This window comes from Pongo abelii, chromosome 17 (assembly GCF_028885655.2).
Source record: "Pongo abelii isolate AG06213 chromosome 17, NHGRI_mPonAbe1-v2.0_pri, whole genome shotgun sequence".
NCBI classification, from domain to species: domain Eukaryota; kingdom Metazoa; phylum Chordata; class Mammalia; order Primates; family Hominidae; genus Pongo; species Pongo abelii.
This window is the reverse complement of record NC_072002.2, coordinates 53,795,486-53,939,664: the sequence shown is the minus strand read 5'-3', so window position 1 is coordinate 53,939,664 and position 144,179 is coordinate 53,795,486.

The window sequence follows — 144,179 nt, the reverse complement described above, 5'->3', positions numbered from 1 at the left end:
GGGAATTTCGTTAACATTGTTGTCAGCACAGCTGGATGGACTAACTGCTTTCCTTTGCAGATTTGAAGTCTGTGAATTCCAGCGGCTTGATATGGTGTTCCTGGGTTCTTGCTGGCATGTGGCTGTGTCTGCCTCATGCTTCTTTCTTAGGTGGTTGAGAAAACTTCCCATTTCTGAAAAAATTCAGAAGCATGCACAAAAAGTTTCCATGTGGCCTCTTCCATGACAAGGGATTGCAAGATTAACCTATCATTTCAAAATTAAGGTAGGAGAGTATGCAAGGGGAACAAAATTCACAATTCTTCTTGAGTGCCCATTTCAGGTATAAATGCTTGTTAGGTCTATTTGAGCACTTGAATAGAGATTGCATACATTGACAAATTTTATTTTTGCCTGCATAGATGGTTTATTCTGAGGCAAGATTTTCATCAAGAAGAGTATGATCTTCTCAGAGACTTTGCGGTGTTTTTTTTTGAGACATAGTTTCGCTCCTGTGGCCCAGCTAGAGTGTAATGGCACGATCTCGGCTCACTGCAGCCTCCGCCTCCTGGATTCAAGCGATCCTCCTGCCTCAGCCTCCTGAGTAGCTGGGATTACAGGGGCCCGCTACCACATCTGGCTAATTTTTGTATTTTCAGTAGAGACGGGGTTTCACCATGTTGGCCAGGCTGGTCTCGAACTGCTGACCTCAGGTGATCTGCCTGCCTTGGTCTCCCGAAGTGCTGGGACTACAGGCATGAGCCACCACGCCCAGCCGAGACTTTGTGTTTTGAATGATCTCACATTTATCTTGAAATATCTTTTATATTGGTTGAGCACTTCCCAGACACAGGAGTGGGAAAGGGAATATACGCTGGGGAGGCCAAAGCAACTCCATCTTGGATGTCAATCTGCCATGTTGGCTTCTCATTAACCCCTGTTCCGAAAAGTCCTCTAAGACCAGTTTATCTGTTGTTCCTTTTGTAAAACCAGGTACTTACCATAAATCCTACCCTTAGGCCAAACAACCTTGATATTATCATACTTCAATTGTCCTATGCATCCCTTCTGAATCACCCTTCCCCTATGGTGTATAAGTCCTGGATCTGGGGAATAATTGTAGACGGTTCCACCCTTTTGTCTCACCATCTCCTGAGACACAGACATGGCTTCTGTTAGTAAGTCTGTATTAAATGTTTCTTTCTGAGACATGTCAGCCTCTGTCTTCAGTCTGTCAGTTTCCTTGGACTTTGGGGGTAGGTTTTTATTGACCTGACCATCACAGAACACACACAAACTGAAGGCAGATGAAGAAAGGTCCAGAGACCCCAAGGTTTTAGAAAGAGTAAAAACAGACTCAAATTTACTCTGGTTTATTGGGAGGTGAGGGAGGGGAAGTGAGATCCTAGACTGATGGCATGGTACAATCAAACTTATACATACTTGACATTAGTGTTTGTGTTATCTTATCATCCCCTTGTGCCTCATCTAAACTCCAAAGTCCCAGCTGTTTTCCTTTTTTCAGTATCCTACTCAGGCCAGGCATGCTTTCTTATGGCTGCAGATGAACAAACAACTTCACTTTCACCCCAGATCCAATTTTCCATCCCTTCAGTTCTGACTTGCAGATAGATTTTACAATATGAGAAGATCTGATTAATGAATAACCTGTAAACAGATGCCTAGCTATCAGTGACCTAGAATTATAGATCTCAATGAGATGTATATCTCTAAATAAAAAATCGGTAGAGACGGAGATACCTTAATAGAAATAAACAATGGGTGACACAATCAGTCTTTGGTGCTATAGGGTGGAGGAGATGATTGGCCAGAAATATTATCTTGATGTTCCTCAAATCGATATACAAGTGTCTATAAAATTACAAAGCACTGTGCAGTGTTGATCAACAAATTCCATGTACAGCAATCAAGGAGTGCCCCTTAAGATGGAAAGAAATAGGTTTTGCATCTAATAAATGGAATCTGCTGTTTATCATAATCGGACATGAAGTGAAACAAACAAACAGATACATGAGAAACAAAGAGGCTCTCACAGCCTGCTTGATGGCATGCGTTGGTGTCAGAGGACAGTGTAGCCATTCAGTGCCAACATGGGGAAGTGAGGCTTGACCCCCTATCCACCACCCTTGTGTGGTTCTGAATCATATGGGCCACTGTGCAGAATTACTACCAGTACCAATGTGACTACATTTTGACTGCATTTGAAAGAATCCTCAAACCCAGAAATGTTTTACAGCCAAACAATTGTTCTCTGTATCCACTTCAAGTCATGACAACCTGTGAGCTCAGGGACTTTGAGGCACACACCTGGCCAAAGAATCCTTCTCAAAGAGTCAAGAGACTTTCTGCAGGGTTGTAGGTCAGTACTGGGAAATAATGTCCCTCTCGTTTTTCATCTTGACTTTAAAAAAAAAGGGGTTAGCAGAGCTAGTATGTCTTTTTCCACACAGCAGAAGATACATTTTTCATACAACTTATATTTGGTTTCAGTACTGAAAGCCAGAAGCCTTGAGCTCTCTCATCCCACAACCACACTAAATGAAGTGTCTTGAATGTTATTTTTCATATATGTAATGTTTCAATGAAGTAATGTGCATGAGTTGCACTGATCCATGGACCTATCTGTGGTTATTTGCTTCCGCAGCCATTCCAAGGTAAGTCTCTGTGAAATAGTTTCAGCCTCTTTGCAATCCTGGCCTGGGTTGAAGTCATCTTAATATTTGGTCCTTCACACAGCTTATTTTATTAATTGCCATTAACAAGTGTAGATGGACTCTACATCTTTGTGTTAAACTCTTCAGCTAAGCAAATAAGAACATTTGCTGGATGCCCACTGTGAATAAAGCACTCCATTGGAAATTGTGAATTTGTAGACAAAACATTAAAAATAACAAGAACAAAAAAACCCCACACTGCTCTCCTGGTTCTAAAATTGAAATGGAGGAGAGATGCTATAGGTGAAGATCCTACTTCAGATCATAATCAAAGCTCTAATAAAAACTCATCCTCTGAAAGTTGATTCCTCTACTGACTGAGATTGAGACTTTCTCTTGGCTCATTCACTGCTTTGCAATTACAGTGCGTGCAAGTTTCTCTGCTCACTTCTCACATATAATACATTTTGATGAGACATAAAACCATATTCACTGGACTGATAATTATTGGTCTGTGCCTGCTACCTTTCCACTTATATGGTGATTTCTGAGAGCAGGAATCTAGCACTAACACCTTCTGGTATTCCTTACTATTGGCACAAGGCCCCACCCAAAGGATTCAATAATGCTGTTTGTCAAAATGCTACAAGACAGACACTTTTCAGATGTAAGATCTGAATTTAAATGGTGCCTTATTGATGAGTCCTCCCTGGGATATCTGTCTGAAATATTGCCCATCCTGTTAGTCTACTCTTAAACATCTCAGTTATTTCCTTCACAATACCTCTTTTGTAACCATTCATGTGCTTCTTTATTTTCTGTTCAACCTACTAGATTAAAATCTGCATAAGAATAGGGACTTTACTGGTTTCATTCCCTACTGTACCACCAGAGTTTAGCTAATTTTCCAGGGCATTAAAAAAATCAATAAAAATTTTGAATGAATTAATAATATTATGTACTTGGATTATCAAGATGATGAAGTTGATGGTGATAGAAGTAAACCTTTTCAAAACATCTCTTACATGTAATACATTAACTATAAATGAGCTTCTGGTCCCTATTATTTAAAGGCAAAAGTTTGCTAGAAACAATTAGTGTATTTAAAGAAGGTAGAAAAGTATGTAGTCATTGATGAGTATATATACAAAGATAATGTTGACTAGGGGTTATTGATCATTAAGTTCCATGGAAAAAACACTGATCCAGTCTGTATAGGCTCTGGGCAATTGGCATTGGCCTGGAGTCAAGGTATCTAGGAGTGTCCCATTTAAAAATGGCGAAAAAAAAAAACTGATACAAGGAGCAGCTCTTTCAAGACCAATTGCCTTCATTTTGGTTTTTGTAGCCCATCAACCATCTTCACATTAGAAATACCTCTCCTTTTTTCCCCGAATACATTTGATAGACATAATTGTTTTTCTTTCATGCATGTTCTATACTTGCTGCCAGTTAAATAGCTACACATGTGGGTTTCTTGCCAAAATGGTCCCATTATTAAATCCTAACTGTGTAAACAAGCACTATGACCCATATATTTGGCAATAGTCTGGAGCTTTTCATTTCTATCTATGGCAAATTGAGGTCAAAGGAAAAGACCTGGAAATTTCATCAACGAAGCACACATATTCTTTCGTTTATTTCCTTGGTTGTGTATGCATATGCTCACCAAGGATTTGACAGTATTTTTGGAGTAGCACAGAAAAAAAATCAAACAGAAATCTTAAGGTCATATATACATGGCCATTTTCATTACTCGTTTGTTATCAACATGACCTCAAGAAGAGCCAATGGGCTGAGTTATTGATTGCCTATTGTCATCAAAAGTAATCAATTAATCAAGATTAGACATTTAGGGGGCTTTTAGGATGAAATGAAATATAAGAAATTTTTCTAGAATCCAAGGAACTCACAAATCATGGGCTAGGGAAGCTTTCTTGACCAATCAATACCATGGAATCTATAATCATAGGGCAGGAAGCAACATCAGAAATCATTGTAATCAAATGCCTCACTTTATGGCAATGCAAATTAAAGCCCAGAAAATGCAGGTGAGTTGTTCAAGGTTATTACATGTGCCAATAGCAGAGTCAGAGCCAGGGCTCTTGACTCCCTACCAGTTAACAAGTTAAAATAAATTAATTGACATCAGCTGAACATAGTATAGGAACTGGGACAGCATCTTGGGGAGGACAAAAATGCTCAAGGGCTGCCCAATAGAAACTAAGAGAAAGAAATTATAATAACAGCCACCATTTATTGAGGAGCTATTATGTACAAAGCACATCACTTGGCATTTTATAAAATGATCCCTAATACTCACAACAGCCCTGCAAGGTAGATATTACTCATCTTATTTTCCAAATGAAAAAACTGATTCAGTGAAGTTAATGAAGTAGCCAAAGGTCACAGAGTTAGAAACAAGATTCACACTGAGCTATGCCAAACCGAAGCTCATGCTCTTTCTGCTAAATCAAATTTTCTTGAGGGAATACTGATGATAGAGCCATGTTTAGTCTGACCAGATAGCTCAACTAATGGAAGCATATGAGGAATATGTTCAAATAATCTAACTGGACATGATCATGGAATACTTTTCATCCTGGACTAATGAGTTAGGACTTTCATAGGAATTTACTGAGTCACATTTGAAAATTGGTGCTTTGGGAAGGAAATTCATGTAGTGAAGGCTGTATAATCAATTAGTTGGATGATTGATAAGGACATGAATACCAGTAGTAAGGGTTTGATTTTTTTGTGTTTCTTTTTCCCTTGTTTCCTCAAAACACTCAGAACTATTCTGGCAGGAGGATTTGAAAAGTGATCTCAAGTCCTCAGAGGCATTTTTCCTTCCTGCACAGCCAGCATTGATTTTCAGCATGTACTTACTTCCAGCAACTGTTTTGATTGGATACACATCTGTTCTGATAAAAGTACCCATGCCACAGCAGATGTTTCAATTTTGCATATGACTCCTGTGTATATATAAAATAAATCCAAGCCATCCTTCAAAGGTGCAGCCCTATTTCATCATGTGTTTCTCTGAGTACCTCATGATTCAACGTCTTCATTACTAAGTCTTTATTATATGTTAATGTAATATATTAGTATGGCACAGGACCCTGAAATTTTAAATTTTAGTCAGAAACCCTCCCATAGGTAGAATAAAGGTATCCTTCAAAATGAGAGATGAAGAGACAGAGAGAGATTGACTAAGTGAACGTAAAGTTCTATCATTTCTTCTTGTGAATCAAGATTGCTGTTGGTGGTAGTTTTTCCCAGCACAGCACATAAAGCTGTTCAGCATTTTGCTCATATCAACCTTTCACTCTGGATCTTTCTACCCTTCGTTAACAGGCATCAGTCATTCCTAACCACTAGAGACCTCTTTGTCTTTTTTGCTCTATTTGCAAGAACTCCCTTCTCTCTTTATGCTACCATGGAATTCTACACTTGAACACCTCAGAACAATTACATTTTATGGCTGTTGATTTGATTGCATGCTTTCCCTTTAAACTAGAAATTTCTCATCAATGGAAATTTTGATTTTCAAATTAGGTTTGCTTTTCAACCTACAACAGAATAGGCAATGCTCTATACATGTTTTCATAAGGAAATATGGAAGAAAGGAAAGATTGAAGAATGGAAAGGGATGGAAAAAGAAATCAATATCTATATGTTGCAGAATTAAATCTGCAAGTAGTTGTGATTGATTTTTTCTGGGACTTATAATTTCTCAATTTGTGGTTGATAAAAAGAGATCAATTGTGTTACCTCAACATGGAGACCAGTTCTATATCTGCCTGTTCTACCAACAAAGAAAAACATCTCCAGAAACATGTGGATTATTGGATACACCAGTCATACATAAATACTGAATTAGTAAGAGTCCTGACTCAAGGAGAATTTGGTCATTGTTTAGGTTAAAACCTGATCACTTTTAGCTATTACACAGTATTTAGCAAAGGACTGGAAACATGTGTCTTGAGGGAAGAGATGATAATTTAGTCATTATATTGTTTAATCTCTGGGCCTAGCACAGTGTCTGGATCATGGAAATGTGGTTTGGTTTGGTTTGGTTTGGTTTGGTTTTTTGAGACAGGGTCTTTTTCTGCCACTCAGGCTGGAGTGCAGTATCATGAACATGGCTCACGGCAGCCTCGACCTCCTGGGCTCAAGTGATCTCTCCACCCCAGCTTCCTGAATAGTAGCTGGGACTGCAGGTGTGCACCACCATGCCTAGCTAATTTTTTAAATTTTTTGTGGAGATGGGTGTCTCAATATGTTGCCCAGGCTGTTCTGAAACTCTTGGGCTCAAGTGATCCTCCTACCTCAGCCTCCCAAAATGCTGGCATTACAGGTATGAGACGCCATGCCCAGCTTGAATCTTTTAAATCAACATTTGGGTGAATATTAAAATGATGTTACATATTTTATGCTTATTGACTGGTTTCTGGTTTTGTTACCAAGTAGTTCTGTAATCTCTGCAAGCCCGTTTCCTCATCTGTGAAGAAGAATGAATATATGTCTACCCGCTTTTTTTATCCTGAAGATTATCAGGGTAGTACACACACACACACACATAAATGCTAACATGCTTAAGAAATGTGAGATACTATTAATGCACTGAAGTAAATAAACTGATTCTCCCTGTAAAGAATAGCAATTTTCAGTGTACATAATAAGAAAGAATTGTTGGTAAATATTACGTAATTTGAGGCTGAGGGAAATCTACCTTTTTCTCAGTTTTGCCTCTCGAGCTATTCTTTTCATGCTTTATCATTTTTAATAACTCAGTTAAAAGTTGTCTTTTTAGAATGCCTTCTTATGGTGTTATGATCTGGCCTCACTTCACAAATACTAATTGAAAGAGCCAAGATACGGTTACAGGAGGTCCAGATGAATGGAGATGTGTCACTAGCACAACAGAGTTGACTTTCTCCATGGGAATCTATCCCTGAAACAAAGGGACTGTCACTTCAATGACCTGTGAGCCTCAGTTAGTCACTAAGCAGACATATTTGAGAAACATGCCTTATCAATTACTTCAGGAAATAAGTATTTTTAAAAAATGAACATTTATTAACTTATATCTGATTGGATGCAGTACTTTAAAATTTATCATCAGAAAGCTACCCTGCGACTGTTGGTTTATTCATTTGGTTTAGCATAGCTCTAAAGAAGATAAAGTTGTGGGTTAAGTTCCTGAACAAATACCTTCACATTTTCTCAAGAAGCAAGACATTCTGTCTGTGTATATCTGATATTAATCAAAGGAGAAACCAGGATGAGAATAAGAATGGTTATGGAAAACCAGTTGCCGCTTGGAGAGGGAATGGGGAAAAAATCTTCTCTAAGTTCTTCCTTTGTTCCAGGCACTAGCCTTGGTGATATATCTACATTCTTTCATTTAATCCCTTTAGGGGTGAAATCTGAATCTTCATACTACAGAGTGGAAAATCCGGGCTTAGTGAGCCCAATTAACTTGCCTAAGGTAACTCATCTGCTAAGTGCCAGAGCAGATATGGAAACAAGTTGTATCGGACACTTGCTATAGTAATACAGTGTTACAGCTTACGCAGGACATTTTCCTTTTGCCCCCAGAACTTTTCTCTAGCTTCTCCATCTTTCTTACATCTGTAATGGACTGACCTCTAATGGACTACATTAAGGGACTCCCACAGCATCTGGCTTTCATGTCAGTATAAGCCTCAGGAAGACAAGGGAAAAAGGGAGACAGGAGGTGAAGGGTGGGTATTTATTACCTGCCTCTTTTCCTGTAATGTCTCCTTGGGACAGCTATGTTCTTCAATGGAAGATCACTGCTTTTCTGAGGGTGGCCTGTTTACTGTGACACTGTCCTTGTGGATCCTGGTAACTTCTTCCTCTTGTTGCCCTTCAGGCATAGGGCTGATAATAACAGCTGTTTGACAGCTAATCCCAGGTTCCTCCACTGCTTACACTTCCTCTATACCAGCCCACATCTTGGTAATTAGATCCTCCTGGAATTATTCTAAATTGTATCCTTCATTCCTTTTCTACTGGGACCCTGACTGATAAGGTGTATCTGGAATGTCCTCCTTGTATACAAAAGTTGCATAAAAATAAAATGGCAAAGTAGATACTTTGTCCCAAATTCACAGAGCCACAATTTTGTTGCTAAATCTACATATTTTGAAATGAATCAAAGTTTAAAACTGGTTGTGACTTAGGAAATCATAAGGAAGAATGACTGCTCTCCTAGAATGGTGTTCCGCAGACAAGAAGCATGCTGTGACTTTTAATCATGAAAAATGCATTCACTGCAGAAATTCAACACTAACTCCATGAAGTTTATGTAGAGAATGTTTTCAGTCAACAAAACATGTCAGAGCAGTGAGTAAAGTTTTAGAGGAAAGGCAGAGTTTGGGGATGCTAGGGGAAATACAAATTTAGGATCATACATTTTAAAATGTCAGTCTCAGACTGCAACAAATAAACGTATCCTTCAGGAGTTTACAATGAAGTAGGAAAATCATTTAAATTAATGTTAAATGTTTGTGATAATTACTTGCCCTGTAATAAAATCAAGTTCTTAAGAAACTCATTGAAAACTTTTTGTTGTTGGTTAAAAAAAAGAAAAAAAACTTCTTAGCACAAACTATATGTTTCTTGGTGAAAAATGAAGGAATAAGGAGAAATGGTTCTTGGATAAGCTTATTTTTTCTTGTTTGTTTCTTATTTTCTCTTTATTAAAAAAAGGCTCCAGATAAAGGCAAAAGGATTAAGTAAAAATTATGAGAGCTTATTTGAAATACAATTATTAGTTTCAGGGCACCCCCATTAAGCAAAAAAAAAAAAAAAACAAAAACAAAAACGTGGTTTTAAGATACACAGATTGCAATTCTAATTCACTTATTAAGGAATACGTATTTCTTTCCCTTTGAGGATATAGACAAAGTCACATGCAGAGCTCCTTAAAGTTAAGAAGGAAAAATTTCTTTTCTTAGATTCATGTCAAGAAAGGTAATCATGTTTTTATACTTCTTAGAAATGGAACCACATGCTTTAGAGTCAGCCTGTTAGCGATACATGGCACCAAAGTATGTTACAGCAGCAAATCTATACGTATTTGCAGCAACCTCAGTTCGTGCCTCCACAGAAGAAAGAATTGACTGAGTCAGAGTGGGAGATCAAGGCAAGTTTTAGAGCAGGAGTAGAAGCTTATTAAAAAGCTTTAGAGCAGGAATGAAAGGAAGTAAAGTACACTTGGAAGCATGCCATGTTGATTCCTCAAGAGGTCAAGTGCACTGTTTGACCTTTGACTTGGAGTTTTATACGTTGGCATACTTTCAGGGTCTTGCATCTCTTCTCCCCTGATTCATCCCTTGAGGTGGGCTGTCCACATGCACAGTGGCCAGCTGGCACATGGGAGGTGAGCATGCGCAGTATGTTTACTGGAGTTGTACATGCTGACTTGTGGTGTTCTTCCCTTACCAGTTGAATGTCCTTACAAGGTCATACATTAGTTAAACTCTGCCATTTTGCCTCTTAATGCACATGCTTGAGCCCATGTGCCCAACTCCTGAGATCTTATCAAGAAGCTTCTGATCATCAGTTTCAGGTTTTTCTACCTAATGGGAAACTGGCTTTCCCTGGAGCTGGTTGCAACCAATTATAATTTTGGCGAGGCAGTTAACAACTGCCTCACCATCACCTGATGGTCACCTGACATTCCTGGTGTGGGGGCTAAGGGATTCCTCTCCTGCCCTGCTCATGTCTGACTAGCTAACTACTGAAACAAGGCTACCTGAATTGGAATCCTGATTCTGTCCCTTATTGGTTGGTTGACCTTGAATAAATTACAGAAACTCTGTGACTCAGTTTCTTTTCTGTATAATGGGTATGACACCATTAGTGAAAACTCCATAGCCCTGATGTGAGGATTAAATACAGTTACATGTATAAAGCATGTTACACAATTCTGGCACAAAGTAAGTACAAAATAAGTGTTAGCTAACATAGTTATCAAAGAGGGTGACCTCACTGGATTACGCTGTCTATTATCATCTTTTAGTAGAAAGAACTCTCCAGCTAGGTCTCTTGCCATTTTCTGTTCCATCCTGGCAGAAAAGTGCAGCTACACCTGCCCTGTCCCATATCCTCAGATGATTGGCCACCTAAGGTCTTCAGCTGCTTGAGGGCACTAACAATGTCTTTCTCATGTTGTTTATCCTTGTGTTTGACCTGAAATGAAGGATCACAAATAAGCCTGCATTAATAAGCCTCCTAAAATGTCAAGCTAGCCTTTTATGTGTTTCTCCATTGGCTAGTTTGCCAGAATTTTGCTATCACAAATTATTTGGTGAGTGTCATCAATTTCTTTGACCTAAACAAACAAACAAACAAAAAACACGAAGAAACTGGAGATGAAAAATATAAAGGATAAATAACATGATAAGGAAGAGGAATGGCATAGACAGTTCTAGCCCTTCAGTTACTCCCACTAGAATCATTTTTATGCATATGAGATGCACATGAACCAGAAGGTACTGGTTCTTCAAAACCAGCCTGTGCGGGACTGCATTTGGGTGAGCTGACAGCAGGCAGGTTGGGCTTTTGCTAAATTCCCTTTCTTAAAAAGCAGATATTTCCCTGTTCACAGGTTTAACTGTTGTATGGATCCTTCCACAAACTGGGTTTCAAAGTTAGAGGAGAGAATAGTGCATGAGATGCTTACCCTGCCTCTTGGACTAAATAGAGTGACTGTTGTTTATCCTCTCTTGAGGTGCGACTCTGTATTGTGAGATGCAGCAAATATTGCATTACAAATTTGAGAGATTGCTGTGAATTGCTAATGTTGTATCCATCCCATACTTGGTGACTTTGCAAGGGTCTTATTTGCTCCCCACTTCCTGAGGAGGTAGCTGTGTTGCAGTGATTTTGTCCATCCAACTTAGCACTAGCCTGCAAGGTCTCTTGTGACATGAATAATGTCCTGGATAATCCAAACCACTGCAAGGCCCCACAATCAGCAGAGCATTTGTGGTCTTGGGGCTGGGCCTGAGTTCCGCCTGGGACTTAACTATGTAAATAAATGCTGGAAATGAGATTCAGAGAGCTTAATACTGCATTGGAAGAAAGGCTGGAGCCAGCGTAAGCTCCAGACAAGCTTTCACTCAGAACTGCAATAAAATTTGACCATTTCAACTTTTATTTCTCATTATTTGTCAGAAACGTGAAACAGTTTACTAAGAAAAAAGAAAACAAAGGAAAAGAGATGAGAAAAGACTAGTCCATATCCTTTCTGAAATCCTGTTCAGAGGATTTGCTGCAAAGGCGTTCCAGCTTCAAATAAGACTGATTAAAATAAAATTACTCAGTCTTCTGACCCATAGCAAATTTCATGAGCTGCAATTTGTCTAGCAGTTGAGCTGTGAGTACAATCTGATTGGCTATAATTTAAGTTTATAGTTCCTACTTTTTTTTTTCTCAAACACAGTAGAATCCAGTGATCCTGAAATAAAGAATTAGAAGGGAAAATGAAGGATTTAGTATAAGCTAAGAAGAAATGGAAAGAAAAAAATTAAAAATATGATAATACTGTTTGCTTTTCTAAAAGCTTGAATTTGCAATATCTCTGGAGCTTTGCAAGAGAAAAATGTCTTCGCATTTGCATTTATACATTCCATCCTAAACTACCTAGCTGTTTTTGTCTTGCTAGATTGCCCTCATTTTTTTTTCTTTCTATAGTGTTTGTTTTCCTTCTCTTTGTTTCCATCTCTGATCTCTAGGTCTGTAAGTCATGAGAGTTTCCTATAATGAAAATGCTGAAAATCCACAGAGCTAAGAATCTGCAACGTAACACCAAGGGAAACTGGCTCTTGCTTTCCAGGATCTGCCACTTTCACCTCTTTGCAGAATTATCAGAACTCTTAGTGACAATGTAGTATCTTTCAAAGCCTGGAAAGGTACATTAAACCACCCTGGCCGGAGGAAATCGTGGTAAATGCCTTTTTTTTTTTTTTTTTTTTGAGACGGAGTCTCGCTCTGTCGCCCAGGCTGGAGTGCGGTGGCGTGATCTGGGCTCACTGCAAGCTCCGCCTCCCGGGTTTACGCCATTCTCCTGCCTCAGCCTCCCGAGTAGCTGGGACTACAGGCACCTGCCACCACGCCCGGCTAATATTTTGTATTTTTAATAGAGACATGGTTTCACCGTGTTAGCCAGGATGGTCTCCATCTCCTGACCTCGTGATCCACCTACCTCGGCCTCACAAAGTGCTGGGATTATGGGCGTGAGCCACCACGCCCGGCAGGCAAATGCCTTTGACTTCATGTTGTCATCCAAGATGTTGGAACATCCAGAAAGAGAAATCCATGCTAAAGCAAAGAGAAATATCAGCTAACACGTAGTTGTTTAATTTTCTCTTTTCCAAGCAAAACCACAGACTTGACAAATAGAGTGAGCCCTCTTTGGCCTTAGAACATCAGTCCTGCCACTCTGTCTCTGAGATGAGTTAGTAAGGTATCTGGTACAGGAGGTAGAGCAGAGAGACAATTTGGAATATAGGTGGGTGTTTTGATTTCTCAGTAATGCATCACTGTGACTGCAGAGGAATTATATACAGTTTTAGCAACAGAATTTCCACAATTCTTTATAAGGTATGGAGACATTCTCACTCTTCTCTTCTCTTACCAGACCTTACTTCCTAGCAATGTGGGCCCAAAGGGCTTCCTTAGTTGTAGTGGCTAACAGCAGTTGGATGTGGGCACCAGCTCAGTTATGCTGACCTCCTCCGGATACTGCAATGTGGTGAGTTCTTATAAGGGGGGAATTGGCAAGGCCTTCCTTGTGTCTCAGGTAGAGACATTTGTGACATTTCTTCTGACAAGTACAGGCTTTTAAAGAAACAACTCCAGTTTTATTTTATCACCGTAGAAGTATATAATACATAGTAGATGCTTAGTTACAGTCTGTAGCAAGGTGAATAAGAAAGCAGAGGCTCTGTACTGTAGATTGTGTGTCTCTCAATAGGGAGAGTCTCAAATTGGTCGACATACTTTTCATTGCCAGGGAGACTTAACAGACACCAGATAGCCTGCTTCCAGGACTTCTTTAAACCATCTATTTTTAGGAAAACAAAGTCTTGAGCTAGTCTGCCAGGACAATGGAGTTAGGAATTTCTTCCTCTTCACCTTTGCTTTCTAAATTAAGAGTCTGGTTCTATGGAAAGAAAACAGACTTTGAGTTTACTGTGAGCTAGGTCTGAATATTGGCTGTACAAGTTGCGTGTTAACTTGGACAAATTGCTTTGCATCTCTGAGGCTTAGTTTTCTTTTCTACAAAATGAGAATAATAAAATCTACCTTGCAAGAATGTTAGGAGGATTAAATAAAATGAGGTATCTAAAACTCTTGGTACCTAGTAGGATCTTAATAAGTAGCATGGTTATGTTAGAAACTTAGATGAAGAACACTTAGTACTTTTCTGCAGAAATCCCTCTCCTAATTCACTTCTTCTCATATATTGCTTAAGGCCACCTTTGTTAAAAAAGGAGAAATTTTATTGAACTACCAATGCTTATTCCAGAATATACAATCATGAGAGAGTCTAAAATGAGAATCAACCATTCTTATGTGTTCAGGATTGCCGTAGAGTCCCATTAATTTAATATTCAGGGGAACATGGAAAATTGATTCCAACTGCAAGTCATTTAACTTTTTTATTATGAAAAGATTCAAACCTATGCACAGGTAGATAATGAACCCTATGTAACCATAAGCCATCTTCAGGTAGTATGGAAACCCAAACCCTGGTAACCTCATAGGATATTGAATTTCCTTCTCAAGTTAGTAAAGATGACCTATGCCCGTATGCTTGTTCTATAGTTGAGAAAACTGAAGTTCATAGAGATTGTGATGTGTTCACAGTCTGTTTCAACCTGAAAGGGAAGTCCAGCCTATGGCCCAGATCTGATGCCCACTGCACAGCATTTTTCTATTCTAACATTCCCTAATGGATAAGGATGGAGAGAAGTGCCAAGAGGAAAATAAATCTGCTAGTTTGGTTAGTATCTCTTTGACTATCCTCTTATTGAAATAATTCAAATTAGTTAATGGATTCTACATAAACAACCTATTTTCTAGAAAATTTTTACTTTGTGTAACCCAAAAGATAATCCAGATTTAAAAGCAGACAGTTTTCATGTTACTTATATGCAAAAATGCAAAGATGAGGTGATACCAGTTCCCCTAATTAGATGATAGTTTGAGCGGAAATTTTTCTCAGTAGTTATTTTCTTTAGTCAACAGGAATGGTAATGTCAGGTAAAAGAATTCCCTACTCCAGATCCCTGTTCATTACAAGGAGATGGATAGCTTTGGGCTGGAGCGCTCGTTTTAGAGTTTTTAAAACCCAAGAGTATTTTGGGTGTTGGGAAGACTGGACACCAGAGGGTGCTAAAGAGCTGCATAATTTATTTCTGGGCCTTTGCCCACCAAGTTTTCTATGGTAACGGGGTCGTCTGGTGTTGAGAGAAGGGGTTGGGTATATTTGGTGTGAGGGGGTGTGTTCCCTGGCTCAAGGCTTTGTTGGTGGTGTACACCCACCTGGAGCCACAGGCCACATTAATGGGCCGCAGTTGGGCCATACTCTTGTTGCTGCTGACTTGACTGTTGGTTTGGTCAATCCCATTGATTGTAAGGAAGTCAGCTGTTAAAAATAGAATCAATGGTGCTACCACCAGCTCACTAGCCATTTACAGGCAGTCATAAATACTGAAAATGACTGCCCAGAGGCTGAGCTTCCAGGCTTCTTTTAGCTTTACTTTGAATTTGCTGCTTCTCGCTATATCAGCAGAAGAGAGGACTTGAAAGAGCTGAAAACAGCCCAAGCTGCTTAAGTCTCTCAAGAAAGGAATTATTAATTAAATGTCAACTCCTGTGCATTAAGCTTCTTTTGAAAAACTTTCCTAAATTCATGAGATTTCAGGTTTGGTGCTTTTGACCTGCTCGGCATTCCCGGTACCCACCCTTCTGCTTCTCAAGAACAGATTACCCGCTTTTTACCTATGAGATCAAGTCCATCTTCTCACTTGAATGTAATTACTGAATGTTTACAATGGTGCTCAGCACCATAGAGAGTGCAAATAATAACAGATTCTGACCTCAAGGACCTAACAATGACGGAAACATAGGAAAACATGCACTGAGCTATAAAGACTCTTTTACAAGCTGCTGGTTTGGTTGGTGTCACAATGTGACACAAAACTTAGTCTATCTTTTTATTACTTGTTAAGTCGAATATGAAATAATAGTTTACAGTTTCTTCAAATAATAGAAATATTTATTTAATCTTTTCATTATATTTTGTCCATTGATCTTTCCCCTTTTGCAACTGATTTATTTTCTTTTTCTATAGGAGCATGAATAAATATGTTTCCTTTGGACATGTCTATTTGCTCCTGGACAATCCCATGGTGTTCAAATTATTGTGGCATTACCATATGCTTATAAATAGCAAACATTTCACAAGAGATGTATATTTTGCAAAGTTTTGAAAGAAATAACCAATTTAAAAAAACTTAGGAGGCTAAATTTTTACAAATTACTCTAATAAATTTCTAAATTTTCTCTATGGTTGAGGGTTTTTTTTTTTTTTTTTTTTTTTTTTTTTTTTGGAGACAGATACCCGCTCTGTCGCCCAGGCTAGAGTGCAGTGGCGCGATCTTGGCTCACTGCAAGCTCCACCTCCCAGGTTCATGCCATTCTCCTGCCTCAGCTTCCCGAGTAGCTAGGACTACAGGCGCCCCGCCCCCACCACGCCTAGCTAATTTTTTGTATTTTTAGTAGAGACGGGATTTCACCGTGTTAGCCAGGATGGTCTTGATCTCCTGACCTTGTGATCCACCCGCCTTGGCCTCCCAGAGTGCTGGGATTACAGGCGTGAGCCACTGTGCCTGGCCGTATGGTTGAGTTTTATTTTTTCATTTAAAAAATCAATTTTGATGTCAATTTTGTCATTTTCATTTTCCTAGTACATTGTCATAGTTATTCATATTTCCAACATAATTTTCATAGGATTTGATGAATTTCTTTCTTTTGACTAGTTTAATTAATTAAATCTATGCTGTCTTTCCTTTTGATAATTCTTAAATTTATGTACTATTAGGTTTTAACTCTTTTATTGTTGGACAAATTGGAAGTTCATGTATTTTTTTTCTCTATGCAAAGAACCTCTTTCTGGTTAATTTATCTATCAACTTTAATTTTCAAAAATTTATAATTAATGCTAACACTTTTATTAAACTTATTAGTTTTTTTGTTTAACAATAATTGCACTTTTATGAAATTCTGTAGTTTATTTCAAGAGCTTTATTGAGGCATAATTGACAATTTATATTTAAAGTATGCAGTAAGGCATTTGACATGTTGTGACATAAGTATAAGCCTGTGAAGCCATTACCACAGTCGAAATAATAAACATATCTATCCTTCCAAAAACTGCCCTTATGCTTCTATATCCCATTGCATTTCTTTCCTTCTGCTTTTCTCCATACTCTATTGTTTATCTCTAGGTAATCACTGATCCACTTTCTGTCACTTTACATTTCCTAGAACTTCATGGAAGTAGATCATACAGTATGTTCCTCTTTTTGCTTTTTTTCACTCAGTATAATTATTTTGAGATTCATCTATGTTGTGGCATGTATCAGTTATTTATTTCTTATTATTACTGAATAGTATCCTAATGTATGTGTATATTGCAGTTTGTTTATCCATTCATCTGTTGAGGGACATTTATGTTGTTTCTAGTTTGGGTTGTTACAAATAAAGATGCTATGAGCATTCATGTACCCATTATAGACACAAGCTTTCATTTTTCTTGGGTAATTACTTAGAAATAAAATGGCTGAATAATATGTTAAATAATATTTTTTTAACTTTTTAAGTAATTGCCAAAGTTCCAAATGATTGAATTACTAAAAATCACCTGAACAGTGTTCAAGAGTTTCAGTTCCTCCATATACTCATCAACACTTTGTATGCTCATTTTTTTAAACTTTGGCTATTTTAATAAGTGAACAGTATTTCATTGTGGCTTCAATTTGCATGAAATTCTACATTTTTGTGTGCCCTAGATATTCTGTGATTTTGTTGATAATAATTATTAAAGAAAATGAAAAATTCCTAAAGTTAGATGTTTATTCATTCTTATTAGATTATAATTATTATATAATATGCTAAGACTATAATTTGCAATATTATTAATGGGGATGATAATGGTATTAACTTCAGCTGACATGATAAAGTCATGAACCTAAATATGATAATTATATAAATCACTTAGCACAGTGCTAGAAATATAGAATCACATAAGAATGGTTTCTGTGATTGCTATACTTATGTAATACTCTTAAGGGTAAATCTATCTTGCTTATAATGGGGCATTGAAGAGAAAGAACTGAATAATGTGAGAGGAACCCTAAATTGCCAGTCTTGGGATTGGTTATTCTATATTTATTTGTTGATAGATAACCCCAGAATACGTCTCAACAAGACTCTCAACATTATTCCCATTCTCTTGAAAGATTAGCTTCAGTGTTACACGAAGAACCATCTGCCTTGAAGCATCCTAGAGTCCTTGGATTCCATATTTAAATTTCATTTAGAATGATAAAAGAGTCATAAAATAATACTTGCATAAAGGTAATGACAAAAATTGTTATGCAAAGTATCACTTGTTGAGTGTTAAAATATCCAAAACTGAAAATCATAAACCTGTTCATTTAAAAATTACATCTGCTCATTCATTTTGTTATTTGTATTTTTCCAACAGCCAGGACTCCTCAGCATACATATATAAGAGAAGATAAGTATCTAAGGAGAATAATTATTATCTAATAAATAAAATCACAAATTTTGATAACACAACCGATTTTTAGACAATTGGGCCATTAAGAAATGATAGAGATATCATTAGAAATACTATTGCTCAGTCAGCATCAGTGAGGAATCTGTAAATCTTGATGGATTTAAAAAACTCTATTTTTTGTAATCCCAGCACTTTGGGAGGCCAGGGCGGGTGGATCACGAGGTCAGGAGATCGAGACCATCCTGGCTAACATGATGAAACCCCGTCTCTACTAAAAATACAAAAAATTAGCCTGTAGTCCCAGCTACTCGGGAGGCTGAGGCAGGAGAATGGCGTGAACCCGAGAGGTGGAGCTTGCAGTGAGCCAAGATCATGCCACTGCACTCCAACCTGGGTGACAGAGCGAGACTCAGTCTAAGAAAAAACAAAACAAAACAAAAAAAAACCTCTACTTTTTTAATGACAACATAGACTTATGAGTACCCAAGAGTTAATCATTATATCCACTTAGGAGGCCTTGCCCAAGTCAGACAGAAATTCTAGGCCTCAGTTTCCTCATTATTAAAATGTTGATGTACTTACATGGTGTCTACATACCCTTAAAGCTCTGATAGTTTATGATTGTGTGGGCTTATGAGCCCTCCTTTTAGATAAGAGTTGAAAAAAGTGCATGACTTGGATAGAATTACTTACTCCTACAATTTGGAATAGTGGCCAGGAAATGTAGTCCTTTAGAGGGAAATCTATAAAGAAATCCTGGAAGAATTGGGTCATTTAGCCTTGAGAAAATACCCGGGGAAGGTTTCTTATGATCTCTTGAGGCATTTTCTCAGCATCTAAGCCAGAAGTCTTTGCTGCTTCTCGTTTAGGCCATCTATAAAGGAAGTCATTAATATGGCCTGGTGACAGCTTTCTTTCTGTCTTACTGAGGCTGCCAAATGTTTGTGGAATACACTTTCCTGTAAATTTCCCTGGATCTGGGAGACAGGAGGTGTAAGTTTGTGAATCACTGAATACGAGGATTCTTACTGAACAAAAAGAAGGAACCCTTTTGACTACACCCAGAAGAGCCTGGGCCAATAAACAAAAGCTTAATTAATGTAGAAAAATATGTCTCTGCTTTTGAATATGTACATCAGAGCCTTTGTTCAGTTAGACAGTGGATTATACCACTGAGATGTGGACTGCCCTAATGTTACACACACATGCACACATACAACTACTATTATTGTAGTAACAACTCTTCTCATAGTGAACACCTTGATGCATTTAACCATCCCCCTCAGAATATTTATTCCTTTATCCATTTCACAAATGTCCTCTTAGAGCATACTATTTAGCCCACACTAGCCTAAGCACCTAGGATATTGGCAAGCAAAAAACACATGTTAGTTGTACTCTTGAAGCTTATGTGAAGGAAAGGTAATGACTAAACTTTTGCACAATTTAATGTAAAATTATTATAAAAATGTTGTAAATGGAATGGTGCTACAAGTGTCTAATAGAGGGAACCACCCTAGGGATACAAAACTTCATGAAGTAATGTTTGCAGTGTGTGCTGAAGGCTAAGCAGAAGTTATGGTGAAACAGAAAGGAGACTATTCCAAGCAGATGGAACAAGATGTTCTAGGATCCTGCAATAAGAGGGTGATTTAATTAACCCAGTGTGTGTGGCAGACATTAGGTGCTAGCCGGTACCCATTCATTCACTCATTCCAAGTGTCTACTGCGTGCTTAGATGTAAGCACTGTACTCTCTGCTGGGAACAGGGTGATGAAAATGAAAGACTGGGTTTGGGACATCATGAAAATTTTAATCTAGGAAAAACATACCTATTAAATTAAGTCAAATGGAAAATAGGTTAAGTTATAATTATGAGAAATCTCGAAAAGAATATTACAAAATAACCTGCTGTGGGCATGTGGCACAGTTGTGATATGGAATAGAAAGAATTCCTTGGTGAAATGACATTTAAGTTGAAGCCTGCAAGATAAAGAAAAAAGAGTTGATTATTCCAAAAGCAAGAAGAATAGCTTTTAGGAAGGGAAACTTATTGATTCAAAATTGCTGAGACAGGAAATACCTTGGTGCGTAAGTGGAAAAGAAAGATGGTCATAATAGCTGGAGAAGGTCAAGAGAGCTCATCTGACCTTGAAATCAACGGTAAGTTCTCTATTTTAGAGGCACTAAGCAACCACTGAAATAGTTTAGAGGACAGAAGAGAGCAGATATAATGAGATTTATGTTTTCAGAATATTTTATGAGTGCTTTGTGGAAAATTTGTTAAAGGTAGGCAACTATGGAATAGGTGAACAGAGTGGCGGTATTGAAGTTATCTAGGTGAAAGAGGAAGGTAACTCAGAATAGAGATGTTGGGCAGGAGTGAATCTGATGTATGTTTAGAAAGCTGATCCAACTTGATTTGGACAACATGACCCAGATCCAGGCCCCCTTTTGCCAACACAAATAGATGACAGCATGTATCACATTCATTGAGCTCTCTCCATCATAGTATTACACACTGGAAAGGTAGTTTTCCTATCAGTTATTGCTCAGTGAGTAAATATATTGTGCTTCATTACAGAAGTGTCTTGCAAACATGCTTATATTAGTGTGCTAAAATTAAGTCATATCACGCCATACCTCTTTTAAATAGAAAATATGTTTTATGAGTAGAGATCAATAACGCCATAGAACATGTTTAAAAATTAATGTGTTTGATTGTAAACATCTTCCATAAAACAAAAAGAATGTGTTTCTATTTCAATAAAAAGGATTTAGGTCAGAGACAGAAGAGTACTCTGATGAGAATTTTTAAAAATTTAATAGTTAAAGGAGGTAGGTTAAGAAGATACTGAGTCATGAAATGGGCTAAGGACCTTAAAAACATCCAGTGCTACTGCATGGGGCTCTGCAAATTGTTCATCATAATTTTCATGATTGGCCCCTCCTAGGGTGCGGCAATATGCAACTTGCCCAGATATTTGTGGCTATCCTGTTCTGGCTGTGCCCTATGACAGATCCACCTGTTAAATCTTCTAATTTCAAAAGGCTGGACTATATTGCCAGTACATGCCAATCTAGCTCTACAAGTCTGTGATTCCAACCCAATATTTCTGTAGTTGAATATGGGCAGCTTCTTAAGGTGTTCAAGCCGTATTTTCTATCTAAGTGTGGAGTAGACTTCTGTTCATTCATATATCCTTCTAAAAGTAATCTTAGCCAGTCTGGGAGATTTAGTGAAACTGAATATCAGACTTACTTACATCAGTAAACCTCAGCACAAACTCACTTTATAATCCTGTGGTTCATTCAGGTATGCTTTGTCTCTCCGAGTCCTAGATTAGCAAGTGTTTACATGATGAGGTGTCAGTAAATCTGCCAACACAAAAATGTGCAATCCTCAATCCTTGAACTCAGTTTTCCATAAAACTTGACAAGAGGTTTGCTATGAGACCAAAATATATTTTCAGCTGTTACAGACAGCCCTTAAACATTTGCAGCTTGATGCAGTTGAATATTCACACTGTGTTTTTAATTAGGCTAATGTGTGCTTGCTCCAATGTATAATAAAAGACATAATCCATAATTATAACCCCTTTGCACTGCTTCCTGTCAGAGGAATTGGTAAAAAAAACAAAAAAAGTTCTTGTTCTCTCTCTCAATTTGTTAATGGGATTATGATGAGCAAAAAGGGCCTGATTACCATGGCTGAGCAGACATGTCTCAGCAAGGTGAAAGGATTAATACTACAGGTCATCAGTAATTTAAAGATGTCAATTGCCAAGCTCGTCTATGGGTTTCTGAGAAACCAGAGGATCTAGAAAATGTTTGCTCCTGAGAGGCAAGCACGTTAGTCACCCTTAATAAGTTCAGAGGGAAAACGTGTCCTCCCACAACTCTGCAATTCAAAACTATGCACCAATCAAAGAGAACTGTTCCAATCATGAAGCTACATATCAGAGAGAAAAAATAAAAGTGAAAAAGAAAATTGCTTTGCAATGAATAAAGTTTAGAACATATTCTATGCAATGTATTCTATCTTGTTCTTCATAATGGCTCTTAGCATTTATTATAATATACTTTTTATTATTATTATTATACTTTAAGTTTTAGGATACATGTGCACAACGTGCAGGTTTGTTACATATGTATACATGTGCCATGTTGGTGTGCTGCACCCATTAACTTGTCATTTAGCGTTAGGTATATCTCCTAATGCTATCCCTCCCCTCTCCCCCCTATAATATACTGTTATTTGTCTTTTCTTGTGTAAGATTTTTTCCCCCCAAATGGATTTTAGACTCCGAAAAGCAGCAGTACTCAGCATGTAGCACTGGACATTGCTGTCTGTGGGTGCAGCACACATGCTTATTGATGATTATAATGAGAGTAAACTCTAAGTTTTCATAGATATATAGCCCAGGAAAGGTCATTTAAGTTAATCTTAGTAGACTTTAGGGGTAGCTATATTAGGCTGTTCTTACGTTGCTATAAAGCAACACCTAAGGCTGGGTAATTTATTTAAAAAGTTTAATTGGCTTACAGTTCTGCAGGCTGTACAAGCATGGTACCAGCATCTGCTCAGCTTCTGGTGAGGACCTTAGGAAACTTCTACCCATGGCAGAAGGAGAGGCAACAGGAGCATGTCACATGGTTAGAGAGGGAGCAAGAGAGGGGGACAAGTGCCACACACTTTTAAACAACGAGATCTCTGGTGAACTCACTCATCATCATCAAAGGAATGGCACTAAGCCATTCATGAGGGATCCACCCCTGTGATCCAAACACCTCCCCCTGAGCTCTGCCTCCAACGCTAGGGATTATATTTCATCATGAGATTTGAAGGGCCAAATATCCAAACTAGATCAATGGCTTTGCTTTTTAAAAGAAATGTATAAAATTAAAGTTTCATGAACGATAATACAAAGTATTTAATCTTATGTCTTTTGCCATATATGTTTTTGTCCTCTGGATTCTTTGAATAAAGAAATAGTGGTGGTCAGGTGCAGTGGTGTGTGTCTGTAGTCTCAACTACCTAGGTAGCTGAGGCAGGAGGATCGCTTGAGCCCAGGAGTTTACCAGATTGGGCATCACAGCGAGACCCCATCTCTAAAAACAAAAGACAGAAAGCAAAGAAAGAAGCTACTGAGGATGCTTACCTACTTCATAATTATTACAACCTCGTGTTCCACAAGGATGACATGATGATGCCAGCAGTCTTGGGATGGGTGGAATTGGTGTCCAGAGTCTCAAAAACAGAATCAGAACAAAAATTATCCTATTCTCAATATAAACCAAAATCTATTCCCCATTTGGTTAGGAGAGAGAAAATTCTAAACCCGTGTACAAATTATTTTGTTAAATGAACTCCCCTTTTCCCAGTAACTGAGATGACTTTCTTATTAGGCTAGAGGACAGCAAGGGGGTGAAGGGAAGCCAGCTGGAAGCCTCTGTTTATGCTATGGGAAGGAGAGCATGATATACACTGGAGATGAATGAGTACAGACAAGCTAAACACTGGTTCTTTGGAGTATAAGTTTTAAACCATTTCTATTTCAGGAAATAAAATTCTGAAAATAATTATTAAAAAATAAAAGAGCAGTAATTTAAATATCTTAAAGCCAATAAACCAAGCAGGTTATATTTTATTGATTCTGACACTTTATAAGTAATAATAGTTCTCTTTTCTAGGACTGTTTTTCTGTTTCCTTTGATGTATCTTTGTTGTCTTAGAGGAAAATAAAAGTGCAAAATTGGGTTTTTTTTGCATTAATTTTGTCAATACCATCTGTTCTCTTTATTACACAATATAAGAACAATTTAGCCATTTTTAAAAAGAAAGTTACGCTAACAATTTTAGGTTATTGCCTTTCTTAAAAAAAAAGTTGAGGGACCTAATAAGGAAATACATTTTATTACATTTGTTATTGATGCTATAAAACACAATTTTAACAGCCAGAAAGTGCAATGCAATTGATCATATGTTAGAAATGCATTAATTTGAGTTACTGTATTTTTCATATGTAATTTGAAATTATGTATAGACATAAAAATGTCATATTGCATGGTATAAATCTATGCATTACTATTTCATTACATTAAATTAAAATCATGTCTATAAGAGATTTTCCCTAAATTCTCTAGTATCTGACATAATTTCCTGGAGGATGCTTTCTTAGACTGAACTGACCACGGTCTATTACTTGGGGTAATTTTCTTCATAGTTCCAGCTCTGTTCTATAGTTTGCTGCTTTTGACCTATTATTTCTAGAAACAGTCATCAGACAAAAATAATGTCATTCATAAAAATGACCACTTAGTAGTAAAAAATAGAGGACTTTACTGAGGACAGAATAATCAAACACGAGACAGCAGTTTAACAGCCCTTTTTAAAGGCCACTTTGTTTTCAGAAAGGAGATGTTGCCTCCCAGTCCATCTCCATCACTCAGCATGTCAAGCAGTGGTGGCAGAGGAATGCGTTCCCCGTGTGTCTGGGTTTGTCTTGCACAACTAGCTCAGCTCAGAAGAAAAGGGCACCTTCTTATTGGCAGAGTGAGAAGCACATTTTTCAGATCATTTTCCAAGATAATAGCATCTTTTTGATTTAGTTATAATGAAACAATCAGTATGTTAACAAAATATCCTGCTTTTCACTATACATGGGGCCCAAACTATTTGTTTGCAAGGTAATTGCAGGATGTATGCATGAGTTTGTGTGTCTGTGCTCTTCAGAGCCCCAATTTTTTAATTAGTTACTAATCCTGTCTTTGGCATTATTTCAGGAACATGGTTAGGCTGACATTGCACAGATCTACATCCCTCACCCGAGGTGTCCAATGTAGGATCATCTTGGTATCTCACATTCTATCTCTGTCTATTGGAAACTTTCCTCAAGTTAAATTTTTAAGAAAGTGGAGTTTCTTTGGTTTCCAACTACTAACTGAAGAATGCTTCATATTTTACGGTTCCTTTTTCATGTGATGATGCAGTCTCCTGCTCAGGTTCATAACCTTGGAGGTCATCTTTCATCCTGAACACCCTTTGATTATAAATTTACATCACACAAATCTCCTTCTATCATCTCCAGAACATAGCAAGGCTGTGACCAAAGCTGTCTCAGGAAGATGCCAATTCAATTATTCATACTGTTATTATATCTCGGCCAGCTGCAGTAATTCATCCTAGTTGTAACACCAGTAACTCTCTCAGCCCTGTATTTTAGTATTGCTGAAGAAGTCTCCCATCTTTTGCCAGTGCAGTGGCTCTAACATATCTGATCTATTTGTCTAAATCAATTGAATTATGCATCTAAGTGTCTCCATTCCATTAATTATTTATATAGCTTTTAGCACCTCTGCCTAAATTCTTCAGCAAAGAAATATAGTCAATGGTTACAAGAATTGGGGGTTATAATAACCTGAGTAGTACTCCAGGAAAGCAGAATGTTGACCCTATTTCTGTGAAAAGAACTACCTAGAATATCGCAAAGCAATCAGAAACATAAAGGAGAATAAATGTCAAATCAATGTGATTAAAAGAAGAATCTAAAAGTGCAACTCTAATAGAATAAAGGAGATCTAGCTGAAACTGCTCTTCAAAGTTTTGAAGTCTTTACATTAAGCCAAGAGGGAGAATACAGTGATCGGAAAACAGTATATTTTTTATTCCATTATCCAAGAGCTGCCTAATATATGCTGGGTGCTGTTTTAGAAACTGGAGAGCCAGCAGTTAACAATATAGACAAAGTCCATGCAGCATTAATGGAAGTGAATGAATGAAAGCTCAATTACTATATGATCACACTTTACCGTGCCTGATCCTGCCACCTAAAGATGGCGATACCTTGCCACGGTTTGAGAATCCCACTCTCACTTCTGTTTTTTTTTTTTTTTTTTTTTTTTTGAGATGGAGTCTCGCCTTGTCACCCAGGCTGGAGGGCAATGGCACAATCTTGGCTCACTGCAACCTCCACCTCCTGGGTTCAAACGATTCTCCTGCCTCAGCCTCCCGAGTAGCTGGGATTACAGGCACCTGCCACCATGCCCAGCCAATTTTTGTATTTTTAGTAGAGACGGGGTTTCACCATGTTGGCCAGGCTGGTCTCAAACTCCTGACCTTGTGGTCTGCCCGCCTTGGCCTCCCAAAGTGCTGGGATTGCAGGTGGGAGCCACTGCACCCGGCCCCACTCTTACTTCTTAATAAGCCTAACAGAACATTCTCTTTTGTCCTTGTGGGAGTTTCCTACTCACTTGCATCAAGGCAGAATATGGGCAAACAATTGCCTAATTGTCTAAAATAAATGTGAGTTGTCATGTTGTATTCAAGTTTATCAGAAGAAAGGGGCCAACAAATAAGAAAGAGAAAGGTAGAAACGTTTTAAAATTCAATTTATGTCAATGCTAAGCTTAATATGCTGTGTAGCAATGGGAAACAAAATAATTTATGGAGAAGAGATGAGTTGGTAAATATTTTCTTTTTGATGAAGGTTTGTGGGGAACCCTCAAGAGGAGATTAGTTTTTTCTATTATAATGCCTCTGAACATCTCAGTGAGAGGAACAGGTTTAGATAAAAAATTTAGTAATTTGTTTGATTGTAAAGTGTAGAGAGCTCTTTCAAGATGTATGAATGAATATTAAAATAGACAAGGTGGAGTCAAAAGAAATAGCATGGTTCAGAGTGAAATTTTCTGGAATAGGAGAGAGCTGAGCTTTGCTGTACTTGACAGAGAGAAGTTGACTTGGAAGAAAAATGACAAAACAAGCAACAGTGAAACACAGTCCTACGTGAATAGTAGAAGTGTCACCATGCAAAGATGAGATTGAACAGTAAACTTGAATAGTAATACAGAAAGGGTTGGTTGGGATGGAGAAAGAGTTAAGTGGGATTTCAGGGTGGAATTGTGCTCCCACTTTCATCAGATGTTTCAATATCTCATTAAAGAAAGTTACATGATATTTGGTGAGTATTGTATAAATTTACATACATTTATAGTGGGTTTATAAAGAGGAGATGCTTTGACACAACCAGAGTTTATGTAAAACTTTCATGTGATATGTTTTAGTTAACAGTTTCTTTGTTGACCCTGCTAGACACTACAAGAAAACACATTTTCAGAAACATGTCATTTAACAATGCTGGTTTAATGAAGTCATCCAGCTGAAGTTTACACAAGTTGTAAGTCTTGAAGTGAGGTGACACTTCAAGGAACTATACCTGTAGCTATAAGCCATGTAACTATTTGATGTGGTGTTTTTGTATAGTGAGAGAATCCAAGTTCTAGCATGAGCTTGTAAAATAATGACCATCTCTTAACCTTTTCCTGTCTTACACAACTTCAAACCCTGTGTTACGTACACACTCTGGACCATCTCTTTTATTGCCCAGGAAATTTTCTATATTTATTAACTATCATTGGAATAATTTCTACCTCTTCAACTACCCCAAACTCTTAACTTTCTTTTAAGAGCACATACTTATAACCTTTAAGTGGCAGTTTTTCATTCTTCCAGGAGCATTCTCCAGGACCAGTAGTAAGCTCACTGGGATGCAACTCTTATATTGGCTCATCCTCCTGAGGCCACTTGCCTGAGTTCACTTTCTTGGAAGCCATTCCCAAATTATACCACCCTCATTGCCTGTCACTATCACCAATGATGTTCAAATCACATCCACGAAATCAGTGAAGGTTTTGATAACTTTCTTGCTACCCATTCTTATTTGTGTCACAATCCCAAGAGAATTTAATATTCATAATTACGTTCTTTTAGTAACTCTGGGCTTTGAGTGTGATTCCAGTTGGATTTCCTATTTACTACTACTTTGGTGTTCCCAGATTAGGTATACACCTCGTCTTGAAGTATTTCTAAGTCTTCTCTTCAGCTCAGCTCATAAACTGCATGCACAGTAATATACCTAACACCCATGATCCTACTATTACCCCCAAATGTCCTATGGATCTCCATCATATATTAGAACACATTATTGATACCGCTCAGCAAGAAACCAAAGGCCCTTCACAATTTTGTTTTGACCTTTCCTATCAACTTCCCTGAAAACACCTTTTCCTCTAGAAATATGATTGTTCACTTTATGTTCTCTGAGTAAACTATGAACTTTCATGCCTCCATGGCTTAGCACATTTTATATTTTTCCATCAGATCTAAGCTTTCCTTCATTTTTCTCTCTTCTTCTATTCCGGTTCTTCTGGACTGGGCTTCAAAGCCCCACATTTAACCTTTCTCAGATCTCCACTTCTAACCTAACCACGCTTGTGCTTCATTGTGACCTCACTGAATATGGCTTATGTCTCTCTCTTCCCCTTATTATGGTGAATTTATAAATAAAGTAAGCATGCAATACTGACTTAGTGATAACCTCCCTTGGCCCAAGCTTCCACATTTATGAAATAAGAGAATTAGAATAGATAATATCTAATTCCTTTTAGCTCATTTTTTTCTTTTTTTTTTTTTTTTTACTATTTCAACAAAACAGGCTATCGAACTTTTATCATTTTGCGTTTACCAACTACTTCCTCTAAATAGTTTGTATGGCACTTGTATTGAAATGCCTGACCAGCTTCCTTTATCTAGTTTCTATTTGTTGAGAATTTGTTGTATACAAAGCACAGTATGAGGGGTATGTGTGTGTGTATGTGTGCATAAAATCATGGGCCATAACTTCAAATGATTAAAAATGATTGATTAAAAATCAGTTCAATGTAATTCTCTGGGTCGTCTCATTTACATGGACTCACTGGCTTTACAGGCACTGCCTATTCTTTCTGTAAAACATACTCTGGAGTCCTACAGTAGAATGAAACTCCTACCAATTGAGTTGTATATTTCTCAAGAGTCAATTGTGTTCATCACCAAGTCAGCTTATACTCATTTAACCTGATACTCAAATTTCATAATTATATGTTTGATATACTGATGTATGTTCGATAAACTAATGAAAGATATATACAAAAAAAGAGTTAGTATTTCTATGGAAAATAATTTAATTTGAATGCCTGTCATGAACATACCCTAAAGTGACCCCCAGTGACTCATGCTCTTATATAATCTCTCACTTTTAAGTGCAGGTAAAAGCTATGACTTGCTTCTAACCAGTGGAATTTGACAAAGGTGACGAGATACCACTTTCTTGATTAGGTTATGTTGTATAGTAAAAGTGGTGGCATGTTTCTCCCATGATTGTATGATATTACATAAGATTCTGCTTAGCATACTGAAGATAGAGCTTCTTCTGCTGACCTTGAAGATGCCACGTTTCTCCATGTGTTGGAGAGAGCCATTTGGCAGGGAACAGTGGGCAGCCTCTAGAGTGGCCTCTAGCCAATGGTGAATAGGAAGCATGGAACCTCAGTCAAAAAGCTTCAGGGAAATGGATTTGGCCAAGAACCTGAAGGAGCTTGAAAGGCTCCCCCCTAGCTGAGAATTAGATGAGAATGCTATCCGGCAGACATCTTGATTGCAGCCTTGAGAGGGTCTGAGTAGAGACACCAGTTAAGTTGTGCCAGGAGCCCTGCCCTATGAAAACTGTGGGGTAATAAATGTTTGTTGTTTTAACCTGCTAAATTTACAATAATTTATTATTCAGCAACATAAAACTAATACAATGCCTTAGAAAGGCTCATTAATGTCAATTTATTAGCCACAAAAAAGAGCCAACACATAACTTTGCTGTCAAATTTAGTAAAGGCAGGACAAAAATAAACATTTGAGGGGGTAAAAACTATAAATGTCTATAAAAAGTATTCCTTTAGATTCTCATACAGATGTATTTAGGAGGTTGCTCCATTTTAAAGAATCTCCATATAGAATATAGTGATGTTTATTCAAGAAAAATAAAGATAAACTACAATCATCAGTTTTATACTCAAAAGATTTGTCAGTACTAAAAGATAGAATAATAATTTTATGTATCTCTGTTTTAGGTTAGCATAAAAATTTAGAGTATATCCTTTTAAAAATTATTTGATACTTTAACTTTTTCAATTAGCAAACCAACAACAGGTATTGATTGTATTGCATAAGATAGTTTTCTCTACACAATAATATGTAGGTTATGCATCACTATAATATCCCTTGTTACAGACATTTGTGTGGAGAGGAGAGAAACACTAGCTGAGACTGTCAGAGAAGATTTCATAGAAATGAAGGCATTTGATATTGACAGTGTGTAGTGAAGGCCAAATGGAAATGCCTCCAGTAGAGTATGCTGGTGAAGTCCTGGAAAACAACATACTACGATGTCAAATGCAATGGTAGGATACAATAACACGGGTTTCAGAAATGGTGAGACTCCAGTTTGAGAGTAAGGAGTCACTAAGTAATCATCAAACAAATGTGAATGGACTTGGAACTGTATTCTTAGTCTCAGGGCTCTGTACTTCAGTTTGCAGGAAATAACATGTTAAAAATTACAAAAATACTGAATCTATTACGTTTTTAGGCAAAACAATTGGGAATTTTATCTATAAATGTAGCTAAGACTCAAGGTAATTCCTGAAAAGGATAATTTAAACAAAAGGTCATCTCATAATCTGAGGAAGGAGCCCCCTAATATTATTCCAAGTGGGAAGAAAATCAGAGGGATGCTTGTAATGAATCAACCTAACCATGTGTCTACTATTGAAGAAAGCTCACTTAGCCAAGAACTCCATTAAAAAGTATGGTATATAACCTTTGGTTATTGAAATTTTTATTGCTGCTATATTATCCTTACACTGAATGCCTATTATCCCAGCTACCGGTTCTCATAGGTTTTTGTTAGCAGCTTTATCATGTTGCATTTTATACTACTTAAGCAGGCCATGATGATATATTACAGTCAGCTGAAGTGTAGAACATTCTTAGATTTATTTTGACACCTAAAGCAACTTTTCATTAGGCTGGTAACAAGCCATATAGATGCCATAGTCCTAGCAAAAACATCATTAGGATGTCAAAAAAGTGCTGACATAAATGTGGACATTCTCAAGAACATGTTTAAGAAACTGATAGGGTGGAAGCTCTTAATTTTCTGAGGTAGCAGTAGGGGGAAAATCTATATGCAAATGGCAAAGCAATGATGCCCATTTTTCTTTACAGAAGAAGTTCCCATTATGTACGTGTAAGAGCTCCACCCTCCCCTGACTGACTTTTCATGAAATTACAGAGCACGCTGGGGCATTCTTTGTGCAATATCAAGTGTGTCCAACAGCTGCTTTGCCATTCTTGAAATGGCACAAACATTGCATGGGATACATAAAAGCCTTAGGATGAGGTAGGCAGTGGAACTCACAGAAATGTATTATTTAGTAATGAAACTTAGAAACAAAAACAAACCCATGCAGTTTATTATAAATATATATATAAATTTATTTCACCATCTAAATGAGGGATAAAAAGGGTGCAATCCACATGGACTATGTTCCACCATTAGTTACCAATGTGAGGGCATTCTCTGCATATTACTGTGCAAAAACTTCCACTAGAATTTCTGTAGATTTGAAATCAAGAGGGATTACCAGCCTATCAGATGCATTGCTTTAATAAAGTAGGGTTTTTTCATAATTCAAGTGAGACTGTTATGAATATATATATATTTTATAAATGATCTGCCAGAATGAATTAAATGTGTAAGACAGAATAGCATTATCACTGGTGAATATGCATATATTCATATTGTGTAACAGCAATCATGGTTGTCCATCCAAACTCCTCCACCACCCTATCCAAACTGAAAACCACATGTTTCAATTACCCTTCTTTTGCTAAGTTAATTTGGTCATTCTCCAACATTATTAATATCCTTTCAAACTTTGAGTCATGCTCATTTTTTTCTAGATCATTTCCTCCTCCATTGTGACTAGTTATTTTCTCAAAACTTAACAGTTTTGAAAAATCATTCTATTTTTATTCTCACTATTCTCAGTGTAACTCAATTTGAAGAGTTTTTATTATTTAACACTTACCATTCCATAAAAAAATTTCTTCAATTTTCTTTGTGAATGATTTGTTATCCTAAATGTAGTATATTCTTAATGGAAGGAAGGTAAGGAATCACTTCGCTCATGTAACCCCTTTTCTTTTCTCCCCACAACTTCAGCAAACTACTTATTCTCAATTGTAATAGCTATTGGTAATAGTAATTAGCGATTAGCAGCTGATATTAGCATTATTGCACTATTCAGATTTTTTTAACCATACTGTAATTTTTTTTGACTATGTTTGTTGGTACATATGTAGACCCAGCCAGAGCACTGTTGACAATATCTCTCAGTGTTTAAACACCACAATTTCAGGTCATTTTCTCTGTCATGATGATAAACCTGGTATGCTGTACCATCTATTCAGCTGTATCATGACTAGATAAATCAACATAATACACTCAAATAAGTTTAAATTTCTTGTTAAAATCATGTATGAGAAGTTTAGTCATTATCTATACTAAATTTTCACTCATCCATTCATCTTTTTTTTCCCTCACTTCAGAGAATTAACCAGAGAATTAAGAATTAAGAGAAAGATTACTTGACACAGAACAAATGAAGCACAAATGAGATCTAGGGAAACACATCCAAGAGATATAGGAAGATGTGAGGGGCATTAACAAGATCCTTCTACGTGCATTTTGTTTCTATGATCTACTCTCAGTCTCTGTATACAGTACCATGCAAATATCTTGATTCTCATCTTTCACTGAGTGTCATTGTTGATGCTTGCTTCAGTTAAGCACAAAACCACCAAAGCATAAGTGCCAGAGCTAATGCATGGCTTACAGGAAGTTCTATTTCAATTACGTGAAGAACTCATTCTTTTACAAGCTAACACATCGTATGCATTCATAACATGCAGTTTTTAAAAGTAGCTTATTTACTGGGAAGCGGTGTATCAAAAGCCAAGTAACAGCACCAGTAGATGCCCTCTGATCCCTCAAATGTCCTCCTTAAAAAGGATGGTCTTGGCCATAGAAACAATGACTTTCTTAGATAAATCTGAATCGCTACTGGACTGCCACCTTCAATAACTTGTTTTAGGAAGAAGTGAAGGAGCTGAGGCAAATCTCAAAGCATCTTATGAGCAAAACAGTTGCTTATCATATCAGTTCCCACTAGAGTCCAAGATTCAAGATTTAGTCTTCTTTTGTCTTTTCTTTTTCTTCTAATTTATTCATTACGTTTCCTAACAAGTGTTATAAGAAGTTTGGATCTGCTTAAAATGGATTGTTCTTCTGAAGATTGTTACATCAAAATAACATTCCATTCACATAGCCAACTTTTCAGAAGAGGGGGCTGCTTTACTGGTTTATATGCTTTATCTTGCAATTAGAACAATGTAGAGAAACCATAACCCCAAAGGAATAAAAAAGCTTATGGATATGCATATGTTTTTACTGAAAGAACCTAGGAAATTGAAACAAATAACAAATAAAAATGGTTAGAGGCATTAGAAAGATTAAAAAAAAAAAAAAAAGAATTGTGAGAAGAAAACCCAAGGAAATTAGACCAGTCCAGTTTTCAACCAGAAATAGAATGACCTGAAAGAAACTTAATCCCAGACCCAAATCACTTCAGTCTCTGGTCAAAGTAAGGTAGTATAGAATTACTAGCTCCCATATAGTCATGAGAATTAAATTTAAATATTTTCTTGTGGCAAATAATATCTCCTTACACCTCAAAACATACAATGGCTAACACTTAATAGAAAATAACCAGAAAAGTAAAAGATGAAATAGCATGAGTTAAAAATCAAGAGAAGCAAAACTTTAGAAACAAACTCATTTGGTATTTACAATAGAATTAATGGTCATAAATTGTAAAAATGTAGGTTTAAATATTGACAAAAAAAACAAAAAAAGGCAGAAAACCAAAATACTATAAATGTGAACCATAAAGGAATTCTATACCTGAAAAATAAATAATTTCACCAAAGAATTGGACTGTACACACATACATATATAACTATAAATATAAATTTTAGAAATTAAAAAACACAAAGACAGGAATTCAATAGATAGGATTAATAGCATATTAGATATAGGAGAAAAAAGGATTACAAAACTGGTCATTGGAAATTAAACTAATTAAAGCTCAAGAAGACTCTTGAATAGAATAATAAAAAGGATCATAAGAGGTATAGGAAACCTGGTAAAACACTCTCACATATAAATAATTGAATTCCAGAAAAAAGTAGGAAATAAAATGGATAAGAAAGATTATTTTGAGAAATTTTGGCTGACAGTTTTCTGAAATTGTTTCAAGGTATGAGATTCCTGTTTCTGGCAACGCTATAAATATCAAACAGAATAAATACAAGAAAAAAAGAAAAACTACCTATAGCATATTGTAATATCAGAAAACCAAAGACAAAGAGAAAAATCACAGAAGTAACCAGAAGGGAAATAAAGCCATTATTCTCAAAACACTAATAATAATACATACAGTTGATTGAAAGAAGAAATGATGACAAGAACTAAAAGAATATAACTGACAAGCTAGAATTTTATATGAAGCAAAAGTATCCACTATGAATGAGAGTAGATATTGCCAACAGATCTGCCTAAAAGATGTGCTAAAGAGACTTATTTAGGCAAAAAGAAAATTACCTGAGGTGGAATCTGAAAATGCAAAACGTACAGAAGAACTCTGACAAGGTAAACCCATTGGTAAATCTAAATTTTTATTGATAGTTAAAGCAGAGAATCAACATTTTTGGTAGTGGGTCAACAGATCTTTTAGGATCTGTTGTATGTTTTTCATTCTTTTTTTAACTTTAAAAATAATATTCTTAGTTCACAGATAATATACAAACTAAGAGCTAGAGTAGGCTTATGTGCTGTAGTTTCCTGAAATGTGCTTCAAAGCAACAACAATAATATAGTGTGGAATGTAAAAATATATGTAGAATCACAGTATTAAAAAATCAGACTACAAAATGCAGACAGAAAAGGGGCATTAAAGTTGTTAAATGTTCTTGCATTCTCTAGTTAAATAGTAAAAGTTCCATTATAAGTTTGATTTTAGTAAGATTTAGTAAGATTTTAATTTTAATAAGATAAATGCTAAAAATCTCTAAGACAAATAATAACAAAAGCATGTGTAATTAGTAAGCTATTACAGGTTAAAATGGTAAAATAAAATATGTATTTGATTAATTCAAGAGGAAGAAGAAAAAAGAAACAAAAATTTTGTGGCATAAATAGAAAATAAATAGTAAAATGTAGTTTTTGACTCCCCACATGTCAGCAATAGTATTAAATATATAATTTAAACTCTAATTAAATCACAAAGATTGTCATACAATATTGAAACAAAACTTAAAGCAAAGAACTAAATATATGCAACATAGAAGAAATATCTCAAATACAAAGTTAAAGAAAAGTTATATATATGCAAGGATGAGACCTCCACTTGCAGATAGAATGTAGAAAGTTGTAGCAAGTGATGGATTTGTCAAAAATAATTAAGAAGACAGACAAAATGCTGAAATATTCTGTATGATAACATCAGAAATTTGTGGAAACAAATACCACAGAGACTAAAACTTACTCTCTCATAGGAGAGGTAAATCAATAATCTGAACTTTTTTTATTGGAGGCATTTTGCAATTTTGTGCATGAAATAGAGGCTCAGAATCTGGGCATGAAATGGCAAAAGATGACTGCTGGGGTATGGAGAACTCAGAAGAGGTGACTGCAATTTCAAAGTATATATACATAAGCGTGTGTGTGTGTGTATGTGTACACGTTTGAATATATAATATACACAACAATACAAACATATACATACATATGACATGTATACCTTTATAAATATACATATATATTACACACACACACACACACACACACACACACATACTTCTCTCTATGTAGTTCCCATTACTGGTATTCTTTAATTTATCATGTAGACTGAAACTACTGTATAGTATTCTTTTATTTCAGCCTTGATCCTATTACTATTTATTACAAAGCAAGTCTTCTAGCAAAGATAATTCTCAATTTTTGTTCTTTTGGGAAAGTTATCATTTTTCCTGTATTTTTGAAGAATAGTTTTGCTTTAAATAGAATTCTTGGTTTACAGTCTTTATCTGTCAGCACTTTGAATATGTCATTCCATTGCTCTCTGCCTCTCTGGTTTCTGGTAAGGAAGCAGCAATTCATCTTATTGAGGTTCCTTGTACATCCTTGATCATATCTCTCTACACACTTTCAAGGTTCTCTGTAGACTTGGTCTTTTAATGATTCAGTACAATGTATCTGGGAGTGATTATCTTTGAGTTAATCTTTCTTGAAATTTGTTTAGTTTCCTGAGTGTGTATATTAATGTTTTTCATCAACTAATGCAAATTTTTGTTTGTTAATATTTCATATATTTTTTATATTCCTTTCTTTCTCTCCCCTCCTTCTGTTATTCCAATTTTATGTTATGTTGGCATACTTGATTGTGTCCCACACGTATCTGAGTATGTTCATTTTTAATTTTTCTTTATTCTTTTTTCTATTCTTTGCAGATAATAATCTCAATTGACCTATCTTCATCTTCACAAATTCCTTCTTCTGCCAAAGAAAATGTTCTATTGAGCCCTTCTAATAAATTTTTCATTTCAGTTATTTTAATTTTCAACTTCAGAATTTCTATTTGCTTTTTTACACCGTAAAAAAAATCTCTATTTGGTGTGACATTATTCTTTTTTTTTTCTTTTCCAGTTACAGGGTCTTGCCCTGTTGCCCAGCCTGGAATGCAGTGGCAAGACCATAGCTCACTGCAGCCTCGAACTCATGAGTTCAAGTAGTTCTCCCACCTCAGCTTCTTGAGTAGCTGGGACTACTAGGTCCCAGATATGATGAAGTGTCATCATATCTGACTAATTTTTTCTTTATTTTTTACTTTTTGTAGAGATGAAGGTCTACGTATGTTGCCCAGGCTCGTCTTGAAATTCTGGCTTCAAATGATCCTCCTGCCTTGACCTCCCAAAGAGCTAGGATTACAGGTGTTAGACACTATGCCCAGCCCCTTTGTTTCTTAAGACACAGTTTCTTTTAGTTTTTAAACATATTTTAAAATAACATTTAAATTCTTTGCCTCCTAACATCTGTGGTTCCTCAGGAATTATTTACTTTTCTTTTTCTCTTAACTTTTTTTTCCCTTATGTATGAGCTATATTTTCCTGTTTTTGTATTTGCATGTTTCACAATTTTCTGTTGAAAATTGTACATTTAAAATAATACAATATGAACACTCTCTAAGTCAGATTATTTTCTCTCCTCAGGGTTTGGCGATAATGGTGGTGGTGGTTGTTGCTGTTGCTATTTGATTGTTTAGTGACTTTCTAAACTAATTGCACAAAATCTAAATTTTTGTAATATGTAACCACTAAATACTCTAATTAATTTACCTAGTGGTCACGTAGTTAGTGAACAGTGATTTCTTTAAATTGCTGGAACCAGTTATGCTCTCAATCTTTGTTGAAGGGTTCTGCGTAGATTAAAAACCCTACCTTAGTCTTTGCTTCCTCCTTGAACAGAAGCATTGAGAGGTGAGAGCTTAGGAATTTCTGAGGTCTTTTCTAAGCCTGTGCACAACCATGGTTGTCCACACAGTCCCATTAATATGCATGGGCTTCTAGAGTGCTAGCACTATGTTGGCCCTTTTAAAAGTCTTCTATGGACACCTCATTTTTTAGTTTTCTTTTTAAGCTTTTTGCCAGCTTTTTTTTTGTTCCAACTCTTATATCCACCTCAGGCAATTGTGTTGTTAAAGAATTGCTGCTGATTGTTTTTAACAAATGCTCCCAGGGAAAATGATGTTTGTACTGGGTAAAGTCGGGGTTAGGTCAAATAAAGATATATTCTTGAAGTGGGTTTTTGGAGGGAACTACTAAACATCACAAATATTAATAGTTCTCTGGGAATGGAACTATTTGGAGGGAACTGCTAAACATCACAAATAATAATAGTTCTCTGGAAATAAAGCAAGGATCCTCACCTTTACTATAAATATTTGGCATTATATTAAAGTACCTATCTGATGTATAATGCAAAAACAATAGTATGAACATTTTCTTTATTATATATATGCAGAGAGATAAATAGAAATGGATTTTTATTATTTATGCAATAGTTATGTTCTATAAAGTCATTATAAACACTTAATCAGCAAATACTGAACAATTGCTTTTAGGAGAAATATAGGGCTAGGTTCCTGAGAGACTCTGCCCATTTTAGTTTTATGACTGATCAGTATATAACATAGTCTTGTGTGTATTTCCATTTAAAGACACCCTATTAATAATAATATTTACCACTGGTTTATTACATGGAACCCAGATCCAACAGCACTATAACTGGTGCCAGCAGAAAGCTTATCTAACAATGGATTTTCTTCCTAAGGCACATCACAGCCTTCCTCTACTGAGGAGTGCCAGATAGCACTTCAGCACTAGGCTTGGAGCCCATTTTAAGCAATCAAATCATCAATGAAAAGCATAAAAATGCAAAAAATGTGGCACAAATGGACTGCAAAAAGGACACTTATTTATAGTATGTGACCTGAAACAAGAAGATAGAGCTGGGAATATCGGTGACTCAAATTGTTCACCACTCTGTGTTTGTTTGCAAATGACCACAAAAGTGCCATTAATATTGATTTTAGGGATACAATTAAAGTATCTCAAGTAGGTAAATTATCTCAAATAGGTAAAATATATATAACTGTTGTTTGTTTGTTTGTGACAGAGTTTTGCTTTGTTGTCCAGGTTGGAGTGCGGTGGCACGATCTCAGCTTACTGCAACCTCTGCCTCCCAGGTTCAAGCAATTCTCCTGCCTCAGCTTCCTGAGTAGCTGGAACTACAGGCGACCGCCACCACGCCTGGCTGAATTTTTTTGTATTTTAGTAGAAATGGGGTTTTACCATGTTCCTCAGGCTGGTCTTGAACTCCTGAGCTCAGGCAATCCACCCGTCTCGGCCTCCCAAAGTGCTAGGATTACAGGAATGAGCCACTACTCCCAGCCACACATATATATTTAAATTAACTATATGAATTAGTAAGTAAAATTAGGAAAGTTTCTAGATACATGGTTGATTTGCAGAAATCAATTGTTTTTTCTAAATAACACTAAATGGTAATTTGAAAATATTTCGGAAACATACGATTTTCTATGGCATCAGTGAAAGATCAAATACCTCTAAAGAAATCTAATAAAAGATGTATAAGTCCTTGTCAGAAAAGTATAAAATATTATTATGGTGATGCATTGAAAGAGTCGATATTTTAGAATTGAAACTTTGTAATTGATGCATACGTTTAATTCAATTATGTAGCCAAATTACAAAATTTTAGTAGTTTATTTTTGTGGAAAATGACAAACTTAGAAGTATGTATGAAAATATGAATGGTCAAAAAGAATCAAGATTAAGTTGTAATACCAACTAAGAAGAATGTTCTGCACAAGATAATCAAGCCTTCTTATTGGAAAACCAAATACCACCTGTTCTCACCTATAAGTGGGAGCTAAGCTGTGGATACAGAAAGGCATGCAGAGTGGCTTAATGGACACTGGAGGTTTAGAAGTGAGGAGGGTGAGAGATTAAAAACTACCTGTTGGGGACAATGTACACTACTCAGGTGATGGGTGCACTAAAAGCCCAGACTTCACTATACAGTTAATCATGCATCCAAAACCACTTACATTCCTAACACTATTGAAATTTTAAAAACTAAAAACAAATCCAGAGTCTGGTTGTTTAAATACACATCTCGTATGTAATGAAAAAATATATATTAAAAAATATAAAAAATCAAGCCTTCTTGGAAGGCTACAATAACTAGTGAGGATGATGTGATATTAGCAGAAAATTAGAAATTAAACTATTGGAATTGGATAGCGAGTACAAATTCATATTCACGCCCAATTTTGTAAAGATAGCACCACAGAACAGAGAAGAAGAAACAATCTTCAATAAATGAACAAAACTGATAGGGCACATTAAAGTTTAAAACTTTGCTTTATTAAATGACAACACTGATAAAGTAAAAATGCAAGCTACAATGTGGGAAAATATACCTGCAGTACATACATTTAACAAAGCATGTGTATCCATAACATATAAATTATTAATATGTACATTAATAATGAGAAAAACAATTCTCATAAAAAATACATTTATAATGAGAAAATACTTATTTTGTGAATAATAAAAAGACTGTCAACTCACTAAAAACACGAGAAAAAGACTAAGTAGGCAAATCACAAAATAGTAAATCTGAATAGCCAATAAATATTTTTAAAAAGGCATTCATCATAATTAGAAATGATGGTGCCAGGCGTGGTGGCTCACGCCTGTAATCCCAGCACTTTGAGAGGCTGAGGTGGGCGGATCACTTGAAGTCAGGAGTTGGAGACCAGCCTGGCCAAAGCCGTGAAACCTCGTCTCTACTAAAAATACAAAAATTACCCATGCGTGGTGGCACACGCCTGTAGTCCCAGCTACAGGAGGCTGAAGCAGGAGAATCACTTGAACCCGGGAGGCTGAGGTTGCAGTGAGCCCAGATTGTGGCACTGCACTCTAGCCTGAGTGGCAGAATGAGACTTCGTCTCAAAAAAAAAAAAAAAAAAAAGATGAAAAAGTAAATTAAGCCATAATAACATGCCATCACAAACTCGCACAATGGCTACAATTTAAAAGACTTTTAATTTGTAATGGTTCCAATTTAAGGATGTGGGACCACCAGAACTACAATATACTTCTGGAGAAAATGCAAACTTGCACAACCATTTTTGGAATCTCTCCAAAATTATCTACTAACCTGAATAAATGCCTACTCAATACAATAGCATTTCTAAGCCTAGGTATCTACCCAACAGAAATACATTCATGTCTAGGCCTCAAGAAGGATAAATGATATGCACAACAATATTTTTTATGAGAGCCCAAAGCTGGAAGCTACTCAAATGTCCATTAATAGTAGCAGGGATTAAAAGAAAAAGTGTTTTACTCACCAATGGTGTCATATATTACAGACAAAATGTGCTGCAGCTACAAGCAATGCTATGGATGAATTTTGCAAACATTGTAGTGAGTGAAAGAAACTAGACCTTAGAAAGTGCATGTTGTAACACTCCATTCACATGCAGTTGAAAATCAGGCAAAAGTACTCTACTCTGTTAGAAGTCAGGTCATGGTTTTCCTTTTTTGGAAAAAGGAAGGCAGCGATTGAGAAGGGCATGGGGAGACCTTCTCTGATATTGGGGAATTTTGTTTCTCAAACTTGTTAGTGAATATATGTGTGTGTTCATCTCTTAGACACTCATTGGCCTATATTCTTACAATTTTAGCATTTTGAGTGTGTTTTATTTGAACAATTATTTTTAATCACCTCACACAATTTAATGGGCATGTTTGTAGGACCAAGTTCTGCACGTGAGACAGGGGTAGGTGCTATGAGTTCAAAAATGAGTAAAACAAAACATCTTTCCTTAAAAGGCTTAAAGCCGGCTAAGCGCAGTGGCTCACGCCTGTAATCCCAGCACTTTGGGTGGCCAAGGCGGGCAGATTACCTGAGGTCAGGAGTTTGAGACCAGCCTGGGCAACATGGTGAAACGCCGTCTCTAACAAAAGTGCTACAAAATTAGGGGGGCATGGTGGTGGGCGCCTGTAATCCCAACTGCTGGAGAGGCTGAGGCAGGAGAATTGCTTGAACCCAGAGGCAGGGGTTGCTGTGAGCCGAGATCATGACACTGCACTCCAGCCTGGGTGACAGAGCAAGGCTCCATCTAAAAAAAAAAAAAAAGCTTAGAGCCTGCATACTAGAGCAGAAAACTGTTCTGCTTTATTCAGTTCCATAATTTTATTTTCCTTCAAAAGCAGATATTTGGCTACATACAGAACTCAACATAAAAGCTCAAGAAAAATTACTTACCTGACTTAGCTCTTAGTAGCCTGTTGTCACTCAGTTAGGGGGTGATTGGAATTGAAATAAATTTTGGTGGCATTAAATGTACACATTTATAGAAGTATTTGTATCAGAGAAACCAAGTATATTCTTAAATGATTACAATTTTTAATCTCCAATATTACAGAGGATAAAATCAATAAGGAATGGAAAACTCTCTCTTTCCATTTAATCATTAGTTAGTTATATCAAAGCTTCTATCTACGTTTGTAATTGAAGGATGATGACACTTCCTTATCCTCACAACTTAGCTTGAGCTTTTGCTTGCTAGAAATGAAAAGAGCGGTTTGCTTTGTAACATAACCTTCACTGCCTTAAAAATGAAACCATCACTAAGAAAAAATATGTTTATGTTTCACTCTGAAACAGTTATTAAGGGAGTTGAAATGAGTATTCTGTTACTCTCAACTTACACAATAGTGACTAAGACATGGACCGTGGGCTTAAATGCCTGGGTACATATCCTGGCATTTTCACTTACTAGCTATGTTGCCTTTAGCCGGTTACTTATCTTCTCTCTGTCTTAGTTTCCTCATTATCAAAATAGTGATAACAGTAGTAGCTGTCTCCCCAGATTGCTGTGGGGATTCAAGGACTTGGGACATGTAAAGTACTTAGAAAAAAATCAAATAAAGCTATGATTATTATATTTTATATGATATTACTTAATGGCTGGAAAGAAGCCATCATCTAGCAAAATAATTGTCTCATTCACACTCAGTATCATTAAGTAACCTCGGAAGGAAAACCATGACACAGGAAGATATCTCCCATATTTATTGTAAAATGGCTAGCCACAAAGACATCTTAACTCTCAACATTTTATAAATGAAGAAAACAACTAAATATCCACAGATCAGTTTATTATTCTGACATAAATGAATTACTTGAAAGGGTAAAGCAAATGAAAATAGAGTCCCAAATTATTTCCATGTAGTAGGTGTGATACTGTGAATTGATGTATGAGGTGGTATATGGGTCTTTGCTTTCTTAGTAAAGCAATGTCAAGTAGTAATTTATACTGAAGAAGAACCACAACATAGAGTCAATAAGTCAATCCTAGGTTTTTGTTCTAGATAGAGTTGTGGTTTCATAAATCAGCATTATTGTGATATTTATTTATTTTTTGAGACAGAATCTCACTTTGTCACCCAGGCTGGAGTGCCGTGGCGTGATCTCGGCTCACAGCAATCTCTGCCTCCCAGGTTCAAGTGATTCTCCTGCTTCAGCCTCCCAAGTAGCTGGGATTACAGGCGTGCACCACCACATCCAGCTAATTTTTGTATTTTTAGTAGAGTCGGGGTTTCATCATCTTGGCCAGACTAGTCTCAAACTCTAGCCTGTTTTGGCCTCCCAAAGTGCTGCATGCCCAGCTTATTGTGATATTTATAGGTGTGTTATATATTTATTTAAAATGTATTAATATTTGTGTTAGATATTTAGATATGGAGCTTGGGTAGGTGTTACGAAGTTTCCATTGGAATGTGAAAGAACATATAAATATTTGAATAATTGTTTTCTTGTTTTATTTTTGACCAGGATCAATTATAAGGACTATTGAAGTGAATATTTTCAAAAGATATTAAATTTGTTACATTTTACAAGCATATTTAGAATGTAATCCTTTCCTTAGTTTAAATGAAACGAGCCCCAGCCTGATTAAATCACCTGGCAGAGGTCATATAGCTTGCCAGAGACGGAGCTGAGACTCATATTTTCACCACCTGTTTGTAAGTCTTGGATTCCTTCCCTTTCACTCTGCTAAAAGTCAGAAAGAATGGAACTACTGAAAAATGGTGTATAGTGGAATTGGATGACTACTAAGGTCTTTCATTCCTGGGCGTCTAGGAAATTCAGTAGACAATTAGCAATAATAGTTTCTGATTTTATCAGAAGGAAGATACCCTCAAGTCAGCATCCAGCATACATTTAACCTTGATCTATTAAATTCAAAATATATCAGTAGCAGCTGGAAGCAATCCAAAGATGACTGAGTAAAGGTTTTGTTCTCAGAGATTTGCAATGATATAGCTAGCCAATGCCCTTATTTCCAGGTGAAATGATTTTTGCCACATTCTGAGTTGCTAAGCCCTTTTCTTCTAGCCCTCTTCTCTTTCCCTTCAACCCCTCTCTTATACTGCAATTATTTTTCTCTCCGATTACACTGCATTCTCATGAAGCTTTCTTTCTTCTGTTTGGAATGAAAAAAATAAAAGCCAGAGTTGGCTTGCTTTCATGATTGGCTGCTAAGGTAGTGAAATAGATGAATGTTCAAGGTAATTGTATATTATTGTATATTTGGTTGCACATACAGAATAATTCCTTCAGATATTTTAAAAAGGAGAGCACTTAAAATGTACTGTTAGAAAACCATTACTTCTTTCTGGTCTTTTAAATTGTTCCTGGGTTTTTTTTTCCCTAAACACCTAGAAGCTTTTCCATGTTTCCTCTTAGAAGATCTTGAAAAATTAAAATACTTTAAATCTGCTGTTTCTTCCTTAGACCTTTTAATTTTTTTTTCATATTGATATATGGTTAATATATGTGTTTTTATCCTCCCCACCAGCAGCCTTATATGCATGTGGTTGAAACCACCTGTACTACTGGAATGAAAGCACCTTTACAGAAGAGGCAATGCAAGTTGTATTAATCACATGCGTAGAATGAATTAAGATTTATGCCAGTTGCAAAGAAGAATGTTGGCTCACTATTTTTCCTCTGGGCATGTGAGTATTTTATATTATATAAATTATATATATATAAATATATAAAATATAATTCCTAACTGTCTGAGAGGGTAAGGAAGAACAGTGAGGAGGATGATGGAAATCCAATAAGCTCCTTTGGCCTCTCTATGCCTTCCTGTGTTCAGACCTCTAGGGTTCTCTTCTATACATCCAAGCGAAAGTGTTTTCTCTAATGCAGACTGCCTGGTGTACGGTCAAGAGTAAAAATCCTCTGAAGGAAGCACTGTAGTTGTTTGCAGGATATTATTATATATGTATGTTATATTATTCTAGACTCTCCCTCTAACTTTCTGAGGTTAAAACTTGAAATAACCACTTTGATTTGAGGTATTCTTACCTGCTGAATGGAGTGAATATTACTGTTTCTTTGCTCATAGGCTTATTGTGAGAATTAATATGAAGTAGAATGAGAGAACTTGGAAATGAATTAAGAATACACAGATTTAGAGGGTTATCAACACTATTTCTTGTAATGACATATTCTGAATCCCCTCATCTCAGATTTATAATAACCTTAGTTCTTCATATGTCCCCAAAAGGAGTATGGCAGATACTTCCAAGTTTTAAATTGAAGTGATTCACTAAAATTTTTAATTGTTAATAATAATAATCATATATTGTTCATCTCTCCATCTATTTAAGTGCTTATCACAGCACCTGGCACATAGTAGGCACTGAACATATATTGGTTAAATTTAATCAAAAAATGTCAAATTGCAAAAGTGATTTCAATATGGAGTAAAAGACCACTACAACAGAAAACCGAATCAATTACTAGTTGTGGTGTATTTTCAGGTCAAATTTGAAACATTTGAAAACAATTTTGACTCCCCATAAAAATAGAATTGTGATCAGTTATTTCCTAGGCAAACTACACTCCAAAAAAGTCCAAAACTGTTGTTAAGGTACGTGAAACAATCCTCTCTGCATTGAAAGGCGTCAGACTTCTTTGCTCATTTTGTTTGTTTTTGACCATGTTTTCTGAAGCATGCCTTCTGCTTTCAAGAAAGTAACCACCATTTGTCATTATGGAAATTCTGTCTTTCCCTTATAATTCTCTCTAATATCCAAATCACTTTTTTTTGTATACTATGTTAAACAGATAATCAAGATGATAAATTCGGTATGGCTCTTAGAAGGATGTACTTTATCTCTGAGGGAGGCCTATGAGGTTCCTTTAGGTACCTGGATTTTGTGACATCCTTTTGCTTGATTATAAATGTTTAAGGCCCCTATCCTACTCTTAGGCTGACTACCCCTGGAGGTAACATAATAAGTAACATTGGGATAAATATATTATTATTATATATGATCTGATCAGCTGTGAATTCAGTTCTTGGCCATCTACATATATATTAGATGTGTGTAAAATGAAACAATTACGCTTCTAAATTTGTTGTAGTATTAAAAGCTAAAAATAATATATTTTCCAACAATATTGTAATTTTATGTTTTGTTAGGAGTTTTCATCCAATATTGACTGAAAAGATCGATAGACTATCTCAGCATGTTATGCTGTGCATTTATTTTACTGTTGCCACTGATGCAATAAAATTAAATTACAGTACTTCATCAGCCCATACTATCCTGTACTTAATTTACTTACAGTGTCATTTCCAACAATATCTGATAGATTCTGTGAAAATAACAAAGAAAATTCTCTATCGAGTGAGAGAGGTGGGAGTCAGTGGGAAACAGAAGAAATATGATGTTGTGCAGTATGAAGGAGAAACACGTGGTCTCAGTTCAGTGTGGTGGCAGGGTGCATGTCTGTTTCAACAACCTTCGTCATCCTACTTCATTTTTTGTATTTGATACCCAAAGTCATTGATATCAGCATTCTTGAAATACCCAATAAAAACATTATTGTCACTATCAATATTAAATTGTAATTCAAATAACGCAGGATGTCTTTGCAAGAGCTTCTCAAAATATAAAGGATACTACCTGCTTTGGAAATTATGTCTGGAACCTAATGTTTTCCCCTTTGTGTGCAGTAATTTACTGGAACAGAACAGTGCAGAATATATTGGTGCAGATTTATTCATTAATTGATTCATGCATCAGACTACTAATTCAACAAATATTCATTTAATGTTTTTCATTTACCTTATGATGTGTTTGGTCTTGGGGATAAAGTCAATCTTGTAGCCAGAAAAGTGGCACTATTGATTATAATACAATAGCAGTAGATAATGAATTTAATAGAGGAAAATGCATTGTTGTCTGCCTAAGAGGGTCAATATTATAAAGTATGTGTTGATTTGCTAAGTTTTTAAGAAAGGATAGGAATATCCCAGGAAGAAAAGTGGGAAAGCGTATTCTAGAGAGAGGAAACTGGATGTACAAAAATCATGTGTGAGAAAAAGAATCACTGGGAACTCTAAGTATTAATACTTAGGTATTGTTGGAGCCTGGCACATAGTAAATGCTCAATAAAATATCACATTGTTGTTTTTGTCATGCACTGCAAGAGGTTGGAAAGCAAGAAAAATGCCTAAGCAGGCTCAGTGTCAGCCCTTTTATGAATATGATTGCCTCCCATATTAAAGGATGACTGAAGTTATTCCTTTTTATTTCATATTAAGACCATGATAAGGTCAAGGTGACTTGAAGAAGCTATTTAATTCAAGTTTAGTTTTTACAAAAAAAACCATAGAATTAGATTCATATGCATTCTCCTTTTCCTCTTCTTCCTTCCTCCCACTTTTTCTTTTCAGTATTTGGATACAACCCCCATCTCTGACATTGACCTGATGTATTTAGAAAGAGCTCAGACGTGTTTGTGAAATTCTAAGATAACATGTCAGTTTTCTGTGGGAGTGGTTAGTACAAGGCAGAGAATCTATTTTTTTGGTAGTATAAATTAACAGACTAATTGCCCCAACAAATTTCCAAATTATTTCATTTCTTGCCTTTTACCTAATAACTTAAATTTTACTCGAATGTCCTAAGTTCCCAAATACCACTCTCTGGCTCCACTCCAATCTTATCTGGGCTCTCTCTCACCAATTACTCAGGCTCATTGGTCTGTAATCATTAGTCTCTTTCTTTTTGCTCTTTGTCAATACCCTGCAAACCTCCACTCTCTGCCCTCCACTGCCCCAAGGGTCCAAGAACTTGGGCAGACTTGCAACTACACCACACTGACTTCTGCCTCTAATCCTGTCCCCATCCAGCTTTGGAACCAGAGTCCATTATTTTGATAATTCTCTTGCCAGTCACCTCAATGCATTTATTCTCTCACCTTTCCATCACACCAGATCTCAAAAACATTAGTCTTGGTTAATGCTATCTATTCCCACTCTTTGTCAGGGTTTCAGAACTGCTGGAAAAAAAATACACATGTATGATGATTTGTGCCATTATTGATATGGACAGGAGACAGGGAAATACTGGGTAGAAGAGGATGGTTCCCCAGCAAAGGGCTCACCCTCAATCCTGAAAACCTGTGGCCTTAAATGAGGATAGATATTCCTGTTTTCATGACCAAAAACTTGTCTTTTGGCCCACAAAGTACCCCCATCCTGCTCCCATGTAAACTCAAGACATTAGCGGACAAACACACCAGTGGCTGAATTGAGATCAGCACACCAGTGGACCAGCAGACCAGCAGACCAGCAGACCAGCAACAGCAGAATAATGCAGCAGAGAAAGAGAGAAGTGGAAGGACATCTGGACACTGAGGGAAGTTTGTCCTGGGGTGGTTGGAGAAGAGTTTGGCAGCTGAGTGGCCTGACTCCGACCACCTTCCCACTCCATCCCCTCTTCTGGCTCCCCATCTATCTCACTGAGAGCCACCTCCACCACTCAATAAAACCTTGCAGTCATCCTTCAAGCCTGAGTGTGATCCGATTCTTTCAGGACACTGGGTAAGACCTCGGAATACAGAAGGCTGTCACACTAGCCCTCTGCCCTTGTGATAAGACAGTGTCCATTGAGCTGATTAACACACAAGCCATCTGCAGATGGCAAATATGAAAGAGCTTCATAACACAAACCCACTTGAGCTTTGGGAGTTGCAGACACCCACCACCAGACACTGCCATGGGGCAGGAGCCTAAAAGATCTCACACCAGCCTCTGCACCTGCATTTCTGCATGCTCCCCCTAGGGGTTTGAGTTGTGGGGTGATCAAGCAGGTGAGCCATACCTCTGTTGCATGTCCTGTGAGCGGAATCAGGGAACTCTCTCATTTCATTATAAGTTCAAATTATGCAACCTAAGCTAGAAGCTTCTATGTTTCAGATTTTTAAAAACTCTTCCTGTGATTTCTCCCCTTCTTTTTCCTCTTCTTTTGTAAACAAATGGAAGATTTCATTTAGTCATCTATGTTTACTATTAAAACTCTGGGAGTTAAAAAAATAATATCTTTGTCCTGTGAACTTTTTATATGTGACCAGGAAAAAAAATGGCTTTCTCTTCTACATTGTTCTCTTCTGCTTCATTTACAGGTATCTATAGAAGCCAACTGCTGTGTGGTTTCATGTAGATTCTCTTACCCATACTTTCACTTGATAGGGGAACTCAAGTCTCCAAGAATTGCATAATGAAACACTCTTGCTTTTTTTCTTTTGACTTTCTGTTAGATAGAAATGTTCACTGAGCAAAAATGACAACATGCTTGACACTCAACTCTTCTCTAATTCACATACTAGCTGGACTTGGATATTTTGAAAATATTTCAGGGTAGGAGTGGAAACAAGGTTTATGACATGTTTCTGACGATTGTCAACTTCAATTTTCTTGGCTGCTGAGACATTTAGCTCTCTAAAGCTAAACTTTGGAATTTATTTTCAAGTCCAAGAGAACCTAAGTAATTTGAGACTCAACTCATCCGGCTTTTTGCCAAGTCTTCAAAATCACAGTCCTTGAATTAAATGTGAACTGTCCTGGCTACACTCTCAAAAAAGGTTGAAGTCCCATACAAACTCAACGTACCTCATTGGTAAAGAAGGGAAAGAGTCATTTTAGAAATTTTAATGTGTTGCCACCTTCAACAATACTGCTCCACTAAGTCTATTTCCACTTTCCTTTTCAAGCAATCCTTTGGTAGTAATCTCCTGCAGTTTTCCCAATTTGCCAAGTTTTTTTCTGGAATACATACTTTGGTACTTACTATGTCCTCCCCCTGAAATGATCGTTTCTTCCATCTTGCTTAATCTTATTTGTATGTGTATTTAAGAAGCTCTTCTTTCCTTGAAGTTATATTTCTACCAGGCAATATATCTGAAGTTAATATTTTATGTTGAAAACCTTTTATTAGCCACTTGATAAAAGGTTTTCAACATAAAGTAAATAAGTAAAGAGTATTTCAATGTTCTTTAATAATTTCATGTAATCATGTAAGTATTAAAAAGTTTTTCTTGATTATTATTGCAATTACTGTAGATTATATTTGATCAAAATAGTGTAAATACTGTGTTAAATTTTGGTAAATTATTATTTCACATATAAAAAGTAAAATATTATTGGAACCAATCTATGGCATAAAAAAGCCCTTATTTATAACTTTTTCAATTCATATATCTAATTATGAATATTAATTATTTCTGGAATGAGGGCAAATTCACCATCAATTCTCTTCCCAGTTTTAGTCTTAACAGACAGTTGGGACTCTCTCCACCCCTACAAGACTAAGCATGATAAACTTTTTTCAGGTAAATAAAACCAGCTGCAATTAGGTAATTCAGTGTTCACAGGATGTGGAACCTGGAAATACCAAGAACCACCTTTTCTCATCTGCAGTTTTCCCCACAGTGGACTGCCTTGAGTGTCTGTGGATTTTGGTATCCATGTGGGTCCTGGAACTAATCCCTTGTGGATACTGAGGAATGACTAGGAATAGATGGGGATAAACAGACTTTTGTTATGTCAATGCCTTTCAGTCCTTTGACTCCTTCTAATTTTTAAGCAAAGAAACAGAAAATCAGTTGGTGACCTAGCATTAAAAGTTATTAATAATCTACACTCCAACAATTCGATTAGTCCTTCTTCAATTTTGTTTCAAGCTGTGATCGCAGAGATCAAAATAGATGCCCCTTTATCAAGTAAGATGTACTCAAAGGTTAAGGAAACAAAGTTACCCACAGGTCAAGGGTTCAGGGCCTGGGTAGCATGGCAAATCTCTAAATTCCTGTGGCTAAACTCCCTAACAATAGGAGCTATCAGCTCTGATTTACAACCTAGATCACTACAACTCTCATTGATCAGAGAACCAGACCAGCCTTACAAGCATTCTTTCTTTTTAGATAAGCTATTGCAGATCATAAGTTCATCTTCTCACATAAAGAGCCAACTTCCACCTCATTTTAATGATGAAACTCCTCCTCAAAGTGAACATGTGATGTACCTTGCCTACCTAGCTACCCATGCAATGTGCTCTGTTCCCCTCAAAAGTGTGTATAGCCTTTCTCCCAAACCTGCTGAATATCTATGATACTGGCCCTGCGAGGCATAAAATCCAACCTGTCCTTCCCCTCTTCAAAGAGAGAGCACCTTTGGTCCACACTGGAGACTTTCTCTCCCCAGCTTGCAAACTGGTATTGCCGATAAAGCTCTGCTTTCTACTATTTAGACATCTTGGAGGACTTTTAGATGACAAAGGTAAATATTAGAAACCTGATTTGTAAAAGATTTCTTAGTCATCAGAGTTATTCACTTTCTCAACCTAGAAACTATCACTTTGAATTGTCCCTTTGCTTGGTGACCTGGAGGCAGATTCTGATACCTCCCCTTAGTAAGATAATATGCCATAGTAAGTCTTTCTTTTTTAAAGTTACAGAATGACTATTTTGAAAGGCTAGACAAAGAAAGCCTGGGAGAGAGATCAGTTTCAGGACAGATGACATATGAACCAGTGAAGATCTGGACGTTGGTATCTCAAACACTCCCCAATCCATCATAGCGTTAGGAAAAACATCATCCATGAGAAGTATAAGAACTTTAGCAGAAAGACTATTCCATGTATCATACTCTAATCTGCCTCCATAATTCCCTTTCTCACCCTGCATCATAATTACCACATGTTCGTGTCTTCACTAGAAGGTGCATTTCTTAAGGACAGGGTCTGTGTTGTTCAGTTATCTCTGGTTTGCAAAATGTAGCACATATTTCATCAATGTTTGTAGAATGAATGCAATCAAAGAGTGGATTTTAAAAAAATGACCAAGAAAATAACCTTTCTGTGTTACTTCCCATTTTGTGCCTTCCTAAAGAAAAAATTCCCTTCTGGATGAAAGAACACATGATCTATCCCAACGTGATTATAAATTAGTTTAATACTTCACTTGCTGAAAGCAGCATGTAAGATTAAAATAAAGAGGATGACAAAGGAACCCTCTTAAATTGTGAAATGAGTACAAAGAGGAAGATGAGAGACAGATACGGCCAATTTTATCATTGGACCTTGAATACACCCTGTAGTGGAGATGAAGTGGAATGGCTAAGGGCTTACTAGCATCCTAGGGTAATGAAGTCAGAGAGACTGAGAAACCTTGAACTTAGTATTTTCTGAAGTGCTGGGGAAAGATAAAAGTCCCAATTAAAAGGTAAAAATGATACACAGAAATTAAAGGCAGCTTTCATATCTGAAACTGCAAATTCATGGCAATAAAATTCTTCCCTTTGCCTGCCTGAGATCATTCTTTTCTAGATGAGTTCATTCTCTTATAGCTCCAAGGCTGATCTCCTAGGATGATAAGGTTCTAGTTGGATTTCCATTGCAGTAGGATCAAGTAGAGGACCTTGGAAAATTAATGTTCCTCTGCTGCTCTGAAGATAAGTACTTGGCTGACCCCAGAAGTGCAAAGCTGACTGTAAAGCTCACCTTCTTTCCATATCCCAATGTTGAAAGAAGGCTGAAATGGTGAATAATTCATCTTGCAGTGATAAGGAAGGTGGCCTTGTTGGTAAGCGCTTTGTGATGCTATCACCATCCATTCTCTGCATGGAAACCTATCAAGCAGTTTTACTTTGTGTCTATTCCACTTCTGAAGCAAACAAAAGAAACTAATGGAGGTCAAAGTGCGAAGGTTCAGCTGGAGTAACTTGGGTCATTTTTTTAAGGTCTGATGTTATGTCATTGGGGATATTGATTATAACCCAAATGCAAGGTTCTCTGTGTGGAATTTCTTTATTTCCATCATCTAGCTAGTCAGTTAAACTACCATGATTTATTGTGGACCAGGGAAACCACCATTAATAAGCCTTTCTATACAAGTACATTAGCCTTCAGTGTACCTGAAATTTGTGATTTCAATTCCCTCAATTTTTTCAGTCCCCCTCCTTTCTCTTTCAGGGGTGTATGTGTACCCATCACTAAAAAAAAACTTTCAGTAATTTATCAGAAACTTATTACAAAAGTGTAGCTAGTCAACAGCATCAACCCTGAGCACAGGTCTTGATTAATGGCAACATATTTGGATCAAAGGGAGTCAGGGAAGAGGAAGTAAACTCAGGAGAGGACTTTAGTTGTTATCATGATGAATCTAGAATAGCCTGGAAACACAAGAAAGAGGGAACTTTTCCAGAAACATTTATATTTAACAAAAGTTAAAGTCTTCAGTTAAACTAAGAAAATAATTATTCTGATACTTAACTTCCTGTATCTATATAGGAACATTATTTGTGTTTCAGAAGCATTTTATAGTGCACGTAAAACTAACCAATACATTGTACTACCAATTCATAAGGCTGGCCTTCCTGGCATCATTCATTGATTAGTTTATGCAACAAATATTTATTTTGGGTATAACATGTGCAAAGCACCATGTAGATACCATAGAAATCAATATAAATAAGACCTCTTTCCTGTCCATAGGCCAGGGATATAAGCAAGCAGTTGAAACTCAAAAACATTGTGCTGCAATACAAAAATAATTGGGGGAATGCTGTGATATTTAGGGCTGTCTGCATATACCAGGGAAAGTTTTACTAAAACTGTTACATGTAAGTGCATTTTGGTGGTAAAATTTAGATAGAAATGTATAACAAACAAAACAACAACATAATGTTTTCAGACAATGAGGAGGGGTATATTATAGGTAGTATGTGTATTTCATCCTTGCCTGAGTGTCTAGTATAAGGAAAATAAATGGCCATAGAGTGGGCTAGTTAGGTAGGTCGAGTGTCCATGTTTGTGTGTTGTGCACAGAATTTGATTTTATTCTGTAGGTGATGGGAAGCCCTGAGAATAATGATCAGAACTGGGGCCCAGTCACTCACCCCAATCTTTTGACGCAACTCTTGTTGCTCTATGCACAAGCATTTTCGGATCTGGTTGCCTTCCTTTAGCGTTTGTGGTTTTTTTCCCCTGGGTGTATCTCACATTGTTCAAGCAAGCCATATATATGAAATGTATACAATTTATATATGGATAAGTCTACCAGCAGGATGGGATGGGACACACGCTGTGATTCTCTCAGTCCATGTCAGAATGTTACGGATATAGAAAGAGTGCTAAGTTGGAAATGGGTTAGGGTGAGGCACAAACAGGAGAATGCAAATAACAATGAATTGTAAGGGTGGATTTTCAATTTCGAAGAACATAATTACTGCTAATGATTTTTTTCCTTCCTTGCCTTCCTTCTGAATAAGGGTCTCTCCCCCACTTAATAGGTTTTAATCAAATTTGAGAAACATTGACCAAGATTCACAGAGGATAACATAGCTAAGCCTTTCTGAATCCATATGGTTCTCTTGAAAAGATTTCTAGTCTACTTCCTGACATATACCTGCAAGTTTTTCCTACCTACATGTGAGACCGTAAAAGTTCCCTTGTTACCCTGGCAGGGTGTGCGATGGGGGTATGGCTCGCTTCTTCAGTGCCCCGCTGCTCAAACCTCTGGGGAAGCATACAGATGGGCAGGGAGCCCCACAGCAGTGTCTAGGGGTGAATGTTTACAGCTGAAGCTTCAGTGGGCGTGTGCTACAAGGTGCTCTTTTAGTTTAGCTGTCTATAGGCAGCTTGTGTTAACCAGCTCAATTAGACCCTCTACTTTGTCGCAAGGACAGAGGGCTGTCTGTATCCTGGGTTCTTGCCTTGGTATATGGGAAGAATCGGATCACATCTGGGTTTGGAGAATGAGTGCAAGGTTTTATTGAGTGGAGGTAGCTTCCAGCAGATGGGGAAAGTCAGAAGGGGATGGAATGGGAAGGTTTCCCTTGGAGTCGGGTCACTCAGTGGCCTGGGCTCTCCTCGGACTGCCCCAGCCAAACTCTGCATCGTTCTGCCAGTCGTTGGCCTGCCACATGCTGGTACCTGTCGGTGTGTTCCTCTCCACGACCAGCCGCTTGCGTATTCCTCGCTGATGTGCTCCTCTCGACATCCAGTTGCCTGTGTGTCCACCTGCTCAGGTCTCCGGGGTTTTTATAGGCACAGGACGGGGGTGTGGCGGGCCAGGGTGGTCTTGGGAAATGAAACATTTGGGTACAAAGGCAAGAGTGCCTGTCCTCAGCTAGGTCCGTAGGCACAGGCCCGAGGGTGGAGCTCTAGCCAGGGACCCGCCTTTCTCTACCCAACACTTTGCCTCCCCACTCCCATATCACAATGGGCTCATTTTTGAACATTTTTATCTTACTTTTATGGTGCATAAGTACCATTCTTCTGGACTTCTTCCAGGCCTTAACTGTCTCCATTATTTTCCTGACATTCTAGCATTACTGTTACTCCCATTCCTGAGTCTCTTTAGTGTTTTACCTATCTTGCAGCTGTGAGACTTTCTTTCTATGAAAACCATCAATAATTGATTATTTTAGAGGTACAGGTTTAAATCTTAAGGTATCTAGGAATATCATAATAATTATAAACTTTTAAAAATAGTTTAGAGAACTATTGCTTATGGTTCTTTGACCAGAAGGCTTATATTTGCAGCAAAAAGTTATAGAAAAAAATATTCAAATTGACTTAAATAAGAAAGGGGATTTATGGTCTCACATAAGTGGGAAGGCCAGGGAAAAAGCTGGCTTCAGAATTTGCTTGATTCAGTAGCTCAAAGGTGCCAAGGAGACAGTTACTTCTGGTCTTTTTGCTTTGTCTTCTCTAATGTTAGGTTACTTTCATAATGGCAGAGTGGCTGTAGCAGTTTTAGACTTCATATCTTCACACCAGACTGACTGGTAGAGGTGGTGATTGGCTTTAGGGCACTGAGCTTTTAGCTAGAGCCATAGATCAAGAGAGTTTTCGTGTCTGGGAATCTTTGTCTCTTAGTGAAAGACTTCCAAGCTCTGCCCATCTCCAAGGCCCTTACTTTAAAGGTGTTTATAACAATGATGACCTCTGCCTTTAGGTGATTCACAATGACAGATTCTGGTTCAGAGATGCTGATAATTTCCTCTTGTCCCCAGACTGCATCTTCATGAGGAGTTCAGTTGTCCTGTTTGTAGTCATAGAATGAGGCCCCCACTAAATGGTACAAGATAGCAGTACACGTGACACATGATACTGGTCAAATGAGACTGGCAAAAGTTTATTAGTCACATAACCCTACAGCCTGGGAGCGGAGGACACACATGCTTTGTCCATGCAGGGCACACAGGGCATCACAAAGCCCTTACCAACAAGGCCACCTTCTTTATCACTGCAAGATGAATTATTCACCATTTCAGCCTTCTTCCAACATTAGGATATGGAAAGAAGGTGAGCTTTACAGTCAGCTTTGCACTTCTGGGGTCAGCCAAGTACTTATACTTTGCCCATGCAGGGCACATAGGGGCTGCACTTGGGAGCAGAGTGAAACAGAAGGGGGTGTGGGAGGCAGGCTTTGTAGAAATGAGAAAGTGAGCTGCCCCTCATTCCCATGGGAGGATGTGATTGGCTTGATTGACTGATTTTTAGGTCTGGCAGGGAGGTGAAACTCATTAGGTTGAGGACTGGCTGGAATGCAGTGGATCGGATAGAGCGGGGAACTAGATGAGTGGGGAGCTTTTCCCAGTGATTGGGGACACATCTGACTAGAGCAGGAGAACTCTCATTTAGGCCTTTGGGACCTTCTAAGGATTGAAGATGTCAAAAATGTTAGATCTTACAATACAAGTGGCTCTCTGTTAACAATGATGTTTTCTTTTTCTTTTTCTTTTTCTTTTTTCCTCTTTTTTCAAAATGGCCAACATCACGCTAAGCTTGTACCTTTGTTTCTTTCTGAAGTTGACAAGAATTCCATTATACTGCTCCTTTTTTCTAGGCGATAGTTGTGCTTGGTATGTACTTCTACTACATAAAAGCTCTGAGTCAAACATTGTTTATGCTATCAAATAATAAATATTTAAAATATCCCAGACTGGAATATTGAGACTTTCTCTCTCCTACATTTTATATTCTCTGGCTAGCCCATTGAATATTTTGGGGCTAGTAATTTGCAATATTTCATTTTTGATACATGTTTCATTGAGATATTTTGTTGCAAGGAACAGAAATAAACTCTTGGAAGTTTAGGCGGAAAAGAAATTATGAGATATTAAATAGCTCATAGAATCAAAGGGAATTCTGGAGAAGCAGCAAGAACTAAAGAAGTCTATACAGGAAAAAACACAGGCACATGATGGTACAAGAATAGTCTTGACCTCAATACTGCTAACCCTTTCCTGGCACCATTATCACCACAGGCCCACTAAAAATGGGGTTTCTGCTCAACTCCCAGCCCTTCTATTGTCACCAGACTTCTGAAGCCATCACCACTGTAAAAATATTCCGATTGTCTAGCCTTTTATTCTTAGCATATATTAGTCATTACACACATAAACTGAAGAAACTTCAAGCGTGCAGCTCAATTAATTTGTGCAAATCTAGTCACCTGTGTAAGCAGAATCCATATCAAGTTGTTGAAGATTTCCAGCACACTAGATATCTCCTTCAGTATTTCTTCTTCACTACTATTTTTCTCTTCATTTGTACTGGATTAGTTTTTGTTGTACTCATTCTTGAGCTTTATGTAAATAAAATCAGGTGTATGTATACATCTTGCTTTTATTAACTGTCTGTGAGATGTAACCATTTTGTTGTTATATATACCATGCTAGTCATTTTTAATCACTTTATATTATTTCACTGTATTAATATATCACACTATATTTGTTCTTCTACTGATGTTTCTTTAACACACCACCCCTCTTCACCCACCTCCAGTTTTTTTCCTTTTCTGAATGAAGCTGCTATGAATTTTATTGTACCTGTCTTATGCAATGCATTTATACTCCGTTCCATGATAAGCAGGTTTGTGCAAACCTACCTCCAAAGACTGAGGGAGTTGAGAAGCTGAAGAAAGAGGCTAAGAAATCCACTTTCACTGGAAAGGTCAGCTAAGCATCTTTGTGAGGGGTTGTCTATACTGCAGGCATTGTTTAAAGACCTTATTCCTGATCACCTTGGTATGTGGGGGTCAAACATCAGTCATCATTGTGGTTTTGCTTCAAGATGGCATCACTCATGCCATGCAATAGGCTGTTTTCCCACACCCTCATTTCTGTTGCGGAAGTTGTTCACACAGTATGCAGATGTTCAGTACTATTCATAAATATCAGTAGTTTTCAAAAATGCTTTACCAATTTGTATTTCTGCCAGTATTGTAGGTGTTCAAGGTGCTCCAAATCCATTTCAAAAAAATAATATTGTTAGACTTTTAAATTATTTTTAAATGTTAGCCATTGTAGTGGGTGTGTAGTAGCATTTCTCCTTGGTTTTGATATGCATTTCCCTGGTAGGTAATGATGTCTAGCACTTTTTTATAAACTTATTACATTTTAAAATCCTCTTTTACAATTTTTGCTGGTTGCTGATGTCTTTTGCTCAATCTTATCACCTTGCCTTTTCTTTAATTCATAGAAGTTCTATATATATATATATATATATATATATATATATTCTCATTTGGTGGTCTTTGTTTATATCCACGAATATTACAGAATCAACTGGATATCTATATGTGTGAAAATAAATCTAGACCCCTTCCTCACAGAATATACAAAAGTCAATTCCAAATAGGTCATTGGCCTAAGTGTAAAAGACAATACAAAATAGTATGGCAATACAGGAAAATATATTTGTGACTTGTAGTAAGCAAATATGTTATTTTAAAATTTACACTATAAAATCTAATACAACTTCAGAAAAAAATGTTAAGTTGAACTTCATTAAATTAAAAAAAAACTTCTATTAATCCAGGGGCATCTTTAAGAGATTAAAAGTGCAAGGCACAGAATGAGAGAAGGCATTTTCATTAAACAAATCTGTCAAAAGAGTCATATAGAAAATATATCAAGTGGCCTGTAATCCCAGCACTTTGGGAGGCCAACGCGGGTGGATTGCCTGAGGTCAGGAGTTCGAGACTAGCCTGGCCAACATGGTAAAACCCCGTATCTACTAAAAACACAAAAATTAGCCAGTTGTGATGGTGCCTGCCTATAATCCCAGCTACTTGGGAGGCTGAGGCAAGAGAATCACCTGAACCTGGGAGGTGACATCTGCATTATATTAATCATCATAATGCATAAAAAACAGATAAAAAACAAAACCACAACTTTTTTTTTAGCCCAGCAGAATATTGGGGTGGCAATGCAACCCAATGACCTAAAATTCTAAGAGCAAGAAGTTTCTCCAAGGAGAGCTAGGGCATGTGATCTCTCTTGCCTATGGCAGAGCATGGCGAAAGAGGCTTCTCAAGGCCACAAAACAAACAGGTAAGAATACACCAAAAATTAAAGAACCCCTCAGCACCAAAGGCCTATTGTGGCTAGTAAGTAAGAAATTGCCGTGGGCACCTGACAGGGAAATCTGTACTCACTCACTTGCAAAGTCTTCCCCAGGGGCCTGTACTGGTTGCTCAGGAGCAACTTTGGGGAGAGTTGAGCAAACTGACTGATGGTGCAAGAGCTGATGGCACCACAAGGGAGGGGCAGGCACAGGACATCTGTGGGCTTTCTGACCCTTTTCTCCCATGAAGTGAAAGCTGTAGGCCCTTTGGTGAGGGACAGAGAAACTACTTGTCCACAGGGCACAGGCAGTGAAAGTTGTCACTGGTAGGTGGGTCAGAGAAATCTCTCCATTCCACAGGCGGGAGCAAGAAGTTTTCTTGAACTGAGTCTTTTATTGAGAAAGGTGTGCTACTGCTGAGTAAGGGGAGGGGAGAAGGGCTGGACCAGAATGCAAGACCTACCAGGTTCAAGGCAATTGGGCTGCCACAGGGAGGTGAGGCAGGCAGGCTGAGAACATTCCATCCTGAAGCTGATGCACATGGCTTTCTAAAACATGTAGATATGCAGTTGCCTGATGGGAGGTGTTTTCACCAAGATTCTCCTGTGCATATTTAGAGATGAAGCATCTAAAATGGAGATGAACTGCAACACCCTTTCCTTCTCCTTTTTAAAATTTCTTCTCCTTGTGTCTGCAAAATGCCAGCTCCAGTGTCCTTTCTCTCTGAAGTCTTCTACTTTATCTACAGACCGTCTTCCTTTTGCACTATGGTGGACGGAACTCTCTCGCAGCTTTCTTTGAGTTGTATCTAATATTTGCATCTCAAAAATGGGATTTGTGTACAACTCATCTTTGAATTTTCTACAGCAAATGGCATTGGTGTTATCTGTCATCTATTGATCGATTTATAGTAAATGAGAAAATGTATAGGTATGTAACTTTTGCCAATTTTCTTAAAATTTCCTATTTTCAGTTTTACAAATGAATAATACTCATAGCCCTGTCTGTAACATTCCAGGTATTAATAGCTCTTATATTTCTGTGGATCTTCATGCCAATGTCTGGACTCCTGATTTTATGTTCTCTGATTTTTTCAAGCATTTCTGATAGGCCACTGTGAATTCCGAAAAGTCCTAAAGTAGCTATTGTATTAATCCGGATTCCCCATGTTCTTGGTGACACATCCACACAGACACATTTTTCCCATTTCTGCTCAACTGCAAATGATATCAATGCAGCCAACTTAGAAGCTAAGAAAGAGAACTCCCACAAGGTGTGAAGGTATGTGTTTTGGGGTAAAGAAATGAGAAAAATGGACAGGTACTTAGACATTAATCTTTTCCAGTTTTTGAAGAAAACATAGATCATTCTTATTTCCTTTTGATGAGGGGACATTTACACACAGACATTTGCTGGAGTATACGCTCTCAAAGAGGTAGTTTAGGATTGTAAAGGTTCACAATTCCAGACTAGAAAAGGGGCAGGCTGATGGTGAAGTTAAGTAAGGGCTGTTGACCAGTGAGTCACAGGTCCTGAGTAAGGGCTGTTGACCAGTAAGTCACAGGTCCTGCCATGCTGCATTCTTTTTATCAGGTCAGGTCACTCTCTAGTTGGTGTCAAAGTGATAGATCTGGCCAAGTACAAATAATGTTGCCTCAAACTGGTTTTGAGAGAGGTCATTAGGGTTTCCCCTTCTTATGTTGCATCTAGATATAATCTGATTTACATAGAAGCTTCCAAGAAAGTGAAGACCTACTACCTTATTTAATCAGGGATGAGTAGATATTTAGTATTGAGATGCCTAAGTAAATCCAATGTAGTCAGTGCTTCTCTGGCCAAAGAAAAACAAAACAAGCAAAAACAAAACAAAACACCCATAACAACTCACTAATCCTTTAAAAAAAACTATGCCACTCATTTTTCACATATAACATTGGTAACTAAGCTCAAATTTTGTATTGTGTGAAATATTATGTAAAAGATTATGTGAAATATTGCATCTGTTCAGCCAGATTTATATTTAAATTTTATAAACTTTAACTGGAAAAGAGAATATGGTTAGCTCTCGAAAAACATTACATCACAAAATATTTTTTGGGAGATTCTCTATACTTAGAAGTATTGTCCCAGGGATTTCTTATGAGAACAACGGAGTTGTTCTTGGGTATGTGAAGCTGACTGAGTTTAAGACTGGTGCACATGTAGCTGTGGATATGTGTATTTATGTGTGTGCATTTGCTTTCCTCCTAGGTTAAAATAGAAATTCTCTGGGAATTTACTTTAAACCAATTCTAGTTATAAATTCATAAGGAAAATATGTTCATGCTGCTTTAAAAAAATGTATCTTAGGCCAGGCGCGGTGGCTCACGCCTGTAATCCCAGCACTTTGGGAGGCCGAGGTGGGCGGATCACAAGGTCAGGAGATCGAGACCATCCTGGGTAACATGGTGAAACCCCGTCTCTACTAAAAATACAAAAAATTAGCCGGGTGTGGTGGTGGGTGCCTGCGGTTCCTAGCTACTTGGGAGGCTGAGGCAGGAGAATGGCGTGAACCCAGGAGGCGGAGTTTGCAGTGAGCTGAGATCGCGCCACTGCATTCTGGCCTGGGGGACAGAGGGAGACTCCATCTCAAAAAGAAAAAAAAAAAAGTATCTTAATGAAAAATAATCTTCATCAGAAAGTATCTATGGGGCCAAGAGCAGTGGCTCACGCCTGTAATCCCAGCACTTTGGGAGGCTGAGATGGCCAGGTCACCTGAGGTCAGGAGTTCGAGACCAGCCTGGCCAACATGGCGAAACCCCATCTCTACTAAAAATACAAAATTAGCTGGGCGTGGTCGTGTGTGCCTATAATCCCAGCTACTTAAGAGGCTGAGGCAGGAGAATCGCTTGAACCTAGGGGGGGGCGGAGGTTCCAGTGAGCCAAGATCATGCCACTGTACTCCAGGTTGGGGGACAAGAGCAAAATTCCATCTAAAACAAAACAAACAACAAAAAAAGTATCTATGAATCTGATTTCATTCCCCACAATACAGACCCTTTACTCTCCTGAGATAGTGGAAATGAGTATAATGAAAACATGCATTAGTTTATAATTATTGCCCTGATAATGCTTTCAAAGCTCAAGTAGCCTTTATTTTCCCACTTTTAGAAATACTAGTTAGCAAAACATTGAGCAAGAAGACTTGAAATGACATTAATGAATATGCTCTGTTTTGTACCACTAGCCTTTCCTTTTGAGATAAAACATCCACATGATTATTCCCTTCAGTTCTGAATTTTAAACTCTGCACCAAACCCTAGAATTCTTAGGAAATTCTCCCCTAAAAGACTTCTGCAGGATTGAGTGAGTTTTGTCTTTCATAATCTTAACCTTCCACGATCCTATTCTGTCTTTGTCCTTAACATCTGGCACTGTGATGATCTCTCAGGCTTTAAAAAAAAAAAATGAGCTGGCAATCTACTACTTATTAAATAAATCTAAAATATACTTTCCATGGATGTTTTACAAATAGAATGATTGCAATTCTTCCTCTACCTCCCCCACTTCAAACCAAGGTTTTACATTATTCAGGTCTTCCTTGCATATCAGTATTTTTTATTCCTTTTTTTTTTTGTCTTATATGTTTGACTTTGAAGATCTATAGCTCCTTTCAACATTCAAGGTCTTTGGGCCTCTTACCTGTTCACAAGGCTATGTTATTGGAATTAATATTAACCATCAAAACTTGCTGAATTCCATTGACGGTAGTCATCATGTAGTTAGCTTTGTTTAAATGCTTATTGCCCACATTGTCTTCTGGTTTTCAGTGGCCTTCTATCTGTATGACCAAAGAACTTATTTGGTTAAAAACCTAGTTGTTCTTCAATGGTGAAATTTCATGTCTCTGAAAAAGCAGAACCAGGATCAGTTGTTTACTTTTTTAAAGATCATAGAGGATTGAGCGATGTATTATCATCTGTGATATAATGAAATGTAGAATTAAAAGCAATACATTACTTTCAAAAAAGAATAATTTATTTTTTAAAAAGACAAGAAAGTTTTCAGACTGGTGATATTTCAAAAGATGATTACAGATTCCCAAGTGGATGGGGAAGAGGAGATAAGACATTAAGCACTAATTTAATTCCCCACTCATTCATTTACTCCCTTATTCATTCAATTTAGTTTAAATATTTCCTGAAAACTCATGGTAGAAGACATTTTGCTAAGTACTATGGGAACCACAAATATACAAGGAAGAAGAAAGAAATTAAGAAAAGAAAAGCAGAAGGGAGAAGGGAAAATATGGGATGATAATTAACATTTACTGAGTAGACCATTGCTGCTTTTGTAAGTTTTTGTTTGTTTGTTTGTTTTTTGAGACGGAGTCTCACTCTGTTGCCCAGGCCATCTCAGCTCACTGCAACCTCCGCCTCCGGGGTTCAAGAGATTCTCCTGCCTTAGCCTCCGGAGTAGCTGGGAATACAGGCATACAGGTGCCTGCCACCACATCCGGCTAATTTTTTTGTATTTTTAGTAGAGACGGGGTTTTGCCATGTTGGCCAGGCTTGTCTCGAACTCCTGACCTCAGGTCATCCACTCGCCTCGGCCTCCCAAAGTGCTAGGATTACAGGCATGAGCCACCGCTCCTGTCAAGTATTTTTAATAAGCTACTTTGTGCCAGATGTGTTTGCCCTTTGAAGTCATTAGGCCATTTAATAAAAATACACCCAATACATTGCTACTATTATCATCAGAGTAAGAAGATGAAATTGAGTGCCATAGCAGTTACATGACTAGGATGTGATAGGACAAGGATTATAACCCTGGATTTTTAGTCTGAAGTCCATGTGCCTTCAGGCTACCTCCTATTCTCCCTCCTACCCATGTCAAACAAATAAACAATAAACAGACACTTACACCTTCTTCGCACAAGACATTTGAGATTTATTCCTTTAAGCTGGTTTTGCTACTCACAGTTGCAGGCAGCCTGAGGGCACTAGAGGCTCTATGAGTTGTAGTCAGAGAGGACAAGGGTTGCTAGGAAAGTAAAACAGGAGGGGCAAAAATAAATTTTGTCAGATCTCCAATTCTGACCAGAGTTAGTTATAAATGCCCTCTTCTCATACCTTTTTCTCTCTACCTTTGGCTCTCCCTGAAACTGTAGTTGGTGAGTCATCTCCTTTCCATCCCACCTATGTACTGAACGTTATTGAATATCCGATATGTGCCAGAAATGGTGCATATGCATTCCGGCAGGAGATTTTACATTAGATGAATGCTCAGGTAATTCTAGTGTCAGAGGAAGCATTCAGGTTGCAGGCTCAGAATTAATACAGGAGTGCATAGGGAAGAAGGAATAAAAGTGGAGACAGTGAAGACCCAGCTTCCTAACCTGCTTTTGGGGCAATGTCACTAAAATGTGAACTTGACTCAATGGTAGGAAAAATATTTTCAAAGAAAAAGCAGGAGCATGGTTCTTTTCGTTTTGCCTTGTGATTGTATTTCTTCACGTATGTGTACCTGGGTTAGAGACATTGAAATTGTTTTACAAGAGGAAGGAGAGAGAAGGCCTTTGGCCCTGAAAGAATCGCTTAACTCAAGCTTGAGTGACCAAAAAAAAGGCCAGGCAAAGTCAGTGGCAAAAGGTGATTCTCCAATAAGGGCTGTTCGGAGAATTGTGTCTCGTTTCTGTTTCTGTACTTCCCCATTCTCCTTTTTCTGAACTTTCCCAGATCTGTCTTTCTCTTCATTTCTATCATTTTATTTCTTTTGCTTTCTATATCCTAACTAGTTTTTATAGACTGAATTGCCCATCAGTTCAAATAGAGTAAACTTTAAAAAAATGATTTACCGGGACAATCACTGTTCTTAACCAGAGCATGTTTACTGATACAGTGTGTATGCACACATATATCACATTTATAGGATCACGTGACAGCACAGGACCTAGACAGAGCCTGATATCAACCTTTTTCTCTAATTAAATTGATTGAGCAGTTTGCTTTCAAATAAGTCCCTTCTCATCTTAATGCCTGTGTTCATTTTGATCCTTCATTCTACACAGCCCTCCTATATACTTAACTCCATTGATAAAATGCCTAGCCATCCTCAGAGGCCTAGCTCAGAGACCAGTAAATATTTATTGAAAGGATTTGTTGAATGAATACAGTGCTGTCCTCTGAGATGAGCCTCATTTCCCTTCTCTATGTGCTTAAAGATTTCACAATAAACAGAGAAACTTTATGGAAAGGAGTAAAGAAGAATAGTTCCCAAATCTTCTAGTGATGGGGCTGCAACATCTGTCACTCATTCACTTATTTATCACACAATTTATAACTTCACCTGGCTATGCCATTCTTCTCCTTTTAAGAATGGCTGCTCATTCTATTCCCCAGTCACTGTAAGCCAGAAGGAGTATCTGCCTATTACAAAAGATATTGGACATTCATAAATATTATCAGCTTTTGGGAATAATCTTCAGAGCTAGATGACAGAAGAAGTCGAGAAAAGGAAGAAATAAAAGAGCCACTGTCATTGGGGTGAGATCCTAGGGAATATAGGAAGACAGTGCTAAATCTGGGAACATCTTGGATTGAGGTAGAGAATAGACAGTATCTCTTCTTTCTGTAAGAATTTCTTGGTAATACCTTTGGACAAAAGATATATAGAACTGGATCAGTGAAATGGATGAGACTAATTCTGTATCTCTGATGATGAATTTAGTTTTTGTCTTTGCCCTCTTTTGCTTTCAGTCTTATTTAGACAGGAAGCCCACTGAACCGAAACAGACATCACCCACCCACCGTACAGAGCTGGGTGTACTGTCACTGCTATATAAATTGACTTCTTCAGGATAATAACATCCCAGAAGAGAGGATATAGATCATTCCTCTCTTCTGGGATGGCAAATCTCATGTTCATTTATAACATTTTGGACATCCAATTCAGTTTGCATCTTCATATTTAAACACCTTTGCATTTGTAATAATACTAATAAACAACTGAAGAAGGTTGGCATATTTCACATTTGAGACATGGATCTCAAAAATCCCAGGTGGGACTTTCTCTCCTGGTTCTTTACTATGTAGTGCAAGTATCATCAGGATGATTTGCAGGATGCTTATTCCTTGCTTTTACTGATTAGTGGAATTTTGTCTTTGTTTTCAAAGGCAGTCTTTCTATCCCTCAAATTAAATTGTCAGATTCATTGTTTGTTCTATCATATATTTATGCACGTATATTAAGATAATTACTAGAGAAGTTTCTTAAGTTTTGATATTTTATATATATTTGAAACCCTCATACCGACTCCAGATGGTCTGATCATTTGAATTAGATTACAAATTACCCCAAGAAAGATAGTTTTCTTACATCACTCTGTATGAAAATATTTTTGTATATAATAATTGCTCTATATTTTTTCTTTATCCAAGTAATGGCTAACACTTTTCTGAACTACGACCAACATTTTAAATCATGGAAAATTCTTAGCATATCTCTTTGTATTTATGAAGTTGAAACAATCAATTTGAAGTAAAAAGGCCTATGAACGATGATTTGATATCAAATAGGCAAAAGCAACTTCTCATGCTATTTTACTGAATTGGAATAGTGGTTTCAGTAATACATGGTGTTTGTATATAAATATCCTGAAGTTCTCAGCTGGAAAACAAGTCACAAACTATTCTCTATAAAACATCAGGCTACCTAGGGACCATTTTGTAGGTGTATACATCACCCAAAATATCAGTTTTTAGAAGGAAAAGGAAACATTACTCTGAATTGTATATGCCAACATATGTGTGAAACTGATATGACTTTTTTTATTTCTTGCCTTGCTAAATAAGTTGTGTGCTTAAAGCATCCATATGTATTTACTATTAAAGCGTCTTAAATAGGTTCAGGATATTGCAAAATGATTATGCAGTTTTTCCCTATTGCTAGCACTAAGAGACAGCATGGATCAGGGGAACAAAGGTAAAAGTATTCTTTCTCACTCTCATTAGAAAAGATGAGATGATTTGAGGCACATCAGAGAAACTGCTGGATATATCAGTAAAGAGATAAAATGTAGAGTGTTTTGACTATAAAATAGGAATCTGGCTTTGGTTTCAAAATTTCCCAGTTTGAACTCTGCTGGGTGACAAACAATATCTAACTCTTAATTTATGCTCTTCAGTGTATGTTCAACTTCTGTTGCAGCTTAGCTGCTCAACTCAAAAGGCACAGTTGATGACCTGGGCTGCCTCTGTATTGCAGTGAAGTCACAGCTTTATAAAGTGACAACTGTCATTTTAGATTCTCACCAGGGAGAGTAAGAAGAAATTAATCTTTGTCAATTCCAATGTTTCCCCTTGTTTTATTGTTATTATAAACCATTCTATGGAAAGGAAAAGTACAGTTTCACCACAGGTTCATCAAACTTGAAGCTAAAGGTTAAATAAATTTCTCATAGTGAGCTCATGCAGAGGGAGAAGACACACACATCTCTATATAACACACAGGTTAATCTGCATTAACTGGACACCTGGCTTTATTTGGCAGCTAGGTGTTTGTGATTAGAATATTGAAAGCCATATATCCATTTATTGAAAGTAGTAGGAGAAAGTTAGTATTTAAATTCCTATCTATCTACTGATTAGGTGTGGTGGCTCATGTCTGTAATCCTAGCACTGTGGGAGGCCAAAGCAGGTGAATCACTTGAGATCAGGAGTTCGAAATCAGCCTGGCCAATATGGTGAAACCCCGTCTTTATTAAAAATACAAAAAATCAGTGGGGCGTGGTGGTGGGCACCTGTAATCCCAGATACTCGGGAGGCTGAGGCAGGAGAATCACTTGAACCCAGAAGGCAGAGGTTGCAGTGAGCTGAGATCACACCACTGCACTCCAGTCTGGGTGACAGAACAAGACTCTGTCTAAAAAAAAAAAACAACAACAACAACAAAAAATCTATCTATCTATCTATCTATCTATCTATCTATCTATCTATCTATCTATCTACCTGACTATTGGATTAAGTACATACCATACAGCAAGCAAACATGCCACAAAGGCTTTATAACTTTCCATGAATGGTTATTTTTGAGAGATGCTGGTGAAAATTATCACCGCTACTGTCCTAACATTGTATTTGAAATGTCTGATTTTGGAAACATGGATTGATAGAATGACATTTTTGGAAGAGATCTAAGAGATTATTTACTTTAATTTTCTCTTTCTTTACCTACAGAAAGGAATGGCTGCTAGAGTTCATGGATCTGGCTGGGGAAAGAGGGGGAACTGGAGTTAGTATTCTCTATTTTCTAGTCAGCTCACCTTTTCTTGTGATTAAGAGAGATTCCTATCACTAACTCCAGCATGGCTAAGACCTCAGGTGCTCACTTAAAAGGGAAGCAGTTTCCATTACTATTCTTTAGAATTGCAACATAAAATACATTTGCAGATATTTTCAATTATGACAACTGGCTAACAAATACATCTCTGAGGGATCAGGATGTAGAATGGACATCTGGATAATTATGGTGCTAGAAGGAATGAGGGGATACTTATTTTTGCTTTCATTCTAGATGCAAGGAGAACACACTGATTAGTGAAGTCTTGTACTTTCAATATGGCACACAACTATGGTGTGCATACTCATTTGTATGCATATGTGTATTTTCTGACCAACACAAGAGAACAAAGCACTATGCTTATTTTATTTATGTGCATATTACAGATATTTGCTTAGCCTTTAATGTTCCTTCGAAAACAGAATTCATAGTTTTTGCATCATACTCCACCAACCAGAGGAAAGAGAATCAGGCTGCTGGTTTGGGAGAGATTGTCTAAGATTAAATTCTTTGACCTATCCCATTGGTTTATTTCTCGAGTTTTTCTGCTTCCATCCCAATCAGTGTGTATCTGTATAAAAAGTAAATTAATTCAGCTTTTCTCAGCCTAATCACAGTCCCCAAAGACCATGTAAGGACTGCCTGAGTGAAATAACTAGCAAAGTCAGTAAGGGACACATCTGGGACCCAGCCCTTGAAGCGTAAGAATCAATTAAAAATGAACAAATACTATACTGAGTGAAAAAGTGGTTCTAATTTAACTTAGTTCAAGCTGTAGATGGCATCAGGTAGTAAAATCAAGAGAGAGAAAACCTCCAAAGGATCTCAATTCTGGCTACTTAAGGGTTCTTTGTGGGTTAATCACAAGTCTCCACCTTTGTTCAAGCTAATCACAGTGCCTCTGCTCTGTGTGCAAAGTGAAGAGGACAACCCAATCCTGTAGACTGAAGAATTATACCCTCATATTAAATAAAGTGGATGTTCTTTTTAAAGCTGAATCTTGTTTTGGGAAGTCCTCATTAGGGAATCTACATTCCATCTCCTGAGACAAGACCCCAGGGGTGGTTTTCTGTTGCAGAGCCCACTGTCATCAGTACATTACTCCTTTTAAAGGTCTCAAGGCGGAGCTCACTTCCTGATCTTACCTCTTTCTACCCAGGAATAATGCATAAACTTTTTGACCCATAGTTTTCTCATGTGTAAAACAAAATCAGTCTAAAGATTAAATTAGGTGAAAGCAAAAATGCTTAGCACAAAAGAGCCTAAGACAGGGCAATGAGTGCAATGTGTTATGGAGTTAATTCCATAGTCCACATAGCTGCTACCACTCATTCATTCCATATGGGCTTCTTTCTGCTCATTTCAGATGACAGGGGTGATACTTCCTTCCTCCCTCTTGTCTTTTTTGCTGTCCCAAGAATATACCCAGGGGTCCTTCTCATGTAAATCCAATTATAGCAACATCCTAATGAGAAAATATTTTAGGAGGCAAAAATTATCAACAAATCTGGGGACCCAGCAATTTTACAAGTGTTCAGAAATATTATTACCAGATCTGTTACTCTCTTACATTTAAAAAAATACCGTATCATGTCTAACAACCATTTTTCTTCTGTGATAACAAAGCCATTTTGAATGTGAATCTGCTTTTAAACTCTTGGGCATAATACACAGAGGAGGCTTAGTCATGACTAGTTATTTCCTGGAATATAGCATATTCTACTGATCCTCTACCTTTAGCATCACGGAAATTTCATCAAGCATTTTTGGGCTAATCTTGACAATCAAAGCCTAAGCTCAACCGAGCAATTCTCTTTCAGGGCAACCCCAAATACCACCAGCCTCGCCTCAGAGCACTTCCCTGCTCAATAGGAGAATGTGTTCCTTTGTCCTTTGTTACATCCTTTCCCCATTTCAGACAAAAGGTCCTGGTCATTTTTGCAAGATCTACTATGAAACATTACTGGAGAAGGAAACATCTTTGGAGGGCAAAAGGCAATATGCTGATTCTTCCACCTGAAGAAGATCAGGAGCTAGAACTTGCACTAGAGCCAGCAAGGAAAACATTGACATTAGACTGTAGCAGCTCTGGTTTAACTTTTTTCAACTAGTTAGTATTAATCTAAAGTTTGAGGAGCTGAGGCACTGACCAGGTAGAAGGAGAGGTCTGGGTGGGGTAGGTGAGTGGCCAGCGGGCAGCCTGGCTTCCTGATGGCCCTGAGCAGGTGACTGCCTGCTCTGCCTATCCAGAGTTTACTTCTTTCCAAATAAAGAATCCAAACCAACTTCTTCCTTCAGGAGTTCAGCCTTAAGTGAATGTATTCACTCCTCATTCGCCTTTGTAATCTGCCTTTCATGAGATTTCCTCTCACTCGGCAGAGTTCTGTGACTGATTTGCCTTTATTTCTTGGCAGCAATCAGCATGTTTCCCTGCAGCTCGGCAGAAGTGCAAACCTGCTGCCTCCTGACTTTTGAACTGGAAACCAGGCTTTCATGGAGGTCCTAGGGCGAGCTATGCACTCAGCAGGTCCCTGGGAAGATTACAGAGCCCGGCGATGACACCAATGATAGGGCTGAAGATGTTAGCAAGCAGCAGAGACTTCTTGGCCCAGGGAGTCAATACAACACATTTGAAGTTTTCAGCCTATGCACACATTGGTATTGCATTAATAAGAGAACATTGTGATGGGGAAAATATAGCCAGAAACCTAAAGTTTTGCTGAAGCATGTTCTCCTACAACTGGTTAATTAAGAGTGGGAAGAACACTCTGAAATGTTTGAGTTCATGTACCTACAATTATTCACCTTAACTTTATAATACGTCAGACAAAAAAATGATGTATTAGAGAAATTCTAGGAAAAAGTCATTTGAATGATTTGAATGCACTTTAAATCTTTTAAAACAACACCCAGAGTATTTGAAATTCTACATTTAAAAATTTGTCTTTAGTTGACTAATACCTGTGTGTGTGTGTGTGTGTGTGTGTGTGTGTGTGTGTTTTAATTCCCACTCTCCCTATGGTCTAAGATTAAATGTACCATGAGGAGAAGGATGGCATCTGGCTTGTTCACTTCATGTGACCTGGAACTGAAGCTCTGAGACAGTAATGAGAAAACAGGGGTGAGTTTGGGTAGGATAGATGAGAGGTAGCTGTGCAATGCAGCCAACAAGAGTTCCTGGAGTTGCCTCATGAGGAATTGTCTGCCTTGTTTTCTTCCTTCCAAACAGAAAATAATACAACTTATCTTACTACTTCTTGGAGATTGCAGCCTAGAGCATAGAAGGGGCTCAGTAAATTCATGTTCCCTGAATGAATAGCTACATGAGTGAAAATGGCACTTTGTATAGAGGGAAGCTCAGTAATCACTGAGCTAAGCACTTCATTCCTAGGCACCAGGGAAGCTGCTTCTCAGCAACAGTGCAGTTTCTTCACTCTTGGGAGACTGTTGTCCAGACTCCTACTTCTGAGTCCTTCTGGCCAACTGAGTCAATTTTCTTACAGTTTCTTAACAGCTTTACCTGCTTCTTCTCATCTAAGATCAAAGTCTCTTCACTTACAAACTCTGAAATCAGCCTCAGATACCTAAGCAGGAATGGAAGTCACTTTGTTTCTTCTCACATGGATTTTTCTCCTCCTCCTCCCCTTCTTCTCTTCTCCTTCTCCTTCTCCTTCTCTTTTTCTTTCTTCTTCTTCTTCTTCTTCTTCCTTCTTATTCTTCTCCTTCTTCTTCCTCTTCTTCTCTTCTCCTTCTTCCTCTTCCTCCTCTTCTTCTCTTCTCCTTCTTCATCTTCCTCCTTCTTCTTCTTCCTCTTCTTCTCTTCTCCTTCTTCCTCTTCCTTCTCTTTTTCTGCTTCTTCTTCTTCCTCTTCCTCTCCCTCTCCCTATTTTTCTCCTTCTCCCTCTCCTTCTCCCTCTCCCTCTCCCTCTCCCTCTCCCGCTCCTTCTTCTTCTACTTTGAGACAAAGTCTCATTCTGTTGCTCAGGCTGGAGTACAAACATAGCTCACTGCAGCCTTCACCTCCTAGGCTAAAGCAATCCTCCCACTTCAGCCTCCTGAGTAGGTGTGACTATGGGCACATGTCACCATACACAACTATTTATTTTTTATTATTTATTTTTTTTTGTAGAGACAGGGTCTCACTATACTGCCCAGGCTGATTTTAAACTCCTAGCCTCAAGTGGTTCTCTCATCTCAGTCTCCCAAAGTGCTGGGATTACAGGGTGAGCCACGACCTATGACGTATGGTCTCTTACATGGGTATTTTATCCGTTGATTTTCCCCTGTGCCTTCCTGTCTCCCTACAGCTTGGTGTTAGGTATCAGTGGTCTGTAATCTCTATCATTTTGCAGTTCTTAGTCAATCTTGTCAAAGTCAGGTAATATATTACAAATCAGTAAAAATTCAGAAGGCAATGCCGATTGCTCCTCTGAGTCTTTTGGAGAAAGCAGATCCAGGTGCCCCAGTAAAAATCACTGATCTCCTATAAACTACTTTGTTTCTCAGTTTAAACTTCCCCTTTCCTACCTCTTAAATTCAGAGTAGTAAGGATGGTGTTTCTGACCAAAAACAAGTAAAAAGCAAAAGCAAACAATGCCAAAAAGCAATCTTTAAGCAATCACCAGTTTCTGAAATAATATCCAATTAATCAAGATAGTCACTCAATTCTAAAACTTTGTAATCTTTCAATTTTTCTCATCTCCTACTATCCCTGTATGCCAAGCCATCAATACAGCTTGGATAAATTCTGTAGCAAATTGTTTATTGCTTTCTCTGCATCTTCTCTGACTCTGAGTCTATGCTCAGTTTTCAGCCAAGACATCTAGATAACATGAGTAGGATCATATAACCTCTCTCCTGCCATGCCGGTGTAGCCTGTCTCTCCAGTTTCACATCTGCTCGCTTTTCTCATCACTCACCGTACCCCAGCCACACTTGTTTCCAGCATTCCTTAGAACAAAATAATCTCTTTTCCGCTCCAAGGCCTTTGCACACATTCAACCATAAACTAGAGATACTAGTACTCTATTTCTCCATGTGATGCCTTCCATTCTTCTTTGAGATCTCATGAATCACAGCAGAAAAGCTATTTCTATTGTTTTACCATCCTGGACAAATTTTACCTATATTTGTATGTACTCCTCCAACCCTTTATTTATTTCCTATCACTGGATTTTTCTCATCATAGCATTTATCACAAATTGTACTTATTTTACTTACATATTATCTTCCTCACCAGACTGTAGACTCAATGAGGACGAAACATTTGATTTTTCAATATTCTGTGGCCCACACATAGCACTGTGAGCAGCACATTGGTGTTTATTAAACATTTGTTGAATGAAGAAATGGATGAATGGATGAATACAATTAAAATCTAGTTTTATTTTATGAGTATTCATGTGGTTTACCTGTAATCTGCACCATTCAATTTTGAGTCTCATAAAACAGTATAATATTTTATAACCTGGTTCTGGAAGAATTCCCACATTCCTCAATTAATCCAACTGAAACATCTCTCTTATAAAACATCATGGTTTTCAAATCTTTTAAAATTATTTTTCTAGTTCTGAATACTTGTATATATGGCTTGATAAATAGATGAAGTATACTTTTTCATACATATAATTATTTAAGGGACATTAGGGTCTCCTCTTTTAGGGGACACATTGCTTAATATTACACTTCTAGAGAAAGGGCAGTGATTAAAAAGGAAAAAGGGACTACTCACTTCTTTTTCAACACTTTTATGTGTGTGCCAAATAACACTGGACTCTGATTCTTTTCATAGAAGATGCAAAATGTATTACAATCTTTCACCCAAAAGGAAAAGAAATGTTGTATATTTGATCAAATACCAATTTCTTTTGCCTTTCATTGTCATTAATATAGCAGATATAGATAGAACCAATCATTCCAATTGTGAAGAGTAAGAAGAGAGGGGAGAAAGAGGAGAAGAAGGGTGGCTGTTTTGCTGCCATTCCTTCTTTCTATTCAGTCACTATATTCCTTTCCTGCACCTTTGCATGTCCTAAGTTTTCATTTGGCAATTTCATTTCATGAAAATCTTGCTCTCAAAGAGCACTGAGATAGATTTTCATGACTTTGACATTAGGAAGAGCTGAGTTTGGAACATTGGTTGTGCCACTTACCAGCTTTAGACAGTTTTGTTTTCTATAAAATGCTCTCATTAATATCTATCTTCTTGTATTGTTATGTCAATTAAATGAAATATTGAATAAGCGGTAAATCTAATAAACCTCAGTAAAAATTTACCTGTTTTTATTGATAGATATGTCAATGTGAGATCCAACTATCAGAAAGCCTTTTCCACAAAATAACTAATGACAAATTTTACATATCAGGCATCACTATGAAAAGATGTTGGGGTGCAAGTGAAGGAACTTAATTAGGTAGTTCATTTGTTCTCTAGCCCTTTCAAGAACTTCTTAGTTTTTTCTACACATTCTCTAGACATAACTTCAACCTAACTTCATGTGCACAATTAAGCCTAGAGCAGTTTGTTTTACCAAATTGGTCATTCATAGATAAAAGGTAGTTAATAGGATAAACTCTTACCTAAGAAGTCACATATTTACCTAAATGGATGGACCAGAGTTGACTACAAACCACAGATTTCACCTGTGACATTTGTTAATTTTGAAGTTCATGCTGGAATTGTAGAGATCCTTTGCTCAAAAGCAGGAGACCATGTATACAATTGTTTATGGGTGATGGTCCCAGCTCATGGTCTTGGTTTCCTATATTCCTATGGGCAGGGATAGAATAAAAATGACAGTGCAGGATGGGCCATACTGCCATTCATTTACAGTATTTAATTGAATGTGCTGTCTTTGTACTTTATCTGTTATTCTTGGCCCCTAAGGACACTGGGCAGTATGAGGTTCTAAGTCACAATTCCATTCACTAAATGTGTGCTGGAGCTTGTAATGAGTTTGTCTAAAGCCTTTCACACCTCTGCTTTCCATAGAAGGTTCATTTACCTCTCTGAAACAGAACAGAGCTGTTTTTAGATTTCCCTGATTTCCACAGACAGGTCACTCCTGGGAGCCTGCTGTAGAAAATGTTCGCTAAGGCACATTCTTAGCTGACTGGCTGATGAGTGAATAGGGAAAAGCAGCTAGAAAGCCCGTGTCCTGTATGCCTCATCCCAGCCTCAGAGTTATTAATTGTACATCACAGCATTTTCTTTCCTCTAAATACATGTCTAACTCCTTTATTAAAACTTCATACTAATTACTTCCATTGCATCCCTCAATGGGTTGATTCCATATGCAATGTATTAATTACTCTCCCTGCAAAGACTCTAACATAAATTCCTCTGGTGCCTGTCCCTTATTGCTTCTTAAAATTGTGTCCCTTCATTCCCCTTCTTGATGATAACTTATTCTAGTTGCTTTCCCTCCTGTTCTGCCTTCATCTTGACACAGCAATTATATTGGTAGGGGAGATTTTCAGCAAAGTATTGCCAAAAGTGAATCCATATCTTTGCATATATTCCTTCTTATTTCAGCAAAACCTAAGGTCTGCTGAACATTTTTTGGTGGGCTACTGCCTTTCCAGATCTTTGAAAGCTTGTGGACATAAATGGCTAAGATCAGAATCTTCAGTCATCATAATTGGACACAACCAACTTCCAGTATTAATGAAAGAGTGAAAGGCTAGGGCTATTGCCTTAGGAAGGAAGAAAGAGCATGAGGAAAAATGGAAGACAGATGAGAAAAAGGAGAACACTTCCTGGTGATTAACGTTTCACAGGTTTTTTACTCTTAAAAGGCAAGAAACAGTCATTGTAACCCCTTGGATTGATTACAGCAGACCATATATTCTGTCCATGGTGATAATGTGCGTCACTATATATAAAATTAGAAAGGGCTCAGCTGTAGCAACAGAGCATCGAACAAATGATCAGCTTTTTGCAATTATTTAATTCCTTTGCACTCAAGAAGGAACATAGTATTTGACTTATTTCAAAAATACATAGTTACCCTAATGACCCAAACTGGATGTTTACCTTGATCACATATAAATAATTTTAGAAAACTGAGGGTGTAACCACTTACCCGCTGCCTAGGCAGAACCGATTTATCAAGACAGGGCAACTGCAATGGAGAAAGAGTAATTCACGCACAGGCAGCTGTGCAGGAGACTGGAGTTTTATTATTACTCAAATGAGTCTCCCCGAGCATTTGGGGATCAGAGTTTTTAAAGATAATTTGGCGGGTAGGGGCTTGGGAAGTGAGGAGTGCTAATTGGTCAGGTTGAAGATGGAATCATAGGGGGTCGAAGTTATGTTTTCTTAAAATTAGGTCTTCTGTTCCTGGGTGCGATGGCAGAACTGGTTGGGCCAGATTACTGGTCTGGGTGGTGTCAGCAGATCCATCAAGTGCAGGGTCTGCAAAATGTCTCAAGCATTTGATCTTGGGTTTTACAATAGTAATGTTACTCCCAGGAGTAATTTGGAGAGGTCCAGACTCTTGCAGCCAAAGGCTGCACGGCCCCCAAACCGTGACATCCAATCTTGTAGCTAACTTGTGAGTCCTATAAAGGCAGACTGGTCCCCAGGCAAGACAGGGATTTTTGGCGAAGGGCTATTATCCATTTTGTTTCAGAGTTTAAACTATAAACTACATTCCTTCCCAAGGCTAGTTCGGCCTATGCCCAGGAATGAATGAAGACAGTTTAGAGGTTAGAAGGAAGATAGGTTCGGTTAGGTCTGATTTCTTCTACTGACATAATTTCCTCAGTTATAATTTTGTAGAGGCAGTTTCAAGGGACAAATATGACTTTCTGTTAACTGTTGATGTGGTTTGGAAATGTCTCACAATTTTTGACATTTGGAAATCTGTAATGTTTTGAAGACCACTATTGTGAAGTCTTGATAGTCATTTTTTCCTTGTAATGCAGGTTGAGCTATAAATGCTATTTCTTTTAAAAACTAGCACAGTATGGTCAGGATGTGACCAATAGTCCAGAGGGTAATCTAGTCAGATTAGCATGGAGGAATAAACCATACTTACTATTCCTATTTGCTTTGGAGCCATATAAAACATCAAAATCCATCACAGCACATGACTGGAATGAACAGAGTCCATTTCATAATTTGTAAAATGAAAACATTGCTTGCCTTATCTACATTTTAAGGATCCATTGTTTGATGATTATAAAACTTTAACACTAGGGAAATGAGTAATTATCATTGGCATTGGTCAAATTAGCCATTGCCTAATTGCAGACTAATCTTATATTTATATGTTGCTTTTTTACTTCTTTATTCCAAAAATATAGCTGCAAATTGTTTGATTCTATTTTGATTTCTATTCTATTATCAATTGTTTGATTCTATTTTGATTTCTATTCTATTCTATTCTACTTTATGATATTTCTTTGATGAATTAACTGATCTTATTTAGTGCCTGAAGCCTATAAATTAATTCTGAGAAGGCTAGAAGACTTTTGGAATTATCATGGAGCTCACATTTAATTACATGGAGATAGTTATTCTCTATGTATTCTGTGAAATAACTAGACATTTAAAATACCTCCCCATAGATCTGCATCTCAAAACATGGGGCTGATTTGAAGGAATGCTTCATAAGAACTTGGGGCTAGAAACGGGATCACCATTGCTTTATTGATGTTATATGCCTGAGGCAACCTTCTAGATAGTTTTTCTGTGTTGTATTTCACTATTATAACTCCATCATGGTCAATTAGCAAGACAGACTCCTGGCTTTTAGGCTTGAAATGAGGCTTCTTGATTATTTATGTTTCTAAGATGTTATTGAGTAATTCAACTTAGTAAAGATCTTCCATGTGTTCCATCATGATGACTGTAAATCCAGGTGTTAATACTCTCGGATGGCCCATCATCTCACTGGAGATACCTAATAAAGCAGCCGTTAACCGACTGTATATGGCGATGTAAACTACACTGCTAGCTGAACTTCCCATTACCAAGAGTACCACTGTGGAGGTGGAGGAGATTATCTAAGTAGGGACTAGCCATGATCATAAAGAAACCTCAGAAACAAAGATGTTTCCTTTACCCAGGGAAGTGTGTATGCATAAGGAATCAGGCCTGAAAGTTAGGTATGAAGGAAAGATTTGATCTGTTACACTATAAAATTAGAAGGATAAATTACTTTCACACTGCAGGCATTAAGCAGGTGTTGAATGCAGCAGCTTCTACAGATGCTGGTTTGCCCCAGAGGGTATTCAGTTATTTCCCTTTGGCAAATCTAGTATCACAGAGGACTGAAAAATCAGACTCTGGAGGCAAAGGAAGCTTGTGCTTCCACCTATAAGGACATCAAGAAAAACCTCTGGTATTATGAATATTTGGGTCAAAAGTTGTCATTTAGCTTTACGCTTTTGGAGGATGGAGATAAATAAAGAATCCCAATGTACTGAACAAAATGGCATGTGGGGTATTCAAATAGTGAACAAAGGCTAAATGTGTCACTGCAATGAAAAACTCCAGTCTTGGGTCCTCCATTTACAAGCTGTTTGGGATTAGTTACTTCACTCTGGGTCTCAGTTTCTTCTCAGTTAAGAAAACTGAGATCAAACTAAGTTGAGATTGACAAAGACAGGGCTTATGTGCTATCATTGTCTCATCCCATACCAGGGAAGACATTATTTTTACCTTTTTTTTTTCTATAATCGAAACCCAGGAGTGGCATCACAGTCTTCTACACATTGCTTCACAGAGCTGCTGCTTGCCACGTGAGCAGAATTGGAATATGGGGGGAAATTATTTTGGCTGTAATTATAGACCTGTGTGATCTGGCTCTGTGGTCTTTTCAGTTCTCAGTCTTTGTGATTAGCAAAGTTATTCAATCTTCTACCCACATGGAATTAGGGGGCATTTCTCATATTATTAGAGTCTCTGTGCCTTAACAAGTCTATCTCTTGTAGGCATCGTCTCTTCTTCCTCTTCTTTTCCTTCTTCATCTTCCCCTCCTTTTAAATAATGTCTCATGATATTGAACTCAGGGTACAAAAATCTCTAACTCAGAAAAAAAAGAGAATTATTTTAATTTAGCCTAGGAAAGACACTGTTGCTTTGTACTTAGTAGCTTGAAATACTTGAATATTTCCCATCATTAAGTGGCTTTTCTACACTCCTAACCGTCAAGAGTAACAGACCAGCACAAGCTAAACACTGTGGGAAATTGAAAATGTAAGCTGAAAGCACAGGCTGTGCCTTACAGGAGTTTATAATCTAACAGAGGAGAGAAAAATATATACAAAACACCCCCAAGGAAACATAAAGTACTATAACAATATACAATCTTTAAAATAGCATCTATCCTGCAAACTGTTGACAGATTAATCTTCCCCAAGCACTGCTTTTATCATATCCTCTGCCTCTCAACAACCTTCACAGTCTTATTTCTTATTATATTAAGTCCAAACTCCTGCTCTTTTTCAGGACATCTTTAATAGGGCTTCACCTGATTTATTCAAATTTATGTCCTACTCTTTCTCTGCCAGCCAAAATGTCTCCAGATCCTTGGTCGTGATGATTTTCCTAGTTCCTTCGTAGAAAGGATAGTTCCAACCCCACCTCACCTCTCAGTTCTTGGGAATATTACCCATCATTAGATGCATATATTACAAAATAAAATAAAGGTCAAATCTGGCTTCCCCTTTGAAGCTATTTCTTAATGGCCATATTAATTTTTTATTTATCTGAATACCAAGACAGTGTCTATAGCTTTATGTTTATTTTGGGGTCATTTTCCTCATTATCTGAGTGACTGTGAACTGAAAGTCGGTAGTCTCCCTAAGCCTGGTTGCCTGAATGATAAAGTGGAGAGAGGCCTCACAGAATTACTGTTATGGTTAGAGATGGTATCTTTAAAATACTGAGAATATGGCTTGACTAGTTAGCGTTGAATAAATAGCTTTAAAAACTACAAAAACAAAAAAGTAGAATAACATTAATATAAAGTTAATTTTATTTACTGTCTTCACAATTTGGACACATGATCAAGATTATACATTGCGTGTGTGTGTGTGTGTGTTTGTGTGTGTGTGTGTTTTTGTGTGTGTGTGTGTGTATGCATGGCTTCACATTGTCTATCAGAGATGCTTAATAAATATTTGGTAATTGGTCAAAGTTTACGTTCAGTTTTGAATTTAGAGGCATCATTAATATAGTGGATGAGAGGCTCTACTCTGGAAGATTCCTGAGTTCACAGTATAGCTCTTGCCCTCACCTACAGTGAGGCCTTTGGCAAGTAACTTCAACTCTGTTCTCTGGTTTTCTCATCTATAAAATAAGGACAATAGTATCTATTTTGCAAGGTTGTTATGAAGATTATGTGAGTTAAAATTTATAGAGTTAATATCTTTAATATAGCAGGTATGTGCTTAGAATGGTGATTAGTAAACAGCAAGTTGTATACCAATATTAATTAAATACATTTCTAAGTATATATGACTTTCCTTGACCAGCCTTTCAGCTCTTACATTTTTTATGACTCCCTCTTTATCTCATAATTAAAATATAAGTATCTTACATTTCATATTTAAGTTTTGATAATTCTTCTAATAAAATGTGATGTAGTTGAACTAGGTTTGGAAACAGGAAAAAACATAGATTATTTGATGCAGAGCATTTTCCAAAATTATGGAGTTAAATTACCAACATGTATGTCAATGTGCGGCAGAATATATTGGCCCTCACTTGTATGTAAATTTACCTCAGATAATAAAGATTTACTGCAGAAAAACTTGAGAAAGAAAGGAAGAAGAGTAAAACATTCCAGAAGATACTTTTCAAGGCTGTGTGGCACCTGGAACCTCATTTACAACCCTTATGGATGGAAACAATTGCTAGCATTTATTTTTGGTTAACTCTAGAGATCAGATGGAATCTCCTGTGACTCAACCACAAGACTTAGAATAGCCCCTCAGTAAAGTTTGCCTGTGACCTCACAATAATGCTGTCCACTATGGACATTGAATGTTCTCTCTTTCTACTAGTACCACTTCTCTGGTTATTAGCACCGTATTCACTTTTCTTCTGTTTCGTTCTAGTAATTTCTTACTCATGGTTCTACTTGATACCTTTTCTCTTCGCATTGCATTGACTATGCCATGCTGCTGTATTGTTCCTTCTCTCTGTGTACTGCATTCACACATTCCAACAAAGAATTGATCAGAGTTGAATGCATGTCCAGTCACCACCATAAAATGCCCTTGTGGGCAGTGCTTTCATGTCTAGTTACCTCATGAGATCCTGGACAACTTTGATTTGATAAGCAAATCAAAGTTTTCTTCTGTTTGGTGACTTTTCACCCCTTTTTCCATCAACTGTGCCCAGAGAGGCAGAGACACAGGTCATAACCCATTCCAATTGTGAGTAAGGGGCCTTTCACAAGTAGTCTGTGGGCTTAGCAACCCACAGAATAGCAGACTTTTCTTCAGTGTAGTTAGTCCATCAACTTCTGATGAGAAACTAGGTCATTGACAAGCTAAGACTTATGAGCTAGGGGCACAGGAAATTCTGGAATATTCTAGGGAGAGAGTTAGCCTTCAGTATACAAGGATTCATGCACTCATGGAACTATGTCTTTGTAGAAGAAAGCAGGCAATTTTAGGATAACATGATGGAAAATTAAACTCTTAGGGCTGGTAAAGATTCTAGGCATTTGAAGCATTAAAGAGGAGTTACAGAAAGCAGCTTAAACTTGGTCACAAAGGCCCATGCCCACCACTCTTCTTTTCTCCACATATCTTTTTCTTTTTTTCCATCCTCTGGAACTTTTTAAATTTCTTTTTTCACTGTAGTTCTGAGAACTAGGATTCTTAAATTAAAAAGAAAAATTATTTTGTTTCCACAGCAAGGTACCAGGCCAATGAGTTTAGACATTGAACACTTACTGACTTCCTTCCCAAATTAGGAATATGGTCAGCATGTTAAAAATTATCTTTGAAAGAAGGAGCATCATACTAGAAGAGGTAGTACAATATATTTGTGTAAAAACATTTCAGTAAGCCAGACCAGAGGCACATGCAAGCCTGGGGGTGTATAGAGCAAGATTGGGGTGTACGTTGTCCGTCAAGAGACTGGTGTGTCAGGCAGTTCCTTCAGCTCAGCGATGAGTATTGGAGGCAGAAAGAAGAATCACCTGGTTCTTGGGGAGCTGAACAGTTTTTGAATGTGTTTTTTTCAAGCCAGGAGATGTCAAGGACATCTAATCTGCAGCGTTGCGTCTCACTGCTACTTTGCAAAATTGCTCTTCAGTTTTGAAATAATGAGTATGCATGCCCATGGAGAAACAGACAGAAAATGCAAATTATCTTATTTGTCAAAACAATATATATTTGCATGATAATATACAGAGATGTGAGTGTTGGTTTCAGCTATCCCTCACACGGGCCATATGACCTTTGGCAACTGATCACCAACTCAGGTCTCCAGGAAAGCCAGAAAAACTACTAAATTATTTCAGCAATTCCTCTGGTTTCCACAGTGCAATGATTTCATTAGTCTCTAAAAAAATAGGGAGAGTTAGGGCAATTCTTAACAACTCTTAACCTTGAAAGGGAATTTTAAGGATACTACAAAGTGGTAGTATTTTGTCATGGTCTGCTGATTTAGTTCATGTGCTCCAGTGGTTTGGTCAGTTTTACAAAAGACAGCAGCAGTTTAAAGTGCTAGACTTAAAAAGTCTGCATTTTCTCCATATGAAATCTTAGGTCCGTATGACAGCCAACACGTCAAACGCTTCTTCTGAAAGTACCTTCTTATTTTGTGTGTTTCTGTGTGTATACACATAGGTGTCTGTGCTTCTCTAATTAGGTAGCTGAGGGACTGGAGGGAGGACACTTGTCCAAGAATATTGAGTGATGAACAGCACACACCATTAAAGTAGGTAGAGGGAGTATTGCACACATTCTCATGACCTTTTTTGGTTGAATTAGGGGCCCAGAAACACTTAGCCGAGCCGCTCTGACTATACTTGCCTTTTTTCAATTCAAACACTAAAAAAAAAAAAAAATGCTAAGGGGGCAAAACCACTATTATATTTATTGTTTGCACATCTGGTGGTGGGAGGATAAATTTTGAAAATGTCCTAATAAAAATTGAAGGGAAATGAAGTAACATCCAAGGAAAAAAATGTTGTTCCCAGATTAAAAGCACCTCGTTTACACCAGCTCATTCTAGATGCACAGCTGGCTGCCCTGCAACAGCCACTGTAACTCTGTAATGGCCTCCCTTGTAGGCTGTGTAGCCTGTCTGTTTTGCATCCCCTGTGGTGCCTTAGCCCCTTTTTACTGTTTCTGTGTTTATCCCAAGGAAAAGTAAAAGAGGAGACGAATATACTACTTTTTTTTTTTTTTTGAGAGCACTTGTGCAGTGTGAAGCAACATATCTACGCTGCCTAGTGATTCAGTTGGGAACTATAAGACTATACTACATGCCATAGCTTGGCCTAACTTTTATGGCTCAATAAATTTGGGGTTTGTTAATGGATCTGCTATAAAAGATTAAAATTCACTTATAAATATTGATTCACAGTCTATTATATTAGGATTATCTACAGATTAAAAATGAAAACTGTGTTAAAACAACATTAAAACATTAGATTCAGATCTCTGCCTGGCACAAATCATCTTCAGGCTTGAGAGCAAAAGGAAAGAACAGAGTAGCTATTATTTTGTTTGAGAGAGAAGAAGAATAAATCTTCTTAAAATCCTGGTCCAATATACACCCAGTTAAAGGGTCCTCTGATAAAAATTTCTTCCCGTCTTATCAGATTCACACTTTCGTCATTGAAGATAAACAATTATCATTTGGAGCAGAGTATTTTACTTACAATGTAATGGTAATAATCAAAAACAATGTCACAAATTTTTAGCTTTATGCTGCCTAACGTTGGCCATTTAACTGACCTCAGTTACAGAAACACACTGTGTTGACCTGTCAGTACCGGGTATACAGTCACAGGCATCAGAAATTGTGAAACTCAGTCCTCATTTACCCAGTGTTCCTTTTGTAGTTTTACGCTCACTTTTTACAGTTAGTAAAAGCACATCAATCTTGTGTTTATTGGTTAAGCATCAAGTTGTGGGTAACAATGCCTGGTATTTGTAAAGCATTGCATACTTCCAAAAGAGAGTTTGTGTATGCTGTCCTGATGACCCTCACCATGTTTCCATGAGGTGGGTGTGGTTGTGTTTAGCCCATCATATAGATGAAGACATGGAGCAGAGAGAAGAGAGTGGCTCAGATCAGCCCACCATTCCTTGCACCTACTGGCCTTCCTCCTCTACTCCCCGCGCCCTTACTCCCAAACCTGGCTCTTCCCAGCGCTTTCTCATTTTTTTAAATACAAGTTCAAGAGTTTGTTCTTTGTCAGAGAACCTAAAGGAAATGTTTTCTCTAAAATCTAAAACCTCATCAGGGAATTTCATGTAATGCGACTCTTGCCAGGTTGATATTATCCTAGTGACAACTTATTTCATATGATAAACATGAACACATGACTCCAGGTCACTCAAGAAGAGTTTGTTTTTGTTTTTTGCATGTGTACACTTTAAATCTAGATTTCTAATTTCATATTCATTAAACCAATCATACAGAATCTTCTCTGGGTTTGTGTGTATGTATGTGTATGTGCACATGCATGCATGTTTGTATGTGAACAAGCAGGGGAATAGCAATGTAATATTGTTATGTTACTGGCATAATTTTGCTTTAGGTAATTTTAGTTATTCAACTAATATGTGAATGTGTTGCTGATATGGTTTGGCTGTGTCCTCACCCAAATCTCATCTTGAATTGTAACTCCCATGATTCCCGCATGTCATGGGAGGAGTTCCCCTGCACAAGCTCTCTCTCTTTGCCTTCTACCCTCCATGTAAGATGTGACTTGCTCCTCCTTGCCTTCCACCAAGATTGTCAGGCCTCCCCAGCCATGTGGAACTGTAAGTCCATTAAACCTCTTTTTCTTCCTAGTCTCAGGTATGTCTTTATAAGCAGCATGAAAATGGACTAGTACACTTGTTCTTGTTTAAAACAACAAATTTTAAAAAGCTACACCTGAGGAAAAAGTTTACTTTGACCAATGATCCCAATTCTGGCCCTCTACAGAGATGTCAGTTACTGCTACATATTTCTACATGTAGTTTATGTGTATTCTGTGCCTGCTTGCTTCACAATAAAGACATTGTATTTTGTGTAGTATCCAGACAATTTTGTTTGATTTTTACTAAAAAATATGCCTTGACAATCTGTAAATCTATCAGCTTATCTCTCTATTGATCTTCTTCGAGTATGCCACAATACAAATGCAGCACATTTTTGAGCCATTTCACTGCTAAATTAACATTTGTATTATTGCCAGCCTTTCTGTGCTATAAAAAGTGCCAAGGTGAACATTCTGCTACATGACTCACTTTGCACATGTGCATGTTTTTCAGAGGCTGAATCTAATAAGTGCTGGTGCTAGATCACAGGGTATGCAGATTTTTAATTTAAATAGTTACAGCTCAATGGAATCCCCATCAATAATTTCCCCAATTTACACTTCTGCCAGTTGTATATGAAATTACACTATGCCCCACACAGTTGCCAATACGTGATTCTAACAGACCTTCTGATTAAGCACTTAAGAATAGTTGAAATAACAATTGTGAAAGTTATAAGCACTAAATGGGGAGAGCAGGGAGGAGCCACTTACACCCTGGAATGTGAGTCTGAATGAAAATGTTTATCTGGAAGAAGAGACTTCTGAACAAAAACATATGACTGTCCTCAGATGTTTTAAAGACTTATACAGTAGGGCTCCAAGCATGTAAAACCAGAGCCAAAGTACCAAAGAGGAAAGAACAGAGGCATGTTAATATCAAGCCAATGAAAGACCCTTCACTTTCATGGGCCAAAATGTGGGCTTCACATGTCAGGGTCCTTCACTTGCATAGGCCAAAATGTGAAAATAATCCATGAAGTTTTTCACATGATCATATTCTTTTGTAAAATTTGAAAGTAAGATATTTTTTACCTCAGTAGGTTAAGACCATGTTTCCCCTCCACCCCCCAACTGTGACATCCATTGTATCAAATTAGCCCCCTGTGTCATGTAACTAGAATGGTTGCAGGCATTTTTGAAATTTGGGTAAGGGCAGGTGATTTGTAGCTACAGTTAATATGGCTTTAGTGGGATATATTTATGTGGTGCACAGTCTCTTAGGTGAAAGGTTAAATTACCTCCAGGTAGGTTACATAGGTTAGTAAGTATAAGACTTGAGTTTGTGGAACTCAAATGCAAACCGAATGTAAAGCTACACTGCTTATGCATGATAATTCAAGAACTGGCTGTCATTTCCTTAGCTTTAAAGGCTGATGGGCTAGAAGCCACTATCCAGCGTTCAGCTCTACCTTCCACCTCCTTGCCTAGCTCCAAAGAGTGTGTCCCTTCACCCTTTGGTGCTCTCCACTCCACCCCATTCAAACTGTTACCCTGTCCTCTCCAGGTCAGACCTTTGTCATACTATTCTCTGTCTGACATGACCTTTTCCTTTACATCTATACAGGTTCTTACTAATTTCTTGATGATTTGACATAAAGTAAAAACATTGATAAAGATAATATACAGCTCTCGAAAGATCACTACTCAAGAGGATATTTACTACAAATTGGTCAGTGTGTGTCATCAATTCAAAGAGGATATTGCATTTGTCACTGCACACATACACACAAACACACATACTTTGAAATGCCCTGACATCTTACAGCTTGTATTAAAAAAAAATTGAGAGATGTTTACCCAAATTTGACAACAATCTTAACAATTTACATGACATTACCGACAAGTTCAGATGCTGAAAGAAAATTTAATAAAGCATCAATGATTAAAAACACATTTCCGTCAACCTTGCTAAAGGAAAGACTGAATGGTCTTCCTATTCACTCCATGAAAAAATGATGCCACAAAATCATTTTCATATGGCAATGTGTTCAAAGGGCCAGCAGTCAAAAAAGTTTAAGAAAAATGATAGATTATTAACTGCTAGGCAGTAAATAAATAAACATAATAAATATAAATATACTATTTTTTCTGGATTTTAATAGTTTTAAAAATGTGTGATGTATTATAGTTTCATTTATCATTTTAAATAAATATTAAGTTGAATACTTGATTTTGTATTTATAATTTTTAATATTTTCCTTAAAACAGGTCTTCAACATTTATAGACCTGTAGCCCCAGAAATCTTGAACACTTTCCTCAAAAAGGAAGTAAATTTTGGTAATTTTTAGGGATGTGCATTGCCCCCTCTGGAGTCAGTGAATCTCATATATCTGGAATCAAGTAGAGGCTAGGTCTTTATAAGTATGGAATTTTAACAGAAAAATTTATGAACCACTTGAGGTGTTAAAGTTTCATGACTCTTTTAAGATTGCTCTATATGTCCATTTTTCCACATGAGAAAGATTATCCTAAGAGAGAATATTGATTAGACCCAGTGGCTCTTTTCATATATTAAAAGGAAAGAAAATGAAGGAGAGAAGGAAGGGGTCGGGGAGGAGGAGGAGAAGTGGGTAGAGATGGAAGAAGGAAATATGCTAATCTTATGTCTGTATCCTGGTCTTCCTAGATTGAGATTAAAATTCTCATTCTGTAAAATAGTATAGATTATAAAGATTGATTTGTGACTGTATAAGACGAAGGTACCCATGTATGCACATACAACAAACTACCAAGAGCTCTCTTTTCCCCAATTTAGACATTACTCAAGATTCACAAGTTCAGAGTAAAGTAGCACCCTGCTTCCCTGGCATTCAGTATGACTTGCCTTTGGCGAAATGCTACTTCTTATATTAGGGGAGAAAAAAGAAGATTTTTCCAAAGCATGTTTGAAAAGCCCCAAGGGCTCTTGAATATCAAATAGCTCATATTAAACATCATGGATGATTGAAGTGTAAATGAATGAAAAAAAGCATTTTTTTCTTTTTCTTTACGTTAAATATCTTCAAAAAGCAAAGAGAGGGCTAAATATCTGAAAAAATAATCTGAAATGTTTGATGAACAAAAACCAAACTATGCTTATTTATGCACAGAAAATGGATGTGCGTATATAGAGGCATGTGGATATATGTGTAAAGACAGAACTAGGTTGTATTTATTTTACAGCCTGAAAAGGCTTTGTTGATGACAATTTTGAGTAAATTTTGATAGAATGGGAGGTGGTCTGTTCTGTTCTGTTTTAGCTATGAATAACAATGTACCATTTCAAACATTTTTATCGAAAAGAGTATTTGCAACTATAGTAAGTCAGAATCTCAGGTTTGATTTTCCTTATCACTATTATCACCACCATTCTCCTCCATTTGGCCAGCAATACTTGCTGTCTTTCTGATTAGATAGAGGCTACAACTGATTAGCAGGTTGGATACATAAAAGCAAACAGTAGCTTTAGCTTTCCTATAACAAATAGGCAGGTTCTCCATATGAAGCTAATGGTAAGCATGCAGGTGTGCAAATGTACACACCTTCACTGGCCCACGTGTATTAGATAACATACAGATGGCATATTCATTGCATTATAAACCCAGATGAAGTTCAGGTACCCAGAATTTTACAAAGATTTCTGAATTCTTAGCGTTTTTTTTGGATCTAGCAATATGCAGTACACTTTGAGCGTTTTTTGCTTTTCTATTTTTTAATCATGTGCATTTTAAGTATGGCAGTGGATAGAAAACAGATACATCTAACTTTTGAGTCATGAAACAAATGATGGACAATTTTAACTTATCAAAGTATATATGCATATTCAAGATTAGCCTCTGTCCAAAATGTCTCACTTTTTAGTCACTTTGAGAATTGTATTGACCACAATTTTAAAGTTTCATTTATGTCTCAGATTTTTCATTAAGCTCTTCTTTTTTACTAAAAGCTAAAATGAATGTTAATCTTCTTGTTCTCATCAGAGACAGCATGAGTGCATTTCAAAACTGTGTGTGGGTGGTTTTGGTTTTCACAATGACTGGAATTGAGACATGATACAAAATGACAGGGGTCAGGTAGATTGTCTGCAAGGAGAGGGGTGATCCTTCACAAGAAAAGATTTGTTTGCAGTTCAGGTTATTTTCAGACATTCCATTGGATGTTCACATAGGTGAAAAGGCAGTTTATTAATACCTGAGACTAGAAAACAACTCCACTTTAGATTTTAAACTTGAAATATTTTCCCCAGTGATAATATGTATGAAAATGTACAGAAATGCAACTATTGTGAAAATCAAAGACAGATATTACTTCCATTTACTTGGAGCTTTGTGAAGTGTTGTCACCATTTGAGTAAATCATTCACTGCTGGTGTTATTTGAGCTGTTCAGAAAAGATACCCTTATCAGTCTTCACTTGCAGCTGTCACTAGCCCAGTACAACGGACCTCTCATTGTTCCTTCTGGGGTAAATATAAATGGGCATTGATGTATTGAAATAATTTAATATGTAATCACTTTATCTTTTAAAATTGTTTACTTTTATTTTGCTTTTATTTATACATATATTTTTAAATTTTGTACGTATTTTTTCTTTAAATTGACACATGGTAGTTGTATATGTTTATGGGGTACAATTTAATGTTTCAATACATATGTGTGTTGTATAACGATCCAATCAAGGTTGTTATTGTATCAATCACACAAGTGTTTGTTGTTTCTTTGTGGTGAAAACATTTAAATGTTTATCTTCTAACTATTTGGTAATATACAATGTTTTATCATTAACCATATTCACCCCCTCTGTGCCATAGAATTCCAGAATTTATTCCTTCCATTTAATTGTAGCTTTGTATCCAATGAAAAATGTATCCCTATCCTCTTCTTTCTTCTACCCTCCCCAGTCTCTAATAACAACCGTTTTACTCTTTGCTTACGTGACATCCACTTTTTTTTTTTTTTTAGATTCCACAAGAGGGCCAGGCATGGTGGCTTATACCTATAATCCCAGCACTCTGGGAGGCTGAGGCAGGAGGATTGCTTGAGTCTAGGAGTTTGAGACCAGCCTTGGCCAAACAGCAGAGGCCCCGTCTCTACAAAAAAAAATACAAAAATTAGCAGGGTGTTGTGGTGTGTTCCTGTAGTCCCAGCTACTTGGGAGGCTGAGGTGGGGGGATCACTTCAGCCAGAGATGTGGAGGCTGAAATGAGCCATGGTCACACCACTGTACTCCAGCCTGAGTGGTGGAGCAGGACCCTGTTTCAAAATATGATAATAATAATATTCCACATGATTAAGATCATGTGGTATTTGTTTCACCATGTCTGGCTTATTTCACTTATCAATATTCCCCTCCAGCTTCATCAATATTATTGTACATGACAGTATTTCATTCCTTTTTATGGGTGAATAGTATACCTCTGTGTATATGTACCATATTTTCTTTATCTATTCATCTGTTGTGGATGCTTACGTTGATCCCACATCTTAGCTATTTTAAGTAGTGCTGCAATGAACATGGAAGTGCAGATAACTCTTCAACATACTGATTTTATTTCCTTTGGATGCATACCCAGTCGTGAGATTGCAGAATCATATGGTAGACCTATTTTTAATTTTTTGAGGGACCTCCATACTGTCTTCTGTAATGGCTATACTAGTTTACAATCCCACCAACAGTGTATAAGTGTTCCCTTTTCTCCACATTCTCACCAACACTCGGTTTTCTTTTGTCTTTTTGATAATTGGCATTCTAACTGGAGTAAAGTGGTATCTCATTGTGGTTTTGATTTGCATTTTCCTGTTGACTAGTGATGAACTTTTTTTTTATATATACACTTGTTGGCCATTTGTATATCTTTTCTAGAGAAATGTCTATTATGGTCTCTTGCCCATTTTTTAATTGGGTTTTTTTTTGCTGTTGAGTTGTTCAAGTTCCTTAAATATTCGGGATATTAACTTTTGCCAGATGTATAGTTTGCAAATATTTTTTTCTCATTTTGTAGATTGTCTCTTTACTCCATTAAGTTGTTTCCTTTGCTATGCAAAAGCTTCTTAGTTTGATGTAATCCCAGTTGTTTATTTTGGGGGGCTTTTTGCTTTTGCTTTTGAGTTATTTTATTAAGAAAAATTATTGCCCAGCCCAATGTTGTGAAACATTTCCCCTGTTTTCTTTTAGTAGTTTAATAATTTCAATTTTTTATTTGCCTTTAATCCATTTTGAGTTGATTGTTGTATATAATGAGAGGTAGGGGTCCAGTTTCATTTTCTGATATCCAATTTTCCCAGCACCATTATTGAATAGACTCTCTTCCCCAGTGTGCATTCTTGGCATCTTTGTCAAAAATCAGTTGGCTGTAGGTGCATGAATTCATTTCTGAGCTCCCTATCCTGTTCCATTGGTCTATGTGTCTATGTGCTGGTACTATGTGTCTTGGTAACTATAGTTTGTAATATATTTTGAAGCCAATAATGTGTTGTCTCCAGCTTTGTTCATTTTGCTCAAAATTGCTTAGGTTATTCAGAGTTATTTCTCTCTCTTGCTTAATTACTCTGGCTAGAACTTTTTTCTTTCTTTTTTTTTTTTTAAGACAGAGTCTCGCTCTGTCGCCCAGGCTGGAGTGCAGTGGTGCCATCTTGGCTCACTGCAAGCTCCGCCTCCCGTGTTCACGCCATTCTCCTGCCTCAGCCTCCTGAGTAGCTGGGACTACATGCACCCGCCACCACGCCCAGCTAATTTTTTGTATTTTTAGTAGAGACGGGATTTCACCGTGTTAGCCAGGATGGTCTTGATCTCCTGACCTCGTGATCTGCCCGCCTTGGCCTCCCAAAGTGCTGGGATTACAGGCGTAAGCCTGTGCCCAGCCTAGAACTTTCAATCTTATGTTGAATAGAAGTTGTGAGAGTAGGCATCCTTGTCTTGTTCCTGATCTTTTGCCCATTCAGTATTATGTTAGTTGTGGGTTTGTCATCTGTGGCCTTTACCATGTTGAAGTACATACCTTCTGTTAGTAGAGGAAATACAAAATCAAACCATGTTTTTTTTTCTCTGTTCTCACCCACAATGACGATAAATAGAGAAGACTTTGGTGACCAAATGTGTGGGAGTTTTTCCCCAGAAACTGAGTAAGCAATCAATTCTGCAGCAGTTACCAGCTGGTGTTCTCCAACTTGATTCTAACACTATCAATCTGAAGATAGCATCAGATTCCACAGAGTGAGGGCTCAGTCCCCAAGACTGCCTCCCTTCAGACACTAGTCACAAGTCTGGACTTCTAGAACATCTGACTAGTTTCAAGTTAGGGTTCCCACAACCCCAATTTCGGGTTCAATTAATTTGCTAAAATGGCTCACAGAACTTAGCAAAACATGCTTATCATTTTATTGTAAAGGATATTACAAAGGATACAGATAAAGAGATACATAGTATGAGGTATAAGAGAAGGGGCATGGGGCTTCCCTGCCCTCCCTAGGCCTACCACCCTCCAGGAACCTCCTGATTCAGCTTTGCAAAAGCTCTCTGAATTCAGTCCTTTTGGATTTTTATGGAGGCTTCATTACATAGACATGATTGATCAAACCCTTGGCCATTGGTGATTAAGTTAACTTCCAGCCTGTCTACCCTCCCCAGAGGTTGGGGAATGGAGCGGAAAGTTTCAACCCTTTAAGTCTGTGTTGGTCCCTCTTGTGACCAGCCCAATCCTGAAAGAGGTACCCAGGGGCTGCCAGCTGTCAATCAACTCTACATAGACTAGAAGTCAGATTTATGAAGCCTGTGACTTCTCGAGGTTCTACAATTATTTGATTCTGCCACCTTTCCAGTGTCCCTTATTCCTTCCCCATGCCTTCATTTTCTTCCTTACTTGAGAGTCTTATTTTATTATCACTTCCTTGTTCACTCTTTCAACTCTGTTGATCCTCTTCCTATTTATAATCACTTGGCAAAATCCCAAACTTGGTCAAATCCAGCTCCCACCCATTGTGACCACTAGAGCAAAAACCAAACCAAACCAAAAAATATATACATAACCCTGATGACTGATATCACTTTAAATTCATGACCACCAACCTCACAGGGATCCTTGTTATTGAGTGGCAAGAATAAAATATTTCTTTATCTGCTTCCTGTACCTGAAGCATGCTTTCTCCAGATATCACATCACTTATTTCTTCAACTATTTCTCTGCTCAGTGGCACAGTATCAGTGAAACCTACTTGATATTTGTACTTAAACTAGTGCACACCAGTCTTGACAAGCATCCCGTAACCTCGTTTTAGTTTTCTCCTAACCTTATTACTGTCAGATGTGCTGTGTATTCTACTTATTTGTGTAGTGTGACTCCTTTAACTACATTCAGAAGTAAGTTTGATGAGGTAAAGGTTTCCCCTAGAATGGTTCATAATATACCTACACTTTTGTTTGTATGATTGCCAAATATCAGAACAGAGTTAGCTTCCTAATACGAAGAGATGAATTCTCTTTCTCAAGCCATTTCAATTGTTCTGTGGGTCTCTCAGTCTCAGGAAACTTCATGAACCATTTCATTTTCAAAAATACCATAAGAAGTTTAAAGTCTTTCATAAAAATGTTATAGATGTCTGTTTGCCATATTGTAATGCAATCAGTTTCTAATTTTGTTTATTCTTTTCACCATAATAATCTGTAATCCACAATACACAAATAAACTCCCCTAATAAATAGGGGGAACACTCTGATGATGCTTTACTGCTGTTTGCATATTTATAGCATTTTGTGATCTATACCATTGCCAATTAATTTGCATGAATTCCAATTATTATAATTATTTTCTATAATATTTTGCATCACTATTTGAGCTCAAGAAGTTGTCACTAAATATTTTACATGTATTATATATAATACATATAAAATTATATAATATCTATTATTACTATTATATTATCATGGGGGAAAATGACGTGTCTCTCTGGGGAGGCATAGATGGCACTATGGGATATGTAGAGGTAATGATATGAGCAATACCAAAGAAGTGAAAAGGCATATAGTTTCTACAAGGCAGTGATTCTCAGGGCTGGAGCCCCAGAGAGGGAAAAGATTCCAAGGAGAAAGGCCGCACTTAATCAGGCTGTATCACAGGCCGTCCACAGGAAGTTACCACAGAGTCAAACATGAAAAATTTGGCAACAGAAAAGCCCTTAAGTTAAAGGGAAGGAGAGGAGAGAAGAGGAGAGGCAGAAGAACTAGAAGACTGGAGAATAAAGCTAGAAATTGTAAACTGAGAATTGAATGAAGTGAAGATTCAAATTTACAGTAAAAAGAGATCATGTAAGGAAAGGAAGATTTAGGATGGATTTGGGGAACATCTTACATTCAGCAACTGTATTACTCTTTCCAGTAGTGGACAGCCAGATCCGATTAGATGATAGAATGGTGTCTTTATTGTATTAGAATCATACTGGGTACACGCTGTTTTTGGAAGATAATCATTAATGAATGTGTGAGCACTACCACATGCCTAGGACTAGAGAATGCATTAAAGCTTTGATAAAGAAGTATAATGACAGCGTCTTTCTTCATAAGAAGCTTATAATCTAGTTAGAAAGAAAAGGCAAGCTTTATACAGGACATAATCAGCAAACGGGCTAGCATATAACGTAACACATTGCATGATAGGAAATAAGCTAAACTGATTATCATAGTTGGCAGGATCCAAGTTATAGGGCATTCAGAAACTTCCCTGAGTAGAGATAGGAGAGATGGTTCAGATAATAAGGTTGGTCCTCCTCTCCAGAGTGGGATCACCAGCCGAGGGAGGAATAGAAAAATCTTCACCATGCAGATTATGTTTGTTATTCAAGTTGCTGCATGAGAAATGACTGGGTGGGATTGAGAGCAGGGCTTCTAGGCAACAGTTATTATTGGAAACCATCGATTGAGTCATTGTTCGGAAAATGTATTCGAGACAACAAAGGGTCACCAGAAACAGGGTCTAGCATGGTGGAATGGCAGGAGCTAGATTAGCAAGTAAGAATCATGTGAATAGATTGAACTGTGGGCAGGATCCTGAATATCAATGCAACGTAGTTTTCATGCTGCAGCTGACTGTTCCATGGGTGATGAAAGAGAAAAGGAAGTCCCAAATAGGACTGATCAAATATCATTTAAGGTTGGAACATGTAGCCCTAATGTACTTCCAGGATTGACTCTGTATGATTTGGTGATGATGTAAGGTTGAGCTGTAAGTTGTATTCAATTTTTTAAAAAGAAAAAAATAGATAGGCAAGAATTGAGGCAAGAATGGACACTGACTATGCAGGCCAGATAAAAGCTCAAAGGTAAATATTGATGTGGGCTAGAGTTACAGGGAAATCTCTGTGAGGAAACATAGCTTGATGTTGGCTTGCAAGGATGAGTGGAGGCATAAAGGCTACAAGAGTAGGGCACAGAAAAAAAAAGCCTTTTAAGTGGAGAGCAGGGTATCAGCATTTTCAAATAAAACATGGACCAATATTAAAACCAGCATGACCACGAAATGCTGAGAAGGCTTAGCTAGGGAACAACAAAGGTAGCCAGATTGCTGATTCATTTTCGGGCAGATCTAGTTTGGACTTCACTCTGCTTCAGTTCTTATCAGTCTGGCTGGGTTAGCCCTGTGCTCAGGCAGGTGCATAAAAGCTCCTAAAGTAAACCCATATACAGTCATTAGGAAAATGAACCAGGTCCCCGGGGAAACACTGTGATATACAGTGTCTGAGCTTCTCCAATATCCTTATGTAATAAGGTGCCTTATAAATGTTATTAGCTGCAGGTTTTATGGCAAATTTTATGCTATTTTGATTATGATGCCGCTGGATGACAGCTAGTTTACGTTGCTTAAACATCCTCCGTATCTAATGTCGAAACGAAACTAATTAGCTATAACCATGAAAATGGCTATGTCATGTTAAAAGGAAACTATGTAGAGTAAATTTCTTTACCCCAGGATGAAGACTGTTATACAATGATTACCTTCAATTTTAAAACATTTACACAAGCTAAAAGTCACAGAAAGGAAGTTAAAAAATAAGAATGTATAACTGTTGTTTTCTAAATACATTTTTATTTGTAGCAGGCATTCATGGCCCAAATTCTTCAATGGTTTATGGCCCAATGAGTCACTTTCTCTCGGTCGCCAATTCCATGTGGTTATGTGTTTATTAATGTTTCCTGATGGATCATCAGTCCATATTTCTTTAGAACATCCTCGACAACATATTCAGAACATTATTTAAGACTCATTATTCACTGAAATAAAACGTGCAAAAGCACAAGTTGGGTAGTGGGGATATTTTATTAGTATGTGCTATATTCTAAGTCCCTCATCAACATAAAACACTGTAAAGAGTCTATAAATCTAATTAAGGGCATTAGAATAAGAAAAAATCACTGAGTATTTAGTAAGGATAGGCAAGCCTTATGCAGAAGCAAATTTTTCATTGCAGTCATAAATGGCAATTGGAAAACCTTCATTACTTTTTAACACTTGAATACAGAATTGGCGGAGATGGTGTTTATCATTAAACAAGCATAAGGAACAGAAGCAGGTAAAGGCTACTACTTCTTTTGTTGTAGTGACTAAATTTTTATCTAGGGAAAGGTAACTTCACAAGATCAGAGGAACTAATTAAAAACCTTTTCTTATATTATTTAAAAAGGCCCTTCTTCAGAAAATACTTTTCCCTTTGTTCATTGACAAGGAAATTGACCATGTGGGCCTCCAATGAGCTGGGGATGGAAGTGGGTGTGTGGGTGGGGTGGGAAAATGAGAATTACTCTGGTTGTGAGAAATGCAGTAAAGTGGTTAAGGGCCCAGACTCTCCACACACACTCTATCACACCACCAATTTGCTTTATTTAATATATATATATATGTGTGTGTGTGTGTGTATACACTATATATATATACACACACACAGAAACAGAGTCTCACTATGTTCACCAGGCTGGAACTCATACTTCTATGCTCAAACAGTCCTCCCATTTTAGCCTTTGGAGTAGCTGGGACTTTAAGGCATGCACCACCATACCAACTCACAAGTTTACCTTTTTAAAAATCAGAGGTGGCAAACTCGTGGGCTATGGCCTGGATATGGCCCACAGACATAGTTTACCTTTAACAACATGTTAATATTTTAAGCCAACATTTGAAAATTAGGAGATTTTACATAAAATGTCCATTTTCTGCCTTTTTGTGAAAATCTGGCAACACTGAGCGTGCATTCCGGTATGGCAATGGACAGCTGCCCCCTAGAGATGGGTCTGTGCTCTCCAGCCAGCTGCCATCTCTGCCTCTCTCTAGTCATCCCCAATCTGGCTTTGTACATGGTTTTATGAGCTCCCTGGCCCTGAAGGGGCCATTGCTTCAGGAAATAAGAGACTCTTTGACCTACATTTGATAGCTGAGAAGGAACACTCACATAAATCTTCCCTGAACAGAGAATATTGTTTACTAGTGACCCTGTGACTCTCCATATAGGGGGAAGTAGTTGGAAATTTCTTTCCAAAGAGAAAATAATATGAACAGTGGAAGTCCATTCTGCCATTGAGGTCATCAGGCCTTATTGGATTCTTTGTCAGTAACAAAACCAAGTACCTAAACTTTAGAAAACTAATGAGTAAATGCAATCATCAAACAGATATCTATTGAGCCTAAGTCCCTGGGCCACAATGACCTTTTCACAGGGTGATTAAAATGGAAGTTACCTAATTAGTTTAATTTTAATTTTAGGGCTGCTTGCCCTTAAAATGTCCTGCCTCACACAACTTTCTGTGGTCTGGCCTTCCACAGAGAGTGATGTATCCCTTGAGATAATTATTCCTCATGCTGAAAATGAACTCCATTCCAAGAGCAAGGGAGTTTATCTGATGCTGTCCAGTGGATCTCTTTTGAATAGAGAAAGAGTGAGTTCAGGGAGCCTTAGGCAGAAAAAAAGTGGAAATTAATGAGGAGGAAAAAGAAGCATTGAGAGGAAACTATGTGGTATCCACTATGGTGAGCCAAATTTGCTCCCTCTATCCACCTAGTTCTGTATGGCCTTGAGCATTTTAGTTAGTATCAGACACCACCATATCCCCGCCCACTGGGGATTGTGTTTAGGTTGTTCTAGGGCTTACCAGAGAGTAACTGGGCTTATAGAAGTCATTTATGTTTCCTTTATTTCTGCAGCCCAAATGAAGCAGAGGAATCCTATACACCTTTGCATTCAGTTTTGTCACTGCCAGCCATTGACACAAGTGTCTTGTAGAGAACACGTGTGTTAAAAACAAACAAACACCAAACCATATCTCAATACTAGGTCTTCTTGATTCTGTTTATTTATTGGAGCATCCTGATTGTCCTTTGACCAAAAAAAAAAAAAAAAAATTCAAGTAAGAAAAATCATTGAATGCCATTTTTTAACAATATCCAGATAAGCAGGGGATAAGAAATTAAGTGAATCAACTTACTGCTTTATCTAAATTAGCACATGGCTACCTAATATGATTATTTTTCTCTCAAATTGAGCAGTTCAATCATCTTGGAATTATATATACATAGCTTGATGCTCTTTCATTCATTTCTTCTAAGAAAGATGCCATAATAAGCAATTCAGTAAGTTCAAAAATGACTAAAGCAAAGCCTCAGCCCTCAAGGAACTTACCCTGCTGTGCTGAGATAAAATCCATGTGCAAATTGCTGTAACATTCAGCAAAATATATCAAGAGCCATGTGGTTGGTTCAAATATAAAACTAATATTTTTAAGGGAGGGCAGAGCCTACCACAATGCCTGGCACATAGTAAACCATCAGTAAATGTGTGTTGAACAAGTGAATGAATGACTGACATAAAACTATTTCCAACTGGTTTAATCAAGTAATGCCTTGCAAACTGGCTAAAGTCTGTGCTGTCTATGGAGGCTAAAATTTTCATAGATGAAGATAGGGTAGATAAGAAGACATTCGAGAGGCAATGACGTGGGAGAATGTGGGAAATATTTGAGGAGAATGAGTAGGTAAATTTGGCCAATTAAGAAAATTAAAAATATTTAATCGAATAGTAGAACTCTGAGTGGTGAGGTAACTTAGAGACAATTTGTGGATATAAAGGTTGCATTATTTAAAACAAAGACAAGCTTGAGAACACTGACAAGATCAAGCTTTGTATCAGACCTGTATTAAATGATTCGGACAACAGCATACCAGGCATCTAAATATGTTTTTCTCCCTGCATTTCTCCTTTTCATGACATCACACTGTCAAAACTCAAAAAAAAGAACAGTGCATGTATATCAATAAATCAACCAGAAAAGATATACGGCTAGAATATACTTTCTATACCCTTTATTTTCCCCCACTGCATTGTTATCTGTTTTATTTTAAAAATTGGTCAATTTAATTTTTTTTAAGTGTTTTATGGCTGCATAGTGTTTAATCACACTTAAGTTTAATAGCAATGAGAGAAATATATTACAGAGCCATGGATATTCATAGAAATGAGTAATTAGGAAAGCATTCATTTGGGAAGTCTCTAAAGTGAAGCTGTCCTTGAACAAAAAACAAAACAAAGAAAAAGCGAATTTTAGAGTGAGTTGGAAACTATCTATTTTTTTAAATTTATTTATTTATTATTATTATACTTTAAGTTTTAGGGTACATGTGCACAAAATTGTTGTAACTTACTTCTTCAATGCCCATGCTATCTTCAATGTAGGTAATCAAACTGGGCAATGATTGCGAGGTAGCCGCAATAAATTGAGTATGTAAAATATTCAGTTTTTGACTAATTATTTTATTGTCAAGTAGACATTTACACAAAATGATTATTGATTGTTTAAACAGCAATTTCCCAAAATGTCTTTTAAATCTTTTTTTCCCCCGACTTGGTGATTTTACTGTTCTATTAAAAGTAATTAAAAATAAACCTTCAAAACATTAACCACTTGTCTTACTTTTGAAACAAAGTGAAAAACCTACTTATAGAGGAACAAGTGTAGAGGTAGACATGCAAGACAGGTAATTTGGAATTTTACATGCCTTTTTTTATCATCTTTTGTTAACATTCCCAATTATAATAGAAAAATTTAAGAATGCATTCACAAATACCCAGAAGTTAGCTTGGTAAGCTATTCTCAAACTCTCTTGTGAGAAGTCCCTTTAGTTGTGATGATTGGCACCACTCTGTTGTTTTATGGAGATGGGCTGTCTGTCCCTGGTTGCAGTCTTGTCAGTGAAATGTTTAATAGTTTTCTCTTGCTAGAACAGGGCCCCAGTGAGAAATGAGACTCTTCTGCCACTTTTGGAAATAAGGAAACAGACTTATCTAGAGTTCTGACCAACAGCCTCATATTTCAGCAAAACAAACAAAACATCTTATGTATAACTTGTACAATCTTATGAATGAACCAATTACAAGTCTACTACTTACTTTTGGCAAAAGAATAAGAACCTTATAAAAACATGTGCCCCTGACATTCCTCCAGTGTCAGAATATACTGCTGCAGTCTGCACTACTATTTTTTCTTTCTTTATACATTTATTTATTTTTTTAATTTTTATTATTTTTTATCCCATTTAACAATACTTTCTCACATGAGATGGGTGCACTTTCCAACAAGGGATTTAATGAACAGAATGCAGAAATGTATATACTTGTCTTTCTTTTCATTGCCTTAAATAGTCTCCTCTATATTTAATTATTTGAAGTGAAAGTTCTGCTTTAAATAAGTATTAGAATTAACCCAATGAGAAACACAGTTTCTCCAAAAGGAGAACAAGAATCCCGATTGCAATATATCCATTAAAATGTCCCCACAAACTGTTCCAATCTAAATTATCTCAGGCTGCTGTGTCTTTCCAGCCTTATTGATTTGAAAAATAACAAACAAGTATAAATGACATTTACAGCTCTTAATTGGTGTCATTAGCGGTTCTTATTATTCTGCAGGACAAGCACTAACCCTTTATTGAGAATTCAGTGATGCAGGTCTGCTTGGGACTCATCAGCCTTAAAGACAAGTAATAAAACAGCTGAGTGACTGACTTAGAGCCCTATTCATCAACAAAGGCCACAGGCAGCTGGGCCCTATTTTCCCTTGATTTGTTTTGTGCAGTTATTTAGACCTTGGAACTCCAAAAGGAAAAAGGCACAGCAATGGAAGAAACTTGAACTGATTTCTCATGCCCTCTGGTCTCAGTGATCTTAGGGGCAAATTTTAGGGTTATATTTGAGTCTCCAGTCTTTGTTTGCTCCTTAATGGTTTCAACTAAACACAACAGACAAAGGGTGGGTAAAGATGGGAACTTCCTTGCTCTTCCTGATTTGAAGTCGTCTTTGACATCCACTAGGTTCCACTGAGGAGTAAATGGCTTACAAAGAAGTTTTGCCTTTTAACAGGGCTCAAGGTCTCACCTTGGGCTTTCCAGGTTCAGCCACTCACTGACTATGGGAAGGTGTTTGGAGACACATGGCTTTCCTGGTTCCTTGAAGTCAGAACTGGCTTTCAGCTTGGCCATTAGCTGATTCCTATTAAAAGAGACTCAACTTCCTTAGGCTCCTTATGATTCTCAGCCTGGTGAAGGGACAGGAGACACCTATATGGGTTTTTCAGAGCAGGTCATCTCCTCAGGCTTTGAGAGTTCACTGACCTCCCTGTGCAATGATCTATGGCTCCCACACTCTTTTTCTTGTTATTGCCTTTTGATTTAATTTGGGCTTGCCATTTGTTCAGTTATTGATGTTCTACTTGGATAGCTGTGATGAATATATGTTTTGTTTTGTTTTTATCTTTGATATTAACTGCAAGGTGATTGCTTCTTGATATCCAGGTAGCAGTTCCTTGTTATGTTAAAACACACACACACACACACACACACACACACACACAGAGAAGGGTAACAGAAAATATTCATCTTTCAATCTTGTAACCCTGTCTCCATGGCATTGACTGAATAATTGAATGTAAATAGTTGTGCATAAAAACCTAACAGTCTGTGAATCTGATTCTTTATAAATGAGTTGCACAATCCATATGTGAGCATTTATCTTTTTTAATTTCATTATTTATTTGCTGTGGAAATCTCAACCGAGAAACAGTATCTGGTTTTCATCCACAGCCTGCTTTTTACCTAGTTGCATAAGCTGGACTGTATGAAGCAGAAACTAGGTCGAGTAGCACACGCTGAGGAAGTGGCTCCATTAAAACCTGGCCCCTGCTCCTCCATGTTCCTCCTCAATGCCCCTCCTTACCATTAGACTCCTGTAATATGATTACTCAGCCTTGCTCTCAAACTTTATTGTGGTAGCTCGCAATCTGCGCAAAATGACACATTTAAATTAATAATCCAGGAAGTTAAGAAAAAAAATACTACATTATCTATCCAGTTTATATTATATGAGACTGAGAGAGAAATGTATATATTGAGAAATCAAGGACAATTTGATTAGCAGGTTCAACGTGTCATTCAAATATTGAGAAAAATATATATGTTTCTGATGAGTAATTTATATTCATTTCCTTACAAAGATGACAATCTGATGTAAATTTCTGCCCAGCAGTGAGGTGTTTACATTCCATAAGGAAAGGGTGGATGTCTTTTTTTCATTTTCATTTTCCTGCCAAAACCAAGCTTAGAGTTATATGTGTTGCATGCTGGAGCCAATGTTATGACTTGTCTATGTAAAACAGGGTATAGGTGACAAATGCAAGCTGTTGTGGGCTTCCTACTGTGAATCTGTGAGCACCCGAGATTCTGCACTCCTATTCTAGCACTTAAGCTACATAAAGCAGCACTCCTCAATTAGGAGGGCATGGTGACCAAGTGTGGGTCTTTTCTGCTTTCATGGGCAAAGGTCAATATGGGTCAGAAGACAATCTTAGTAATAAAAATTTCCAGTCTCCAAATACGGTCCTTCTGGTCTTTCCTCCACTGATGCCAGCGGGGTAGGATGGGTCTTACTTACTCCTGCATAGCGCTGTACAGCAGCCAGCTGTTGACAGTCATCTCCAGAGAGCCAGTAAGCAGGACTGGTTGTAAGCCATCCAAACAGGCACAGCAAAATGAGCAAAAGGTGAGTTTCTGCATCAGAATGTAACTCTTTGTTCTTAGTCCTCAATGATATTTTTCATACATTTGCTGTTCAGTTGACTACCCTTCTTTTCGTTGTTTAATTTACTATCGTTAATTTTTATGTATTTCTTAAGACCAGCTCCATAATATTTATGTATTTATGTAGATGAAAGCAGACACATGTAAGGTGATATGAAGGGAGAAGTGTCTTGGTTGCCCCAATATACTGCCAGCAATTCTGCACTTTCTGAAATTTATACCTACCCGGAACTTATTAGTCCTTCTTAAGGATTATTTTTACTAGCAATTACTACCACTATAACTTCTATTTGCTGAGCATTTGCAGTGGCCAGGTGCTGTGCAAATGACTTACATACATAATTTCATATGACCTTCACTGAAACTCAGAGGTGAGTGTTGCAACCCTTAATTAAGAGATGAGAAAACTGAAGACTCACAAAGATTACGTGCTTTGCCCATTGTCATGCCATCGGTGAGTAACAGAGGCCAGATTTTAAAGCCCATGCTCAAATTCAAAGCCCATGTTTTGTTGTTGTTGTTGTTTTTATCATGTTTCTATTGGGCTGCAGCTAATTAGAAACATGTGAATGTTTCAGTACAGAGACAAGGTGGTGGCACTCCACAGATTCTCACAGGGAGCCTAACCCAAAATGGCTTGGGCAACTAACTTAGTTTTACTGGTCTCAAGTGTTAATGTTTGGAGGAACACTGCATGCCTATCAGCTCAGGGCTGAAGTGCATCCTCTCAAATGGAGGTAGTGGTAAACTGGTGGTAAGCATTTATGTTTAATCACATGCTGTAAACTCTGAAACTTGGAGGAGATGCAGACAGTGAAAATCAGCCTCCAGCTTCATCATGTTGTTGAGAGGGCAACTAACTCTAGAGGGACACTTCTTACATCAACACATAAAAAAAGTGATTAGATATGAAGGTGGGAGGAAGCCAGAAGTTGATGTTGGAAGCAGGACTATGGAGGGTTTGGGGAAGTGGTTCTGAATTCTAGATATCCAATAGGGTTACCTGAAGAGTATTTTTTTTTAAATTCCGATGACAGAGCACCATCCTAATTCAATAGAATCAGACTTTCTGGTGGAATTGGGCATGGTTATCTACACTTCTGATGCAGAGAGGTCTGAGGACTACTGATCCGGTGAACAGCTCTTTCAAGACAGGAAGATCAAGGTCTTTGGGAGGCAGAGGACTGTAGATAAGTTTTACTGTTAGAACCTTCTCTTGATTTCTCATCATATCCCAAAACATAAGTGAGTACACATACACACATATGCATGCACACGCTTACATCCTCCGTGATGCCTTCTTTCTCCTGTTTCCCCTTTTTATCGTCAAAAATTATACTAGAATATTTTCAAATAAATTCATTCATTCTAATCGTAAATGGCAGATGATTTGATACCTTTCCAGAAATATAAATTTGTAGGAGAGATGACGTCCATATGCTGAAATTCCAGACATCCAAAAATGTAGGATTTTAAAAACTATTTCTTAGAAAGCACAAATCACATTGCATTAACATTCATATATGGGTAACCTATGCAAATTAATTAACTACAAAAAGGATTTACTTAGAAGAGAAGATGATGAGTTAAGTTTAAGATATTTCAAGTTTGAGGTTTCCATGGGAGATTGAAATGGAGATTGTGGGGTTGATCAGTCTTAAGAAAGAACTCAGGATTGATGAATGTAGCATTTCAAACTATGGGTTTCTAATCTGATGAATTAATGGCAAAATATCTGTTCTACCTGATCCAACTTTTGGAAAATAAATACAGGTTTCTCAGTGACTGCCCTTTACATGGTAGCTTCTTATTTTTGTATCATCTTGCAGTGAAACTGTGTAATCAACCACACTAACATACTCCATACTTGAACACCAAGCATTTGGTACATCATCTGGTACCAAAGGATATTCATATATCTAGATCTACATGGCATTTCCACATTCTTGGTTACTAGCTTTTGCAATGGGAGGATTCCAATTAAGGTTTCTCCCTCATATTTCATTACAATGGGTGTGAAGCTTTTCTGCCAGGTTCTTCAGGTCTTCAGACATTCACAAACCTACTTAGTTGTGATGAGAACTAGTTTAGAAGCCCTTAAGCGCCAAAGTGAAGATTTCCTCTGATGGTAAAGTATACTTTAAATGGCTCAATAGAGGATGTCAACTCAGCAACATTTATTTCAGTGAGCCAATGTTACTTTGAGAATGGTACTAAACAGATCTTGATATTTTGGATTGCTATGAAAAGCCATAGTTGAGCAAGTGAAGGCTGTGAGTATTTATTGCTTAATGCAAACATGCAAGGGAAGCAGACAACAGATTTCTCCCAACTCGTGCAGCCAAAAAATGCGTGAAACCTGTTATCAACAGACCATCGAAGGGAAAGGTGGGTATTTATGATAGTTAGACACTATGACATTTGAGCCTTATTATTCTACAGGTAGTACCCTCTTTTAAATGCTATGTCTTCAGAACAAACACATGTGAAGAGTGAAAGAAAGACAACCAGGAGAAGCAATATTTTAATATTTGATTCTTTTTTTGTTTATAGAAGTCCTAACCTCAAAGGAAAGATGTCATTTACCCCAGTGTCATTTCAATTAATGATTTAGAAGAAAGTACAGACAACTGGGATTTGTGAAAACCTGGGTTTTAGACCTGGCTTCCTCATGGACTGACTTGGTGACCTTGCACTATTTACTTAATATTTCAAGACTTCAGTTTTCTCGTCATAAAATGAGGGAATCAGACTAAATGATCTCTAATATTCCTTTCAGCATTAACATTCTGCAAATTTATTCTATGAAGATAGGAAACCTCAAATGAGCATTTGGTTTAAAGTGTGACTGGTTTTACAATCAGATTTATTGTCTATGACCTATTCAGAATCCAGTATCTACCTGAGGGATTCTCAACTCTGGCTTCAGATGCCACAGTATTTTGAACTTTAGCACTGAGAGACTTAAGCATGTTTCTATCCTGACTTTTTCTTTAATAAATTAGGGAACCGGCATCAGTGAAAGGATATGGCTGGTTAAGGCTACATAAGTAGTAGCCTGAGCTGGACATAGAACTGGAATATTTTAATTGAAAATCAGCACTCCATATGAAATATATCTTTATTTAAAATGTATATGTGTATGTATGTGTGTATATATATTATATATATATCAGGTTATATTTTATATATATATATATCAGAATATATATATATATATATATATATAACCTGAAACCTAATTCTTGTATTCACCTGCATTTTAAGGAAAAGTGTCAAAGTTAAGTGAAATGATGGTTGAAAGTTGGAAGTGTCACAATGGCCAGGTCTAGTAGTCTTATACCTCCAAAGTTGCATAGACAAAATCTACAATTGATAAATTAGGGACTGATCCAATTATTTCTTGTTGTTGTTAAAGTTCACATGAATTAATCATAGCTTTTCCCTCTATCAGTTTTATAAGTCTTCTCAAGTAAAATCCGTGAAGGTAGGGCTACTGTTTCTCTCTTTTATTGTTTGCTCTGCACCTGAATTAAGGCCAGACAGCCAAGGATTAAGGATAGAGATCAGTTCTGGCACAAATCACCCTTGCAAACTTGAGCAAATCACTTCCTGTCTCAATACTTTCTCCAGATAAGTAAAACAAGGGAATTGGAATATAATGTCCACTTTAGCTCTGAAATTTCAAGATTCCAGCAAATGGATGATATAGATGGATAGATTAGATAGATAGATAGATAGATAGATAGATAGATAGATAGATAGATAGATAGAGATAGGTGGCTATTTTTAAAAATTAAACTAGATATTACCAAAAAGTAAAAACAAAAAAAAATGAAGAATTCAGGTTCTCAGTTTATGAGATTTTTTCCTCCATTTTTCTTCCCTGATATGCAGTAGGAACTGGTTAAATTAGAAAACTTCAAGTTATAAATATTTAAACTGCTTTTTTACAACATGAAGCTTAGATGCAAAGGCGTTAAGCACTTTAAGAAATAGATTGAAAAGAAATGTCATTATCTTGATTTTCTGAATTGATTTGCTTAATAACAATACTTAGCATTTATATAGTGTTCTGTATTTTCAAATCGCTTTATAATCATTAATCAGTTAATTCATGCAACCTCTCTGCGAGGTCAAGATTATTATCCCAATTTTACAGACAAAGAAGTTGAGATGTGGAGAAATTAAGTGACTTGCCCAAGGTCATTGAGGAAATGAGTGACAAGCTCTGGTTTAAAACTATGAGACTGAGTCTACACTGGCTGAATGAATTGTAGAATTGGCATAACTAACTGAATAAGTAAAGAAGAAATAACCATATTCTCCAAAATAGATAGAAACTTGATTTAAAGATGGTCACTTACTAACCCTGAATTTTCTAAATGCTTTGTTTCCTGGTGGTTATCTTACATTTCATATATAGAAATAAACTATAAATCTACTTGTAAAAAAATCTAATTTGTGATGTGTTGTTCTCATTAATTATGACACTCTACCCGAAGCTTGCTGACTTATTTGTGCTCTGCAAAGCTTTTTCTTTAATATTTATTTGAGAAATCTTCAAAACATCCTGTGATGTGTTGCATTTAATATTTTTTCCCCTCCTCCCGTGCCAATTCAGGGGAGGAAAGTGGTGAACATCTGGATTAAAACAGAGTATTTTCAACTTCAAGCCCGGTGTCCTTAGTACTACACCACTAAGTCTAATAAGATGGGAGCTAAACATGGGGTACATGTGAACATAAATATGAAATAATAGACACTGGGGACTACTAAAGGGGAGAGGGTGGGGTGCAAGGGCTTAAAAACTACCTTTGGGGTACTCTGCTCACTACCTGGATGATGGGTCCAATTGTACCCCAAAGCTCAGGATTACATAATATACCTTTCTAAGAAATCTGCACATGCACTTTCTGATTCTAAAATAAAAGTTGAAAGAAAAAAAAAGAATTATTTTGGTAGACCAAATAGATTTTCACTTGATCCTGAAAAGGTGAATCACATTCTGATAAAAAGTAGTATTAAGGTAGAAGGAATGTCTGAGTGAGAAGAAAAAGGTGAGGCATAAATAGTCTGGATGTTAGAAGTTTTCAATACAGAAATCAGGCTGCATAGAAAAGATGGTGCAAAGTGCAGGAGGTAAAATATAGACCAGACAGGCAAGGTGGTTGGTGTACACCTGTTGCTCTAGCTACTTAAGAGGCTGAGATGGGAGGACCACTTGAGGCCAGGAGTTCAATGGCAGCCTGGGAAACATGCTGAGACGTGTGTGTGTGTGTGTACATACATTCACGATGAGGCTTATTAAGCACGTTATAGCTGTATTCATGGCAACATTGGAGACTTTCAGGTAGGAGAGTGGAAAGCCATTCACCAGTTTATTTATTTCAGTTATTGCTACTGTTATTTTCTTCACATTGTCTTTAATATTTTATAGTGAAAACAACGCTTGAAAGAGAGATACTTGAAAACATCTAGGCTTTGCCGTGCTTTAAGTAGCTCTGGAACCTAAGACAAGTTGCTTTTGTTTTGTGGACTCAATTCCCTCATTAAACTAGGTGGAGTGGAGGCAAGAAAAATCGGAGCCAATGTGATCTGAGCACCATATAGTAGGTATTGTGCTCGATCTTGTCCACTTATCTTCTCATTCAATACCAGAGAACATTGGAAGGTAGTTGTTATTTATTTACAGATGAGGAAACAAATATTTAGAAATGTTAAATAATGTTCTCAAAGAGGTGGCAGAGCTGATTTTTGAAGGTCTAAATAGATTTTAAAACTTTAGTTCAAGAATATTTATCTGGCATCCACCTATTTTAGAATAGAAAATTAAGGGCTCATGCCTGTAATCCCAGCACTTTGGGAGGCCGAGGTGGGCAGATCACAAGGTCAGGAGATCGAGATCATCCCGGCTAACACGGTGAAACCCCGTCTCTACTAAAAATACAAAAAATTAGCCCGGCGTGGTGGCAGGCGCCTGTAGTCCCAGCTACTGGGGAGGCTGAGGCAGGAGAATGGCGTGAACACGGGAGGTGGAGCTTGCAGTGAGCAGAAATCGCACCACTGCACTCCAGCCTGAGTGACAGAGTGAGATTCCATTTCAAAAAAAAAAAAAAAAAAAAAAATTAAGATAAATTTAGGATTAAAGAAAATTAACTGAATGATTAAGTAAACCACTGGTCCTTAAATGCCTTGCACATTAGAATCACCTGGGAATCTTTAAAAACTACTATGCCCGACTCCTACTGTAACTTTCTGATTTAATTGGTAAGCGATGTCATCCCTTGGCAGTAGAATTTTTTTTTCTTTTTCTTTTTCTTTTTTCTTTTTTTGAGACAGAGTCTCACACTGTCGCCCAGGCTGGAGTGCAGTGGCGGGATCTCCACTCATTGCAAGCTCCGCCCCCTGGGTTGAAGTTATTCTCCTGCCTCAGCCTCCCGAGTAGCTGGGACTACAGGCTCCCTCCACCACGCCCGGCTAATTTTTTTGTATTTTTAGTAGAGACGGGGTTTCACCGTGTTAGCCAGGATGGTCTGGATCTCCTGACCTCGTGATCTGCCCACCTCGGCCTCCCAAAGTGCTGGGATTACAGGCGTGAGCCACTGCACCCGGCCTCCAGCACCACGATTTTTTAAAAGCTTCCATGTGGTCAGGCACAGTGGCTTGCTCCTGAACCCCAGCACTTTGGGAGGCCGAGTTGGGCAGATCGCCTGAGGTGAGGAGTTCGAGACCAGCCTGACCAATATGATGAAACCCCGTCTCTATTAAAAATACAAAAATTAGCCGGGCGTGGTGGCAGGCACCTGTAATCCCAGCTACTAGGGAAGGTAAGGCGGCAGAGGTTGCAGTAAGCCGAGATCACATCACTGCACTACAGCCTGGGCAACAAGAGCAAAACTCTGTCTCAAAAACAAAACAAAACAAAAAATTCCCATGTGTCTGGAAACCAATGACATAAGCATATGATACTAAACTCATCTGAGACATGTAGCAGCTAGCCATACTCAGTATTAGAAATGAAAAAGACCTATTCTGGTTGAGAATTTTTTAAAAAAATTCTTTAATACATTTAACATTGTCTATTTGCTGACTGGTATGATGATGATAAGATATATTGAATTCTTTAAAAACAATGGAAACTATTTCACCTGGCTCATGATAGTCTCATTTTCTTCCTCTGATCCTGTTTTTTTTCTTTCTGTGTCTGTCCTATTTCATTCTGTCTCTGCCTCTCTGTATCTCTCTCTTCATGACATGGAGATTGAATTAGAGTCATCTTAAGCTCTGATAATTTTGAAAATGATCCCCAGCAATGGTAGTCATTCTCAATATCCCCTCAAGCCCAGCTCATGAGAGGGGAAAAGCAAACACTTTGAAGTTAGACACACCTAGGCTGTAATTTTAATTCTACCAATTACATAATTGTGTGATCTTGAACAAATTGATTAACCTCGCTAAACCTCAACTCCCTACTTTTAAATTGAGAAAAAAGATATTTAACTCATGGAAAAATTTTGGGGACTAAATAAGAGGACTCATATGATTCCATAATTCCAAACCTGGTATGGCCTTCTCAGTTCATTCCACATCTTATCACCAAATAAGCTGTTCGAAGCAATAATTTCCTCCTTCCGTGACACTGTCTTTTCCACATAGTTTGGCACTAACTAATTTTTTTCATGCCATATTGTCTCGTTTCAGACTTACCTTATTGTCTATTATTGTCTCTGTTACCTTTGTTTTTTTTTACACTTTACGTGTTTATATTTTATGTGTGTCTTATTCAGCTACCTTGTCTCTGCAAATAGTTGATAAGTTATTTAAGGATAGGAGGATATCATGATTTGTTTTTTTAAAAAAATTTACTCCTCTAGCCCCCTCCCATCACATCTCTTTCCTCTCTCTGCTCCTGGGCATCATACAAAACTCAACACCTCAGAGGATCTACATCTATAGCTAGGGAAATACGTGAGAAACATAGTTTATCATTATATTTTCTAAAAAGCAACAAGGTTCTCATTACTAGCATCACTTCTCCTTTTGGTCTGAATGTCAAGAACTTAAGACAACAGGGGTTTGGGAAGATTCTCTGAGTCTGCAGGAAAGTGAGAAAAATCCATAGAATTTTTTTTCTATGGCAATGTTCAAACAGGACATCGATAGCTCGATGTTGAACACAGCTTCTTCTTGATGTTATGGGGCAATGAGACTGGGTGCAAATCCTCCTCATGGCCCTACAGCAAAAAACCTGATGCCCTAAAGCATCGGATTTGCTCCCTCCATCTTAGCACAAAACTTCAAATGTTGTTTGAATTTAGAATTCTTTTAAATCCAGCTACAGTGTGTAACTGGAAGGAGGCAGTGAATTTCAACAACTGACATATACTGTTGTCTAGGGAAATTTACCCATCTTTAATTTCAAATTTTCTAGGTAATGTCTTCATTCAAAATTCTTTATTTGAAATTTATGGGTAAAATAAATTGAGATTTCCCAGTTTCTGTCCCTATATAATGAATATTTGTATTGCATAATGCATTTTCATATCATTTTCTTTCTGGACACTGGAATCTGGAATGTTCTTACTCTTCTTTCTATTTATTCAATTCCTGCTGAGCCTTTAAACATCATTTCAAATATTCCTGTGAAGAAGTTCAAAACTCTAGCAGTTCTCACTGATCTCCTCCTTTAATCTGTTATAGTGAGAATGTGCTGCACCACAACAACTGAACAATTAATTATTATATGATATTTTTGTGCGCTGTCAGCTCCTATTTTCTACACTGCATATGTTTTAGTTTCATGTGTCAGCATTGATTGGAAGATTCTGAATGGCAAGGAACTTGTTTTCTCAACATGCATTCTCTGTAATTATCTATTTATAGAAGGTACTCACAACATTCATGCTTATTTGTTGATCTTCAGTGACTTTGGTTTTGGGGAGGAGAGGAATGGAAATAATTTTAAGAAAGAGAAGTTGGCCTACAGAACAGAGGGCAAATTTAATGAAATCTGGACTATTTACATACACATTTACTTTATGAATTCTCTAAGGCATTTGAAAAGCTTATTCTGGTCCTCTCTCCCTTGCTTTTTTCTAAGTCTCCTTCCTCTGTTGTTACTTAGTACGTGCTTTGGGAATGCAAATTACTTCTTTGACATTAGACCAAAGAGAAACATAATTAGGGAGATCAAAGATGCATCCTTTAATACGTCTTAAGGCCAAATATGAATGATTTCTGAGTGATCTGCTATTTTACTAAATTGTGTCACACAGATAATCAAAAGTTATGCTGCCACATTTAATCTTCCATTAACCCCCGCATCTTGAGAAGGATAGTGTTAAGTCTGTCCAAAATAGTATTGATCTCCTTTAACACATTGCAAGTGGACTCTGGGTTGTCAGATTAAGACTTGGTCTGAAAGCTAAAGAGCATATGGATACTTTAAAAGACATAAACAGAAATAAAAAGTGAAAAGCAATAAAAAACAAAGCACTGACTAGAATCACCAGCTCTCATGGTGCCTTCGGAATCTCTTTGGATTGGCAAGAGGTGGAAGTATTCATAGCAGTATCGGGAAGGAAGGACTATTCTGCATAATTTTCTGCCTGGCTTGGCATTCCTACTTTCGTGATAAAATGGTTTGCTGAAGTTGTGATGCTGAATGAAAGTATACTCAGTATTTTCCCTTAAAGGAAAATAAAATATAGAGTGACACATCTATTTTAATCTTCATGTAAACAAAACACTATAATAAATGTAAATAAGAAGACCCTTTCCATGGCCTCTTTGTATGTGATAGATGGGAGCAAACAAATAAAATTGGGCTGGTTATGTAATCTCATCAGTTTGATAGGCTGAGACGGGAGGACCATTTGAGTTTGAGACCATTTTGGGGCAACATAGCAAGACCCCATCTCTACAAAAAATTTAATTTTTCTTTTTTAAATTAGCTGGGTGTGGTGGTGGCATGCACCTGTAGTCTTAGGTACCCAGGAGGTTGAGGTTGAGGGGATTACTTGAACCCAGGAGTTTGAGGCTGCAGTGAGCTATAACATGCCACTGCACTCCAGCCTGAGTATCAGAGCAAGACCATGTCTCTAAAAACAAAAATCTAATTAATTAATTAATTAAATTTAATCAATCAATCAAGACAAAGAGAACCATATTTGAGGGCAGACCATACTTTGTAAATCAAGTAATCCAGTTTCCTTATTCTGCAAATAATGTAACTGTATGCTAGGGAGAGAAGTGATATGCCTAACATAACACATTCTATTCAACTTGGCAGAAATATGGCAAAAACTGAAAACAGTCAATTTTCAATTCATCATTCCTTTCACTACATTATCATTGAAAGAATGAATTTTGATAGAAGCAGTGCAGATTGTGGGATGTATTTTCAAGGAACATGGGTATTTTTTCAGAAAAGCTTTTCAAAATATACATACATAATGAATAGGCTGGCTCAATAGGCATGTTAACAGGAGAGGAGACATCGATTAGATAACATTTTATATGTCCTTCTACCCCAGAAAGGAGTTTCAGGAGCATCTGTTTTGAAAGTGAGATGGTTGAAATATCCGAAGACTTCAAAAGTGATTCTGTGTGCCAATTGAGGTAAATAGTAGTTCCCCATTTCTATAGTATCTTTCACCAAAGCACCTCACTTCCTAAGTAATGTCAGACTGGCATGTAAAATGTTCAGCACCCCTCCTTGCACCAGATTTTGTGGCTACATGATATGACACTTCAGAGGATTAACCAGTTCTCAAATTTGAAGAGGCTGACACTGGGGCAAGTTATATGTGAAAAACTTTACCATCCTGGAATTTCAGTAATGAACTTTCTATTGCCTTCTTTCTCAGTGATTTGGGAAAGTTGACTTACTATTCGTTTCATTTCATAATTCATTAGTTTGATTGAGTGTCACCAAGTTGAACATCTGGAGGCAAATGAAAGGCATATAAATAACAATCACATTTTTACGAGATGGTAAAATAAAAATCTATTTTGGAAAATACAGTGGTAATAAGCTGCTCTTGAAACCGTGTAAGTAAACGGAAGCGAAGCATGTTCCACTTTGTCGTAAACCCCCAAAAATAGCTTGATTGGAAATATTTAGAAGATTCTACCTGGCTATATCTTCTATCTTGGTACTTTCTATAAGTATGTGAATATCTTCCTAAAATATATAATTAATTATATATTATGTATATAATAATATATGTACATTCATAGGTAAATACACACATCTAGATTCTGCAAAGATTTTTATGAGGTGAACACATTAGTAAAATTTCTTCTACATGCTGATTTTTGCTTTAGAATCTTAAGAAGAGGATTGGAAAATCCACTGACTATACCATGATTGTATTTTCCACAGTGTCAACCAGAGAGTAGAACCTTGTGCACACTCAACTGACGAGTAAGCACACATCATTTCTTTCTTTAAAACATAGCAATGGCTTCCAATTATACCTCAAATAATTTTCTACTTCTTGCTGTCATCATAAAACTTTACCTCTTCTGGCCCCTGCTGATCTCATTTCAAACCATTATCTCCTGTTATTCATCCATTAGCCCACTGAATTTTTTAATTTTTTATTGAGCACCACTGCAACTTGTTCCTATGTTAGACCTTTCATCCCTGCTGCTCTGTCTGGAGCTCTGTGGCTCCAGAAATTTTATGCCTAGCTCCTTCACTCTTAAGAGCCTCTTCAGATGACCTCTGACCTCATCTAAAAGAGCCCATGCATCCCAGGGATTCTTCTCTGTCATCACCCTGGCTTCCTATCTTCGCAAAATTTACCTTTTTTATTTTTTACATTTTATTAACTTTCACTCTTAAATAATAATACTAATAATTATTATTTTTACTTTTGTGTCTGTCTTGCTCAACAGAATCTGAAATTTCTGAAATCAGGGTTATTTTTGTCCTTTTTATTTCTATATCCATGGTGTATGGAAGAGTGCCTGGCTTAGAGTAGATGCCAAATAAATATGAATAGAATGAATGAATTCACTGAAATATGGGATTACAAAGATGAGAAAGAGCAAACATATCTACATTTCAGAGCAGCCTATAATATCACATTTAATATTTCTCACTCTTTCTCTCTGTCTCTTTAGTGGGGGAGAGTGGTAAGGACTGAGCTCTTCTCTCTGCTGAAAGGTAGAGACTCAAAAGAAGTAGGGGAATTTGAAATAATAAATAAAATGCTTGTCCACTGACACTTTCTTTTACAAGGAGGAAAGTTCATTATTTGACTCTGGAAGGTGGACTCCACATTTCTTATTCAATACTTCTGTTCACATGATTCTTCTTAAATTAGTAGGAGGTGATGTAGAGGCCATCAAGGTTTTAACAATATTCCTAGTTGTTGCTGATGCCCTTACATTTTGGAAAAAACCTGTCTTTCATTCTACCTTATGAAACCTATATGCAACTGTCTTCTCTGGTGTTGTGTGATAAGGAAATACCTTCTTTGAAGTCTCATATGTATTCATCTGTTGATGTGAGCCATGCTAGAGGTAGTGTCAGATGCCTCAATTAAACAATTAATATCTCTTGAGTACCTTTTACATTTCTTGCAATATGTTGAGTTCTAAGTGTTAAAAAATTAATGGCATGGATTCTAGTTCAAGTTGCTAAATGATATTGTGAGGAAATAGATTTATAGGATACAATCAAGTAACTGCACAATCAAATTGAGGGCTGTACAAACCTAACTCATCCTTCCTTGCTCTTTTCAGAATCATAATCCTGAACTGGATAGACTCTAAGTTATGATATTAGATGACTGAGCTTACTTTAAAAGTTGTGTGTGTGTGTGTGTATGTGTGTGTGCATGGGTATGAGTTGTACTGAGTGTAAGAGTGTTTGGATTCCAACCATGGAGCTATATAAAACAAAGAAGACTGAGCTTGGCCAGAGTTAGAAATCAATTAGGTCCAAGGCTCACTTATTTTAAGTGGTCTTCAGAAAACATTTTGGACCCTTAGCATCAGTTTCCCCATTTCTAATCTGGAATAAACTTAACTTTAATTATGAAGTTACAAAGAAAATCACTCAGAACCAAAATCTTTTCGAAATAAAAATATAAAATAATAATTTGTGATGTATAAACAATGAGATGAATATGATCTAAAATAGCCATAAAGTTTTGATTTTGGAAGTGAGACTGCTGGTGGTGTCTGAAAGGCTGTTTGTATTCACATGGATAGAAATGAGTGAAGACCATAAACTGAGCTGTGCTCAAGGCTGTGCCTCAGTGGCAGATGATAGAGGTCAAGAGAGGACACTAGCAACCAGGAAAAAGCAAGCAAGTGCTGTAGCCCAATGCCATGGAGCACAGAGCCACTGCTCTAAAATGTAAGTAGCTAAAAGGATAGAATGCTTTTCAACCATTTTTGTAGCAGAGTGAAAGCCTACCTTCAGCAAGTACCTGGCTTCAAGCTGCTAAACTACCTCCTGTTATGAAGATGTGAAAAGTTTGTTACTGAATATAAACAATTAGCATATACAGATGTCCTCTTCTATATCCATGTGAATTTAGGATGAACTATGTATGACATGGTGCTGGAAATTCTTCTACTTGTGGACTAATTTTGGTGACCATCATTCTGTCTCTGCAGTCTCTTAAGCAGATTGACTATGATGCATGTCACATAAATCAGTTTTCTTTCTGTTCTGTTGTGGAGTTTTTCTGGGGCTGGAGAAAATTCTTTTAATTATTTTTTCCAAACACTGTCTATAATTACCAGACATGATATAAACACATAAGGTGCCAATCGGAATTTACTCTAAAGGGGACTTTCCCTCTCAGACTTCCAGTCAGCTCACACTTGTGCAACAAAGTGCATGCTGTCCCCTAAATATGCAGGCAGAACTGTTTCTGCCTATTTGGTATCTATAGTCCTCTACAGTCACTTCTAGAGAGACTAGACCAAATTTCTACCAACTTCACTGGGCAACAATCAATCATTTTATCTCAATGACTCTTGTTATCTTCAGACCTGAAACTGATTCAGAGACCATGGGGCCCACAAACCTAATCAGAGTAACATGTTCATTGAGTACACATGCAGACATGAGAATCTCCACTTTCCCCTTTTTTCTCTTGGTAAAATGTTCACAAATGTGCAGGTAACACCTGCTGCTACTCCAGCCATTCGGGCCCTAAATCTGAAGCTCTACATTTTGTATCCAGGTCTTGAGATTTGGGAAATAGAAAATGTTTATCTAAAAATGCAAGTCTTTTTGGTTATCAAACTCAGACATTGAAATGAAAGTGCAGTTATGTCATTCTCTCATTTAAATTATGTATTCATCTCTTGAAACTGTTCACTATTGCCACAAGTAGATATATATTAAACTAATAATATCGCATTGGACACTATATCTCATACCCTAAACCATAATGATATATGTCTAATCAATAACCAATGTTACTTTAAATAAATAAAAATTCCTGACAACTATCAGCCCAAAAAAAAAAAAAAAGAAATGAGTGAAGACGTCACCTAAAGGAGTGAGAATGATTAGCATGCTACTAATAGTGACAAAATGATATAATATGCCCTTTTTGAAAACTTCATTAAACTATATATTTTATTCATTTAACATTTATAAAGGACCTTGTGTGCATATACTAGAATATCAAGAAAGGCAATGTGGAAAAGAACATGAACTTCAAGGTCAGATTCAAACATTTGCTAAATTTTTTGCTAGTTTTATGACCTTGGCTACTATATTAGTCTGCTCTCATGCCGCTAATAAAGACATACCTGAGACTGAGTAATTTATAAAGAAAAGAGGTTTAATTGACTCACAGTTGAGCTTGGCTGGGGAGGCTTCAGGAAACTTACAATTATGGTGAAAGGGGAAGCAAACATCATTCTTCACATGGCAGCAGGAAAGGAAAAGTGCCAAGGAAAAGGGGGAAAGCCCCTTATAAAACCATCAGATCTCATGGGAACTCACTCACTATCAAGAAAACAGCATGAGGGGAACTGGCCTCATGATTAAATTACCTCCCACTGGGTCCCTCCCACTACATGTGGAGATTATAATTTAAGAAACTATGAGATATAATTTAAGATGAGATTTGGGTGGGGACACAGACAAACCATATCAGCTACCTTACCTAATTTCTCTAAATCCCATTTTTCTGTCTATAAAATGGGAATTTTAATACCTACCTCACAAAATTATTTTCAGGTTTAGGTAAAATAAAAAATATCTTCTATCTAGCTCAGTACTTGGCATATTCAAAGCATTGTAGGAGGACAGGCATGGTGGCTCACTCCTGTACTCCCAGCACTTTGGGAGGCTGAGGCTGGCGGATCACCTGAAGTCAGGAGTTCAACACCAGCCTGGCCAATATAGCAAAACCCCGCCTCTACTAAAAAATACAAAAAATAGGTGGGCCTGGTGGCAGGTGCCTGTAATCTTAGCTACTTGGGTGGCTGAGGCAGGAAGAATTGCTTGAATCCAGGAGGCAGGAGGCAGAGGTTACATTGAGCCGAGATCATGCCACTTTACTCCAGCCTGGGCAACAGAGAGAGATGCCGTCTCCAAAAAAAAAAAAAAAAAAAAAAAAAAAGGGAGAAAAGAAAAAAAAGAAAAATTGTAGGTACTTTTCTTCACCCTAAGTTGTAGAGGAGGGTGGTTGTCTCCTAAGTCCTACGTTAATTACCAAAGTGTAGCTAATAAAGATGTCATCACCGTATCAAGTTAAGGATCATCATGGTGTGATAGAACACATCACAGAATGTTCCTTATCTTAGTTATTAACAGCTACAATCCCACTTCTCAGAATTCAATTCCACTGAATTTATTTTTTAAAGGGTTAACTGAATACTGCTGTGGGCCAAGACACATGTTCACAAAGGAGCAGACAGCATTCTTCATCCTGAAAAAAAAGAAAAAAGTAGAGTCATTCTTTAGTATTCATGAGCAACCAGGACCCCCAGTGAATACCAAAATTCATGAGTGTTCAAACCCTACAGTAGGCTCTGCTGTGGAACTTGTTGATGTGAAAAGATGGCCCATCATATCCACTGGTTCTGGATCATGTTAATACTGTATTTTCAGCCTGAAGATTGGTTGATCCCAGGATGCGGAACCCCAGATACAAGGGCCAACTGTATCTTCTTTAGTTGGAGAAACAACTGCAAATCAACACATAAAGCAGGTAGACAAAAGAATTAGAATATGATTAAGTCTCTGAGTGAGGGGTACAAATTTACAAAGGGGAGAAAGATTCCTGAAGGACATGGGTCTCGAACTGGTGTGTGAGAGATTGTCAACAAATGGGTATGCAGAAAGGAGAGCATGAGGGAAAGTAGGAGGAGAGGGAGAGAGAAAACGTGAATTTTTCAGGTGATGGAAACTTCCAAGTGGCTGGAAATGTATCTGTTCTGACTGCAGGAAGCAAAGCAGTTAAGCCTGACTGTGATGGGAGGAGTATAGAGGGAGACAAATTGGATAAGTAAAGTTAGGGTGACATTTTAGAGGGCTTTAAAAGCCAGGCTGGTGAATTTGGAGTAACTTCTCCATGAAATATAATAACTAACCTCACTTTGCAGATGAAAGATGAGAATTTGGGGTCAGTCAATCTCCTATCTCCAATGATTGGTTCTAATGTTAAAGTTCCCAATCACACCAGTGAAATGCACAGCATTCAGCACTGTAAAGCCATCACAGGTAGGAAGCCCGGAAATAGCACCCTAACTGAATACATTTAAAATATAATTTGAATTCTCAGGTATTTTATTTAAACACTATTTGCATTGTTTGTGGAAAATATGGGTCTCTCTGTAATAGCAACAGGATATCCAGAAGAGAAAAAAATACTAATCAAGCTTATGTAATTCTATCTGATGCTCTTATCCTTCAGATAGTGAAAGTCTGATGGATTAAAACAGCATAATAGACTTACAACCTTTACAAAACTCCATGGGATGTTTCTGGGGTGAAAATCAGCAATTTTGAATTCTGGTGAGCAGCAAATATTGTTTGGGCAGACTTTTTAATATTTCTGGTCCTCAGAAACCTAATCTTTTCCCATTTGGGGGTGACAGTGACCTTAAATCAGCTATTCACAATCTGTTGGCAAGTGAAATCAAAATATATGCTTAGACAACCTTTTTTTGCACATCTTCACAGAGGGAAAAAAATAATAAAAGGAGTTCTCAGCCCAGAATATAAACTATGCTGACAATTACAACTCATCCTGCCTAGACATTTCCTGTACTAAACTCCACAAGGGGAGTAATGCAAAGCTGCCTTGCACATGGAGAAAAATCAATTTCATGAGAGATATATCTTCATGTGTCATGATCCAGTGTATGATTGTGGCCTTTGATGTCTATTTAGCTGGCAGCAAATTTACAGCCATAACTTTTAATTCCCAGCAATGAGTGCAGCAAAAATAACTTAACAGTTAAATAGGAACCTTGTGCTCATTGGGTGACTGTAATCAACTGCCAGGAATGACCTTGAAATTGGACATTCCTCTCTGCTTAAGCACCATTAGCAATATTTTTCAGAAAGCCAACCATTTAGCTGGCTGGCAAAAAAAAAAAAAATGCCAAGAAAATCTACTCTTGGCTACTCTCTAAATTCATTATACTATCTGTTCACCAGCTGAGGGTGAAGAGCATTGTATATTAAAAGATTTTCGTTGCGTAATAATGTGAATACCAGCAGCAGTAATTATAAAATCAATAATTCATAATAAATATGTCCTCCTTATATAATTGCTAAATGATTGCAAAACCAATATTATGCACTAGTTAGAATGGTAAAGGTTGCTGTTAAAGACTTTCTATATTATACATTATTGTTCACATCTTAAACACTCTTGGTCAAATGAAGCAAAGCTTTACCCTCATCAGAAGTAAACTAGATACTCTTTCTTTTGAAATTACTAAGACGTATTTGATTCATGAAGAAGTCAATTATTAGATTAAAATATCTATGTTCAACTTGACTATGTATGGGTACCTCTACTGCCTTTTTTGTTTCGTATTGGGTTATTTTTTTTTTTTACCTCAATGAAGGTATATGTATGTCCATACATCAGCATCAGGAATCCATCTAATTGCCATTTCTCGTGTCATATTAAAAAAATCAAACCCATAGGAATATTATTGTTAGCCTTTATTTTCAGTTCAAAACTAAGGGAGCATGTTCCTATTGGAAGAAAATCAATAAAGTTCCCTTCCTGCAAAGACGGAGTCTTTTTCGTTTTTGATGGCATTACTTCTCCTGAATTGTCCAGAACCCTGTGAGGTTACTGAGAAAGAGTCACTGATGTTCCCTACTGGTCCTACCAGTACCCAAAGTTGAACACTCACTAGAGGAACCACTCAGAACACAGCACCACTGCCATCTGAAGAGGTGGAGGTTAGTCTCCTAACTGTGCATTCTCTGTACAATTTCTCAGATAGTATTTAATGTTTGTGTTTGTTAAGTTCCTACTCTATGTGCAGCCAGCTTTGTGTTGGGCACTGTAAGAGAAAACTGTCAGGAAACAGAGGGAATATGACATTCTTACATTCAGGCAGTTTGTTTTCTAACTGAGGACATAAGCATTTCAGAAATGTTCTAGAAGAAATACTTTTTATGTCAGAGGCTCTGTGAAGGTGGTCTTGAGCTTCAGGAAGATAATATTAATTAGCCCACCTAAGGAAAACTTGTATATGACCACATGATACAAAAGAATCTGATCTGTACATACCCAGATAATGTCAAAATCAAAATGGATCCTGTGGGCTACTAGCCTTGACAACTCAAATATGTATCATGGATTTCATATTTCTAGGGTGTATTTCTCTGATCATTCAGCACTAACCTGATAGCTCAGCTTCCTGGCCTGCCATAGAATAGAACAGTCATCAGCCCTCACAGTATTTTCTCATACCCTTTTACTTATTGTATTAGTCATGGTTTTCTAGAGAAACAGAACATATATCCTGTTTGTCATCTCATTCTCTCTCTCTAATATATGACAGAGCGAGACAGAGCAAGCAAGTGTTCACTGTTTTAAGGAATTGGCTCACATGATTGTGGGAAGTCCCAAATTTTTAGGGCAGGCCAGCAGACTGGAGATTCAAGGAAGAGTAGATAATGCAGCTTCAGTCCAAAAGCAGTCTGGAGGCAAAATTTCGTCTTCTTCGGGAGACCTTAGTTTGTTTTCTCTTCAGATCTTCAACTAATTGAATGAGGTCCAATGTGATGGAGGGTAATTTGCTTTACTCAAAATCTACTGATTAAAATAAATGTTAATCTTATTTATTTATTTATTTATTTATTTTATTTTTTTCTTTTTATTATTATTATTATTATTATTATTATTATTATTATTATTATTATTATTATTATACTTTAGGCTCTATGGTACATGTGCGCAACGTGGAGGTAAGTTACATATGTAAACATGTGCCATGCTAGTGCGCTGCACCCACCGACTCGTCATCTAGCATTAGGTATATCTCCCAATGCTATCCCTCCCCCCTCCCCCCACCCCACAACAGTCCCCGAAGTGTGATGTTCCCCTTCCTGTGTCCATGTGTTCTCATTGTTCAATTCCCACCTATGAGTGAGAATATGCGGTGTTTGGTTTTTTGTTCTTGCGATAGTTTACTGAGAATGATGATTTCCAATTTCATCCATGTCCCTGCAAAGGACATGAACTCATCATTTTTTATGGCTGCATAATATTCCATGGTGTATATGTGCCACATTTTCTTAATCCAGTCTACCATTGTTGGACATTTGGGTTGGTTCCAAGTCTTTGCTATTGTGAATAATGCCGCAATAAACATACGTGTGCATGTGTCTTTATAGCAGCATGATTTATAGTCCTTTGGGTATATACCCAGTAATGGGATGGCTGGGTCAAATGGAATTTCTAGTTCTAGATCCCTGAGGAATCGCCACACTGACTTCCACAAGGGTTGAACTAGTTTACAGTCCCACCAACAGTGTAAAAGTGTTCCTATTTCTCCACATCCTCTCCAGCACCTGTTGTTTCCTGACTTTTTAATGATTGCCATTCTAACTGGTGTGAGATGGTATCTCATTGTGGTTTTGATTTGCATTTCTCTGATGGCCAGTGATGGTGAGCATTTTTTCATGTGTTTTTTGGCTGCATAAATGTCTTCTTTTGAGAAGTGTCTGTTCATGTCCTTCGCCCACTTTTTGATGGGGTTGTTTGTTTTTTTCTTGTAAATTTGTTGGAGTTCATTGTAGATTCTGGATATTAGCCCTTTGTCAGATGAGTAGGTTGTGAAAATTTTCTCCCATTTTGTAGGTTGCCTGTTCACTCTGATGGTAGTTTCCTTTGCTGTGCAGAAGCTCTTGAGTTTAATGAGATCTCATTTGTCAATTTTGGCTTTTGTTGCCATTGCTTTTGGTGTTTTAGACATGAAGTCCTTGCCCATGCCTATGTCCTGAATGGTAATGCCTAGGTTTTCTTCTAGGGTTTTTATGGTTTTAGGTCTAACATTTAAGTCTTTAATCCATCTTGAATTGATTTTTGTATAAGGTGTAAGGAAGGGATCCAGTTTCAGCTTTCTCCATATGGCTAGCCAGTTTTCCCAGCACCATTTATTAAATAGGGAATCCTTTCCCCATTGCTTGTTTTTGTCAGGTTTGTCAAAGATCAGATAGTTGTAGATATGTGGCATTATTTCTGAGGGCTCTGTTCTGTTCCATTGATCTATATCTCTGTTTTGGTACCAGTACCATGCTGTTTTGGTTACTGTAGCCTTGTAGTATAGTTTGAAGTCAGGTAGTGTGATGCCTCCAGCTTTGTTCTTTTTTCTTTTTTTTTTTTTCCAAAGCTGTTGATACATTTTAATTCTAAATAGGAAAGGGGATCTACGATTGGGAATTCACATTCAAATCCCATTATGGTAAACCTTAAAAAGGTATAATCATTCTCTTCCATTTAATCTCATTCTTTTTTTTTTTCTTTTTATTATTATTTTTATTATTATTATTATTATACTTTAGGCTCTATGGTACATGTGCGCAATGTGCAGGTAAGTTACATATGTATACATGTGCCATGCTGGTGCGCTGCACCCACCAACTCGTCATCTAGCATTAGGTATATCTCTCAATGCTATCCCTCCTCACTCCTCCCACCCCACAACAGTCCCCGAAGTGTGATGTTCCCCTTCCTGTGTCCATGTGTTCTCATTGTTCAATTCCCACCTATGAGTGAGAATATGCGCTGTTTCGTTTTTTGTTCTTGCGATAGTTTACTGAGAATGATGATTTCCAATTTCATCCATGTCCCTACAAAGGACGTGAACTCATCATTTTTTATGGCTGCATAGTATTCCATGGTGTATATGTGCCACATTTTCTTAATCCAGTCTATCATTGTTGGACATTTGGGTTGGTTCCAAGTCTTTGCTATTGTGAATAATGCCGCAATAAACATACGTGTGCATGTGTCTTTATAGCAGCATGACTTATAGTCCTTTGGGTATATACCCAGTAATGGGATGGCTGGGTCAAATGGAATTTCTAGTTCTAGATCCCTGAGGAATCGCCACACTGACTTCCACAAGGATTGAACTAGTTTACAGTCCCACCAACAGTGTAAAAGTGTTCCTATTTCTCCACATCCTCTCCAGCACCTGTTGTTTCCTGACTTTTTAATGATTGCCATTCTAACTGGTGTGAGATGGTATCTCATTGTGGTTTTGATTTGCATTTCTCTGATGGCCAGTGATGGTGAGCATTTTTTCGTATGTTTTTTGGCTGCATAAATGTCTTCTTTTGAGAAGTGTCTGTTCATGTCCTTTGCCCACTTTTTGATGGGGTTGTTTGTTTTTTTCTTGTAAATTTGTTGGAGTTCATTGTAGATTCTGGATATTAGCCCTTTGTCAGATGAGTAGGTTGCGAAAATTTTCTCCCATTTTGTAGGTTGCCTGTTCACTCTGATGGTAGTTTCCTTTGCTGTGCAGAAGCTCTTGAGTTTAATGAGATCCCATTTGTCAATTTTGGCTTTTGTTGCCATTGCTTTTGGTGTTTTAGACATGAAGTCCTTGCCCATGCCTATGTCCTGAATGGTATTGCCTAGGTTTTCTTCTAGGGTTTTTATGGTTTTAGGTCTAACATTTAAGTCTTTAATCCATCTTGAATTGATTTTTGTATGAGGTGTAAGGAAGGGATCCAGTTTCAGCTTTCTCCATATGGCTAGCCAGTTTTCCCAGCACCATTTATTAAATAGGGAATCCTTTCCCCATTTCTTGTTTTTGTCAGGTTTGTCAAAGATCAGATAGTTGTAGATATGTGGCATTATTTCTGAGGGCTCTGTTCTGTTCCATTGATCTATATCTCTGTTTTGGTACCAGTACCATGCTGTTTTGGTTACTGTAGCCTTGTAGTATAGTCTAAAGTCAGGTAGCGTGATGCCTCCAGCTTTGTTCTTTTGGCTTAGGATTGACTTGGCGATGCGGGCTCTTTTTTGGTTCCATATGAACTTTAAAGTAGTTTTTTCCAATTCTGTGAAGAAAGTCGTTGGTAACTTGATGGGGATGGCATTGAATCTGTAAATTACCTTGGGAAGGATGGCCATTTTCATGATATTGATTCTTCCTACCCATGAGCATGGAATGTTCTTCCATTTGTTTGTATCCTCTTTTATTTCCTTGAGCAGTGGTTTGTAGTTCTCCTTGAAGAGGTCCTTCACATCCCTTGTAAGTTGGATTCCTAGGTATTTTATTCTCTTTGAAAGCAATTGTGAATGGGAGTTCACTCATGATTTGGCTCTCTGTTTGTCTGTTATTGATGTATAAGAATGCTTGTGATTTTTGTACATTTATTTTGTATCCTGAGACTTTGCTGAAGTTGCTTATTAGCTTAAGGAGATTTTGGGCTGAGACAATGGGGTTTTCTAGATATACAATCATGTCATCTGCAAACAGGGACAATTTGACTTCCTCTTTTCCTAATTGAATACCCTTTATTTCCTTCTCTTGCCTAATTGCCCTGGCCAGAACTTCCAACACTATGTTGAATAGAAGTGGTGAGAGAGGGCATCCCTGTCTTGTGCCAGTTTTCAAAGGGAATGCTTCCAGTTTTTGCCCATTCAGTATGATATTGGCTGTGGGTTTCTCATAAATAGCTCTTATTATTTTGAGATATGTCCCATCAATACCTAATTTATTGAGAGTTTTTAGCATGAAGGGTTGTTGAATTTTGTCAAAGGCCTTTTCTGCGTCTATTGAGATAATCATGTGGTTTTTGTCTTTGGTTCTGTTTATATGCTGGATTACATTTATTGATTTGTGTATATTGAACCAGCTTTGCATCCCAGGGATGAAGCCCACTTGATCATGGTGGATAAGCTTTTTGATGTGCTGCTGGATTTGATTTGCCAGTATTTTATTGAGGATTTTTGCATCAATGTTCATCAAGGATATTGGTCTAAAATTCTCTTTTTTTGTTGTGTCTCTGCCAGGCTTTGGTATCAGGATGATGCTGGCCTCATAAAATGAGTTAGGGAGGACTCCCTCTTTTTCAATTGATTGGAATAGTTTCAGAAGGAATGGTACCAACTCCTCCTTGTACCTCTGGTAGAATTTGGCTGTGAACCCATCTGGTCCTGGACTTTTTTTGGTTGGTAAGCTATTGATTATTGCCACAATTTCAGCTCCTGTTATTGGTCTATTCAGAGATTCAACTTCTTCCTGGTTTAGTCTTGGGAGGGTGTATGTGTTGAGGAATTTGTCCATTTCTTCTAGATTTTCTAGTTTATTTCCGTAGAGGTGTTTGTAATATTCTCTGATGGTAGTTTGTATTTCTGTGGGATCGGTGGTGATATCCCCTTTATCATTTTTTATTGCATCTATTTGATTCTTCTCTCTTTTTTTCTTTATTAATCTTGCTAGCGGTCTATCAATTTTGTTGATCCTTTCAAAAACCAGCTCCTGGATTCATTGATTTTTTGAAGGGTTTTTTGTGTCTCTATTTCCCTCAGTTCTGCTCTGATTTTAGTTATTTCTTGCCTTCTGCTAGCTTTTGAATGTGTTTGCTCTTGCTTTTCTAGTTCTTTTAATTGTGATGTTAGGGTGTCAATTTTGGATCTTTCCTGCTTTCTCTTGTGGGCATTTAGTGCTATAAATTTCCCTCTACACACTGCTTTGAATGCATCCCAGAGATTCTGGTATGTTGTGTCTTGGTTCTCGTTGGTTTCAAAGAACATCTTTATTTCTGCCTCCATTTCGTTATGTACCCAGTAGTCATTCAGGAGCAGGTTGTTCAGTTTCCACATAGTTGAGCGGTTTTGAGTGAGATTCTTAATCCTGAGTTCTAGCATGATTGCACTGTGATCTGAGAGATAGTTTGTTATAATTTCTGTTCTTTTACATTTATTGAGGAGAGCTTTACTTCCAAGTAGATGGTCAATTTTGGAATAGGTGTGGTGTGGTGCTGAAAAAAATGTATATTCTGTTGATTTGGGGTGGAGAGTTCTGTAGATGTCTATTAGGTCCACTTGGTGCAGAGCTGAGTTCAATTCCTGGGTATCCTTGTTGACTTTCTGTCTCGTTGATCTGTCTAATGTTGACAGTGGGGTGTTAAAGTCTCCCATTATTAATGTGTGGGAGTCTAAGTCTCTTTGTAGGTCACTCAGGACTTGCTTTATGAATCTGGGTGCTCCTGTATTGGGTGCATATATATTTAGGATAGTTAGCTCTTCTTGTTGAATTAATCCCTTTACCATTATGTAATGGCCTTCTTTGTCTCTTTTGATCTTTGTTGGTTTAAAGTCTGTTTTATCAGAGACTAGGATTGCAACCCCTGCCTTTTTTTGTTTTCCATTTGCTTGGTAGATCTTCCTCCATCCTTTTATTCTGAGCCTATGTGTGTCTCTGCACGTGAGATGGGTTTCCTGAATACAGCACACTGATGGGTCTTGACTCTTTATCCAATTTGCCAGTCTGTGTCTTTTAATTGGAGCATTTAGTCCATTTACATTTAAAGTTAATATTGTTATGTGTGAATCTGATCCTGTCATTATGATGTTAGCTGGTTATTTTGCTCATTAGTTGATGCAGTCTCTTCCTAGTCTCAATGGTCTTTACATTTCGGTATGATTTTGCAGTGGCTGGTACCGGTTGTGCCTTTCCATGTTTAGTGCTTCCTTCAGGAGCTCTTTTAGGGCAGGCCTGGTGGTGACAAAATCTCTCAGCATTTGCTTGTCTGTAAAGTATTTTATTTCTCCTTCACTTATGAAGCTTAGTTTGGCAGGATATGAAATTCTGGGTTGAAAATTCTTTTCTTTAAGAATGTTGAATATTGGCCCCCACTCTCTTCTGGCTTGTAGGGTTTCTGCTGAGAGATCCGCTGTTAGTCTGATGGGCTTCCCTTTGATGGTAACCCGACCTTTCTCTCTGGCTGCCCTTAACATTTTTTCCTTCATTTCAACTTTGGTGAATCTGACAATTATGTGTCTTGGAGTTGCTCTTCTCGAGGAGTATCTTTGTGGCGTTCTCTGTATTTCCTGAATCTGAATGTTGGCCTGCCTTGCTAGATTGGGGAAGTTCTCCTGGATAATATCCTGCAGAGTGTTTTCCAACTTGGTTCCATTCTCCCCGTCACTTTCAGGTACACCAATCAGACGTAGATTTGGTCTTTTCACATAGTCCCACATTTCTTGGAGGCTTTGCTCGTTTCTTTTTGTTCTTTTTTCTCTAAACTTCCCTTCTCGCTTCATTTCATTCATTTCATCTTCCAGGGCTGATACCCTTTCTTCCATTTGATCGCATCGGCTCCTGAGGCTTCTGCATTCTTCACGTAGTTCTCGAGCCTTGGTTTTCAGCTCCATCAGCTCCTTTAAGCACTTCTCTGTATTGGTTATTCTAGTTATACATTCTTCTAAATTTTTTTCAAAGTTTTCAACTTCTTTGCCTTTGGTTTGAATATCCTCCCGTAGCTCGGAGTAATTTGATCGTCTGAAGCCTTCTTCTCTCATCTCGTCAAAGTCATTCTCCGTCCAGCTTTGTTCCGTTGCTGGTGAGGAACTGCGTTCCTTTGGAGGAGGAGAGGTACTCTGCTTTTTAGAGTTTCCAGTTTTTCTGCTCTGTTTTTTCCCCATCTTTGTGGTTTTATCTACTTTTGGTCTTTGATGATGGTGATGTACAGATGGGTTTTTGGTGTGGATGTCCTTTCTGTTAGTTTTCCTTCTAACAGACAGGACCCTCAGCTGCAGGTCTGTTGGAGTATCTGGCCGGCCTTGTGAGGTGTCAGACTGCCCCTGCTGGGGGGTGCCTCCCAGTTAGGCTGCTCGGGGGTCAGGGGTCAGGGACCCACTTGAGGAGACAGTCAGCCCGTTCTCAGATCTCCAGCTGCGTGCTGGGAGAACCACTGCTCTCCTCAAAGCTGTCAGACAGGGACATTTAAGTCTGCAGAGGTTACTGCTGTCTTTTTGTTTGTCTGTGCCCTGCCCCCAGAGGTGGAGCCTACAGAGGCAGGCAGGCCTCCTTGAGCTGTGGTGGGCTCCACCCAGTTCAAGCTTCCAGGCTGCTTTGTTTACCTAAGCGAGCCTGGGCAATGGCGGGCGCCCTTCCCCCAGCCTGGCTGCCGACTTGCTGTTTGATCTCAGACTGCTGTGCTAGCAATCAGCGAGACTCCGTGGGCGTAGGACCCTCTCAGCCAGGTGCGGGCTATACTCTCCTGGGGGCACCGTTTCCTAAGCCCGTCGGAAAAGCACAGTATTCGGGTGGGAGTGGCCCAATTTTCCAGGTGCCGTCTGTCACCCCTGGAAAGGGAACTCCCTGACCCCTTGCGCTTCCCGAGCGAGGCAATGCCTCGCCCCTGCTTCGGCTGGCGCACGGTGCACTCACCCACTGACCTGCGCCCACTGTCTGGCACTGCCTAGTGAGATGAACACGGTACCTCAGATGGAAATGCAGAAATCACCCGTCTTCTGCGTCACTCCGCTGGGAGCTGTAGACCGGAGCTGTTACTATTCGGCCATCTTGGCTCCTCCCTCATTTATTTATTTATTCATTTATTGAGACTGAGTCTTTCTCTGTCGCCCAAGCTGGAGTGCAGTGGCGCGATCTTGGCTCACTGCAAGCTCTGCCTCCTGGGTTCACGCCCTCTCCTGCCAGAGACGGGGTTTCACCGCGTTAGCCAAGATTGTCTCTATCTCCCGGACCTCGTGATCCACCCACCTCGGCCTCCCAAAGTGCTGGGATTACAGGCGTGAGCCACCGCGCCAGGCCTAATCTTATTTTTTAAGAGATTCCTTCACAGCAACATCCAACTGGTGTTTGACCAAATATGTACGGACCAAGTTGACACGCTGATGCACAAAATTAACCATCACACATTTTTTCTCTCCATTCAGTAAATAGTTTATTAGTTGTAGGCACCTTTTCTCTTTTTTTTTTTTGAGATAGGAACTCATTCTGTAACCTGGAGTAGAGTGCGGTGGTGTGCTCATAGAGCACTGTGCCACTTGCAACCTTAAACTCCTGAATTGAAGCAATCCCCCACCCCAGCCTCCCAAGTAGGTAGGACTACAAGCATATACCACAGTGCCTGGCCAACTTTTATTTTTTTCATTTTTTATAGTAACAGGGTCTTGCTATGTTGTCCAGGCTGGTATCAAATTCCTGGCCTCAGTTGATCCTCCTGCCTTGGCCTCCCAAAGTGCTAGGATTACAGGCATGAGCCACTGCAGCAGGCTGGAGGGACTTTTGACACGAATTCACTTCAGAACTCTTCATTTTATAAATGAGAAAACAGAAAACGAGAATTTTGCCTAGCTTCCTGTAATCCACAGGGTACCTGGCACAATCTGGGGCTCATCTGTTCATTTGTTCTTCTTCATTCAATAAATTTATGTCGAGAGATAACTCTTAAATGGAATTCCCATTTCTAATCTAGTCTTGTAACATGATTTGTATGTAAACGTAACATAAGATGAGTGACTGTAAAGCAACATGATGACTTGTTGGTGTCTAATGGAAGAAGAGAGATGGTCATAGCAAAGAAACAGTGTCACATATTTCTCATTCTTTGCTTGGTCTGGTGCAAACATTTGTAGTGAATAGAAGGATATGTGGTTGTTCCATGCTATTAAAAACTGAGTGACTAGACTCACTATTTTGGGACAGTACATTAGTAAAGCTTTTTATAAATGGCTATTTGGCATCAGTTTTTGGAATTAAAATTGCAAATTTTTAATATTTATAATTTTTGTTCCAAAAATTTTATTTCTAATAATTTAGACTGTAATAATGCATATTCACATACCTAAAAATGTATCCGCAAGCATGTCCATTGCATTATTTTTTGTCACTAATAAAATGGAAACAATATATATGTTTACCAGAAAGTATCAATAATTACAGTATTAAGAAGGGTGAGGAAGATTTATGCATTTTGTATGGGACAGAGGTCCAAGATTCCAAGAAACATTTTTAAGCAAAACAAGAAGTCGCAGAATAATATATGGAGTATGATCTTTCTTTCTTTCTTTTTTTTTTTAAAAAAGTATTCTCGCAAGTCTAAATATATGAAAATGAATAGCAAAAAAATTGTCAGGAGACATAGCAAACTCCTTAACTGTTATCACAAGGAATGAGTAAGATGTGAGTAAAATGAATATTTTGTATTTTAATTTATATTTCTCTGTATTTTCGAATCAAAGTTATTGTTATAACTACTTTATTCACTTTTATTGCTGTGTAGCATTCCATTTTACAAGTAAATACAAATGTGGTATTAAATGAAAAGAAGAAAAGAGGCATGCATACAGTATGGTACTATTTTTATAAAGTTTAAAAGCAAAGAAAACCAAACTCTATTGTTTAAGAATACATCATAGTAGGTGAAGCTATAAAGAGTAACAAAAACATAGTAACCACAAAAGCCAGGGTAATGGTTTGCTCTCCAAAGGAGGGAAGATATTTTCATTTGAAAGATGTAAACAGGGTGGGGAGTGTCTGGCATGTTAGCAAATGTTCCATTTCTTTGATGTGTTGCAGTTTCTAGGTGTCAGTTCTGTAATTGTTAATGCAATTTACATAGATATTTAATGTAGTTTTCTGTCCACATGATGTATTTAAGAATAATATGCAGGAAACTATAACTGTGTAATACAAACAAGAGAACAAAATAAAAGTGAATGACCACTGTTTACAGAATTAATATAAATATGAAAGAAGAATAAATAGATATGTTAGAGACTTTTTCAAGTTTTACAGAACTCAAAAGTATTTTTGCATACGGGCATCACTTCTTTATCAGAATAGCCTGATAAGATATTTTTACAGATGAGACACAGACACTCAATAAATCAGAGACATTGCATAAAAGTCTGCCCCCCTTCTAGGGTGATTTTGTTATCAGAGGACGCCCCACTCCTATCTTTTCTTCAGGCCCCGCAGTGAATCTTGAGATGCAAGAATCTGCTCTATCACCCCTTTACAGCTGACTGTATCCGAGAGGGTGAGAAATACTGGTTAATGGTTCCCCAGGCTCAACAATTATAGCCTTCAACAAAGAAACACTGAGTATTAACAAAAATCACACCCATTTTTGATTGGATAACAAAATCACAAAATATGCAAAGCAATTTTGTTACATTTTTGGTATTTAATTGGGCACAATATTAAATTTTATTTTCTGCATATTAGTAATAACACAGTTAATAAAGTTTTTTAAAATAATCTTAGAAACTCAGTTATTTGCTTTAAATATATTGTCAAATTTAATCCCCACATAATCTTGTGAAATTGTTGTCTCCATATTACAGAGAAAGAAGCTAAAGCAAGAGATTTTGGGAAAGAGGCTCACATTCCAGTTACTAGGTGGCAGAGCTGGCTTCCACAAGTGTGTCTTTTGCAAAGTCCAACCTTCTATAGGAACCCCAAACTATTTGAAATGCATCCCATATTATACATAAAACACAGCACTGTAGATTGAATTGTGTTCCCCACGCAAATGCATATATTGAAACCCAAACTCCGACTGGGACTGTATTTGGAGATGGAGCCTTTAAAGAGTTAACTACGGTTCAATGAAGTCATATGAATGGGTCCTGTATTACTCAGTTCTCACACTGCCATACAGAAATTCCTGAAACTGCATAATTTATAAAGAAAAGAGATTTAATTGACTGACAGTTCCACAGGCTATACAGGAAGCATGGTGACATCTGCTTCTGGGGAGACCTCAGGGAACTTCTAGTCATGGCAGAAGGCCAAGAAGAAGCAGCTATCTTATATGGCAGGAGCAGGACTGAGAGAGAGGGGGGAGGTGATACACACTTTTAAACAACCAAATCTCACAATAACTCACTCATTCACCATCACAAGAACAGCACTGAGAGTTTGGTGCTAACCCATTAATGAGAATTCTGCCCCCATGATCCAGTCACCTCCCAGGCCCCACCCCCAACACTGGGAATTACAATTCAGCATGAGATATGGTGGAGAGACATAGCCAAACCATATCAGGTCCTAATCCCATATTACTAGTGTCTTTGTAAGAAAAAGAAGAGACACCTGTGATGTGTCTCAGAAAACTTGGAATTATGGTGGAAGGGTGAAGGGGAAGCAAGCATGTCTTCATATGGTGGCAGGAGAAAGAAAGTGAAGGGGGAAGTGCCAAATACTTTTAAACCATCAGATTTCAAGAAAACTCACTCACTCTCATGAGAGAAGCAAGAAGGAGATCCTCCCACATAATCCAGTCACCACCCACCAGGTTTTTCCTCCAACATTAGGAATTACATTTCAACATGAGATTTGGGTGGGGACACAAAGCCAAACCATATCACTGGTATTTTTAATAGAAGGGTATGTTAATTGAAAATTTATTTTATGGAAAATAATTTAAACATTAAAAAGTGTGTATAATGAAATATTAATATAATTCTACTCACCTTGTTTGCCAAGAATATGTCTCCAAAATATTCTCTTTTACCTTTTCTTGCTTATATTTTCAGAGATGTTCAATGTATACCTAAATGTGTAGTGTGTGTATTTACTAAAATGTAAAAATATTATTTATATACTTTCTTCTTTTGCATTTTAATTTAGCCATATGTCAGAGATAATTCAATAATAACACATTATGTTTTAAAGATATTTTAAAGTTTTAAACAAAGTTTTAAAAATTAGCATGTAAGTATATAAAGAAATAGAAGAAACACCAGTTTAACACCTACTCCTCCCAAACCCACACTGTATTTCTTGTAATCATTTTCCCTATTATTTATTTTCCTATTCCTTACACAATAATGTATGCTGATACATCTTGATTCATACATTTTAGATACTATATCTATTGGCTATTCTTACTGGAGAGGACACCTTATCACTCTTCAAAGAACTCTTACTTGCCCTTATCTGTTCTCCCAATGTGGGCATTTAGTTACTATACAAAATTCATAAAATAAATTACCCCAATTCAAAAAATCATGACAAAAATAGACAAGGTTTAATTAAAATTGTGCAAATATTGTGTGTTGATTGGCCAAGTATTTTATCATATTTTTTTAGAGTAACTTTTTGTTGCTGTTGGAGTTATTATGTTAATTGCCTTTTACATTTTTATCATTTTCTCTTTATTCATATTTTTCTATAAAGCTATTATGTACCTATCAATAATTTTTTCCAGGTGCAGAAACACATCACATACATTGCCATTTTTCTTTCTTCCTTTCCTCCTTCCTTCCTCTTTTTGTTTATATATGTATGCATGAATCTATCTTTCTAGCTATCAATCATCTATCTATGTATCTATGTATCTATCTAGGTATCTATCTATCTATCTATCTATCTATCTAGGTATCTATCTATCTATCATCATCATCATCATCATCATCATCATCATCATCATTTACCTGTCATATAAACTATCTTTGTTATACCTGCTATATTTAAGGGTTGTTTCTCTTTAGGCTTCTGACTTGATTGTTATTCTGGAATTCTGTTTGCTATTTATTCATTTGGGAGTATCTATTTACTGTATCTTACACCTTCTTTCTTCGTTTTGATCTATTTTTTATTAGTGTTTATCCTCTAACAGTTTTCTAAGAGAGTGCAAGGGACATATGTGTGGAGTACTTACATGTCTCAAATGTCCTTGGCTATTGATGATCTAAAATAGCTTAGGATAATTTTCACACAGGTCTTTGAAGCCTTTCCTCTACTCTCTGCTAGTTTCCAGTGTTGCTTTTGAAAAGTCCCTCTTCTATGTGCAATACTCCCCACCCTAGTTTAATTGATTCTTTTTATGTCTGTTGTATCATAATATTTCAGTGCTGTGCTTCATTGCACTCATGTCCAATGCTTACTCAGAAAAAACTGTCATATTCTTCGGCCTTGTAACTATTGAATTGGAATATTTCTAAGAGTCTTCCCTTCTGACAAGATAGCACAGTCTAGAATAACTCTTTTGAGAAACGTGTACTATGAAACTATTGAAATATATCATGAATAATTGTAAAAAAGACTTATAGATGAATCAGGCTTTAGGAGAAGTTCAGGAGTTCATTTCAGACCTGTTGAATCTGATCTGTCTGTGAGACTTCCAAGTAGAGATGCAGAATTACCATTTAGTGATGCACACTGGGAGTGATATATGAATGGGAATGGCAAACTTTGGAATTAGCACCTATGAGGCTTTAAAACTGCAAACCAGAATGTTATCATCAAAGAAATCAATGTGGTTTGAGAATAGAAGAGGATTAAGGACTGGATCCTGAGGCACTACAAAACAAGGGATCAGGGAAAGAAAAAGAGATTGAGAAGGAGAAACTAGTGAAATAAGAGAAGAACTAAGAATTTCTCATCCATCCTTTCTCTTTGTTGTTTTTGCTTTTTATATTTTCATTATAATGAAACTTAGTTATGAGTATAATTATTAAAAATCATGTCCTAGACAGTAGGCAGGGTAGGTTTTTCATTTGATATGTCCCTGAGTCAGCATAGATATTGCAGAGTACATCTAAGTAGTAATGGTGCCTGGACAAATACTCTCTAGTGTTCCTTTCAATTTCCTTCTGTGTAGCTCAGAGCTAGCAACACATCACATCATAACACAATGCTATCTTTTAAAACATAATATGTATCTTTCTTGCTTTCTCACTAGATAGAAAGTTCTTTTGTGGCTTGAGTTTTTATGTTGTCTTTGTGGCTTAACCCTACCTACCACTTTATGACATGTGCATAATCCTCAGTGGGTTTTTGTTGGTTGCTTTCTTGTGAATCCATTAATATAGTTTTTAGCTCTGAGCCTTTACTTGGGCTTTCCAAAGATCATTCACAAGAAATGAAACCAGGTCTTAGCAAAGCAGAAAATAAGGCATCAGAGCAGACCTTTGATATTCTTCTATTTTCCTCTGCTCAAATATGCTTTCTCCGTTTTCTGCCCCCCTTTCACCTGTGCGGTGGATTTTCTTTCACTGTCACTTAACTTCTCAATGTCTTCACACTAACTGCACTAACAGTGCTGGCCCTCTTGTCATCGCCTCATTCTGCATTTTTTTCTATCCTTTCTCAGGCTTTGTACCAGCATATCCAAAAATTTCCATCATTTTTTAAAATTTTCCTGGATGTTATATAAGTTATCTATTCTTGGGTAACAAACCACATCAAACTTTAGTGGTTTAAAAGAACAAATACTTATTTCTCAGGAGTCTATGGGAAATTGGGTGTGCCTGTTGACTTGGCCAGGCTTGGCTGATCTTAACTAAACTCACTCTAGTATATGTGATTCATTGCTGGGTTGCTGGGGGCTGACTGGTCTAGGTGGCCTCACTCCCATGCCTGGCTGTTGGCTGGTAGTCAGCTTGAATCATGGGGTGAATAGGTTCCTTGTCTTTCATCACCCAGTAGGCCACTCTGGGCTTGTCTACACCAGGACATAAGGGTTTACAGAAGGAGAGCAGACATGTCCATAGCCCCTTCTGGCCTAGCCTTCAAACTGGCTTACTGTTACTGTCCCTGAATTCTCTTGGTCAAAACACCTCACAGGATTAGTTCAGTTTCAAAAGGTGAAAAAATAGATTATGCCTCTTGATTGGAAAAGCTTCGAAGTTTCATTGCAAAGCAGTGTTGATAAAAGGAAAGAAATAATTGTAGTCATTTTTATAATCTGTTTACAACACTGTGCCCTTTTGTCACAATTATTCATATCCCTCCCACATTAAAGAAAAACATACCCTCTCCCAATACACCATAAAAGCCTCATTTCATAATGATATCAAACATGAAGTTCAGGGCCTTATGATCTCCATTAGGTCCAGAGGCAGTTTTTAATTGTGTAACTTTTATTAGTTTCTATACTTATGAACAAAAAAGACAGATTATCCATCCCCCCCTTCACCCATCACACTGAATATATAATTGTGACACAGGGACAGGAAAACAAAATACATACTCCCATTTTTTTTTTTAAAGATATCATTGATCCAGAGCATTCCTGAAGTCCCACTGAATCAATATTGCAGGATTCCAAAATCAAGACTAGAAGTATGCCAGGACTATTAGGCCTCAGCTTAGACGAGTACAATTTCACTTTTTCTCACTCCGTGTATCAAAGCAATCTACAAAACTTGAAAGACTGGGGAAATAGACTATACTTCTTGATGATGAGAGTTGCAGAATCGCATCTATGGCTATGTGGACAAAAACAAGAAGATAATTGCAGCTTGTTTTTTTTTTCTTTGCAAAGTCTGCCATAAGGAGTTTCTGGGTAACAAAAGCACAGCTGATATATTAATTCAACTGAAAATAACTATGAGTAATAATATATCCTGACTTCATCACATTTGCATTTAAACTAAGGACTTCAATATCTTAACACTTATTTAATAAGTGGAGAACTCACTGTCTCATAAACCTTTTTTACATATTCTAACTCCATATTGTTGTCTGCATGCATTTATTTTCTTTTTGACTCAATTTTATGTTTTCAAAAAATGTTTAAGGTAATACTTACTGCTGGAACAAACAAATCACCAAATCTTAATGGCTAAACCAATGCAATGTATTTCTGTCTTATCCAATGTCCAGTGCAGACATTCAGCAAGAGGCCTTTTGTGTACTGATTCAGGAACTGGGACTGCTTTGAGTTTCTGTTTGCCTTTCCCTAGGTCCTACCTCCCAGTAAGAAAAGGTAAACGTAGAAGATACACTTCCTAGCTTATATACAATTCTGCTAATGGAATTTGTGCAGGACTCTTTCCCTGGGAAGTTGGAAAAGTGCGTGGATCAGGTCTCCTTTGGCAACGTTTCCTGTGCATTGTTTTGCAAGGCCCCTGGCTCACACCTCTGGAAAAATTTTCACAGTTCATTGTCTTACTTGGCCACAGTAACATGCAGTGTTCCTTAGAATCTGCACAATTTTTGCAACCCTCTTCCTGATAATGTGATTGACACCCAATGTTGTTTTATAATTCGAACACCTAAATCATATTTTAGTCCAGGCTTCAAATTCTTTGACAATACAATTCTCTAAAATATTAGCAGGTTTTAAATTTGCTGTTTCTAGACTTCATTGCACTAGTAATTATACCCACAGTTCTTCCAATCTAGGTTTCAGATGTATTCTTATTATCCTAACCCTATAAAGCCCTTTTTCTTATTTGTTTCTTCTCTTTCAATATCTGTTTGAAAACCAGCCAATTCTCTCCTGGACTCACCTCTTTCTTGTAATACTTTGCTAAAGGCCACAATTAGAAGCTAACTCACTATTCTGCTGCATCTTTCCAACCACTTCCCCTAGAGCCACAAGCTCAGTGGGCAGGATCTTCCTTCCAAGTTATTGCACATGGCAGTTTTACCAAATATTTTGCTGCCAGACTACTGTGTCTGTTTTCTTGCCACTGGCTAATGCTACACTAAAGTAAAAAACTAAAGGTTTTTTATGATGACAGTGCCTAGCTTCTATTATCAATGTATTTATTGCTTAGTTTAGTAGCACTAACTGCTATTAAACAACAAAACCCCCTATCTCAGGGCTTAACACCATTAAGAGTTTATCTCTAGCTCCAGCCAATTGCAATGCAAGTATTTGGTTGCCAGCCTTCTACATCTGATTAAAGTACCCTGAGTCCATTTTTTTTTTTTTTTTAGATGGAGTCTCGCTCTGTCACCCAGGCTGGAGTGCAGTGGACGATCTTGGCTCACTGCAATCTTCACCTCTATGGTTCAAGTGATTCTCCTGCCTCAGGCTCCCAAGTAGCTGGGAATACAGGGGCCTGCCACCACACTCGGCTAATTGTTGTATTTTCAGTAGAGACAGGGTTTCGCCATGTTAGCTGAGCTGCTCTCAAACTCCTGATTTTAGGTGATCCACCCACCTCGGCCTCCCAAACTGCTGGGATTACAGATGTGAGCCTGGGCATATTTTTAATGGGAAATATAAAGAGGTAACATACACTAGACCCTTCAAGTTCTTATAAAATGCTGACATCGAAAAATTTCCAGTTCTTGGAAAAAGTTACTTCCAGCTACACATGCCTTCTACCTTAGCCCAAAGGCAATGAAGTAATTGGACTTAGGATGTTAATAAGTTAGCAACTGACTGCACCCACTGCTTCTGTTTTCTTTCTTCCTACCCCATATGATTTGGGCTTTCTTGCTAAAACTTTCAGCATAGTGCTGTGCCTCTCAAGATTTGGATGTGTGTGTATGTGTGTTTTAGTGTGTATGTGCGTGTGTGTGTAGGGGGTATGTGTGGGACAAGGAAGATTACCTGTATCTAAGGAGAGGAAATTGAGAAAGCTTCAATGTGCATCACACGACAGGGAAGAGAAACCCAAGACTGTCACTGGCCAGAGCAACAGTGAAGTTCACTCCAGACTATGTTCTCCATCGAGATCAGAGCCAAAGACATGGCTCTGATGCTGTAACCTGCAAAACATTTTTTCTAATTTGTATTTCTTCATGATTTTGACCTGTACATGCCTCAAATTTTGTAATGTTTATCATCTTTGTCATTGATTTGGCAATTCATATAGTTTAGCATCCTTGTTAAATATATTTTCAATTATTTGAATTGTCTGATTGTTTCTTAAAGGTTTTTATCTAAACTTACTCATATCCCCACAAAATCTAGCACAATTTTTTTCCATGGTAGCTATCAAGTAATATTTTTTTGATTAACTGACCAATTATTCTGAGTCTTAGGAGACAAACTAAGAGGTGTTTTTTTTTCTTCTCTGGCACCAAATGCATTTTGTCATTTTCCAACACCACTTCTTTAACTCTCTTACAACAACTGGGTGTAAATTTAATTCAGTTCTGACACTGTCTGTCTAGTGTCAGATCCCACAAGTTAGAGGGCTCAGTCCCATAAGACTGCCCCCATTTCAGATGCCAATTTCATGTCCTAGACCACTCGTATTTCTGAGTGACCAGCTATAAATGAGGGGCTTCCATACTCTCACTTTAGTCTCAGTAATTTACTAGAACAGCTCCCAGAATTTAGGAAGGCATTCTACTTATATGTACTGCTTTATTATAAAGGTTACAACTCAGCAACAGCCAAGCAGAGGAGATGCATACGGCAAGGTATGAGGGCTAGGGGTGCAAAACTTCATGCCCTCTCCTAATGTACCACTCTCCCAGACCTCGATGCGTTCACAACCAAGAAGCTCTTAGAATCCCATCCATCATTTAAGGGTTTTTATGGAGGTTTCATCATGTATGCATGATCAATTATTATTATTATTATTATTATTTTGAGACGGAGTTTCACTCTTGTTACCCAGGCTGGAATGCAATGGCACTATCTCAGCTCACTACAACCTCCATCTTCCAGGTTCAAGGTTCTCCTGCCTCAGCCTCCCAAGTAGCTGGGATTACAGGCATGCACCACCACGCCGGGCTAATTTTATATTTTTAGCAGAGACGGGGTTTCACCATGTTGGTTGGGCTGGTCTCGAGCTCAGGACTTCAAGTAATCCACCTGCCTCAGCCTCCCAAAGTGCTAGGATTACAGGCGTGAGCCACCGCGCGGCCATGATCACTTATTAATCAATCTCCTACCTTTCTGCCCTCCCCAGAGGTTGCGTGTGTGGCTGAAAGTTTCAGGTTTCTAATTAAGGTTTGGTCTTTCTGGCAACCAGCTGCCATCCTGAAGCTATCTAGGGGCCTGTCAAGGTTGCTTTATTTTGAGAGACAGAGAGAGAGAGAGAGAGAGAGAAACGAAATCTATGACTCTGGAAATTTCAACAGATTTAGGTGCTCTGTGCCAGGAACCAGAAACAAAGATCAAATATATATTTCTTATTATATCACATCCTCCTACTTCAGTTGGTAAGTATAAGGCAAGATATATTCTGGATATTGAGAAGTCTGTTTTTCTGTGTTGAGAAAAGTGAATCTGATTATACGTACGCTATAAACAAGACAGTATTTTTCTAATAGACACAGTGTACTCAGTAAATTAAAAGGGCTGCCACTGTGCTTTCATAATTCTTAGTCTTCAAAGTGAATGAAATAGAATACAGTAAGTAAATAAGCAAGTAAATAAAATCAACAATAAAATTTTTATCACTTCTGTCTAGAAATATTATACATAATACATCTCTCATATTGTGATTTTTTTTTCCTCTAGTTAATAATGTCATTTCTCCTTTGTGGAATGATCTAAGGATGGGTCTAACAAATGTCATTTTGAATAGAAGGGGTTTTTTTTGTTTGTTTTTCTTAAGAAATTAATCAATAAGTATATGAATAAATATTTATTTAGGTTAGACATCAACAGACTGGATGAACCAAAACTCTACTTTGTGAAGTACTTTGTAAATGCATGAAACCTCATAATTTCACTTATTTGGAATGATTAGTCCATTCATGCTTGCTGGAATAAAGTTAGCTCTTCTTTGACAATTAAAATAAAATTGACAATATTAAAATTTAAAAACTATTAGCTTTTTTATTAGTGAGGACCATTAGGATTACCTCTTTAGCTGCATAAATAATATTAATGGGTCATTAAAAATGGCTCCTCTAAATAGATAAGTATGTCTTTGTTTTGTTAAAATCTTAAAACTTGTTCCAAGAATTCCCTCCAACTTTAGAACAGCATCACTTTCTTACTCTATAATAAACAAAGGTTCTCTACATAAAATCTTTCATTAAGTTTTTATTTTTCACCTATTTAATAGAGTAAATTTATAGGGTTCTTCTGGGCTGCATTACTATCTATGAAAATTAATCATTTTTATATTAAATTTGTAGATTGTCACTTATTTACTGGCCTGGGGCAAGACATGTTTTACTTTGCTTATCCAAGTATTTAAGAAGTCCCATAGAGTAAATGAGTTTCTAATATTAGATATTCTAGAGAAGTGAAGGAAGAAACTATTCTGTGAGCTGGAACATAAATGGTTTGTCTATGTTAGGCTGCATTAAAATATACTCAAATGGAAGTAAGAAAACTTACTTTATAACATGATTTTGTTTGGCAAAATGACAGGAGTTACAGAAGATGCATTACGTGGGTTTCTTGGATACAGAAGTACATGAAAAAGATTACATGTCTTGGATGCTCTTCTACCTTTATTTTGTCATTACAAATCCTACCTCCTATGACTGTATGTATGTATCTTTATGTGCCTGTGCTTTCATATTACAACTTACAAGCCTATGAAGGCTTAATGTGTCACTATTCCTGAAGACTATAACTGGGGATTCATATAAAATATGAATACTAAGACAAAACATGTCAAACATTTTTTTCTTAATAAACCTTTTTTTTTACACAAGTTGATATTTACTGAAAAATGGTAGAGATGATACTGGGATGCCATATGCCTCTCACTCACTTATTATTAACATCAACATTCTTTTATTATGATGCATTTTTTACAA